General features: G+C 37.5%; 2 protein-coding genes, 1 non-coding gene and 1 pseudogene across 4 annotated transcripts; 1 reads left to right on the top strand and 3 right to left on the bottom strand.

Moving 5' to 3' along the window:
- Nucleotides 1-64,301: 64,301 nt before the first annotated feature.
- On the top strand, nucleotides 64,302-68,631 carry LOC107768084 (uncharacterized). 2 transcript variants are annotated; one of them, XM_016587192.2, is made up of 10 exons: nucleotides 64,302-64,525; nucleotides 64,648-64,729; nucleotides 65,024-65,128; nucleotides 65,214-65,330; nucleotides 65,707-66,587; nucleotides 66,685-66,784; nucleotides 66,871-66,930; nucleotides 67,177-67,260; nucleotides 67,379-67,495; nucleotides 68,058-68,631. In XM_016587192.2, exons 2-10 carry the CDS (start codon nucleotides 64,670-64,672, stop codon nucleotides 68,358-68,360), a joined length of 1,827 nt encoding a protein of 608 aa, XP_016442678.2. In that variant the 5' UTR covers nucleotides 64,302-64,525; nucleotides 64,648-64,669; the 3' UTR covers nucleotides 68,361-68,631. The 2 variants fall into 2 exon arrangements, with proteins under 2 accessions (XP_016442678.2, XP_016442679.2); XM_016587193.2 differs by lacking the exon at nucleotides 64,302-64,525 and having other exon boundaries at nucleotides 64,532-64,729.
- Nucleotides 68,632-70,840: 2,209 nt separating this feature from the next.
- On the bottom strand, nucleotides 70,841-103,931 carry LOC107768083 (uncharacterized). Its single transcript, XM_016587191.2, has 24 exons — nucleotides 103,410-103,931; nucleotides 103,065-103,174; nucleotides 100,446-100,611; nucleotides 98,547-98,647; nucleotides 98,372-98,444; nucleotides 98,138-98,273; nucleotides 97,340-97,500; nucleotides 96,264-96,388; nucleotides 96,092-96,191; nucleotides 94,859-94,955; nucleotides 91,730-91,781; nucleotides 80,977-81,078; nucleotides 80,749-80,895; nucleotides 80,490-80,652; nucleotides 80,171-80,401; nucleotides 79,934-80,088; nucleotides 79,654-79,782; nucleotides 79,423-79,540; nucleotides 79,091-79,286; nucleotides 77,404-77,515; nucleotides 76,875-77,029; nucleotides 73,807-75,229; nucleotides 72,708-72,902; nucleotides 70,841-71,695 (listed from the first exon to the last, which is right to left on the bottom strand). Exons 1-24 carry the CDS (start codon nucleotides 103,540-103,542, stop codon nucleotides 71,225-71,227), a joined length of 4,851 nt encoding a protein of 1,616 aa, XP_016442677.1. The 5' UTR covers nucleotides 103,543-103,931; the 3' UTR covers nucleotides 70,841-71,224.
- On the bottom strand, nucleotides 96,805-96,914 carry LOC142172331 (U6 spliceosomal RNA; annotated as a pseudogene).
- Nucleotides 103,932-120,774: 16,843 nt separating the features above from the next.
- On the bottom strand, nucleotides 120,775-120,881 carry LOC142172344 (small nucleolar RNA R71). The gene has a single exon (XR_012701705.1). It is a non-coding gene; the product is annotated as a small nucleolar RNA R71 (small nucleolar RNA).
- Between the last annotated feature and the right edge of the window lie 23,298 nt (nucleotides 120,882-144,179).

Below are 144,179 nucleotides of genomic sequence, written 5' to 3'. Positions count from 1 at the left end.
TAAGATACGTAACTTCCTACATGAGATACAATGATATTGAAAAATCTCTATATGATATCACAAAAGGGATAACTAATATGCACTCACAATGTATAGAAGTTTTATGTTATCAGCCAATTACAAGTAATGTTATAGCAAGAATGTAATAGTGGTAATCTGCAAAATATTGAAAATGACCTGTAAAAATAGGTAAAATTACATTGGTGTTCTGAAATTTTTTACATTGTCGATTCATATAATTTAAATTGCGAAGGGCTTGTTGTTGGTATTATTTATACTTGGAAATGCAAAGTCAAAAGATTTCTTTGTGGTCCCTTTTTCTTCTTTACTTCTTTGTGATCTTTTGTGAAAGACAAAGTGTCCTGGTTGTGGAAAGTTGTTTTCTTCTCTTTAAATTGAACTGCTCTTTGTTGGGCTAGTAAAGAGCTAGTAAAAGAGTGTGGTCTCGCGCACATGAGAAATTAGTCCTCAAGGCAAAACGGGCCGACTTCATCTGTAACTGTCCAATAGCTTTGCCTATGAAAGGCAATCTTTTTTGTGAATTATCCAACACAGAAAACACTTTTATCTTCTCTTCTTTCTCGGCAATTGTTTTGTGTAGATTCCAAACTTCCAGCCACGACTGCACGTGTTTGGAGGTGCTGTGAAACCTTGGGGAGTGGCCGGTCTTAACGATTTGCACCGAGTCAGGCCGAAATCGCTTTCAAGGCAATGACTTGCCACGACACAGTATTTTTCGATAAGTTGTTCTTGTTTCCTTCTTCTTCTTCTTCTTGGTCAATATTATGAATCAATGTATTATTTTATGCGCGACCAAAGGTGGAATAAAACTATGAGGATTATTAATATATAGATCAAAACAACTAAAATGATCAAAACAACCCTCATGCGTTAAACATTTTTTAAAAAGTAATTAAACAAACACATTATAATCTATACATTATAATTCATGCATTATTAATTCTTGCATTACAAATTCTTACATTACAATCACTGCATTAACTATTGGTTCCTACATTACAATCCCTAAATTATTCAATAATTCATACATAACTTCTCTCTGAATTGAACGCCCTAAAAGTATTACTTACTTAATTATCGTTTTGGCCAATATAAGAAGGGAGATATATCTCTTTTTCCCTGTTTATGTTATTATTAGTATTAACATGGAAAAAAATATAATCTGGTGGCAACTTTGGATGAAAGAAAATTTGAGATCATAATCTCACTAGCACTGTAATTCCGAAGGTGATATATTCCAAACGCTAAAGATTAAGGGGAAATTAGGCGCAACTCAGATCAAAGTTTAGAGGGCAATCAACTTTCACTTATATATACTAGCGTCTAGCACCTAACCTTCATGCGTCACGAAAAGAGAGTGTTGAGTGTGCGAATAAAGTTTACATTGATAGCTGAAAAGATTGAAAGCCTACAAATAAGGTGTAGGAATTTCTTGAAAACCTACATATAAGGTGTATGAATCTCTTAATAATGTGAGACCTTTTGGAGAAAGCAGTAAAACTGGTATCAGAACCTAAGTTCGGGAAGAGTGTGATGAAGACTGATAAATACTCTGACCACTGACCATGTGTGTAACATTGAGCCGTTTTAGCCCAACAATTGGTATCAGGGCCAAGGTTCGGCAGGACGAGTATGGTGATGGCAGATAAATACTTTAACGATATGAGTGACACATAAAGTCCTACATTGGTTGCTGAAAAGATATATCAGGAGCCTACATATAAGATATAAAAATCTCTTAATGGTATGACGCCTTTTAGGGAAAACCATACAAAGTTGGCCGTAAGTGAACAATATTATACTATGTTAAAAATATCTTTGGACCGAAACGGTTGAACCGAACTAGGAGGATTTCTTTCTATGAGATTTGGAAATCCGTGAGAAAGCAGAAGATCTGAAGAAATCTTTCACCAACCGCATTGAGATTATCAGAACTGAAAAAAATGCACATGAGAGTGCAATGGAATGGTACTGAGCTAATTAGGGTCCACCAAATTTTGTCTGGGACAAGAGATTTGAAAAATTGTATGGTTCAGTTAAGTACCTCGTTAGCTTGCTCCATAGGGCATGGAGGCCACCTTTTCCCATTCTTTACATTTCTTTTTTTGCCATTAATTGCAAAAAGAATCAAGAATCTTCCCAATTTTGTGCTCAAGAATCTTGCTTTCACCCTACACAAGTTGGTATTAGGCAACCGCAAAGGGTCACCTAGGCCTTTGGCCTCTCTAAACTGTAAAGTTAAGTTCCTCTAATCTCTTTAGTACATGCTACAGTTGTTTAAGGACAAAAAGACCTTAGCAGGACAAGCACTTAGTCCCAAACAAACAGTATAGTACAAAATGTGTAGGTAACTACGAACGTGCATAGGTTTTTGTCTAACCGCTTGAGCGTACATTTTATGTTTTTTTATTACAAAACACATACGCTTTTAAAGTAGCTCTTGAGCTTCCGAAGGGTAATGTAAAGTTTTATAATGTAAAGGGAATGCTTTAAGACTGCCAATCCGATCCCCTTGGAAAGACTTTGTTTAGACAGTGCTACTGTTCTTTATGTGAAGCTTAGGGCTACTGAATTTTAATTTCTTTTCTCACAAAGGAAAAGGGCAGCGTACTATTTCATAACAAATACTTTTAGAATTTTCATAATATCATCTCATAACGTGAAGGGTCTTGGAGTGATAAAAAATATTAAGGTATATACAAAATATAATGCAATTGCCAGGCTGGTAAGATTTCATTCTGCCAGATAGATATATATAAGAATAAATTATGCGATTGGGTACCTTTCGGTCTAAAGCTTCTTTTGGTCGTAATGATTATTTTTGCTATTGAAAAATAGATAAATGTGTATTAAAGTATTCACAATGAAGCTACTTCCAATGGGTTGCGCATCAAGTTATTGTAATGATTGACAAAGAAACTCAAGCATGACCCAGGTCTATATAATTATACGTAATGTATACAAACACGGGCAGATTCGAGCATAAGGGATACACGCGAAGGAGATAAGCTTAAGTTGTTATATCCGATATTTCCTGATCGAAAATGTTGCATAAATGATAAGGAGAATGACTCCTTACTTGAAGAGAACTTTATCCAAGATAAGGGAGGAGTTAGAAGTTGAAGATAACTAGAAGTCTTCCACCATGGAAGAGTATAGCATTAGAACTCTAGTTATTTTCTAGTCTACTAACTCTATATACTGCAAGATATTCTCATTGTAGAGGCACGCACAAACGCTGAAGTTAAACGTGAGTTGAGAGCAAAATAGCAAGGCATTTTGCAAACAATTCTTGTGTGATTCAAGTGTGCGAATCTGGAGCTACACAAACTAGATAGAAGAACCAGTTCCAAGTGTCTGTTTTTTATTCTAGTTCAGTTATAGTAGGACTTTTCAAATTGTACCTTTCAGCTTTATCTAGAGCCAATTGTATTAGGTACTCTGAGTATTCAAGTTAGAGTTAACTTGAAGTTGTCGCAACAGTTAAAAGTTTTGTAAATAATGTTTTGGCTCAGTGATTTAGTGAAGTGTTAGGGAAAATCCTACTGAGTAGTAGGTCGTAATTTTTTTACCTTTTGAGCCAGGTGTTTTACATGTAAAAATACTTGTGTTCTTTACTTTCAGAATTTACTATTTCCGCAACAGTAGTATAAAGAACACATAGAAGAACCAGTCCCTTCTATAATCAGTGCACGCGAAAATTAGACACCATACAAATCACCCCCTTCTTATGTGGTATTGAAGTATAAAACATCAATTGGTATTAGAGCAGGTTCTCCTTGAATAGGCTTACACCTTAGGAGAAGATTAACATGAGTGCACCACCTGAAAACTGGGAAGGGCAATCCACTACTAAGTCATCACTCTTTAACGACAAGTACTACTCTTGATGGAAAAACATGATGAGAGATCACATTATAGGATAGGACTATGAGATATGGGACATTGTCACGATGGTCCATTGGCTACCTTGAAGACAAATGCTGAAAGAGTAGATGTGCCAAAGACAATAGCGGATTGCACTGCTGAGGACTTGAAGAAACGAGAGAAGAATACTAAAGCCAAGAAATGGCTTGTTTGTGGACTTGGTCCATATGAGTACAGGAGAATCCAAAGTTGTACCACTACTAAGCAAATTTGGGACACATTGCAAGTGGCTCATGAAGGAACACCTCAGGTGAAGAGGTCCAGAGGAACTCTATTGTATTCTCAATATAGGAACTTTGCTATGATGGAAGGAGAAACCATTGATGGTAGGCTGTAATCCCTTGTTTTAGTCGCTTATTGCACTCTAATTCACTGCACTTTACTTGTGTTGAGCTTTAATTGGTAGTGTTTTTGCACTTATTGTGTGTTTTATGTCTTGTAGTAGTGATTCCGAGTTATGTAGATGTTGTGGAGCTAATTCGAGCTATTTGGAGCTTTGAAGTCTGAGTAGAAGCTCAAACAATTAAGCCGGGATCACGTTCGGGGGTAAAAAATTAAGTCTGGATGTCAAAAAAATAATAAAATAAATTAACTCTGAGAAAAGTGCACTATCGTCCCGCAGGGCGCTAGTGCAAAAAGTGGCCAGAAATGATTTTTTGGCACGTTCTGAAATTTCCTACATGCGCACCGCATGGGGCAACGCGGGGTAAGGCGCGGTAGCACAAAAATGCTAGAGTGATTTCCTATTTCGGCTAAAAAAGGGTAGTTTCGTCCGGGGATTAATTAGGGACGACTTAAATACACTAGAAAATACCATTTTCGGGATTTTTGGATACACTTTCGACCTAAAGAGGCTAAGGAGGAGTTCGATTTCATCATTCCTTCCTCACTCAAGATCTGGGTTTGGATTAAATTTATGTTTTTCTATACTTTAGTTACATTTGTGAAGAACTTCTCCATGTCAATGGAGTAGATCCTTTTGGATTTTGATGGATTTGGTGTATTGATGATTGTTGTGGATTATAACTCTATTTTTATGTATTTGAATCATTTTTGGAAGATTTAATTGTTGCATCTATATTCATTTGTTCTTGTAATCGAAAGAAGCATAACTTGTGATATCTTTGCATTATATTGTTGGTTGAGTTCATGGATTCTTTTAAGTAATCGAAAGTGGCTAGTTGAATCATTGATTAAATCTAGTTAGGAGAATAATCGAAAGAGGTTTTCCTAAAGACCGATCCACTACGTATTCTTTCATATCTTCACAGTGCTTAAATTGATTCATCTCGTGAGGTTAAGACTTAATTGAGAGGGGAGTTTTGCTAAACGTTTGAACTAATAATAGAGTGAATTCGAGAGACTCACTTGAACATTGGAAGTGAATTATCTAGAGTTAGATCCCGAAAATATTTCTTGCACTTATACTGTCAAAACCCTATACTCTTCCATTGATAACTGATAAGTGGGGATTTTGACTACTTATTAGCGCCTTTTAACTTTTGTTTTAGTCTAAAAGCATTGAATTGTGCTCCCAGAACTAATCAAATTATACAAAATTGCAGGAATGCTGGAAGTTGGGTTTCCGAGATGAAATCCGACTAAAAAGGAGCAGTCTAAGAAAAAGGCAATAAAGGGGCACGGAAGCATAAAATAAGCGGTCCGCAGAAGGAATTCTGCGGTCGCAGAAGATATTGTGGATGCAAAATTCCATCTGCGGCCGCAACTAAAGAGGAAAAAATCTGCAGACAATTGTGCAAATTGTGGATCGCACATGAATTGTGCGACCGTAAAAGCTGGGCTAGAATTCAAGATGAGAGAGTATGCAAATTTTCAAGTCCAGTACCTCAGTGAATTGCGTACCGCACAATATTTGTGTGGTCGCAAAAGGTAGCCTTGCAGCCACAACCCTAACATTGCGGACCGCTGAAGATTATTTTGCGGCCACAGTTCTAAATCTGCAGACCGCAACTTCACAGCCGTAGAACTCCTGCTCCTGTCAGATGAAGAAATCTGGGGACCGCACATGGAATTGTGCGGCCGCAGAACCACCCGAGGGGTATTTTTGTCCGAGATTTTTAGCCTTATATAAATAGACGAGTTTCACAAAGTTAGGTCAAGTTTGAACATCAGCAATTACTGTAGTCATTTTTCTTTTCCATTTTTGGAAGTTTACTTTGCTTTGTGTATTTTACAATAGATTTAATCATTTTAAGTTTTCATTATGAGTTTAATTAGTCTTTCTTCTTCATTTTCTTCAAATCAGAGTATGAGTAGCTATATTTTTACTAGGATTGTGACCCAACCCTAGTATGTAAATCTTATGGGTATTTAATTTAGTGCTTGTTTATGATTAAGTATTTATTATTTAGCTTAGTTCATGCTTTAATTTGAGGAATTAATGGTTGAAAACATTAGTTCATGCCTATTTGACTTAGTCTCTTCTTGAGAAAGAGAGACCTAGTCTAGGATAACTTGGCTAACAAGGAATTGGGTCAATTGAGAGATTGATTTACCCAATTAAAAGGTTCAACCTAGAGATAGTAATAACCCGACTTGATCTTTTATCAACTGTTTTGTGTGATGCCTATTTGGTCTTGAGAAAGCCAAATTTGACAAAACCATTCTCTGACCGAGAGGTATTGAGTGGGTAATTTAGAGTTGTTAGCTATGATACACCCCAGGCAATAGAACAAGCATTAAAGGCTTTATCCCATTAGGTAAACACCTAGGTAATGGTCACAGCCCTAGGCTTTTTATCAATTTAGAAACCCCCCAAAAACAATTATTTCTAGTCTTCTTCTTTATTTTGCAATCAATAGAGTAAAATTAGAAATAGAAAATCAATCTTTTTTGTGGAATTGCAATCTAAATAGTTCAATTACGCGCATTGAAATATATATCCCTAACTCCCATCTTAGCTCCCTGTGAATTCGACCCCGACTCTTAGATGAGTTTTTATAATTGCAAATGACCGTTTCATACCACTTTTAAGGTGTGCATTTGGATGCGATCAATTTTTGTCGCCATTGCCGGGGAGTTAAAAATGGTGTTAGCTATATATTTGGGTGTGTTTTTGGAGTATCTTATTTTCCTTCCGTGTTACTAACTTGTTTGAGAAATTGTAGGTACAACCATGGCAAACAATAAGCTTGGAAATATTTCTTTTGGGGATATAGACGTTGAGGGTGACCAAGTGAATGAGGTTTCTTTTGAACCTTAAGCCAATAGAAGAGTCCGAGTTTCTCATGAAAATGTGCTCGTTTCACCCCCACCTCCACCACGGGCGGCTCCACACCGGGTATTGCCTAATGAAGGATATGCAAGTGCAATAGTACCTCCCCGTATTAGGACGGGAAACTTTCAAATCACCAAAGTGATGCTCACTTTGCTAGAGCAACGAGGTTTCTTCACCGGTGCTCCAAGTCAAAAGGCTTACAAACATTTGAAGGGGTTTATGGACACTTGTTGGGGAGCAAACAAACAAATGTCTCCAATGATACATTGAGGCTAAGGCTTTTTCCCTTCTCTCTACGGGGGAAAGCTTTAGGTTGGTTGGAACGTTTCTCGAACCATTCCATTCACACTTGGGATCAGTTGGCGAAAAAGTTTATTTCTAAGTTTTTCTCTCTGGGGCACATGGCTACACTTTGGGATGAGATTTTAGCATTTAAGCAAGAGCCAAATGAACCACTACACGAGATATGGGAACACTATCGAACAATGGTTAAGGAATGTCCGAACAACGATATGACGGAGAACATGATTCAACAAACTTTCTATTGTGGGATCAACACAACCAACCAATGTGTAGTGAATCAACTTGTCAGTGGGAACTTCATGAGTACGCCTTATGCAGAGGCATGCAAGATTTTAGATGAAATGGCAGAAACATCATCGGCATGGCAATCCCAGGCTAATGTTCCACAAGGTGATCCCAATGTGATCCACCTTCACAAAGAGTTGCATGACCATGGACAAGCTATAGCTGAATTGACTATCACCATGAATAACCTAGAAATGGCTAAACTTCAACAAGTGGAACATCCTGCAACATCCTAAGCAAGTCAATGCCATGGAGGGAGTGAACATGATGATGAATAAAAGAAGAACAAAGGATCCACAAGTGCAACATCGAGTGGATAATTTTGTGCAAGAAGGTAGTAGTTTTGATCAAGATGATTCTTACAGTGACCAAGAACAGGAGGTGTAATATGTGAACAACTTTCAAGGACAATGAAACAACTTCCAAGGCCCAAACCAACAATAATGGCGACCTCAAAACAATCAAGGCAATTGGAATTCTCATAATCAAGGAAATTGGAGTGGTGAAAACAATCAAAGACATTGAAATAGTGGCAACAATAAAGGGAATTGGCATAACAATAATAATCAAGGAAATTGGGGAGGTAACAATCAAGGCGGATGAAACAATAATCAAGGCAATAGGGGGTCGGGTTTTCAAAGGCATCCGATGTATCAACAACCGAATAACCCGCCTCTCTATCCTTCCCATGGTCCTAGTTCTTCAACTAATGAGATGAGACGTATTGAGAATATATTCAAGAAAATAATGGAAAAGAATGCCGATTCGGATGCCCAACTTGCCTCACACAACACATCAATTCGTAACTTAGAAGAGCAAATGGGGAAAATCTCTCAAGCTCTCAATTCTCGTCCTAAGGGGGCACTACCAAGTGATACGGTGGTGAACCCAAAGGGTGGAAAAAACACGGGGCATGCCATGGTCGTTACTATAAGAAGTGGAATAGGTGAGAATCCACCCACCTCAAGTCAAAGGCAACTTGTGGATGATGAGCAAGTGGTACAAAAAGAAGAGATCCCAAACAATGTGGCGCAAACAAATGATGAAGTTCGGATTGATATTGACGATAGTGTGGAAGAGACTCAAGAGGAAGTGAACCCGTCTAGGGATCACATTATTGACATATCGGAACTGGTAGTGCAAAAGGCTAATGCACCATTGCCTAAGCCTCCATTTCCATATCCTCAAAGACTTGCCAAATGAAATGTCGAGAATTAATTCAAAAAGTTCATTCAAATAATGAAAAGTCTCTCAATCAATGTGCCATTAGTTGAAGCTTTGGAACAAATTCCCAGTTATGCAAAGTTTATGAAGGATCTTGTGACAAAAAAGCGGCCAATGAATTTTTAAACTATCAAGGACACTCTTCAAGTGAGTTCAATTGTGCACTCAATGGCTCCTAAATTGGAAGATCCCGGTGCTTTAATAATTTCTTGTACAATTGGAAGTACCGAGTTTGCTAAAGCTCTTTGTGATCTTAGGGCAAGTATCAATTTGATGCCATATTCGGTTTTGAAGACATTAGGAATTGGGCAACCAAGACCCACCTCTATGAGATTGTAAATGGCCGATCGTACCATGAAGAGACCTTTGGGAGTGATTGGAGATGTTTTGGTTCGTGTTGATAAATTCATTCTTCCGGCGTATTTTGGCATTCTAGATTGTGAAGTTGATTATGAGGTGCCGATTATTCTTGGAAGACCTTTCCTTTCTACGGGGAAGGCTCTTTGTGATGTTGAAACCGGAGAACTCATCTTCCAAGTGAGTGATGAAAAGTGGTTTTCTATGTGTGTAAATCCATGCGGCAACCAAATAGCAATGAGGTGTGTTCTTTTGTGGACTTAGTGACCAATGTTATTGTTGTTGATACAAGTGCCACAATCAATGTTGGTGATATATTGGAGGTCGTCTTGGTCAACTTTGATGATAACGAGATGGATGGTTTCATGGAATGTGTGAACTCTTTGCGAGGAATAAGGTCATATAATTATGCACCCCGGAAACTATCCTTGGATCTCAAAAATAGGAAAACTCCTCCTACAAAGCCATCCATTGAAGAGCCTCCTACCTTGGAGTTGAAGCCATTGCCTCCACATCTTTGGTATGAATATCTTGGCCCTTGTTCTACTTTACCGGTTATTCTTTCCTCTTGTTTGACTAACGTGCAGGTAGATTCTACATTGGCGGTGCTGCATAAGAAGAAGAAGGCTATTGGGTGGACATTAGCAGATATTCAGAGAATAAGCCCCGCATTTTGCATGCATAAGATCAACTTGGAGGAAGGTGCCAAACCATCTATTGAACATCAAAGGAGACTAAATGAGGCTATGCAAGAAGTTGTCAAAAAGGATATTATCAAGTGGTTGGATGCCGGGGTTATCTACCCCATTTTTGATAGTTCGTGGACTTCTCTGGTTCAATGTGTCCCAGAGAAGGGGGCATGACGGTGGTCACCAATGACAAGAATGAGTTGATTCCTACAAGAATGGTGACTGGTTGAAGAGTGTGTATGGACTATCACAAGCTCAACAAAGTCACAAGGAAGGATCATTTTCCACTTCCCTTCCTTAACCAAATGCTCGATAGGTTGGCTGGCAGTTCTTTCTATTGCTTTCTTGATGGGTATTCGGGCTACAACCAAATCCTTATTGCTCCGGGGGATCAAGAGAAAACAACCTTTACATGTCCCTATGGTACTTTCGCCTTCAAGCGGATGCCATTTGGTTTGTGTAATGCACCAACGACTTTTTAAAGGTATATGATGGCTATCTTCACGGACGTGGTAGAAGATTACCTTGAAGTTTTCATGGATGACTTCTCGGTGGTTGGGGATTATCACGACCCATTTTCTGAACAAGCCGTGACCGGCACACGATCACTAAACTTGACCGAGGGAACCATCTGCGCTTATCAAATCTATTATAACTTCAAACTTTATATGCAACAAGGCAATACTTTAACCAAATACTTTAATTAATTTAAACATATAGAATAAACCTACTCCAAAACTTTGTTCATAGTAACTACTGAAATACTGCTAAGTTATTATAAAAAAATCTGAATCTTAACCTACCGACTAGGTCTATGAAGCCTCTATTGATAAACTGACGTACTACTCAGGACGTGAGATTGCCTGGCTGGTTCTCCAAGTAAACAAAGAAATAACTAAATAAATATGACTCTAAGGAATACTCCACGAACAAAAGCGGAGCTCACCAATAGCACTGGAAGAGAGGGAAGTCCTAACCAGCAACCTGCTCGCCTGCAAAATAGGTTCCTATGTTGTACCGCATACCAACGTAGGTTCCCAAAAGAGAACGTCAGTACCATCCATTGTACTCAGTGAGTCTCAACGACGAGGGATGAAACTTTAATAAAATATACATTAAGAGCAAAGATTCTAAATGCATGAAAAACATAAAGTTTCTAAGAACAATTCTAAAATAATTGCATAATAACAGTTTATGAATATTCTAAAAGAAATTCTTTTTTTTCTTTCTTATAAAAAAAATACTTCACTTTATACTTCGGGAGTTCCAACTATCCTAACTTATTTCCGTCTTAGTCACCATGTGATCGGCATGGGTTCGATCCCAACCTGATCGAATAGGCCCAATCCACGAGGTGCCATTCGCTTCATGGTTCTCAGCGCTCATGTATCATACCTTAGTCCGGCTAAGTAAATTCTCAGCAACGAGACCCTCGGCTCGTGTGCTCCCTACTTTAGCACAAGTAATTTTAGCAAGTCAACGCCTTGGTCAGGACCCTCGGCTTGGACGATGATCCCTTTTCAGAATAGAGGATACTCCCAAAAATCTTTTCTTTCTAAAGCTTATTCTTGTGACTTTTCAAGTCTAAATCTTTTATATATTAATCATGCGATATGTAGTTATTTTTGTAGCAAGATCCATTTAACAACATAGAACCTACAAAAGAAGTAATAACCAATTATTGAATGTTTACGTATACATAAAGTTTAGTTTGATCAAAGGCCACATTCCACAATATTATGAGACAATCACATTTGGCAGAACAATCAACTATCTCCATGAAGTTTAAAGCAAAAGGGAAAGCAACATGGAAATGTTATTTAATGTTAGATTCTTAAATAGTATTGCTATATAGCTAGACTTTCTTACTCTACCTTAAAGAACTTTTACCTTACCTTTTAATCGGATATTTGTCATCAAGGAACCTGACAATCAAATTGATACTTGAAAAGCATAACACAAACAAGAAATACAGATAAATAAAATTTTATAATTCCATAAGGTTTAATGCTTTTATTGCAAGAATGAATAAAAATTCACAGCTGCAAAATCCTTATATCGCAAAAGAACAACTCGATATAGCATTTAATAGTTCTGATTTCAAACTCACTCCAATTAAGTACATATTAACTCTTTTGAGCAATTCATCAAACACCTTGTATGCGTGCTTTTGTGAGTTAAACCACTTTAGTAAAGGGTTATATCAACTCACCTCAAAACTCCTCGAGCCAACACGTAAGCCCCAGTCCAATTTATACCCATCAAATAATTGATTCTACAACAACCAGTGCATTTTAATTAATTTCAAAGTTTCACTCCTAGACATGAAATTTAATGTTGATACAGAGAAAGAAGGGGATTAACTAATCAATTCTTACCTACTACTACTTTAGGATAATTGACAATAGGGGATTTTATATACCTGAGTTCAAGAATTAGTGATTTGTAAAGAACCCTAGAATTTTCGTTGCCTGCGTGAATAGTTTGCTGCCTCTGTTTCTCGAGCAAACAGAATGTTAATTCTGTTATGTTTTTATAAGGCTATTTACGCCTCTTGACTTCCAACAGCCCTTTATGGGCTTAGGCTTGGCACGTGCTTCTATTATTATTATTATTATTATTATTATTATTATTATTATTATTATTATTTATTATTATTATTATTATTATTATTATTATTATTATTATTATTATTATTATTACTATTATTATTACTAGTATTATTATTATTATTATTATTATTACTATTATTATTATTATTATTATTATTATTATTATTATTATTATTATTATTATTATTATTATTATTATTATTATTATTATTATTATTATTATGGTCAGTATATAGTTATACCTACTTTTAGTAATTAATAATATTAAAATTATTAATATTCTCCTAATTGTATATCTAATTATTTATAAATAGAGAAGTAATTCAACAATCAATCACAAGGGTTTAAATCCGTAATACAAGTATAATTTAAGATTAAAAATAAATAAATTCTATATTTAGCGTGTCTTGAAACTTTTATAGATTTGAGGGGTGTTACAATCTTCCCTCCTTATAAACATTCGTTCTCGAATGGTTCTAGGGCCTTATTTTTAAGTTGACAATCATCCCTTAGGTCCTTGAACTTCTTAAATTTTCTTAGCACTACTCACTTTCCCAAGGGACTCAAAAATTTGGCTAACTCCCTAAGTTTTTAAAAATTTCGGTAGAGTCTCCCCGGTAAATTGGATTGTCCAAAAGAAATCCTTGTCACCAATACCACAACTATACCAATAACAACCAAATATACCATAACAAGCCATTCATAGGCACCATACACAGCTCGTAAATTAATTATTCACACTCCGGCAAGTAGGTACCACAATAACCAATAAAAATCTAAAGCACAACACTTCAACAAAAGTAAATCACTTTAATTAATTAAATGTACTCTGGCATGGCACTGGATTATTTAATAACTAAATATACTTTGACAGAAACTAAATTACTTCAACAACAAAGTGTAATCTAGCAAGGACATAAACACATGCTAACTTGTACTTAATAATGAAATATAAATGCCAAGCCAAACCTAGGTTCACATACCTTGTTTCTCAAATAAATAAGGATACTTCTTCCTCATATCTTCCTCGACCTCCCACATAGCCTCTTTGAATCATGATTATTTCACAAAACATTTACCGATGCTATATCTTTTGTTCTCAACTTTCTCACTTGCCTATCGAGAATTTCTATAGGTACCTCTTCATAAGTCAAGCCCTCTTTAATTTCTACGGTGTCGGCAGGTATTATATGCGACTCATCATGAATGTATTTTCTAAGCATAGACACATGAAAGACAGGATGAACAGAGGACAACTCAACAGGCAGCGCTAGCTCATAAGCCACGTTTCCCTTCTTTTCTATAATCTCATAAGGTCCAATAAATCTAGAACTAAGTTTCTCTTTCTTACCAAACCTCATAACTCCTTTCATTGGTGAAAATTTCAAAAACACCTTATCACCAACCATGAACTCTAAGTCACGATGTCTCTTGTTCGGATAAGACTTTTGACAAATTCGAGCCACTTTCAGTCTTTCTCTGATTACTGGACTTTCTCTAAGGCCTCACAAACAAACTCTAGACATATCAACAGCACCTCTGCTGGTTCAAACCAACCCACTGGAGACCTACATCTTCGCCCATATAACGCTTCATAAGGAGCCATACCAATGCTGGCCTGATAGATGTTATTGTAATAAATTTCTATAAGTGGCAAGTGATCATACCAATTACCTCCAAAATCAATAACACATGCTCGCAACATATCTTCGAGTGTCTGAATGGTCTTTTCTGCCTGGTCATCGGTCTGTGGATGAAAGCGGTGCTCAAATTGACCTTGGTACCTAATCTTTTCTGAAATGCCTGCCAAAGATACGCCGTAAACTGAGGGACTCTGTCAGATATGATTGAAACTAGAGTACCATGCAATCAGACTATTTCTTTGATGTACAACTGTGTATACTGCTATGCGGAATCTATCTTCTTTACTGGTAGTAAATGCGCGGACTTTGTCAGTCGGTCTACAATAACCCAAATTGAATCATGCTTACGGTATGTGTGAGGCAGACCTACTACAAAATTCATATTAATCATCTCCCATTTCCACTATGGTGTCTCTATATATTGAGCTAGGCCACCAGGCCTCTGATGCTCGGCTTTGGCTTGGTGGCAATTCAAACATTTGGCCACATGATATGATATTTGCTTCTTCATGCCTTTCCACCAATACAGCTCTTTCAAGTCCAAATACATTTTGGTAGCACCTGGGTAGATAGAGTACCTCGAACTGTGAGCTTATTCCATTGTGGCCTTCCTAAGCCCATCTACATCAGGCACACATAACCGATCATTCAACTTCAAAACTCCATCACTTCCTAGAGTGAAAACAGTGATTACTTGGTTTCTGACTCATTCTTTTAACTTTACTAAGTACGGATCTTCATCTTGCTTAGCCTTAACATGCACAACAAGAGAGGATTGCGCTAAGGCATAAGCAGTTATACCTCCTTCTTCGATCTCATCCAATCTAATTCCATCATTTGCCAATTTTTGAATTTCTCGACCCAAAGTTCGCCTTTGTACTGCAAGATGGGCCAGGACACCCATTGACTTCCTACTAAGTGCACCTGCTACCATATTAGCTTTGCCCGAGTATTAAAGGATATTGATGTCATAATACTTCAATATCTCGAGCCACCTTCTATGTCTCAAATTTAATTCTTTTTGCTTGAAAATGTACTCGAGGCTTTTATGATCTGTAAACACATTAGAATACTCGCCATACAGGTAGCGTCGCCATATCTTTAACGCAAACACCACTGCTGCAAGCTCCAAGTCGTGTGGGGGGTAGTTCTTTTCATGATTCTTTAACTGCCTAGAAGCATAAACAATAACTTTTCCATCTTGCATAAGAACACAACCGAGACCAACTCTAGATGAATCACAATATACTGTGAACCCACACGAACCTGTCGGCAAGGTTAACATATGTGCAGTGGTCAACCTTTTCTTTAACTCTTGAAAACTCTGTTCATAAGCGTCTGACCACTGGAACTTAACTGCTTTCTGGGTCAACTTAGTTAATGGAGCTGCAAGTGAGGAAAACTCCTCTACAAATCTTCTATAGTAGCCAGCTAACCCCAAGAAACTCTTGTTTTTGGTTGGCGCTGTCGGTCTTGGCCAGTTCTTGACTGCTTCCGTCTTCTGAGGGTCTACTTTTATGCCTTCACTAGATACTACGTGGCCTAAGAATGCCACCGACTGTAACTAGAACTTACATTTTGAAAACTTGGCATAAAGCTCATTCTCCTTCAAGGTCTACAAGGCTATCCTGAGGTGTTCTGCATGCTCATCCTTGCTCTTATAGTATACCAAAATATCATCTATAAACACGATAATAAAGTTATCAAGGAATGGCTTGAAAACTCTATTCATGAGGTCCATGAATGCAGCTGGAGCATTTGTCAACCCGAAGGACATTACTAGAAATTCATAGTGTCCGTAGTGAGTTCTAAAGGTTGTTTTAGATATATCCTCTTCTTTGATTCTCAACCGATGGTACCCCGACCTCAAGTCTATCTTTGAAAAGTACTTTTCACCCTGAAGTTGATCAAATAAATTATCAATTCTTGGTAGTGGCTACTTTTTCTTAATGGTAACTTTATTCAACTGCCGATAGTCGACGCACATTCTGAGAGACCCATCTTTCTTCTTGACAAACAGGACCGGGGCACCCCATGGTGAAACACTCGGCCTGATGAAGCCTTTGTCAAGAAGGTCTTTCAAATGTTCTCTCAACTCATTAAGTTCTACCGGAGCCATCCTATAAGAAGGTATAGATATGGGCTGAGTGCCTGGCATGGGATCGATGCCAAAATCTATGATTCTTTCAGGAGGAAGTCCGGGAAGGTCATCTGGGAAAACTTCTGGAAATTCTCTAACAACTGGCATAGACTGAAGAGCTGGTGGTTCTGATTCTGGACTAATGATGTGAGCCAAATAGGCGAGACACCCCTTACCGATCATTCATTGTGCCTTAAGGTGAGAAATAAACTTACCTACAAACGATGCTGAACTACCCTTCCACTCTAAGACTTCTTCATTTGGAAATTGGAACCTGACTATCTTTGGCATGACAATCTAACATGGCATAGCAGGAAGACAACCAATCCATACCCATGATCACATCGAAATCCACCATTTCTAACTCTATGAGATCGGCCTTGGTGCTACGACCTTGGACTGAAACTATACAAATCTATAGACTCTGATGGCTTCCACTGACTCACCAACTGGAGTAGATACTAGGAATGGATCACTAAGTTGTTCGGGTTCTTGCCCGAGGTTAATTGCAAAGTATGGAGTCACGTACGAAAACGTTGAACCCGAATCAATTATGGCATAATCATTATGTGAGAAGACCAGAAGTATACCTGTAATAATTTTTGCAGATGCCTCTGCACTCTGACAATCAAGTGTAGCAAACAAACGGGGTCGTCCCCTCCCTGAGTAACTCGATCTACACCTCTCCCTGCCCCATGCCTGGTCTGATTATGAGAACCACGAGCCTGAGGTGGTGCAATTGTACTAGGTGGGGAACTAGAAGGACGAGTTGATCCCCCACTAAAATTATGTCGCAACTTTGGGCAGTTTGCCTTTATATGACCATTGTCTCCACAATGATAGCAACCGTGAAACCTGAACTTGCACTAACCTGAATGTTGCCGCTTACATGTACCACAAAGACGTTGTTGTGAATGTTGCTCAGCATGACTCTGGCTATGTGAGGATGATGTCCTAAAATTCTGATTCTAGTGAGACTAGTTTCCATAATTCTGAGTACGTCTAAAGGAAGATCCACCACCTGACTGATGACTGGATAGAGTTGGTGCTAATGACTCCTTATTGGAGGAACCCCTTCCTCCTCTACTGGATGTACCATTAAACCTGCCCGATGTCCAGGCTTTCTTGTTATGCTATTTTTCTTCCCTCTTTTGTTGTCTGTCTTTTTCTAAGTGCTTGGCGAATCCCACAATAGAGGAGAAAGTTATCATTCCTACCGCTACAGCTGATGTCGTATCCTTAATATGGTAAGCCAAACCGCCAACAAACTTGCGAATATTTGCTTTTTCTATCTTAACCATGTGAGGAACATACTTAGCCAAACTTATGAATTCCATGTAGTACTCTTTCACACTTTTATTCCCTTGCTTGAGCTGCTCGAACTCTATAGCCTTAGTTTCCCTATCCTCTTTTGGTATAAAATTAGCCATGAAGGCCTCTTCAAATTCTTCCCAAATAGGCGGACCATCATCTTCATCTCTTTCCTTTTCCTATATCTCAAACCAAGCGCCAGCCACATCTCTAAACTGGTAAGCATCTAGCTCCACAACTTCATCATCAAATGCCTTCATCGCTCGGAGGGCTTTCTTGACACCCTCCAGCCATAACATTGGATCTTCATCAACTATAGTACCACGGAACAATGAAGGACTCAGCTTTAAAAATTCATTCACTCTTGAGGACTCAGAATTATTCTGTCTATTTGATTGAGGTGGAATCTCATCTCTTCTCTCATTCTGATTGGCCATGAAGGCTTTAAACATCTCCATAGCACTGTTGACAACATTAAACATCTGACCCACCTCTGGAGATATAGATGTTTGAGCCGGAGCTGCTGTTGAGGGCGGCAATGGATCCTGAGGTACTTGCCCATCATGCTCTACCCCTTCTTCATGTTCAACCTGGGTACTTGAACCCCCTTTGTAGATTTACCCTTCCTCCTTTTCTGAGTTGAAGCCTTCTTAGTTCTAGCTTGAGCCACAATAGTAGCAATGTTTCTTGAGCAGCATCCTAAGTGTCGGTGTCGGAGTTGCGAGTACGAGCTATTTCTGCGAGTTTGGGAGAAACGAATATATTAGATAATTTCTTAGAGGTAGGCTCTACTACACGATCTAAAGTATGAAAAAAATGAGACTTTTTCTAAATGCTGGTAGCCTCTTATTTATAAGTATGGCGCGCTTCATACCCATAAATAAGACTATACTGACATGACTTCACAGACTCCAATGACTCCATAAACCAGATGCTCTGATACCAAGTTTGTTACGATCTATTTTCTGAACAAGCCAAGACCGGCACCCGATCACTAAACTTGACCGAGCGAACCATTTGCGCTTCTCAAATCTATTATAACTTCAAACTTTATATGCAACAAGACAATACTTTAACCAAATACTTTTAATTAATTCAAACATCTAGAATAAACCAACTCCAAAACTTTGTTCGTAGTAACTACTAAAATACTGCTAAGTTATTATAAAAAAATATCTTAATCTTAACCCACCGACTGTGTCTATGAAGCCTCTATTGATAAACTGACGCACTGCTCAGGACATGAGTTTTCCTGGCTAGTTTTTCAAGTAAACAAAGAAATAACTAAATAAAGATGACACAAAGGAATACTCCACGAATAAAAGCGGAGCTCACTAATAGCACTAGAAGAGATGGAAGTCCTAACCAGCAGCCTGCTCGACTGCAAAACCGGTTCCTACGTTGTACCGCAGACCAACGTAGGTTCCCAAAAGAGAACGTCAGTACCATCCATTCTACTCATTGAATCTCAACGATAGTGGACAAAACTTTAATAAAATATACATTACGAGCAAAGATTCTAAATGCATGGAAAACATAAAGCTTCTAAGAACAATTCTAAAATAATTGCATAATAGCAGTTTATGAATATTCTAAAAGAAGTTCTTTTCTTTTTCTTTCTGATAAAAAAAATACTTCACTTTATACTTCGGGAGTTCCAACTATCCTGACTTATTTTTTTCTTAGTCACCGTGTGATCCGTATGGGTTTGATCCCAATCTAATCGAATAGGCCCAATCCACGAGGTGCCACTTGCTTCATGGTTCTCAGCACTCATGTATCACACCTTAGCCTGGCTAAATAAATTCTCAGCAACGAGACCCTCGGCTCGTGTGCTCCCTACTTTGGCACAAGTAGTTTCAAGAAGTCAATGCCTTGGTGAGGACCCTCGGCCTAGACAATGACCCCTTCTCAGAATAGAGGATACTCCCAAAAATCTTTTCTTTCTAAAACTTCTTCTTGTGACTTTTCAAGTCTAAATATTTTATACATTAATCATGCGATTTGTAGTTTGTTTTGTAGCAAGATCCATTTAACAACATAGAACCTATGGAAGAAGTAATAACCAATTACTGAATGTTTATATATACATAAAGTTTAGTTTGATCAAAGGCCACATTCCACAATATCATGAGACAGTCACATTTGGCAGAACAATCAACTATCTCCATGAAGTTTAAAGCAAAAGGGAAAGCAACATGAAAATGTTATTTAATATTAGATTCTTGAATAGTATTGCTATATAGCTAGATTTTCTTACTCTACTTCAAAGAACTTTTACCTTACCTTTTAATCGGATATTTGTCATCAAGGAACCTGACAATCAAATTGATACTTGAAAAGTAGAACACAAACAAGAAATACAGACAAATGCAATTTTATAATTCCATAAGGTTTAATGCTTTTATTGCAAGAATGAATAAAAATTCACAGTTGCAAATTCCTTATATCACAAAAGAACAATTCGATATAGCATCTCATAGTTTTGATTTCAAACTCACTCCAATTAAGTACATATAAACTCTTTTAAGCAATTCATCAAACACCTTGTATGTGTGCTTTTGTGAGTTAAACCACTTTAGTAAAGGGTTATATCAACTAATCCGAAAACTCCTCGAGCCAACACGTAGGCCCTAGTCTAATTTATACCCGTCAAACAATTGATTCTACAACAACCAGTGTATTTTAATTAATTTCAAAGTTTCACTCCTAGACATGAAATTTAATGTTGATATAGAGAAAGAAGGGGATTAACTATTCAATTCTTACCAACTACTACTTTAGGATAATTGACAATAGAGAATTTTATATACCCGAGTTCAAGAATTAGTGATTTGTAAAGAACCCTAGAATTTTCTTTGCCTGTGTGAATAATTTGCTGCCTCTGTTTATCGAGCAAACAGAATGTTAATTCTGTTATGTTCATATAAGGCTATTTACGCCTCTTGACTTCCAACAGCCCTTTATGGGCTTAGGCTTGGCACGTGCTTCTATTATTATTATTATTATTATTATTATTATTATTATTATTATTATTATTATTATTATTATTATTATTATTATTATTATTATTATTATTATTATTATTATTATTATTATTATTATTTGAAGTTATGGTATATAGTTATACCTACTTTTAGTAATTAATAATATTAAAATTATTAATATTATCCTAATTGTATATCTAATTATTTATAAATAGAGAAGTAATTCAAAAATCATTCACAAGGGTTTAAATCCGTAATACAAGTATAATTTAAGATTAAAAAAAAATTAAATTCTATATTTAGCGTGTCTTGAAACTTTTATAGATTTGAGGAGTGTTACAAGGATTCCTTTGATGATTGTCTTGCAAATTTAGATAAAGTGTTGTCAAGATGTGAAGAAATGAATTTGGTGCTCAATTGGGAGAAGTGTCATTTCATGGTCGAGGAAGGCATTGTCTTTGGCCACAAAATCTCAAAAAATGGAATTGAAGTTAAAAAGGCAAAAATTGAGGTGATTTCTAAACTTCCACCTCCAACTTCGGTGAAAGGATCTGCGGTCGCAACAGAAAATATGTCGTCCGCAACAAGGATCTGCGGTCGCACACAAAATTCTGAGGACCACAGACAAAATGAAGGTTTAATTTCACCAGATAACAGAGTGCGGTCCGCAACAGGAATTCTGCGGCCGCACTATCCCCTTTTCCCTTTAAGAACTTCAAGCATATAAATAAGAGGGCTAGGGCTACTGTTACCTTTTTCCCTCTCTGAGCACACAACTAGTACTAAATTGAAATCTCTGGTTAAATCATGTGCTCTCACGCCTTGCATTCATTCATATCAGGTGTGCTTCAATTCCTTATTAGAATTTTTCATTTTTTAGTTTAATTTGTAGCTTTGTAAGTATTTTTAGGACATTTGTCATAGAACTCAAATTTAATAACCATGTGGGGGTAAATCTGTAGTGGGTCAACTAGCACATGCTCTATGGGGAATGGGTCAATAGAGTGTCATGCTTGTACGTTGTTTCCATGTCAAAATTTATGCAAAAATTGCAAGCCCTAGATAAAATTACTGACTTGTTCATATTTATTTGAAATCTGCGACCGCAAGAAAAATTGTGCGGATCACAGAATTTCCATTGCGGCTGCAAAATAGCTATTTCACTGTCTTCAGAGTAATGTGCATATTTTTGATTCAACGTGCGACCGCAAGAAACATATGCGGACCGTAGAAAACATGTTGTGGCTGCACATCAACCAATTCCCTATCATCAGAGAATTGGCATATTTGTGGTTCACGAGTTGCGGCCGCAGTGAAAAATGTGCGGACGGCACTTCACGTTTGCGGTCGTAAGAGAGAATTGTGCGGTCTGCAAGGCCCAATCTACGGCCGCAAGAAACAATGTGCGGACCGCAGATCCTTATCTTGCAAGCATGTTTCAACTGTGTTCCTCACTGTGTCTTCTAGTGTATCCTTATATATCTCATTGTATGTCTGAACTTGAATTGCAACTAAGGATTGCCTATGTTTGGTACAGAAAATGATTCGATCTAGAGACAGAGGTGACACTTCGAAAGGATGGGGTGAACCTTCTCGGGGACGAGGCAAGAGACCCTTACCTAGTGCCCAACAACATGAAATCGAAAAAAAGACAGTAGTTGGGAGAGGGAGAAGTGCATATCTGTCTGAGACAAGTTCAAACGCCCCGTCTAGGGACGTATCAGAGGGCAACTCAGTCTCTGTTCAGGAACAACCGGTAGTACAGTCCAGGCCGTCAGGGAGATTCCAACAGAGGGACGAGCCATCATCATCACACAACACTTCTGAGACATTTGACTTGTAATAACTTGATACTATTTTCTTCTTCTTCTCTCATTATGTATAGATCTTCTCTTTCTCCCTCATTATGTATATTCGTTATGCTTTCAATAGTTTTTGCTTTGTAGCTTCTTTATGTTTGTTTTCTTATTAGTTAGTGTTTAATTTAGTAGCTTCTTTTTGAATTAGTAGCTTCCTTTTTATTTAGTAGCTTCTTTTTATGTTTCAGTAGATAATAAGCCTTTGGTTTTCTTAATTCCACGGTTCTTTCCAAAGGTAGTTATTGTGTGAACCGGGTGACTCGTCCCAACAATGGATGGCGTGACAATCTTCTTAAGGGAATGAGTCCATTTTGTGTTTAGGTAATAATCATAGTAGTAATGAATAAAAAGACCTAATTGAGTCATGCTCGAAGAGTCAATCGTTCTTCATTTGGTACCAATACACTTAACTACGTGCTTATGGTTAAAAATAAGGTTTTTGAAAAAAATAACTCTAGTTAGTGACTTTGTGACTCTTGTGTTGACTTTGGCAACCATCGAGTGGTTTAATTGAACCATAGTGATTTTCAAACTTGAATGTGGTCGTTGTGGGCCCTCAACTCTGTCCTCTTTAACAATCCAATTGCGTGAGAGGTGAGTTGCTTTGTTGTTAGTCCAAGTACCCGTTTAAAAGGTCTAGAACTTGCCCCGAATATGTTTCAAGGAGAAATCCTAAGTTTTGCTTGGCTTGAGAAGTGATTGTGGGCTTTCCTTGGCCCGTTTGAGTTTTCTATTACCTACCAATGATGTCATCCCTAGTCAACCTCTTCAAGCCTTTAGCCTTTCTCATTTGAAAACCATGTTACAAGCCTTTACCCGTTCTATTGTGACCCTCTCTTGGCACCCGAGCTTTCCTTAACACTTATGTGAAATAAATGGCTAAAAACGTAAGTTTGGGGGATAGACGAAGAAATTGAAAAAGGTATGGAGGCACAAAAAGAGAAAAAGAAATGATGATAAGAAAGGCAAAGAAAAAAACAAAAAGAAAAATGCAACAAAATGAATAAGTAGAAGAGTTGGAGGAATTCAAAGAAAGGCAATGATCCTAAACATGGAGAAATATGAATGTAATGATCAAGAAAGAGTGATGTTAAGTCTCTCTAGTCGCCCAAGGAAAAGAAAGTGCCTCAAGGAATTGGCAAAACATGAGCTGAGAAATGAATAATGGAGTGCTTAAGGAAGGTGTAACCAATCAACCATATTGTATCCAACCCTAATCCAAAAGCCTTCATTACATCCCGAAAGAAGTCCTATTTGATCTTGAGCCGAGTGAGCTTACATTAGTGGTAATCTACATGAGGGGTAAGCCAATGGTACTTGAAGCCGTACTTGCGACATTCTCTTGAGAGAGATGTGTGAACCTTTCATAAATCTTTGGATTGAGTGCTAAAATTCTCAAGTGAGCCAGGTAATCGGAAAGTAGAGGAGGAAGAGTTTGAAATCTACCATAACCTACATGATAGAGAAAGAGTCCTTGATGAGTAAAGTCAACTTTTGATGCTCAAATGTCACTCTAGAACTATATGTGAACAAATGTTTAACTTGTCGCCTTGTTGATAATACATAAGTAGTGTGGGTAATTGTTGGTCCCAAGTAATGTGTGGATGGCTCACCTTCGACTCGCTGAAATGACCCTTAACTTCTGAGGTGGGAACTAAATTATTTGCTTGAGGACAAGCAAAATCTTAAGTTTGGGGGAGTTGATAAGTGGGGATTTTGACTACTTATTAGCGCCTTTTAACTTTTATTTTAGTCTAAAAGCATTGAATTGTGCTCCCGAAACTAATGAAATTGTACAAAATTGCAGGAATGATAGAAGTTGGGCTCCCGAGATGAAATCCGACTCAAAAAGGAGTAGTCTAAGCAAAAGGAAATAAAGGGGCACGAAAGCATAAAATGTGCGGTCCGCAGAAGGAATTCCGCTGTCGCAGAAGAAATTGAGGACCGCAGAATTCCATCTGCGGCCGCAACCGAAGAGGAAAAAAAATGTAGACAATTGTGCAAATTGCAGACCGCACATGAATTGTGCGACCGCAATAGCTGGACTAGGATTCAAGATCAGAGAGTATGCAAATTTGCAAGTCCAGGACCTCATTGAATTGCGGACCGCACAATATTTGTGCGGTCGCAACCCTAACATTGCGGACCGTAGAAGATTGTCTTGCGGCCGTAGTTCTAAATCTGCGGACCGCAAAAAAGCTATTTCATAGCCGTAGTCCAGAACTGTGCGGTCGCAGTACTCCTGCTCCTGTCAGATGAAGAAATCTGCGGACCGCAGATGGAATTGTGCGGCCGCAAAATCTCCCGAGGGGTATTTTTGTCCGAGATTTTCAGCCTTGTATAAAAAGACGAGTTTCACAAAATTAGGTCAAGTTTGAACATCAGCAATTACTGTAGCCGTTTGTCTTTGCCATTTTTGGAAGTTTACTTTGCTTTGGTGTATTTTACAATAGATTTAATCATTTTAAGCTTTTATTATGAGTTTAATTAGTCTTTCTTCTTCATTTTCTTCAAACCAAAGTATGAGTAGCTAGAGTTTTACTAGGATTGTGACCCAACCCTAGCATGTAAACCTTATGGGTATTTAATTTAGTGCTTGTTTATGATTGGGTATTTATTATTTAGATTAGTTCATGCTTTAATTTGAGGAATTAATGGTTGCAAACATTAGTTCATGCTATTTGACTTAGTCTCTTCTTTAGAAAAAGAGACCTAGTCTAGGATAACATTGCTAACAAGGAACTGGGTCAATTGAGAGATTGATTTACCCAATTAAAGGGGTCAACCTAGAGATAGTAATAACCCGACTTGAGCTTTTATCAATTGTTTTGTGTGATACCCATTTGGTCTTGAGAAAGCCAAATTGGACAAAACCATTCTCTGACCGAGAGGTATTGAGTGGGTAATTTAGAGTTGATAGCTATAATACACCCCAGTCAACAGAACAAGCATTAAAGTTTTTATTCCATTAGGCAAACAACTAGGTAATGGTCACAGTCATAGGCTTTTTATCAATTGGGAAAAACCCCAAAAATAATTATCTCTAGTCTTCTTCTTTATTTTGCAATCAATAGAGTAAAATTAGAAATAGAAAATCAATCTTTTTTGTGGAAGTGCAATCTAGATAGTTCAATCACGCGTATTGAAATATATATCCCTAACTCCCATTTTAGCTCCCTGTGGATTCGACCCCGACTCTTAGTTGGGTTTCTATAATTACTAATGACCGTTTCATACCTCTTTTGAGGTGTGCATTTGAACGCGATCAATAACCTTAATTGCTTATTCCTTGTTTCGATAGTCACTAGTCAATAGCTGTAAATTTTAGATTCTTAGTTAAATTTTATTATTAATTATATAAATCTTAACTGTTGATCCTCCTGGATAACAATCAAGCTAGAAAGTACGAGAATACTATTTAAATCTAATCCATGTGGATACGATATTATACTATATTATCTTTGACTAGCAAGCACAACTTAAGTGTGTGTTTTGCGTTCGTCAACCATTCAAGAGATGTACAGAAGGTTCACTACACTGACAAATGAGCTAAAGTTTCTTGGAAGGATTATTCCTGAGGAAGATAGAGTCGAGAAGATACTGACTAGGGTTTTGCCTATCACTTGGGAGAGCAAAATCACTGCCATTCAGGAATTAAAGAATATTGCCACACTCCCACTTGATGAATTAATTGGAAATCTCACTGCCCATGAACTTAGGAGACAAACCATAAAAATGGATGTACCTAAGAAGGAAAGAAGCTTGGCACTAGGAATCACTGAAGGTTCTGATGTAAAAGATGATGAAATGGCTATAATCACCATGGAGTTCAAGAAGTACCTGAGAAGAGGAAAAGGTTCTTCAAGAAGTGGAAGCTATAGTAAGTCAAAAGCTCATGAAAAGAAAACCAATGATGGTTGTTACAAGTGTGGAAAGACTAATCACCACATCAAAAATTGTCCTTTATGGGAAATCGAATGGAAGAAGAAAAGAGCTGAACGAAGGAATAGGAAGAAGGAACAAGTTTAACCCAAGAAAAGAAACAACAAAGGATCAACCAAGACTATGGTCATTGCTTGGGGAGAAAGCACAGATGAAATCTTAGATGATGATAAGGTTGAACAAGCACATATGGCCATTGGAGTATCTGATGAAGAAACTGAGGCCCAAGTGAAGGGGATCAACCAAATATGGTACGTAGATAGTGGCTGCTGAAAGCACAAGACATGAAGCAAGAACCAGTTCCTTTCACTTGAGGATCTTAAAGGAGGTAATGTCTGCTTTGGAAATAGGAAGAAAGCTGAGATCATTGGGGTTAGAAAAGTAGGTAACATTGATTCTCACTCTATTGAGAACGTCTACTTGATAGATGGACTAAAATACAATCTAATAAGTGTATCATAATTGTGTGATAGAGGTAACATGGTAGCATTCACCTCTACAAAATGCTTTGTGATTAATCTTACCACTGACAAGATAGTTTTGCAGGGAAAAAGAGTGAATAACATATATGTTATGGATTTGTCCACACTTTTAGATAATGAACTCACCTACTTAAGTGTGTTGGATAATGATCCCCTCCTTTGGCACAAGAGACCTGGACATTCCAGTCTAAGTCAACTCAACAAAGTTCTCTCCAAGGACTTGGTGATAGGACTGCCTAACATTAAGTTCAATGAAGATAAAGTTTGTGAGGCTTGTGCAAGGAGGAATCAAGTAAGATCATCTTTCAAAAGCAAAAAAATGGTAAGCACCACCAGGACGATGGAACATGTCCATATGGATCTTTGTGGACCGATGAGAACATTGAGCAGAGGTGATAAGAGATATGTGATAGTGTTTGTTGACGATTACTCTAGATTTACTTGGACATTATTTTTAACATCTAAAGATGAAGCATTTTACATGTTCACTTCTTTTGTTAGAAAAACTCAGAAACAACTAGGTAATCAACTTGTATCAATTAGGTTTGATCATGGTACTGAATTTGAGAATGCTAAATTTGAATTTTGTGATGAGCATGGTATAAATCATAATTTTTCTGCTCCTAGGACTCCACGACAAAATGGAGTAGTTTAAAGAAAGAATAGGACATTGGAAGAAATGGCTAGGACTATGATTCTTTCTAGCAAACTGCCCTATATTTTTTGGGCAGAAGTTGTGAACACTGCATGTTACATCATAAATAGGTGAATGAATAGACCTCTTGTTGAGAAGACCACCTATGAGTTACTTAAAGGGAAAAAGCCAAGCATATCCCATCTTAGGTAATTTGGATGCAAGTGCTTTGTGCACAACAATGGTAAAGACTCCCTAGGTAAGTTTGATCCAAGAAGTGATGAGGGAGTATTCTCGGGATATTCTTCACATAGCAAAGCTTATAAGATTTATAACAAAAGAACTATGTGTGTAGAAGAAAGTGTACATGTGGTTTTTGATGAAACTAACATTCTTTCTGAGAGGCAGGAACATGATGATGAAGCAATTGGGCTGGTAAGAAACTCAAATGAAACCACAACCCAGACTGGAACTGCATTAGAGGAAGGAACAGGTGATGGAACAGGTCCTTCCACCTAGGGAAACTTGACATGGGGGAACTGAAGAAAGAGGAACTGATCCTCAAACCTCGATGGAACCTGTCCATGAACCTGTTCCTCAGAAACAAAACTTTAAAGGAACATCTATGGAAAACCAACTGGTTGTGTAACCTTACAAGTATCAAAGTTCTTATCCCATTGAGAATATAATTACTGATCCAACCTCTGCAATCAAAACCAGATCTTCTTTGAAGAATCTTTGTGCTTTTGATGCTTTTTTATATCTTATTGAACCTAAAAATATTGATAAACCTTTGCAGGATACAGACTAGGTGAATGCAATGCAAGATGAACTCAACCAATTTGAGAGAAGTCAAGTTTGGCATCTGGTACCAAGACCCAAGGACATATCAGTAATTGGCACAAAATGGGTCTTCAGAAACAAACTTGATGAAGATGAAACAGTTACAAAGAACAAGGCATGATTGGTGGTTCAAGGATATAGTCAAGAGGAGGGCATAGACTATGATGAGACCTTTGCTCCAGTTGCAAGATTGAAGGTAATTAGTCTCCTTATAGCCTTTGTTGCTTATATGAAATTCACTCTCCATCAGATGGATGTCAAGAGTGCCTTCCTTAATGGCTATCTAAAGGAAAAAGTGTTTGTCAAGAAACCTCTGAGCTTTGAAAGCAAGGAATATCCTGATCATGTGTACAAGCTTGACAAGGCACTTTACGGGCTCAAGCAGGCTCCAAGAGAATGGTATGAAAGATTATCAAAATTCTTGCGTGAGCATGGCTACAAGAGAGGTAAAATTGACAATACTTTATTCTTGAAAGAAAAAGGTAAAGTTCTCTTGGTAGTTCAGTTATATGTTGATGATATAATCTTTGGAGCAACTACTGATAAGTTAAGTAAAGAATTTGCTAAACTAATGGGGAGTGAATTTGAAATGAGTATGATGGCTGAGCTTAATTTCTTTTTAGGATTACAAATTAAACAAAATTCAAATGAAACTATGGTCCATCAACAGAAGTATGTAAAAGAGTTGCTTAAAAGGTTTAAAATGGAAGACTCAAAAGAAATTGACACTCTTATAGCAACAACCACAAAATTGGATGTAGATGAACCTGGTTCATCTGTTGATCAGAAGTTGTATAGGGGAATGATTGGCTCTTTGTTATATCTCACTGCTAGCAGACCTGACATTGTTTTTAGTGTAGGCCTTTGTGCTAGATTTCAGGCAAATCCAAAGGAGTCTCACTTGACTAATGTCAAGAGGATTTTGAGATACCTAAGAAGGACCACTGACCTTTGTCTATGGTATCCAAAAGGTAGTAATTTCAACTTAGTGGGTTATACTGATGTTGATTATGCAGGTTTTCTTGTGGATAGAAAGAGCACCTCAGGTATGGAATATTTTCTTGGCTCATGTCTTTTGTCTTGGGCCACCAAAAAGCAAAATTTTGTGGCCTTATCTAATACTGAAGCTGAGTATGTTGCTGCTGCCTCTTGTTGTGCTCAATTATTGTAGATCAAACAACAATTAATGGATTTTGGAATTGATTTAGGTTGTATCCCCATCTTTTATGATAACACTAGTGCAATTTGTATGACCAAGAACCCGGTTCATCATAAGAGAACTAAGTACATAGATGTTAGGCATCACTTTTTGAGGGACAACTATGAAAAGGGTTTGATCACTGTAGAATTTTATACTACTGACAAGCAAATAGTTGACATCTTCATAAAAGCTCTATGTAGAGATCACTTTGAAAGGAACATGTTAGAATTAGGGATGATTAAGATCACCTAAAAGGAACCAGTTCTAACTCATATATTTGGTTAGGAAATTTATAAATTTTGTACATAATTAGACTAGATTTTGTTCAGTCTCATACTTTCTCTAGTATACTCATGTGCCATGTGCTAAAATGTCTCATTAATCTCTAATAATATTATCTTTAATTTCTTGGAAAATTTAGACTTACACAAGAGATTTCTCAGTGAAGAACCTGGTTCGTCAAGATTACATGGTACGTACTCTCCACTCTGCATATTTTGAAAAAATTATATTTGGATTATGATCAAAAGGAGAGTCCCATTTAATCCTAACCTCCTTGAGCTTATCCGTTATGAAATGAACCAGTTTTATCTAAATAGAGTCCCAAAAACGCAATAAGTGCCTAGATTCTAGGGAGAGTCCTCAACGTCTCTTCAAACTGACTCCCAGTTTGATTAGACTCCTGAACTTCTAAAAAAGCTGTCGTTACCCACTCAAAGTATCTCTCTTTAAATTGATTTAGCCTAAGTCATTTCTTCATTTCTAATTCACAACCTCCAAACAATTCTCGCTAATCTTCTCTTATCTTCCAAACACACATAATCATTTTTTCTCATCATCTAACCATCAATGGCTAACACTTCTAAAAATACCTTATCACCACACAAAGAATCCACACCCACTCCTTCAACCACACCGTCAACCACACCTATTTCTAAGAAAGGTAGATTTAAGATGATTGCTCAAAAAGTAGTTGCTGGAGGAGAACAAACCAAGAAAATCAATGAGCAACTGAAGGCAAGTCAGGCAGATGAACACAAACAATTTGAAGATTCCTTCAAGTTTGCAACTGAGGGGGAAGAAATGGTTTCGTCTGAAATAGAGTAGGTAACATCTGGTCCAAAAATTACATCTGAAACTATCTCTCAAGTTGCTGAAAATCTGGATAATAGGTTTGTGTTGGTAGGAACCATGGCTAAGGTTGAAACAATGAAGTCTAGGAAATTAGGTGGTAAAAAAAAGAATAAAGATAAAGAGAGTGAGGGTGCTCAAGGCGATGTGAGGGGAATGGGAAAAGGAGTGGCTGAATCTTCACCCAATCTTGTTGGTTTGACGGAAGAAACATGAGCTATGGTAGTATGGAGTTAGGAATTTGCTGGAGGAGAAGAAAGTATGAGAGAAAAAAGCAGAAGTGAGTCTGGAGAAGCTGCTGAGGGGTTGGTTAGATTGAGGAAGAGGTTCCAAGAACCTGTTCCATCTGTGGAGGAACCCCTCGAAGACCTATTGAGAAGAGTGTCTGACACCTACAATCCTAAAAGGAAAAAGAGTTCAGGAGTTAAAATTCCTGGCACTACGAGGGAAAATAAGAAAAGAAAGGCTGCCTATTCTATCCCTGTAGTGACTCCTCCTACAAAAGGAAGAGCTACAAGGAGTTAGAAGAAGCAGGGCGAGGCTGAACTGGAAAATGCCCTAGAAGAAAGTAAGAGAAAAGCTTCTGGAAAGGGAAAGAAGAAGATGGTTGAGCCTGTTGAGGCAGTTGAAATTGAGGAGATGGACCTGGTTCTTCATGATGAAGAGGAGGCAGAAGAAATGGAGGTTGTGACTCCAAAGGCAAAGAAAACCAAGACTTTCACAAAGAAGTCTATTTCAAAGAAAAAGTCTGCAGAGCCCTTTACCTTGGCTAAAAGAACCAGGTCTACCCTAAAGTCTAGAAAAGTAAAAATGGTGGAAGAAGAAGAGAGTGAAGAAGAAGAAGAATCCGATGCAGAGAAGGACAAGATGGTTAAGTTTGGGAAAAGAAACGTCTTGAAAGGTAAACTCCTTAGGGACTTGGAGGAGGAAGGCATAATGATGCTGCTGGAAAAGTTACAACTGCAAGGTTGGAAGGAGATGGTCCTTCAGATGGATGGCAAGCTTGCCAGAACTGAGATTGTGGAGTTCATGCCAAATTGTGAGATCAACAATGGCAGAGTCACCAGTGTGGTGAAGGGGGTGACAATGAGTTTTGATGACAAGGAACTGGGAGAGATCTTAGGTGTACTTGTTGAAGGGTACAATGATTACAAAAAACTCAAATGGCCAAATTTAGAGAATCCCCCTACCTCCCTTGCCATTACAAGGAAGTTTGGTGACAATAAATAAGAGCTTAATCCCAACGCTATATACAAAAGTAAGATGAAGCCATCCCACAAAGTGTTATTCGAATTTGTTAATAAAGTTGTGCTGCCTAGGTAGGAAAGGAGGCACATTGCCACATTCATGGACCTGGTCCTTATGGAATGTCTGGACAGTGGAAGGAAAATCAATTGGCCTGGATTTATCATCCAACTTCTCGATAGGGTTCTGACTGGCACCAAAACTCATGCCATACCCTATGGTTTCATTCTCACGGCTGTACTCGTACACTTCAAGGTACCCATCAAGAAATAGGAAGTTGGTACAAGCAAGGATCACTTTGGGGCAAACACTTTGACTGTTTGTGACTATGAAGTCCACACCATTCCCAAAGAACTTGGTTCATCAAAGAAGGTACATGTGAACAGCAAAGTGCGAGCCTTAGTGCAAGAAAGTGGGGCTTAGGATGCTGAAATTAAAAGGCTGAAGAAGAGGTTGGCAGAAGAAGAAATTGAGAGAGATGCTCTCTCAGCTAAGCTTGCAAAAGAAAAGGAGAAGAATGATGGCATTCTTCATGATATACTGAAACTGCTTCAAGCCAAGAACCAAGAACCTGGTCCTTCTCAACCTTAAAACCTTCCTAACCTAGTTAGACAAACCAGTGACTCGGATGGGATTTATTTTTCATCTTTTTGCTCATGATCCAGTATTTTTATTTCTCCTTATGCTTTGTGGATGACTAGTATCAATGATAATCAACTATTTTTGTGCTCTAACTGTTTGTTAATGCTTCTTAGTAGACTAATATCATTAGATTGATAAATGATTCTTGACTCCATAATTGCATTTGAAGTAGCCCCAGTGGCCATGAGTAATTTCTATTAAAATCTAGTCATCTAACATAATTATACAACTTTTTGATGATGCCAAAAGGGGAAGATAGGTTGTGCTTTTTACTTTGGACTGTGATATTTATAACCTAATGAACCTGGTCCTTGATGATTTGTTTTTAAAATGAAAAGTGTTATAACATTGTGCTGATGTTGAGCTGAGTTAACACACGTCCTATGCTTATGAAAAGCACAGAGTTTGTCATCATCAAAAAGGGGAGTTTGTTGGCCCAAGTGAAGTTTGTTTTGATGATTGACAAAGGAACTCAAGCATGAACCAGGTCCATACATAGTGTACATAGATACGGGCATATTCGAGCATAAGGGATGCACGTGAAGGAGATAAGCTTAAGTTGTTATATCTGATATCTCCTGATCGAAAATGTTGCATAAATGATAAGGAGAAGGACTCCTTACTCGAAGAGAACTTTATCCAAGATAAGGGAGGAGTTAGAAGTTGAAGATAACTAGAACTCTTTCACCATGGAAGAGTATAGCATTAGAACTCTAGTTATTTCCTATTCTACTAACTCTATATATTATAGGATATTCTCATTCTACAGGCACGCACAAATGTTGAAGTTAAACGTGAGCCGAGAGCAAAATAACAACGCATTTTGCAAACAATTCTTGTGTGATTCAAGTGTGCGAATCTAAAACTACATGAACCAGATAGAAGAACCAGTTCTAAGTGTATGTCTTGTATTCTAGTTCAATTGTAGTAGAGCTTTTCAAATTGTACCTTTTAGCTTTATCTAGAGGCAATTGTATTAGGTACTCTGAGTATTCAAGTTAGAGTTAACTTGAAGTTGTCGCAACAGTTAGAGGTTGATTGCCACAATGGGATTAGAGGTAATCCTTAGGTTTACAAAGAGTTTTGTAAATACTGTTTTGGCTCGATGATTTAGTGAAGTATTAGGAAAAATCCTACTGAGTAGTAGGTCGTGGTTTTTTTCATCTTTTGAGCCAGGTGTTTTCCACGTAAAAATACTTGTGTTCTTTATTTTCCGCATTTACTATTTCCGCAACAGTAGTATAAGGAACACATAGAAGAACCATGTTCTTCTATAATCAATGCACGCGAAAATTGGATACCACACAAATCACCTCTCTTGTGTGGCATTGAAGTATATGTGTACTTGATTGCCCCCTAATATTCTTGTATAGTACGTTAAACTAGAAAAAAAGTCGGTAACATTCTATAATTAGAGTTGTAAAGTTGTTTTTTTCAGTTGTCTATTTTAGTTACTTAATATGCCAACTGTAATGATAAATTTTATAGATTTTAGTAATTCTTAGCTATTCCCAAAATTAATTTCTAAGAGGGGTAAAACTGATGACCAAAATTGTTTTTAAAAGGAATAAAGTGAAAAGTATAAATAAGTTTCTCTAGATGTTCCAAAGTACTAGAAGAGTGGTGTAACATATATACCTTCAAAAGTTTAGGAAGGAGTGACCAGCGGGAACTTGGAAAAATAACATCGGCAGACCGCAATACAGTGTATTTTTGGAGCAACTAAGCGAATGGGAAGATCAGGACTATTGAATAATAAGACAACACGTGGCAATAAATAGGTACAAAGTGAATATTTGGTTTATAATTAGGCTAATTTGTCAAGCAAATCCAAGGACATCACACATTACACAAACCAATTACCAGTTGATTTTGGCTGGAATCACATTCCTTGTTTCTCATCCCAAGCATATTTCCGATATGATCTTTCTGTTCTGTCTTCTTAATGTCCTCAGGCATAAAGGTGCGACTAGATTTTTTTTCCCCCTTTTCTCCCTTGGGCTAATTCTGAAAGTGTATATACTAATAGTGAAAATAATTCTTTGTACTATGAGATCAAGAAAAAATAATTACAGATAATCGTTTATAGAAAGTATTCTTATAAGGTTATAACATATTACATTACACTGTCCTAAAAAATGTTAGGTTGTTAGCGTATAAATAAGTTGAGTCCAACTAGAAAAGGGTAATCAAGACGATACTACAAGACAATATATATATATATATATATATATATATATATATATATATGGTGTCCGGATCAGCTTGCGCACAATCTACGCCTAAAGGTATAGCCTAATGGTCAATGACGTGGGAGTAGATGAACCATGAGTTTTAAAGATCCAAATAACGATGCAAAAAACACTAAGTGATTTCAGTCCATAAGACCTTGGTTTGCAAAGTAAGAAGTAGTTACACGATAAAATAGTCGAGGTATATGCAAGCTGACCAGCTTACACGAAAAAAGGTTCAATAAATAAAATAAGGGCCCAACAAATTGTACGGATGGACATGCATTAAGGTATAAAAAGTTACATACTTGGACTTGCAGCTGGGTATGAAGTGCCATGAGAGCATGCCGAATATAGACAACTAGCAATTTGAAGGTAGATAGTGTCATGTGAGCTTTATTTTGCTGCTTCTTCACTAGAGGTCGGGCTTAACCACCTAAAACAAACCATTCATTTTAACTTTACTTATTCATTCTTCTTTTTTTCTTTTCTTTATATCTCAACAGGAATCTTCCTACTACTGAGGAGTGAGAGGACACAATCACATGTTCCTCCCGTTCATGTTCACTGGAAAAGGGAAAAATATACAACGACAATGAAATTACATACTGTCCTCTTTTCCACCCTATATATACTACAGTTGTAAATACGTGTTAGCATACAAAACTAAAACCTTGTTCCATCTTTCACACTATTATATTCTCTTCTTTCCTACCACCCTCTATAGCTCACTCTTACCATATTGATATCTCATAAACATTATGGCAGCAACAAACACTAAAACCATTAGCTTCTGTATTTTCTTCCTTTTATTGATCTTGAGTCATGAGATTTTACATGTAGAGGCAAGGCACCTCAAGTCTAAACACTGCAAACACTGTTCAAAAACTTTGAAAGTGAAAAACAAGGGAAGTCCATCTTCAACCCAGGCAGCAGCAGTTAGCAGCAAGGCTGAGAATATTGATGATTTTCAACCTTCAGGGCCAGGGCATAGTCCCGGTGTGGGTCATTCGATTCATAACTAGAAGACATTATAACATGGTTTTCATTTCCTTTTTGTGCATGCAATAAACTAGCAAAAATGGAGTAGATGCTATATTTTTTCTTTATTTGCATGTATGACGTTATGTTGACCCGTTGTAAATATAATTCATTGCTCGTAATTAGTTGGAGCGCTTGTTTTGTATACCTATTGGAACTTTTAATCTTAGCTTATACTTGAGATATTTTGAGCTAATTGTTGAAATAGTTATAGCACATACACAAAATAGTACCTAAATTAAGGTAAAGCCAAGGATAATCATATAAAATAAACTCTTAAAGCTAAAATCTAAAATCTAAACTTCCCCTTCTTACTTACAGCATTAATTGACGAAGAACCCACTCAATCCAAAAAATTAATTATTGTTATCGTGAAAAATAATGGGTTATGTCCAACTACAAATTTGCAAGAGGATCTGCATTGTATTTAGGCCTGAACTTCACTTAAAACTAGTTTTTGTGAAAATTGAATAGTATTTGACAATAGAGATTAGTGGTCACTTGAAATAGAACTTCAAACTATTTTTTTAATATTTTCACTTCATACTAAAGCTTATTTATGCTAATACTTATGCCAAACTAATATTTGCAAATACTTGAATACTAATCTTGCTAGTACAGAATAGAGTTTTAGCGCAGCCGATTTCCCATTTTAAAATATCAAGAGCTTCATCTATTACCACTGTGTTACGGCTGAATGCTAGTAGTAATTAAAGAAATGCAGCCCCTCATGCGATAACTTGGCATCTTAGTTTCTTTTGTGGAAGGGCCAAATATACCCCCTGTACTTTTGAAAATGGTCTAAAAATACTCCTCGTTATACTATTGGGCTATATATACCCTTCCCGTCATACTTTGGAACAAATATACCCTTATTTTGGATGAAGTGCCACGTGTCAGCACCAGATGAAAACGACCAATTTCTTTTTTTTACCCGATCCGTTTTAAAAAACCACCACCCGACCCATTTTAAAATTCAGTTTTTTTAAAGCATATATTTTGTAACAATTGAATTTTTGTTTTTGTAAAAACTGAAGAAAAAAAAAATTGCAAAATATATATTTTTAAGTCTTTTCAGTTTTTTTAAAGTATTTCTTTTTTGTAAAAACTGAAAAAAAAAATATTTTTTTAAAAAATGCTGTTAAAAACTGAAAAATATATATTCTGTAAAAACTGAAGAAAAAAAAAGGAATTTGCAAAATATATATTTTTAAGTTTTTTCCGTTTTTTAAAGTATTCTTTTTGTAAAAATTGAAAAAAAAATATTTTTTAAAAAGCTGAATTTTTTTTTAAAAAAAAACTGAAAAAAAAAAGACTCTCTTAAAGCAGTGGACTACATATGCATTAGTTTTAAAAAAACAAAAAATATTTTGCAAAATCTTTTTTTTTCAGTTTTTACAAAAAAATACTTTAAAAAACTGAAAAAACTGAAAAATATATATTTTGAAAATTCTTTTTTTTTTTTCCAGTTTTTACAGAATATATATTTTTCAGTTTTTAAAGCATTTTTTAAAAAAATATTTTTTTTCAGTTTTTACAAAAAAAAATACTTTAAAAAAACTGAAAAGACTTAAAAATATATATTTTGCAATTTTATTTTTTTTCAGTTTTCACAAAAAAAAAATTCATTTTTTACAAAATATATGCTTTAAAAAAATTAAATTTTAAAATGGGTCGGGTGGTGGGTTTTTTAAAACGGATCGGGTAAAAAAAAAAGAAATGGATCGTTTTCATCTGGTGCTGACACGTGGCACTCCATCCAAAAGAAGGATATATTTGTTCCAAAGTATGACGGAAAGGGTATATATAGCCCAATAGTATAACGATGGGTATTTTTAGAACATTTTCGAAAGTACAAGGGTATATTTGACCTTCGCCGTTTAATTAATTGGAAAGACATGTATAATTACTTAACAATGTAATTATTTAGGTAGTAATTATACAACTTCATAATTAAATTATCTTTGTTTGTCATACATAAATTACAACTAGTATGTAATTCCTTGAGTCATGTTTGGTTTCAGCCGAAGAGCGAGCTTACTTGTGCCGTGCCTATATATTCCTAGTCAATCTAGCAAACGTTCATCACTCCGTCTGTTTGAAAAGAATCTCTGAGCAGTTTCTAGAGAGAACATCTGACGCATGAGAGATCAGTTTTCGTAATTTCAGACTAAAAAAGAATTATAATTTATTGCTTCTGGTCGAGAAAATAAGCCGGAATAAAAAGACTGTTTGAAAAGACTCTCTGAGCATTTTCTTGAGAAAAAGGTAAATGCGCAATAAAATCTTGACAAGAGGAATATTATTATTAAACAGAAATAGAGAAAGTTGAGGAGCGAAGAACAAAATAGAATCTCCTGATACAACAAAGGTGGTTAAGGTAGAAGTACCATTTGGCAAGTTTGTTATATTTGGTGTCATATCGCAGCCATAGACGACATATAGTTACTGGCTCCCTATAAAATGGACGGTACATTATACTTTAATTAGTTGGTGCGAAATCCTCGGTTATCATGGCATTGCGATATATTGTTCTTTGATAAGATCAAAAGCGAATCTATCATTTAAATTTTATGGATTCAACATTTAAATTTTTAGTATCGAACTTATTATATTTTTAAATTTTTGGGTTCAAACCTATCACTTATTGCAATTTTAAAAAAAATTTATGAACCGCGGCGAAAATTGTGAGTTCAGATGAACCCGGCGCTACTACTCTACATCCGCCCCGGATAAGAGGACATCATGTGTGTTGGGACTCTACTCTAATTTCCACCAAAATTATTGTTTGAATGTTAAATTGTGTGATCTGTAATTGTTCAATCTATTATCTTGAATTGTTAGACAAGTCATATTTTTATTCACTTAGTTACATTTTTAATATGATCGCTTACGTGCCAATTTGATTTTTTATTATGAGTTAAGCATTTATGAGTTCTATTTAATGAAATTGGTGAAGATAAAGTATATGAAGAACCTCGGCATGCTTTAATATAGGAGTACTATATAAGGGAAAACATAAAATAAAAAATTATTTTGATAGAGGACTTCACGTTCTCATTCCTTTCTGCATATGTACCTGGCGACGTAAAAAAAACGTACTGCTGTACTCAACATTGAACGTACCTAGACGTTCTTTCTGTCTTATGGGTGCGGAGAGGGGGTGCTTTGGCTAATTAGCTCCCTTTGGCCATATATTTTGGTTTTATTATCTTTAATATATATATATATATATATATATATATATATATATATATATATTGTTTGTTTATGAAATATAGGGTTGTTTTGGGGGAAAAATTCAAAAAATTTCAAGCTCCCAAAAACTGGTTTATGACAGTTTTCGGGTGAAATTTTTCATCCACTCACAAAATTTTAACTTTTTTTCAAATAAAATACATGTCCAAACACAATTTTAATTTTTCAAAATTATTTTTCAACGCAACTTCAAAAACTCTTTTTTTAAGTTTCAATCAAATTTACGTACAAACGATTAGCTTAAACTTACAAGTTGCACCCGTGTTCGGAAGAGACATTAATAACTATAGCTCACAATGCATGACTGAGGTGCCAGTTAAGCTCCATATCATGACAGTAAATCTCAGAGAAGAAAGAATATAATAAGATTACTGTTTTGTCTTCCTTTTTTTTAAAAGAATGAAACTAATTACTATTGACATTTCCTTTACCGTAAAGGCGTAAAGATGGAATCTTAAAGTTGTTATACAAAGAGTCAAAGGAAAAAATAGGTAGTATAGTATTTGCTAGTATAAGGAAAGTACACATAAAGATGGAGTTCTGACCCCACGATTGAATTATAGTAGAATTAAGAGATAGTGGTAGTTAAGTTAGTTTATGATTAAGACATAACCAGTCTTAAACCCCACATTGATTCTTGAATTGCTTTCTAATTAACTACAAAGATTACGCTTAATTCATTAAAAGGCTAGGTTAGTAGGTTCTCCATCCCTAGATGCTAAGTGTCGTATTTCCTTTTCCATTTTGGACCCGTCTCACATGGAGACAGGTACTCGTGGGTGGGTTGATTAAATAAAATCAGCAAGTTGAAGCATGCGTTATAGTACGGCTTAGATTTCTGTTTGTCCTTAAGATAATTTTAATATTAATGCTTTTCGATTAGGGCTAATAGTGCAATTAATTAATTAATTAAGAGATCGAGCTGAGAGTCTGAGACAATCCATAGTAATTAATTGGGAGGTTGAAAATGGCAGCGCACTACTAGTGGAGATTCTTGATTTGGCAAACCTTAAAAGGGGTAGTGAACTAATTCTTTTTCTAGTCAAACGAAAATCTATATTGAATTAGCAACACTTAGTCCTTTTCAAGATTAGTCAAAAAGTACTGTAGTGAAACCATGGTCAGCAGAGTTAAAATGTATTTGCTTGTTTCTCTCTTCCTAACTCTAATGATTTTTTCAGGTTGTGATAAACAAGAGGTTAAGGTATCCTTAATTGTGAAGCCATTTGAAGGAAGAAGAGGCCACAGAAGTATTAACATGCACCATAGAAAGAACTTGCTTACTATTAGCACTGAAGATGAGGGTCATAGTCCAGGTGTGGGACATAAGCTTCAAAATTAGGACATATGCTCAAAACTCGTCAACTTTTAATTCTCGGTTTTGTTCACTTTATTGTGTGTTCTTTATGAAATAGCATAAGTTGTTCGGTTTTGAGGGGATTGCTGCTTTCAGATATTGATCAGTTAGAAAACAGTGTATCATTCAGTACGTAAAATTTCGTTTCAATTCGCAAATTAAGCTTTAGTAGAGGAAAGTAACGCAAATTTTCCGAATCGTATACTCTGCTGTTATTTTTTTTTTATTTCTGTTATATATTTATGTTTTTGTCACAAGGTTTTCGTAACTGGATTGGGCAAAACAAGGTGAGAGGGTCAAACCTTTTACACTCATAGCCTCAAATAACAGTAGTACTGTAATAATAACCCTTCCATCTCATTTTATTTGGTACTATATTTGATTGGACGCGATACTGAAGTTTATATAATTTGTAATTTTATTAAAACTTATTAAAAAATTTAAAAATATTTTCAATAAAAAATAAAATCAAACATTTTGGAGTGGTACATATAAATTGAACTCGAGAAATTAATAATTGTGAAAAATGTATCCAACACAAAACCTTAAGGCAATGCGATATATGTTGCTTAGACATTATAATTATTTTTGAAGACCCTTATAAAACGGATGAGAGACAAGTATGTACTTCTATAACACCAATACTTGTTAAAATAGCACGGGCTAGTCAGTTTTCGGATTGGTCATTCAAAAATAGCCGGCGTTTGTCAAGTCATTGAAAAATAGCCATTATTTTGCTGCAACAGATACCGGTCCAGCATAATATACTGGAGTTCGGTGCACCTATGTATGAACTTTCAGTATATTATGCTGGACCGGTATACTTTGCTGGCTCCAGTATAATATACTGGAGTTCCAGTATACTTTGCTGGAACTCCAGTATATTATACTAGAGTTCCAGTATATTATGCTGGAGTTTCGTTCAGATTTATCTTTACATAAAAAGTGGCTAAATTTAGATAACTTTTGAAACTGCGGCTATTTTTGAATGACCACCGGTAAATCTGGCTATTTTTAAATTTTCCTCCCAATACTTGCCATCACCTAATTGGGAAACTTTGGGCCCTAAAGCCCATTTTCTTAGGCTGTTGGAGTCCATCGCTCCTCCGTCTCGGCCCAATGAATGAAAACAGGTGACTACAGGGTTCATTTGTACCTTAAGAAAAGAAAGAGGAAAGCATTTGTCTCGGTTCAAGGTTCATTTGTCTCAGCTCTTGTAAGTTGCTTTTGCAAGTAAAAAAATAAAATAAAATGCAAGTACATAACCAAAGGGTTAAAAAACCAAAGCGTACGATCTCTATACGGTATAGACCAATTTAACGTTTAGTTGTAAGATGCCAATATGCCATAAGATATAATGGGAGCTCTAACACTAGATATACTCATATACACTCCCCTTCACATGTTTGATTAGCCACAAAGTTTAAGAAACAAAAGAAAATTTCCGAAACTTATGATCTAAAATGAGTCATAGCTATTTGGGTGGTTATTAATCATCTTATTAAAGAGTAATATGGCCTAGGAGTGGCAAACGGGTTAGATTGGATAAGCTTCGGGTCGAACACGGGTAATGAAAAAATGGATAAATTATCCGACCCGACTCATATTTAATACGGATAAAAAATGGGTTAACCGACGGATAATATGGGTAACCATATTATCCATGACTTTTTGAATATGATCACTTTTGGGAGAATTCCTAGTCTCCCAAATTTGAGAAACCCCCAATTTGAGATTTTACAAATGTAAAAGTTAAACTCATTAGTTATCCATTGGTTATCTATTTTCTAAATGGATAATATGGTTCTTATCCATATTTGACCCATTTTTAAAAAATTCATTATCCAACACATTTTTTAGTAGATAATATGAGTGGTTAATTGTGTTCTTTTAATCATTTTATCACCCCTAATATGGCCATATAGAAAAAATTAAATCCCTGCAAAAAATATAACAATTAAATTATTACTAAATATAGAAAAATTTCATTCTTTAATTGACTAAAAGAAAAAAGTATTGCATAAATTGAGAGAGGGCTTAACAAATTACCATTTCTAACATTTTGGCTGCCCCAGCTATTGGAATAACAAAGACGGAAGTCCACTTCAATTTGACCGTACTCTCTCGCCTCTGTTTTTAGTGGAATTTTGCTTGTCTCGTGGTTAACTTAATATGTATTTGGCACCAATTTGTCCCCTGAAGGAGCTTAGCTATTCATCTGTATAATATAAGACTATAAGTAGCAAATAATTTGAGACAAAAATAGGCATGACCAAATCTACTAAGTGCCAAAAACATCCTAAAGCCTAATAGGGACATTCTAATGCACATGGAGAAACACGGAAGCATATTGAGTCCAAAACTACATACTTCTCAAACATTTATTTTTCAAACAGATCCTCCTTCCCTTTATTTAAGTGTCATCCTTCATTATATGTACAAATCTATTACAATTTAGAAAATTGGCTAGGTTATAAAAAAAACATAAAATTTGGTTAGCCACAAGTTCTTGTCACACCAGGCACAAAGTTATGGTGGTAATATCGGTTCATCTCAATTGGAAACAGTTTCTCTACGTACACAAAATAGGGGTAAAGTTTGTGTACACACTATCTTCCCCAAATCCTCACTTATGAAATTACACTGGGTATATTGTTGTCCATCTCCATGAACAAGTCTATTACTTTACTAAACTAATATTCTGGTTTTCAAGAATTGCAATTAACATATATTCCATCCCCGCCCATCAGCTCCACAGAAGAAAATGTACAACTAATAAAGAAGTCCGACCTATGCAAATTCTAGTAATTAATCAATACATTCAGGAGTTAATGTTCTTCTCGTTTGTAGTTATTGTTACTGTAATATATTTGACACCCAACCCCTTCCTTTACATATAATCTCATTTTTCTAATGGTAGGCAATCATAGTTATTAGTTGAATTTGTCACTACAGTACTTGGCCTGCACTAAGGTGTGTGCATAAATTACTTGTAGTACAGGGGAACCGTTGGGCATAAAAGATACGTGGGAAGTTCAGAATTTATCAGTCCGTCCGTGGTGGTAGTTGGATTACATGAGTGACTTACATGTCACATGTTGTCCCTATAGCAGTTAGTCACTGAAAATGAGAGGATATATTAATACAAAAGCAGAAGATAAGGCAGATTGCCACCCCTTGATGTTAACGAGAGAGAGGAGTGCCGATGAAGTTGTTTCGAAATAGCCGGCAGTAAAGGAAATACAGTGAGTACTTAGTACACAGTAAGCAACCAACTTGGTAGCAATAATAACAACAACATATACACGGCATAATCCCACGTAGTAAGTTGTGGGGATGATACTGTATATGCGGACCTTATCCCTATCGTGTAGAGATAGAAAAATTATTTCCAATAGAAATTAACGTGGTGGCAATTAATGGTAATTTCCCGAGGACCATGCTATCTTTCTTTTCCTATAGTCCCGATCCGGCGACCCCCACCACTGCATATTAAACAAGCGAATAAGACAAATAGCAGATTGGAAGGACCAATTACAATAATTTGTTTACCTTCCATATATACACTGCGTGTTGGTTCTATTTTCTAATTTGTAATATGATGGCATGCGAGGTGTAAAAATATTGTGCAAGTTGACGCTGGTTCGAGTTTTAAATTATTTTACTTGAATCACTTAATGCATAATATAACAGCTAATGAAATGGACGTGTTTATCCTCAAAATCGGATAACAATTAGATTTATACGTGATTTTAAAGATACACGATCTAACTTGATACAAAATGATAAATAAGATTAAAATTGAAATAAACAATGAGAAAATAAATGCAAATCACACAGGTTGAACAGTCTTAGCCTTAGAAGGTTAGCCGCCCTCGAGCCAAAAAGTACTTTTATCGATATCAGAACAGAATGACAAGAGAATAATAGGAACTAAAATAACAATATATTGCTTTAGAATGCGAGTTACAGTGTGTTTCACAAGTAATCAGACCTTTTTTATATAGTAGGGAGTCATACTTTAGGTACAATTCTATAAAAGGTAAAAATCTTCTGGTTTGCTGATTTGCCAGATCCTTATTGATACGTGCCAAGATTCCCGCCGTGATATTCGACCGGTTACGGATATTTCGGCCTTCTGTTATTTCGGTCTTCTGTTGGTTATACAGGCTATGTTTCCTCGAGCTTATTCGGGGTCAGGGTCGATTCCGGGATCATGGACTCAATGTTCTCGAGGACGGACATTCTGACCTCGTGTTCTGATTCGATAAGACTCGGGGTCGATCTTCAACTCCTCGCGTTTCGAGCCCGATCTATCATGCAATAGTCGAGCCCGATTTCGACTGTATACAGATAGTCCCCTCATTTTTCGGAGAGTAAACGATGAGAAACGATATGAGCTTCTAATTCTCACCTTGGTACTCCGCGTCAGAAACGACAAAATGAACGAAACGTCTCGCCAATCACGTCTTAATGGCATTAAATGTTCGTCAGTTGCTGGCCGGCCATTCCTGGCTTTGAACCGTCATTTGGAAATTATAAATATCCTCTTCTTCGTTCATTCAAACTTTACATTCAAATCTTCTCTACTCTTGTTCTTAGAAATCTCTATATTTTCTAGCATTTCCATCCTGATTTCTTGAGATCTTTGTAAGAACTTCCGCTTGTCTTCATTCCAGACCATCAAGTGTATCTCTTTAACTTCCTCTTTTTCATATCTTTCCCTTCATTTTAAAAGAAAATAGCGAAAACTTCAAAAACAGTTCCCCAAAAAGAAACTACTTCTACATCGCGGACGGCCGGTGAGGAACCAGCGGCAGAACCTTCTCTTAGCACGTTCATTCCTGGCGGGTGCTCGGTGATTGCCGATTTTAAGGTTGAGAAACCTTCACCCGTACCTGGACGGTGCGAGAAGGTCTCGAGGTAGATCTGCTCGATCACAGAAGAAAGTCTCCCCGTGGTTAAAAAGGATTGCAACTGGGTTGGAAAAGACGTGGTGGTTCCCGGGCCCGATGAAGATATCACTACCCACGTCAAGGGATAGTTAAGTGTTTACACTTATCTCTTTACGCTGGGCCGTTGGACCCGGTAATCATCCACTTCTGCAAAAGGTACGTGGTGTACCTCGGTCAGATCCACCCCTCGTTCTAGAGGATCGTCATTCTTCTCCGGTTCTTCGTGAGCAAGATTGATGGATGCTCATTCACCGTTGACCATCTTATGCACCTATAGAATCCCCGATTCTTCCGGGGGGGCTGATTAAACTTGCGCGTCGGGCTAGTAAAGCCCCATTCTCGAGCATCAATAAAGATCGGGATCGAGGTTGGCTAGGCCGATTTGTCCGAGTGAGGACCTCGGACCTGATCCCAGCCGAGTACTTGCTGTTCCCCAAGAAGTGGAACACAAAACGTAAGTAAAATTTCATTTTTCCCAAAGTTTCATTCTTTACTCTCATTTCCTTCCTTCTTATAGATGTTTGATGGCGATGCAGTTGTTGCTCGGGGCCCGGATGTAGTCCCTCGATCAAGGAGTGGGTCGAGGGCATTGTGTCGCAGAAACCATATTCCAAGCACGCATGGCGTGAGCTTTCGAAGGCCCGGTGAGAGGCCCGTTCTCACGATGAGATTCCTTTCTTGAGTGGACAACACTTAGGTTTCCTCCGTGTTGTTGCGCCCTTAATCATTTCTTTTTTCTTTGCAGGTCTTTCCAAGGATGTTGCAATGAGGCCCCCATCCGATTATGGGGATTGCCCCACCGAGTCCCTTCTCCGAGACAGGGTGGGGATAAGAAGAGAAAAAAAGCTTCGAGTTCTCCGAACTCGGAGAAGAAAAAATCGAGGAGGAGGCGAGTGTGCAAATCCAAAGAAAGCACCAACGCCCTAGAGCTTCCATCGGACTCACTCCATCGGCTGAGGGATGAGTATGAAAAAGAAGAAGAAAAAGCTTCTGAACTAGTGGCCCACGTGTGAGGCGACATCGAACTGCCTCAAATCAGGGGGGCCGATGAAGAGGCAATGGTTGAGGCCTCCGAACCAGGGAGGGGCGAGGCCCTTTTACCCCAAGTTAGGTAGGCCAACAAAGAAACTGCGGTCGGTGCTTCTCGGGCAGAGGACAATGCCCCAAAGGACGTACTTGGAGTGATATATCTCTCCGAGTCGCCTTCGTTTAGTGATTCCATGATCAACGAGGCCCAGACGCTGAGAGGGCGCCCCAAGGGGTGGCAGACTCCTGTCACAACTCTTTTGATGGTTTAGACTCTACCTCATCGGAGGACGTCATCGGGTCGGGTGACTTACCGGTGCCAAGGAAGAGTCCGTCTTCAGGAACCAGCGGGCCTTTTTCAAGTCCGAAACTATTCAACCGGTTCCCAGATCCGAGTGTGAATCCTGACCGGATGCTGTCGATTATCATGTCTATTTCGAAGGATGCCCTGGTCCTCTCTGCCTCCGTAGGGGCTACCAGTTATTTTCGGTGCTTGGTGACCAAAGAGGATCAAGACAAGATGAACGAGGTGGACGCGCCCTACCTGTTCAACGAAGCACAACATGGGCTAAACCAGGTAACTTCGGATGCCTCTTGATGACTTCTATTATGTACTGAGATTAAGTCGTAAATAATCGTAACTTTTTTCTTTGTGTTTGTAGGCCTCGGTGCTTCACCACGAGAGTTTTCTCCGATATCGGGAAGAGTTAAACCAACATGAGGTCGAGACTCGAGGGCTTAATGAGAAGAGGGATGCTTACAAACTTCTCAGCGAGAAACTCCAGGCTGAGCTAGAGGCGACTCGGAAGGAGCATGTCGACCTGGTCGAGCAGGTAAGAAGAGCATCTGAGGTTAGTGACAATGAGTTGGACACGGTGGCTACCAGTCCGAACCTGCAGGTCCAACAAAAGCTTGATCAGATCGGGTAGCTCCGGGAAGAGGTGGATGCGGTAAAGGCCGACGCTGAATAAGGGAAACGCAACATGGACCGCTTGGCCTCGGAAAAGGAGACTTCCCGAGCATAATTGGTTTCGGCTGAGGTCCAGCTTCGAGCTGTAAAGGAAAAGGGCTTGGTGCAGACCAAAAAGATCAAGGAGCTCCAGTCTCAGCTGAGTTCGGTTGTCTTCGATCAAGCAAATATGGTCAAGGAGCTTGAGACGGCCAAGTCGGAGGCCAAGGTAGTTAAAGTCTATGCCGACGAGATGGTGGTCATTTATAAGGCCGATGCCGAGGCGACTGAGGTTTGAGCAAAGGCTATCATCGAGCACGCGAAGTTTCAATATCGAAGGGAGACCCACTTGGAAATTTATGCTCGAGGCTTTGACTTATCGGTTGAGATTGAGAGTACCAAAAAGCTCGAAGTCGAGGCCAAAAAATTGTCCTATCATGAAGATGATGAGGAGTCTGAAGATTCGGGCGAGTTCGAGGGTGGCGGAGACCCCGAAGGTGATGATGCGGTCGTTTTAGTACGGCCGTAGCCTTTTTAGTTTGGGTGTTGCCTAATGCATTTGTCACCTCGAATTATCCGGTCTTGCCTTAGATAATGATCCCCGAACGGGGTTAGCCATAGCTTTTTGAAGTTTGGTCAATGCCAAATAAGTTTCGTGCCCTTGGGTTTCGATATCCCAGAATGGTCGTAGCCTTTTAATTCGGAAAATACCCATTAGGCTTTGTGCCCTCGGGTTTCGATATCCCAGAATGACCGTAGCCTTTTAATTCGGGCAATGCCAAATAGGCTTTGTACCCCCGGGCTCCGATAATCCGAGCCGTCCGAGTTTATTTTCGGACGGTGGCCTCCGATTGGGAGTGATCGTTTGAACTCGGATAAAGGCGGCCATTGGGCTCGATACCTTTAGGGGATCGAATGTAAGAAATTCCTTAAAAGAAAAAAGAGAAATTCTTAAAGGACAAGATATTTATCCGCAAGGTAGAAACTTTTATTCTTGTGCATGATAGTTACACATGTGTACAAGTTTTGTGCCAGGGCTCGAGTATTCTATGCGGGCATGGTTTATCTGACCATTTGACCCTTACAGTAATTCTTATCGATCGAGCCATGACCATTGAATCATAAAGTTTCCTTCCTTGCTAAAGTTATTATCTGAGGGTAATGCCCCCCAGTGTTCGGGGTTGATCGAAGAGAGGCCTCGAATGCTGTTAAAATCTTTGTCACCGGTTCATAGCTGGCCTTTAATTATAAATTAGCACGATTTACTTATTGGCTCGTTAAAAACCTTGTCGGAAAACCCATTTGGGACAAAACCGGTTCAAGGAAAAAAGAGTGCAACGCGTGCTTTTAGACCTAAAAATTGTATCGTTCTTGATTGCCTGCAAGTGTTAGTTAGGAATAGATATTAAAGGAAATGAATGGGTCGTACCTTAGATATAGTATCGCTTCAAGTGAGCTATGTTCCAGTTGTTCGGTAGTTGCTCACCATTCATCGTTCCGAGTTTTTACAATCCTTTATCGGTGATCTAAATAATCTAATAAGGGCCTTCCCAGTTCGGACCCAACTTCCCTTCGTTCGGGTTTCGGGATTTTAGTGTAACCTTCCTTAGTACCATGTCCCCAACATTGAAGTGTCGAAGGTTGGCTCGTCGATTGTAATACCTTTCGATCTGCTACTTTTGGGCGGCCAACCGGACAAGGGTTTTTCACGCCTTTCATCCAGTAGACTTAGGCTCGCGTTCATAGCCTCGTCGTTTGATTCCTTGGTTGCATATCGGGGCATGAGACTTGGTTCTCTGACTTCGATTGGTATTAGAGTTTTGGCGCCATAGACCAGTGAGAACGGGGTGGCCCCGGTACTGGACTTCGAGGTCGTTCGGTATGCCCATAAGACTTCGGGCAGGATTTCATTCCATCTTCCTTTGGCATCAGTTAACCTCTTTATGAGGTTTTGGAGTATGGTTTTGTTTGTCGATTCTGCTTGTTCATTCCTACTAGGGTGGTAGGGTGTTGCTAGGATCCTTTTAATCTTATGATCCTCGAGAAATTTGCTTACCTTGTTGCCGATGAATTATTTGCCGTTGTCGCATTCAATCTCGGCTGGCATTTCGAATCGGCATATGATATGATCCCAAATGAAGTCGATGACTTCTTTCTCTCTGACCTTTTCGTATGCCTGGGCTTCCACCCACTTAGAAAAATAGTCAGTCATAAATAATATAAATTGAGCCTTACCGGGAGCCCATGGAAGGGTGTAATACTACACATTAAATAAGGGTATTTAAGTAACTAGCTTTAAAAAAAAATGGGCCTTAGCCCACAAAAACGTTAATAGTATCAGACAAGGGAAAATAAAGAAAATAAAAGGGATTAGGGTCCTTAATCTTTTAGGAATGAAATTATTGAATCAAAAATTGGGAAAACTTCAACAGAGCTTTAGAGCTCCTGCGAAACAGAGAAAGCAACCAAGAGTTTTGTGCAATACGAATTTTTCTTTTATCAAACAAGCATTCTAAACATATTCAAATAATTGAAACAGAGAAGTAAGAAGCTCTAATTATTTCAGATCTCTTTCGGCTAAGGAGAGTAAGTTCTCGATAATGTTCTTGCTCTTGTTTTCTGATTTATGAACATCGAATTGGGTACTCAAAGATTCAATAGCTATGAGAATTATTATGGAAAATTAATATTTTTTTTCTAGTTTTGGCTCATTGCTTAGAGTAGAAAAGAATCATATGTAAAGAAAAAAAGAAACAGTTTAGTAGTATTATTTTTACTTAAATGGGTATATATATATATTAATCTTTATCAGATTTGAGATAAATTACTATATTAAGATTTAGTTTGGTATATCACTGTAATGGAAAGAAACAAGAAACTTAAGGTATTCTTTTTATTTAGCACAATCATGGATTCCCTATGAAGATTGAAAAAAAACATATTCTATTAGTTTATACCAAGAGCTCTAATATACAGGTTAGCAATACTTGTAAAATACTACATGAGAAAAAGATTCAAATAAAAATTATAAGAACAAATAGAGAACTATAGTTTCTATTTATTTAAGTACTAATAAATTGCTTAGCAGAGAATCAATGGTCATATTTAAGAGGAATCAAAATAGGAAAATTAATTAAAGGTGACAAGGATGACCAATTATTTTGGTACTTCACGAAGATAATACATAGATTGATTTTGTTACAAGTAGGTAGTTGAAGAAGTGGGATGAAGTGCTCGAGGTGACGCGTTTGATATTCCTGAATGAGTACTGTGAGTAGTAGTCTTACCACAATATATGCTTTCATAACCTGCATGATTTATACATAATTTTTAAAATAAAATATTTTACCGAACATTTAAAATTTTTATGTGGGACAAGTCCTTTACTTGATATGGTACTGAACAATTTACTTGAGATGTTTAAAATTATCTAAGATGTTCTCACTATTACTAGACATGTTTTACTGTTACTTAAGATATGATTACCGTTACCGAAATTGGATTACATGATTTGATAAAAATTGAAATGCCTTGTACTATTTTGAAAATGCTTCCACGTGAAGATTTATTGTTTCCAAAGAAAAGTATGAATGGGAGGAGACTTTGAAGGATCCCGTAGCTAACGGCGGGTTCGTTAGACCTGGTGCACCTTGTATTTACTGATTACCGAGTATAATTATAGCCCTCGCTAGTGGGAAGGTAGAACTAGCATACAGTTACAGTTTTCCCTCGAGTAGGGACCTACCGTTAAAGTTGACTCCTTTTACGAAGGCGTGTACATAGTGATACAGATTACTTCCTTTCTTGGAAACCTCCCAAACATAAAGAATTGATATGACACAGTGCTTACCGAGTTTATTACCGAATTATTAAATTAATTTTTTTGTTACATGAAACACATGGTGAGAGTGATTATTGTTTATTATCTATGAAAAAGGGCATTTATTCATGACATTTTCTGATTACTACACAAACACGTTTTCTGACTTGTCCCCTATTAAAAACGGTTGTGGTTAAATATTATTACTCACTGAGCTAGCGACTCACTCCCCGTTATTTTCTTACAGAGACATCAGTTGGCACGAGTGAGGATTTCATTAATTAGAGTACACGAGTTGATAGTTCCCGGTGAGCCCCGCACTTGTTTACGTGGGTGAAGAGTTTATTTATTGTTGTTTTCTTTTCTTTTGAACTCCTAGAGTAGCTCCATAGTCATTTTTATTAGTTTTATAAGGATTCATTCGTTATAATGGAGTATTTACTAGTATTGCACATTCTTTTTGTATTTTTGAGATGAGTTAGTATTATTATGTTGGAAAGGTTGATAATGTTGGTAAAAACTTATTTTTGGTTAGTTGATGAAGGTAGTGACTGATTTAGGTGAATATTGGTTGGTTATTTGTTGATAAGACAGAAAAACTTTTGGGTAGTCCTAAAATAGGGAAAACTCTGTCCGATTTTTTGCAAAATACCGAGGAGGCTTACTTGGGGGAACTTGCTCCTAAGCGTCGGTCATGATCCTAAATTGGGTCGTGACAAGGGGGCCAACAATATCCATTCTGCACTTCATGAACGGCCATGGTGACAAAACTGAATGCAGCTGCTCCCCGGGCTGATGAATCATCGGAGCGTGTATTTGACATTCATCAAATTTTCGTACGAACTCCTTCATGTCTTTTTCTTTATCAATCCAGTAATAACCGGCTCTGATTATTTTTCAAACTTATGATTCGGCACCTGAATGATTTCCGCAGGTACCTTCATGGATTTTCCTCAAAATGTACTCAGTATCTCCTGGCCCTAGACATATTATTAGTGGGCCATCGAATGCTCTTCTGAACAGGGTTCCGTCTTCGAACAGGCTAAATCGGGCTGCCTTTGTATGTAGGGCCCTTGATTCTTTTGGATACAAGGGTAGTTTCCCGGTCCTAAGATATTCTATATATTTATTTCTCCAGTCCAGAGTTAGGCTCGTCGAGTTGAACCGGTGTAATGTTACCTGCAACTTATCCAGGTATCTTTGCATTCGTTCTTGTCTTACCTCGAATGTTCCATTAGCTTGGTTTACCACAAGGAAGGAGTCGCACTTGGCTTCGATCACTTCTGCCCCCAAGCTTTTGGCTAGTTCAAGGCTTGCAATCATGGCCTTATATTCGGCCTCGTTGTTAGTAAATTTCACATTCTTAATAGATTGTCTAACTATATTGCCTGTTGATGGCTTCAATACGATACCAAGTGCGGACCCTTTTGAGTTTGAGACGCCGTCAGTAAAGAGGGTCCAGATTCCCGAAGAGGTCCCTGAGTTAATTAATAACTCTCTTTCGACCTCGGGTATTAGGGCCAGCGTAAAGTCGGCCATAAAGTCTGCCAAGATTTGAGATTTAATGGCGGTCCGGGGTCAGTATTCAATAACGTACCCACTTATTTCCACGGCCCATTTGGCCAACCATCCCGAGAGCTCGGGCTTATGCATAACGTTCCTCAACGGGTAAGTAGTTACGACACATATGGGGTGACGCTGGATGTACGATTTTAGCTTCCTAGAGGCGCTTAGCAAAGTGAGCGCCAGTTTTTCTAGGTGAGGGTATCTAGTTTTGGCCTTACCTAGGGTCTTGCTAACATAGTAAATTAGAAATTGCGTACCTTGTTCTTCTCGGACCAGGACGCCACTTACCGCTATCTCCGAAACTGCCAAGTACAAGTATAGTTGATCGTCTGCCTTCGGTGTGTGAAGCAGCGATGGGCTCGATAAGTACCGTTTGAGTTCCTCCAAAGCTCGTTGACATTTCGGGGTCCATGAGAAATTATTCTTATTCTTCAATAGTGCGAAGAATCGGTGGCTCTTATCGGACGACCTCAAAATGAATCGTCCCAGGACGGCTATATGTTTGGTTAGTCTTTTCACGACCTTCACGTTGTCCACGACCGTGATATCTTCGATGGCTTTGATTTTGTCGGGGTTGATCTCGATTCTTCGGTTGGATACCATAAATCCGAGGAATTTACCCGACCCAACTCCAAACGCATATTTTTTCGGGTTTAGCTTCATATTGTATTGCTTCAATATGCTGAAGGTTTCCTGCAAACGTTTTAAATGGTCCTCTGCTCGTAGGGACTTAACCAACACGTCGTCAATGAAAACTTATATTGATTTTCCTATTTGTTCCTCGAACATCCGGTTTACTAGGCGCTGATAAGTGGCACCAGCATTTTTTAATCTGAGTGGCATCACGTTATAGTAGTATGTGCCGTACTTTGTGATGAAGGAGGTTTTTTCCTGATCATCCGGGTTCATCCGTATTTGATTGTACACAAAATAGGCATCGATAAAACTGATGATCTCGTGGCTGGTCGTGGCATCGATCATGCAATCGATGTTGGGCAGAGGAAAAGAGTCTTTGGGACACGCCTTGTTCAAATCCTTATAGTCTACACACATTCTTAATTTGTTCCCTTTTTTAGGGACTACCACTACTTTTGCTAACTAATTCAGGTATTTAACTTCCCGAATGGACCCTATTTTAAGGAGTTTAGATACCTCGTCCTTGATGAAAATATGTTTGACCTCGGACTGGGGCCTCCTCTTCTGTTTTATCGGATGGAATTTTGGGTCCAAACTTAGCTTGTGAGTGGTTATCTCCGGTAGGATCCCTATCATATCAATATGGGACCAAACGAAACAATCTTCACTAGTTATAAGAAATTGAATGAGTTTTTTCCTGAGCTCGGAGCTTAACCTCGTGCTCAGGTATACCTTTCGATCGGAAACCCTGTAATCATCATCCTCGCCTTCCCCTCGTTTGTCCGAATTTGCCGAGGCTGGTGTCAGTGATTGTAATTTGTCCCCGTTTTTTACCATCCAGTTCGGATCCTTCGATGTTAAGATTGTAGATGCCGGTATCACCTCCTCGACCGCGAACGTTTCCTTGGCAGTCGGTTGTTCACCATAGACTATTTTGACTCCACTAGGTGTTGGGAATTTTAGTGCCCGGTGTAGTGTCGAGGGCACTGCCCTCATGTTGTGGATCCATGGCCTTCCGAATAAAGTGTTATACCTCATGTTTCCTTCGATCACATAAAATTTATTTTCCTAGATGGTCCCGGCGGTGTTTACTGGTAACGTTATCTCGACCTTAGTGGTTTCACAAGCCATATTGAACCCGTTTAGAACTCGGATTGCAGGCACGATTTGGTCTTGTAGGCCGAGTTGCTCCACGACCCTCAATCGGATGATATTGGCAAAGCTACCTGGGTCAATTAACACACGTTTAACTAGGGATTTATTTATGAGTGCAGATATTACCAGTGCATCATTGTAGGGCTGCATGATTCCTTCCGCGTCCTCGTGGTTGAAAGACAAGGTTCCTTCCGGTATGTAATCTCAAGTCTGTTTCTCCCTTATGATGGATACTTTGGTGCGTTTCAACATAGGCCCCTGAGGAACATCGACCCCACCTATAATCATATTAATGATGTGTTGAGGTTCTTCTCGCTCATCCTGCTGGTTAGAATCCATATTCCTGAAATGATTTTTCGCTCGGTCGCTCAGGAATTCTCGAAGATGCCCATTGTTGAATAATCGAGCTACTTCCTCTCTCAATTGTCGGCAATCCTCCATTCTGTGGCCGTAAGTGCCGTGATATTTACACATCTGGTTAGGATCCTTCTGGGACGGATTAGATTGTAACGGTCGAGGCCATTTTGTATCCTTGATATATCTGATAGCTGATACAATGGCGGCAATATTGATATTAACGTTGTATTCCGATAACCTCGGTGCTACTTTAGGCCCGATGGGCCTATCAAAGTTGTTTTTGCTCATAAGTCCCCGGTTGCTATGACCTCTGTCTCTTCTCCTTTCGTTTCTCACAGGGTTCAGTTCGGGTCCGCTGCTTCTTGGGTCTCTATTATACGGCTGGTATCGATCCTTGTTTGGTCTCGGTTCATAATCGATGTCTCTCTTGACTCTGTCGATGTTTCTGACGGGATAAACAGACCCTGAAGGGGCCTCGAGTTGATCATCTTCCACTCTGATCTTCGATTGATACCGGTTATACACGTCGGACCAAGTAACGGTCAGATATTCTACCAAGTTTTGTTTCAAATATTGTGAGGCCACCGAGCTTCGGATATTGAGTCCCTGAGTGAAAGCTTGAATAGCCCAATCATAAGCAACCAACGGTAGGTCCATCATTTCCATCTGAAATCGGGATACGAACTCTTTGAGTATCTCGTTATCTTTCTGTTTTACTTTGAAAATGTCCGACTTCCTGGTCTCGACCTTGATGGCACCAACGTGTGCTTTCACGAAAGAATCTGCAAGTATAGCAAATGAGTCAATAGAATTAGGAGGTAAGTTGTGATACCCTATCATAGCCCCCTTTGACAGGGTCTCTCCAAATTTTTTCAGTAGAACAGACTCGATCTCATCGTCTTCCAAGTCATTCCCTTTGATGGCACATGTATAAGAGGTTACATGCTTATTTGGGTCAGTCGTTTCGTTATACTTAGGTATCTCGGGCATACAGAATTTCTTAGGGATCGACTTCGGAGCCGCTCTCGGAGGAAAAGATTTTTGCACTAATTTCTTGGAATCCAGGCCTTTCAATATCGGTGGTGCTCCTTGGATCTGGTCTACCCTGGAATTGTAGGCTTCCACATTTTTGTTATTAGCTTCAATTTTCTTCTCTCCTAATTCTATCCGTTTTGTCAATTCTTCGAGCATCTTTATGATCTCGGGGTTAGCCCCTGATTCATGTTCATTCGACCTTTATGCGACCGGTTCATCCCTACGGGTGCCTTCCCGGGGTAGATCGGGTTCAACTCTGCTCGGTGCACGACTTTGATTCTGTAACTGAGCTATCACTGCCTCTGGAGCCTGCAGCATTTCGAAGATCACCCGTAAACTGATCATGTCCCTTCCAATTTTTTGTGTATTTTGGGTTGCCGATCGGGCTCCACCACAGACACTATTCTTGGGGTCAGTTGGCAAGTTTGCGTCGATAGCCACATGTGAATTAGCGTCAATTAGGTCTGCGACCGAAATTTCGATGGGATCAGCGGGCGGTACCTCGTTACCAGGTGCTACATTGTTATTTTTACCGTGGTAACGGGACTCGTTATCAACATGTAGGGGCGCTGATTGAGAGTTCGGCATTTGTGTTTTAACCTGAAATCAGAGACACTTCAAAGAGCAAGCGTAAAGTAGTGTGTGTTATGGAAATTTGTATCAAATAACCACTATTATCCTTAGCCCCACGATGGGCGCCAAACTGTTTACCCTCAAAATCGGATAACAATTAGATTTATACGTGGTTTTAAGGATATGTGATCTAACTTAATACAAAATGATAAATCAGATTGAAATTAAAATAAACAATGGAAAAGTAAATGCAAACCACACAGGTTGAACAGTCTTAGCCTTAGAAGGTTAGCCGCTCTCGAGCCAAAAAGTGCTTTTATTGGTATCAGAACAGAATGACAAGAGAATAATAGGAACTAAAATAACAATATATTGCTTTAGAATGCGAGTTACAGTGTGTTTCACAAGTAATCAGACCCCTTTTATATAGTAGGGAGTCCTACTTTAGGTACAATTTTATAAAAGGTAAAAATCTCATGGTTTGTTGATTTGCCAGATCCTTATTGATACGTGCCAAGATTTCCGCCGTGACATTCGACCGGTTACTGATATTTCGTCCTTCCGTTATTTCGGTCTTCTGTTGGTTATACCAGCTATGTTTCCTCGAGCTTATTCGGGGTCAGGGTCGATTCCGGGATCATGGACTCAATGTTCTCGAGGACGAACATCATGACCTCGTGTTCTGGTTCGATGAGACTCAGGGTCAATCTTCAACCCCTCGCATTCCGAGCTCGATCTATCATGCAATAATCGAGTCCGATTTCGACCGTATATATGATGAAAATCATGGAAGACTAGAGAACTTAAATTCGAGTAGGGAAAAAAATAATAATAAATGATTTTCTTCACATTTTTCTAAACCTTGATGAGAGTGCACACTAGTATGACTGAATACCACCTTTATATATATGAAAAAAAGGACCAAATATCGTCTCACTTGACAAATGTGTGGTGATGTGCGTTATGTGCACAATTTTCTGTGAGTTTGGGCTCGAGTGACACATGGGTTGTAACTATTTGACTGATGGAGCAAAAAGCCCTTTTCAGGGTTGGAACCCGTTGGTAGTGGGTACCAATGCATGCATGGTCAAGAGAAGGTGGTCCAAATGGAAGAGCTTTTTAAATAAAATCTCAATCCAGCCAAGTGAAGGCGACCGGTTAGACTCCTCTCTATAGGGGACCGCTCAAACTAGCCCATTGCAAACGAAGTAATGGTTGTTAGCAGGGATGAGGAACTGTAATTGCCCAAGGGAAATACTATATCATTATTGGAAGAGTGACCAAAGAGAGCGGAGCAGACATGGCCAAGGATTTTCCAGGGAGGATTTGTCTGACTCTGAAAAGGTTTTCTCAGTTTTCTACTCAGGATTTAGTATTCGTTTTGAGTCCTAGACTAATTCGAATTCGCGTCGCATAAGATTTATTAAATTAATGAAAAAATAAATAGACACCAAAGATGTCTGTTATTTAAAGTTAGAGAGTTTAATTAGGCGAAGTGGGTAGAATGATTTTTACCATTATTTACTATTAAACAGTAAATGACACTCATTCCTATCTTTTCTTTGACAATCAACTTAGAACAAATTACCATTATTCTCTCCTCTCATTCCTTTTTTTAAATCTTAAGTACTTTCTCCTTTGTTTTATCAATCCAGAACATGCATAATAATATTTTGCAAGTGAGGGATGGAGCCCATAGACATCCTATCCTTTGTACGAAAACATTCTTTCAAACTTAAAAGTCTGTAACTCATTACATTCAATAATTGAAGACTTTCTTTAATGTCGTTGTTGCTCAATTATTAGTGCTTACCTAATAACACTTACAATAAGATTATTAGTCAATTACTACAAGTAACTAAACTCCATGCTGCCAATTAGGCAATTTATCTTTCAACATTTATGAATTTGCGGACTTTTAATTTATTAGTAATGATGTCGAAATTCGATTAGGTTGTTGGCAAGTAGCTAGTAGTAGATAAACACGAACAAATACTGGGCCCTGGGAGGCAGCTATTTGTGAATTGTCATAGGTGGGCTATACCGCTTAAGGGGTCGTTTAGTGGGATAAGGATAACAATGCCGGAATAAAATGCGAGATTATTTATCCCGCATTTAGTATGACTATTAGTTAGTCTCGGGAATCATTTTATACCAAAATAGCGGGATTAGTTATTTTATATAGAAGGTGAGATAGCTAATTCCATCAGATATCCCAACCTATAAGATATCCTTGTCTATCCCATCTCACCAACCAAACGACCCAAAATAATTTTAAGTTTTTTGGATATTCACTGCAAATTAAATACATAATTATTTTCACTGTGTTTTTCATTCTAAGATGTACTTAAACAAGCATACTTTTTTTACTACTACAGTTATTTTTCAGCCATGCACCAGGAATTGATTATTCTACTCTGAATATTGATTCTATATATAGTTCCATACATTGGCGAGTTAATATAAAAAAAAAAGAAGGCTGTACCTGTAGCAAAATACCCAATCTCAAAATCGTACTTTTGAGTTCTGAAGATAGTGTGTATTGGATGCCGTATATGTCAATATTTTAGGCAAATAGAGACGCATAGACCGGCTATCATTGATTAATTGTGTTGCTTTCATTAGTTATAACCACCATAAATATATGAAGCATTATTATACTGCAGTCACAGCATGATGAATTGATATAATATTGTAGTATATAGAATTGACCAATAAAATTAAATTATTTGCTCATTACCTATAGTTATTATTACAGGGAACTAGTGGCTGCTTAGTTGGATTTTGAAGTGATATTTCTAACAGGAAAAAAAGAAGAATACTTGCGTATAACCTCAAATAGAATCACACCAAGTCTTTAATATTTCTGGAGAGGCTGATCAAAAGTTTGACAACTTTAAAAATGAAAAAAAATAGCACAGCTCACTCCAAGAAAAGTGATGATACATTATTTAGCATAGGTCCTCTATTAACAAGGATACAACAGGAATGAGTCTTATTAACATGTTCAAGTTTTGGCTTTCTCTATATCTCTTTGGAAGTTTGCTACTTAAGATGAAAAGTTCTGACAACATTCTTGAGTTTCAACTGCTAATTAAAGTCCGATTAAACTGGATTAGGTAAAGCACTAATGCATGCCCGAGTATGAGAGAGAGAGAAGGACCAGGGAGAAGTTGGAGCAGGCTGGCACTATCACAATTTATCATAAAGAATTATTCTGTCACTTAATTAATCTGTTTTTATTTCATCACAATAATTTTTTTGAAGTAAAATGATTTTTGATAATAACCATGCATATGTCCATATATCATAGGCCAAGAAAATAAAATAGTTTAAGATACATTTTGAGATTCACTTATGTTTTTATCTTGTGAGATTGTTCCATCAAATTATGCCACATCAAAAAGCATTCATTAAAATATTTGGACCGATAAAAATAACTGATATTCGATGAAATAATGGTATGATCAGGGAATGGAAATTATTGAACTGAAAAGGGCACATGTTCACAATATAATATGTTTCAAAGCTAAAAATGTTGTATGAACAAGCATGGGATATGCCTTCACGTGCTTAGCTCAATATAATATAAGTTGTTTCACCTAATTGTTACTTCACTTTTCCTTAGTTCATGTTTTGCTATTTTATTGCATCCTAAATGCCTGGAACTGAAGCATTCTTTTAAAGCGACCCTTTCCTTTACAATATCTACTGGGGACAATATCTACTGATCCGAGTTTAAATGCTTTGCTAAAGTAGAAGCCCTTTTATAGGCTGTCAATAACATATATAATTGTAAAATTGTCCTATCTATTAATGCGAAGATCTCGAATGTAAACTACTATATGTTCCTTCCTTAATCTTTTAGTCCTTTATCAAGTTTTTTCAGTGTCTGCTGCTACATTGAACATACTTTAGGAACAAACTGAAGCAATATTACTTTTGCACTTAATTCATATTTTAGTACTAGTAGTAATTATTAGTACGACCTTCAAGGTGTTTGTTCCCATCTCTCATTAAAAGGGGATTGAGTACTTCTTATTTCTTTGTCAATTTTTCCTTTTAATTATGAGTTTTGATCTGACAATAGAGATCAAGCTTCATTCGACACAAGAGCCGATTTTCTTGTTCAAAACTTATGAGAAATGTTTTTCTTGAGCTGAAGGTCTATCATAAATAGCTTATACACATTATTTTTCCCAGATCTCACACGGTAGGAATACACTACGATATGTTGAAGTTGAATATTATGAGTTTTGATCCGGAAGGATTTTGGAATGGGTACTTAATTAGGAATTATGAATGAAGAAAAGCATAAGCCACGAGAAAACCCTTTTAAGATTTGAACATATATCCTCCATTAGAAGCAATAATCATTTATTACAGTTCTGAGATGAATTTGGTAGACTTATCACAATTTTCTGTTATAAATGAATGGTCTAAATCGAGACAGACGTATAATACACTACTAAAAATTCGACAAAAATCGACCTTTGGTCGGTCAAAAAACCGACCAAAAAACCGATCAAAGTTGGTCGGTTTTTCAAAAAAATTTTTTTTTTTTTTTTTTGAAACCGACCAACTTTGGTCGGTTTTCTTTGGCGCAAAAATGCGGGAAACTATTTTTGAGTCCCGCAAAATTTATGTTTCAAGAAACCGACCAACTTTGGTCGGTTTTTCAATTAAAATAAATAAAAATTAATATTAAAAAAACCGACCAAAATTGGTCGGTTAATTCGGCGGGTCATTTAAAAAAACCGACCAACTTTGGTCGGTAATTTTACTTTTTAATAAAACCGACCAACTTTGGTCGGTTATTTTCGTGCGAAAATACAATTAAAGAGTATAAATCAAATAAAAGACAATCTTAAAACAAAATGTACCAATGGTCTAGTGGTAGAATAGTATCCTGCCACAGTACAGACCCCGGTTCGATTCCCAGATGGTCAATCTTTTTATTACATAATTAAAATACCGACCAACTTTGGTCGGTTTTTTTTGCAATATTTTTTTTTTGAATTTAATTGACCGACCAAAGTTGGTCGGTAATTTCCGACCAACTTTGGTCGGTATTCCTTTCCGACCATAAAAATACCGTCCACACGTAAATGGTCGCATTTTGGTCGGTTTTTGGTCATTACCGACCAACGTTGGTCGGTTTTTTTGGTCGATTTTTACCGAATTTCTAGCAGTAATAATTACCCAAAAGGAATATAACCTAATTAAAGTTGTCCTTTCGCTACAGGCATTCTTGGATGAATTTGATACATGTATATCACACTGCTTCCTACTGTGGGACGCATGAAAAAGTTATTACTTTGGTAACAAATCAAATATACAAATCGATTGAAATATGTGTAATAGTTACCTAGAAAATCCCTAAATGTTAGTAAGTCTTTTACTACAAGTATTCTTTATGAATTTGGTACACATATAAAGCTGCTGTCTGCTGTGGAATGCACGAGAAGTGTACGTACTTTTGTATCGTAATTTTTATGACAAATGAAAAGTGCAAATTAATTAAAAAGAGTCGGATGATTACCCGAAAAATACTTCAAGTAATCTTGAAGGTCCTTTCTGCATGTTAGCAGTAATTGCTTCCAAACACTTCTTCTTTGCTTGTACTTGGAAGCAGTAGACGTTACTTGGCCTTTTTATTTATTTATTTATTTATATTTTTTTAATCTTCTTACTCCTGTTTTGTCTTTTTTTTTTTTTTTTTTTTTAACAATTATCTTTGGATTCAAGTTTGAACTTACTTAATTTACATTTGATAAAATTGAAATGGAAAACAATTCTTAAAATTTTTCCAATTAGATACTTTGAACAAATGTTTAAGATGATTTAATGAACTATTAAAACTGAGGAGCAAGAGATATATTTGGATTATGTGTATAGCTTTATGGTAACAATTGCATTTTGAGCATCGATCAAATTTTCTTGAAGCACTATCTTCTGATACATGTTTTTTACCCTCAATATTTTGACATAGAAAGAAAAAAAAAATCAAGTGAAAACATTATCCAAAGATATCCTTCGCTTTTTAATAATTAGAACATTGAATGATTATTTCGTCAAACATTCAAACGTGATAGTAAAAAAGCAAATAAGATATAATTATTCTACTTGTAAACACATATACTATATTTCATTTAAATTAAAGTAGAGCCAAAAATGATAGCTAAATTATCAAAATAAAGTAATAGCGAAAGTTTGTTGGTACATGGCCAATCCTAGCTATGTGACGGTTGGTTAAACGGAAGACCTTAGAGAAATACAATGGTTTCATCCTATCCATATACAGTATGCGGTTTGTATATACTAAAAGAAGAGAGCCGCCCTTCCCTCCCCTCACCCATAATGCAAAACAGCCAAAATAGGAAAAAGTAAGAAAATGAGGGGTGCAACAGGTCCATAGTGACGAGAGCTGGATAGAAATATTAGAGTGGCATGGAATATTTAATTTTATATTTTGGCATGACTTGTACATACACTACTTATGATACTATTTTTTACATTAAAAGAAAACAGTCATTAAATAAAGTATTTCGTATTCACGTAAAATTTAAAAATAATCGCGTATGAAAAAATATGATATAGATAGTTTACTCTATTATATATATTAATAATTTTTTTTATGACTCAAACTAGTAATCTATTAAACTTGATGTGTTAAAAATGGTCAGGTAAATTGAGTCAAACAAGTTGAGATGGAATAATTTGGAGTTATCGCAAATTGTAACGGGTGAGATAGATATAGCTTTCACCACCGCCCAAACCACCTGACCTATACACTCGCTCCGTCCGTATTCATTTTTACTGAAGTAAGAACCCTATCTCCTATTCTTGAAGTCTATGCCTTCTGCCATTTACGTTACTGTCTTTTTCCGTCTTTTACTCTAATTTAGTAATGGGAGGCGCCCAGCAATAAGCCACCCTCACTCTCCTCCACTTCTGTTAACACTCGCGCCCCCCAATACGAGTATTGTTTTTTTCTTTTTCTTTTCTCGCCTCTATATATCGATGGTATATTCATTATCTTTCAATTTATGTGAACATGTTTGATTGATCACAGAATTTAAAAAAAAATAAAAACTTTTTGAATTTGTGATTCTAAACAAGTTAAAAAAGATCTGCAGTATTTGTATGGTTATAAAAGTTTCTTATTAAGGATAAAATTGAAAGTTTAAGATAAATTATTTTTAAATTTAGAAAGTGATCATTATTTTTGGAATGAACAAAAAAAAATAAATTCACATAAATTGAAACGGAGTAGTACATACTTTCTAAGCTATTCAAAAGATAATTATACGTAACCGTTCATTAAAAGTGAGATTAGTTATTTAAAAAATTAAGTAAATTATCTATTACAAAATATTTAATATACGTTGATAATATAAAATATTTTATATTATTGTATTTATAAGTTACAAATTTCTTATTTTTTTTCTTTGTTAAAATTTTTAAAATTTTTGCAGAATTGAACTCTCTAATTAAGAATAATTAGATAAGATTCTCTGATAGAGATATCATACTAAATTACTAATATTACTTTACTACTAACAATAAGAAACTACTTCCACTTCAATAAAATATTAATATTTAATTTTGGATCAATATGACAATATCCTTCAATTACACACTACTACAAAGATGCTTACAACTATGCTCCTCTAGTCCCCCAATCCCACTACTACCTCTATCTCTATATCTCTATCTCTACTCTCTCTCGTCTTTACTCTCTTTTCTGTTTCCTTTAACTTTCCCGCTCTCTCCTCTTTTCCTGACATCATTCTCTCAATTTTCTTTCTTTTACTTTCTCTCTCTCATCTATGTTTGTGCTTTTTGATGTATGTTCTTTTTTCACCTGTCTGAATTTCTTATTCTTCTTTCAATTCTTTCTTCTTTTTCTTTCGAAAATCATTTGGGTTGGAATTTACCATAAAATTTGATGTTACCATTGGGTTTGCAGATTTTGACGAAAATAAGGAGAGATGAATAACAGAATCCGACCACCTATGCAACCCAAAAAAGTTCCTTTGCATCCTCAATATGTGAGTTGTGTTATTCAATTTTGGTATGCATGAGCTGATTATGCTAAATAATTGTGATTCCCCTTCTTTCCTGTCCCCTCCCTCTTTTTTCCCTGTTTCATTCTTTTTGGCCATTGTCTTGAGATAGTAAATTATTAACTGTCATCTGTAGTCTGTACTGACAAAAGTGGTCATCTTTGAATCCAATATATCTGAATTGGGTGCTTTATTCTTATCTTCAAGACCCCTTTTGCTTAAACAGCTCATTATAGTTAATTGACTCTGAAAGAATTGTTTCAATCGAATTCTTGATAGGAGAAAAAGATGGAAATACAGCAAACCAAATTCTTGTCTGCAGAGAAGTCCAGAGTCAATCGGCGTCAAGCAGCAAGAGACAGAAAATTAGTCTTACTTCAAGATGTATATTCTTATCTCTTCTTTTTATTCTTAACATTAAATTATTCATCTTTATTCTGAAATTAAGTTTCTATTTTTCATTTGGCAGGTTGATAAGCTAAAGAAGAAGCTGAGGCATGAAGAAAATGTTCACAGAGCTTTGGAGAGGGCTTTTTACAGACCTTTAGGAACTCTACCCCGCCTTCCTCCTTATCTTCCCAAATATGTTAGTAGTGTTCTTACAAATATTACTTCTTACAAACTTTATTTTCAATTTCTCTCTTTTATTCAAAACTAGTAATTCAGTGAATTATCTATAAAATTTTGCATTCCCTACTTTATAATTGTTAGACATTTTTTAGTTGAAGTGTAAATACAAGTGACAATAACAAAGGGCACAAGAAATACAGTTTGGTGTCTACCTCAGTATGCTGGCAAGTAAAATCACTAATGAGAAAGAAGTCACATGTGGAACTTCCCCTGTTCATCTTTCAAATGTTTCCATTTTGTTAACATGCAAGATTTCGAGTGTTCATATCATGTTTGTTGTTAGTTCTGGACTAAAAATTGACCTTCAAATTTGTGCGATGACAATAATGCAGACTCTAGAGCTTCTTGCTGAGGTAGCTGTTTTGGAAGAAGAGGTGGTCCGGCTTGAGGTACAGGTTGTTAATTATAGACAAGGTCTCTATCAAGAAGCAGTTTCCACATGCTCAAGGAGAAATGCTGACGACAACCATTTGCCTGATTCGTGCTCTCAATTGCGGGGTAAAGGTCCTAAACAAAGGCATTCAAGATCATTATCCTTGAGCGAAGTCAACCTTGGGTCATGCGTGTCCCGGCTTTCTCCTTCTCTACATAGGAGTGCTTCTAGTAGAAAGTTGCATTTAAAAGAATCAGTCTTTGATAGCTCGAGGTTTTCCTCTGATAACACATCAAATAGCAGACAAGCTGTTATTAAGTATTGCAATGACTCATTGGAAGATAGCCTAGGAAAAGAGAATCACTTGTCTGATACTTCTACTAAACATAAGCCATCTCCACAAAAGCAAGTCAACACGATAAAGACCTTGTCAAAAAGGCCTCCAGTCAAACCAGAATCAATAAGTAAAATATCAGATGTTCAGTGCAGAGTTGTAGAAGAGCCACAAGAGAGCTGTTTAGCTTCTTCAGATGAGAGGACATTGGAAGCTGAAACCACAGAAAACAAAATCTCTGAAGACATATTAAAGTGCTTGTCTAGCATCTTATTAAGGTCGAGTACATCTAAAGGGAAGATAGCAAATCCAGAATCTTTTTCCTCTTTAGGTGCAAAATTTTTCAGTGAAAGCAATGGGGAAAGAGAGTTACAAGATCCGTACTGCATCTGTTCAGAACTCAGGAAGCAAGATATTGGCGGATACAGATATATACTTAACATAGATGCTAACTCTGTTAATCTGAACCGGAAAACGAATGCTTCGTTTCTGATTCACAGGCTTAAGTAAGTTTCCGGCCTATCTTTCATTTCTAGTAATTACGAGTAAGGAGTCTATAGATTTGCATGTCCTTATTGTGCCTTCTTCCATTTTAAACATAAGGATACTCCTCGGCAAGTTATCATCAGTGAAATTAGAGGGTTTGAGCCATCAGCAGAAACTAGCTTTCTGGATAAACACATACAATTCCTGTGTGATGAATGTAAGGGGCATCTTTTTTAACCAAAAAAACCCAAGTAATCTCTTACTCGATTTAGGAAATAATTTCTTTTGTCATGAATTTCTCAGGCATTTCTAGAGCATGGGATTCCAGAGACTGCTGAACAAGTTGTCTCACTAATGCAAAAGGCAAGTTCTGCTGTCATTCTAGTCCATTTTTCTTCAAATATTGCTGATGCTACAATTGATTCGTTAATACATGTTTCTGCTTTATAAAGTTGTAAATATTAATCTCTGAGATGCATTTATGCCTTCTTGTGTTCAATTTTTTTCTAAAACTCCTGGATCAGTTAAAACTATCCGGCTTGAAGGTTATTCTGATACTGCAGCGAATGAATTCCAGAATCTGTTAACTTTCTGAATATTCTTCATCAGGCAACAATTAATGTGGGAGGGCATTTGCTAAATGCAATCATGATTGAGCACTTCATCTTGAGGCTACCATACCACTTAAAATATGTAAGTTACCCTTTCCATGTTCCTTTACGTGTTCTCCTTAAGTGTGAGCTTAGAGCACTTGTTTTTAAATCTTTCCTTCATTCAACAAACTCTTAAGCTATTTTCCATCACTTGAAAGACCTGTTCAAAGTCAACGAAAGACAACGAGCTGAAGGTTCGCAGTGTTTTTGGCTTGGAGTGGTCTGAACCTCTCGTCACATTTGCACTCTCCTGTGGAAGTTGGTCCTCACCTGCAGTAAGTTCGTTGACCATTTTTATAAGCTTCTCAGTTTTAGCAGAATCATAGGCTTGATTAATCATTTTTCTGAACTGGAAACTTCAAAAGGTGTAGCTTGCTGATGTATCTTGAGATTGTTTTTAGTTAAAGGTAATGTTCTTTTCAACATAATTAGAACTTTCTTCAGCAAATAAAATGGCTACAAAAAGAAATCAGGTAATTGCACTAATGAAGAAGTAAACAAGCATAATTTTTCATTGTGTAAGGTGTATAATGATTTGGTCAATCTTTCATCTTTTGAAGTCTCTCAGAGCTTCAAACTCTCTGACTGAGAAAGAAGTACGTCTTGAGAGAGAGAGAGCGCTTTAATATTCCTATCACTAAGCTCTTCATTATAAAAAAAGGAAAATTTTATCACTAGGTTCATTCATATTCTATTGCTGCAACAAGTTGAGACCAATTGTAACTAGCTGGTGTCGATCTCTCTGTCAGCCCTATTGTACTGCTAACATAATGTCTCAAGTCTCAATTTTATGTCCAGTAATGCTAATCGTATGTTGTAATTTTTTCTATGTTGAAGGTAAGGGTGTACACTGCATCTCAAGTTGAGACTCAGTTGGAAGCAGCAAAAAGAGACTATTTACAAGCAGCAGTTGGTATTTCAGCAACAAATAAGCTCATAATCCCAAAGTTGTTGGACTGGTATCTTCTTGATTTTGCCAAAGACTTGGATGCATTGCTAGATTGGGTGTGCCTCCAGCTGCCAGATGAACTTAGAAATGAAACTATTAAATGCCTCGAAAGACGAGGAAGAGAGCCTCTTTCACAATTAGTACAAGTAATGCCTTACAATTTCAGCTTCAGGTACCTTATACACCAATAAAGTGAAAAAATTACTAGCACATACGTATATGAGAAGCATACAGTTTCAGACTGAAGTGGTTTTGGACATAGTGAATGGTCATTGATATTGTTCCAGATACTAGTATAGAATGTAGGAAATTCAAAATTACACAATTTTTTGTATCCCCTGGAGAGTAAATAAGCTCAACGAGATCATACTGTCAAGACTCTAAGAGTCTAAATAAAAACATTGTGTTACTGAATCAGGACGGGGAATCAGAATATATCAAATCGACTACATCTTTTAGGCACTGCCGTTGTACATTACTGTCTCAATTCGTTTGACAGTATGAATATTTGGAGTTATTTTTTTCTTTGATTACAATTTGTCACACTTACTACAAAAATTAGTGACCTATACTCTAAGGTACTTATTTTATATTCTTGGAATATGTAAATTTTATTTCAAAAATAAAAATAAAAATAGAGATTAGATGCATCGATGCTGTTATTCTGAATCCCTTACTTTTGACATCCAATGCGAGCTCTAGCTTGAAAAATGTTCGGAAAAGGGTCATATTTGTCCCAGTACTTTTTAAAAAGAGTTATATTTGTCCTTCGTTATACTTTTTAGATATATTTATCATTATTGTTATACTTTAGGATTATATTTGCCTCTGAACTCTTCAAAAGGGTTATATTTGCCTCTGAATTCTTCAAAAGGGTTATATTTGCCCTTCGTTATATTTTTTTGACATATTTATCCTTACAATTATACTTTAGGATCATATTTGCCCCTCATCCATTAGATCGCCATGTCCCACCTTTTTTTCCTACATGGCGCCTATGTGGATTTTTTTTTCTTCCAATTTAAATATGGTCACCTATTTAAGCTAATTTAACCTGCCCACTCAATTTAAATAAGACACTAACTAAAATAAATGGAAATCCAATCCCCCTCCCTCACTCGTCCATCTCTCTTCTCCGGGTCAGCTCCATGTTTTTCGGAGAGCGAGAAAATTTTGGACAGTGAGTGAATGAAACTATAGTGTTATCTCTAATTGATTTATTTAATTATTTCACCTTTGTCTATGTTAATTTGTTTCCCTTTAATACTTAGGAGTTAGGAGACATTAATCACTCAATGATGTTTTGAAGTGTTTATAGAGATACAACTCTTTAAAGTCTAAACTTGGTCAATTGACCATGATTGATCCACGAAAAGCAATTTCCTTATACGACATTTACGAAGATTGTGTGAAATACAATAGCGATACAACAACATATTGGCAAACAATAACTTTGAACTCAAAATCACTAATCTAATACAACTCACAATTATTGCAGTAACCAAAGTAAATTACGAGAAGTTGCACAACAGTGGAGTTAATGAAGTCTTATTTAAATTGGGTGCGAGTTAAATTATCTTAAATAGGTGACCATATTTAAATTGGAAGGAAAAGAAATCTACATAAGCGCCATGTAGGAAAACAAATGTGGGACATGGCGATCTAACGGATGAGGGGCAAATATGATCCTAAAATATAATTGTAAGGATAAATATGTCAAAAAAGTATAACGAAGGGCAAATATAACCCTTTTGAAGAGTACATGGGCAAATATGATCCTAAAGTATAACGATAAGGATAAATATATCTAAACAGTATAGCGAAAGACAAATATAACACTTTTTAAAGAGTACAGGAACAAATATAACCCTTAACCGAAAAATGTTTATCGTATCATACAAAGTCAGGGATCTCATCTTCAAATTCACTATGCTTAGTCAAGAAGTCATGTAATTGAAAGTATTCGACAATATAAAATCATGTTAGTGAGGTGTCAATTTTTCCGCTTCACTTACTCTTTCTCCTGTATTGCTTTGGTTTAATCAAATTTGTTAGAATTATCTAAACTAAACCCTAAATATATACTATGAAGTAGTTTTTGTTTGAGTCAACAAAAGAAACAAACAGGTAAAATGAAAGAGGACAGAAATGGGAAGATGGAATATTGGATTGCAAAACATAACGACACAGTAGTAGGGTTGTGTAGGAATGAGTAAGTTTTGATGTTTATAACGACATGTTCAACTAGTACTGTCCTTTCATGTAAACTTTTTGGACCATGTTTTAAAGAAAGATGTGCTGTTGGTGGTCCGGATTCACTAAAAGAGACATTCACAGACAGACAAATAAAATCACGGCAAAATCGTTGAAGATGTACCAAAAAAGAAAAACAGAACTAAAGAGAGTAAATAACGACTTCTGCTCTCATACAGAAAACCAACTTTTAATGTGATTAGCCGCAATGGATATTTTACATAATAGTAAAATATAGCTTTTTTTTTCCTTTTCCCGTCTACGATCTATGTGAATGTGTATTTCAGTAGCCAACACCCAAATGTTGTCACGCTAGACGAAACAAATTTGGCAACAAAGGAAACTTAAGATGTCATTTGTGCAGTTCTAACAAAACTAGGCAAGGTCCATGGGGATCAGTGTTTTACAAGGGGTAACATCCGTGGGAAGATGAACATTGTTAATATCTATATCAAGATGTATTACAGGAAAGATCATACAAAAGAATACCTGCTAATAGCAGAATTATCGAAGACAACCTACGGAATCCTGATTGCTCGAACTAGTCACACAAGGCCAAACTAGACAAGGGAAACATGAGAGGAAAAAGGAAAGAAAAGATAATTGAAGGGAATAAAAGAACACCAGATACAAAATGGAGGATTACACTATGTACAAACAATTGCACTATGCTAACACCAACACCAAACACCACCACCAATTGCAGAATTTCCAGAGGAAATTATGCTTCAAATGTTTTCATAGCGGACTCATATCGATCTTGAAAGAGATGCACTAGCTAGAATGAAATCGACCAGTAATCTTAGCCAAATGGAGAGGGAACAGGAACCACAAGTGAATCTGATCTTTTGATGCTTCCCATACCGCATATAATGCAGCCAGGTGATGACAGAGCAGAGAATTTGGCTCCACATAGGTCGCAGACATCATAACCAATGGTTGATAGACGGCTAAGTGTTGCAGCACAGAACTGGGAGGGATCTTCTAATGGATCAATTGACTTGTTGGACAAGCCCCTTTGAACACATATATCAACCAAGCTCCTCAATTCGTCTTGCTTGCCTGGAGGTGCCTTAGATAGTAGAAGTTCGAGCATCTGCTTGGAATAACCGTAGTTCTGTACATCCATGTTCCTCTTGATAGCAGTTCGAATACAATTTATCCTGTGCTTAGCCAGAAGAGGCAGTGAACCCAAGTGTCGAGACAATCGCGCCATTTCATCCTTCGCACTGATTGCACTTGGGCCCTGGACTCTCTGCAGTCGGCTGATTTCCTGCAGAGAAGTGACAAAGGACTTAAAGCCACCCATCCAAACAAAGCAAGAACTCTAATGAAAACCAAGTGATATTTGCTCAATGTTGCTGTTGGCAAGTAAACAAAAGCTTTCCTTTTGTAATGGAGCTTAATTTTATACTCTCATGCTGTCTGTTTACAAAGGCTATCTGAAACTACCTCTTGCATATGTTGTAGGGACAAAACAAAACAAGCAGTGGGCTTGTTGCATTAAATTCTAGTGTGGGAAATTCTCTTAAAAAGTTGAAACCAACAGCATTTTGGAATGAAACAGAAGAATGGAGGGGAAGGGGTAGCTAGAGATTATAGGGCTAATTGCACTTTTTATCCCTTCGCAAATTCCAATTTTGGTCCTTGTGTACCTGACTAAACATATTTAACCTTCTAAAGGTATCAGTTGTGCACTTTTGAAACTTCCACTGACAATCTCTGTAAATTTACTGAATCTTTAAATATAAAAAGAACTAAATATCTATCTTTTATATTAAAAGAAAGTAATTTTGATAGTTTTACTTGTTTTAAGTGAATTGTCAGTGGACAGGTTAAAAATGCACAATAACTAATTGAATATAAAATGTGTTTAGCAGGATATCACAAGAACCAAACTGCAATTTCCTATCAACTAAGGCACAAAGATCGTAATTTTCCCTTTTTTATTATTGCCGTTCTGTCTCTAGGATGGGAAAGAGGGACTGTAGAAAGGACTAGGTTTATACTCAAGTTGCAGAAGCTAGCAACTTGTATTAGGCGCTGAGAAGATTCCCTTTGGTAACTTTTAATGCAATATAAAGAGAGCATAAGTGACATCAACTAATATGGAAAGAAGCAGGAGGATGGTAAAACAGACAGTAGAGAACTGTTACTCTCCCAGCTGTGAGCCAAGTCACCCAACGAATGCACAGGGAAATTAAAATCAGACATCATTTAGGACAAAGTTAAATAGTCCATTTGGCACGTAGAACACTGTTTCTATTTGGTAAGAGCTCAGGTACCTGAAGCAGGGTAACTGCAATTTTGTACTGTGCACATATTGTGGCTTGAGCCTTTATGTCAGCTCCACGAGATTGATCTTTAGCCAGTGCTAAGAAAGCTTCATCAAAACAGGACAATGCATCTGGCAGCTGATTTTGCTCAAGATGGGCAAGACCAGTCTTGAAGCAAACTGGAGCAGCAGCCCCACGAGGAACCTATGACAAAGAAAGATGCAAAACGTAAGAAAAGGATGAGGATTCTGCTTGGACATATTTGACCACAAGACTTTCAACCAACACCAGTGCTCAAGAACTTCCTCACTGTTTCTCTATAAATCCTTGTTGTATTTAGTTCCTTGAACCCGATAAAGGTTGATCCTAAAAATATACACCTTAACAGAACCACTATGTCTTTGTTGTTAAACTTATTTCTTTATCTTCTTAACCTTTGACTTCCAATTTCTTTTCCCTTAACAAGTTAAAAAAATTTCACCCATCACTTGTTTCCTTGTATGTTCTAATAGAAGGGATTTCCCTTCTCGAGGCCAATTCAATCATATCCAAATTGGTCAAATTAGAAGAATAAGGTAAGCTAATTGGTATGCAGCATCACATTTTCTCTTACCAGAACGCTCGATATTCAACCATGACCTAATGACAACAGATCACTGAATATTAGCAATTGAGTAAGGGTCCTATCCTGAGGCCTCGCTGTACCTCCTAACACTCCAGCGGACCAGAAATATCAGTTAAGCATTACATAACCACCTCACCAACTTAGTGAAGAATCTGATGACAAAACCAACTCCTGGATAAATAAAAACGCCAGTTGTCTGTGTTTAACATTATCAATTGTGCAAACTGAAAGGAGTTCTATAAAATTCTTCATGCTACTACCAACATATATAGCGTTCAAAAGGTTCAATTTCCTTCTCATGCGCCAGCATTTGTACAGAGAACGAAACAATGTTAATGCTTACTATCAATTTTCCCATAATTACTAATGATCCAGACAAATTCAGTATGAACAGAAATTGGTCACAGTTTGAAATTCCTTATCCAACGCAGGAATTCGGTATCCAGACAAATTTACTATTTAAGAGTGGAAAAGCATACTCACTTGTCCAGGTCGCACGGCTTTTGGAGGAGAAGGTGGACGCACAGAAGGTTGCCCTGAACCTGGAGCTTCAAGAGAACTGAGATCAAGAGGTTGGTTGGATACGGGAAGTTTTGAAATCTGAACATGAGGTTGCATGCCAGAAGGCTGAGTGAAGGGCTGTGGAGGAACACCACCATCAGGAAGACCAACCACCTCAAGTGAAACAGGTGGTTGAGTAGCTTGAGGGGGAACACCACCATCTGGTAGACCAACATCAGCTACAAATGCACTACCCTGGTTAGGTTGCATTTTAGCGGCTTCAGCAACTTGAGAACTTTGATCCAGCTTGGAAAGGAAAGTCCCAGGAGGAGGCAATGATGCCGCAACCTGGAGGGATGATATAGTATTCTGGAAGAAGTCCTCTGGAATGGGCCCAGCAGTAACTCCAGCACCCGCTGCCTTAGGAGCTAGATTCGGCATAGATGCAGATTGTGTCAATGAATTTGTTCCAAAAATATCGGCAGATGTAGAAACCATTGGAGTTGTGACTGGTCCAGTGGTTGCAGAAGAAGTTTGAGGGACAAGGAGGCCAAGATCTGGGGATGAACCAGTTAATGACTTTGTTCTACTGATCGGCAGACCCAACTGTTTTGTGGCTTCTTTAATCTTGTTCACGTCCACTGTAGCAGATGTAACAGGCTTGTCTCTAATTCGTATGTGTAGTTTTTTCGTTTTTGACGTTTCTTCTTCATCACTGCTGGTACCATCAGCAGCAGATCCATACAGTGATTTCTTGAATTCTTCTTCTGCTTTTGTTTGCTCATCTACCACACTAGACCTGGCAACTTGCTTGCCAAGGCTTTCTAGTCCCATTAACATATCACCCTTGATTTCACCCTCAGCCAACCCTTTGGACTGGTTAGCTGTTGATGCAACTATAGCTTTTTGAGGTCCATTTGCCTTGTCTTCACCATTTTCAGCTTTAAATGCTTTCACCAAACTATCTTCTCTCACTTCTACAACATTACCTCTTCCTTTTATCAAACCAAGGTAAACACCTATGTGATCCGTGACAATTGATGGAATTGTACCATCATCAGTTCTCATGTATGGCATCACCTCAGCAGCAAGCTCCCACTGAGGAATGCTCTTCAGATTAGTTGGTGTCTTGATCTCCCAATTACCACCACCCCATTCTGGTCCTTTAGGGACCATACTTTCAGCTGCAAAGTTTGCAAAGATACCTTGTGTCCACCCAGTTGAGCGCACCCTAAGGATCCTTTCACAATATCGTCGTAATTCTGAATCTGCACCTTCGTCTTCCAGTTTCTGTGCTAGTCGCCGCATTGCACTTGGGTTAAGGTGGCCTATAAATAGGTCAAGCATGCTTTCGTAGTCTGATATGACTTCAAAAGTTTCTTTAGCACTGTCAAACTGAGCATATCTGCAATCTCAAAATATAATCCCATATAAGAATGAATATAGTAAAAGTTGCTGAAATAAGATAGGTGCATATCAATTTTGCATCAGTCTCCCTGAGAGTTATCGAGTAATTTAGGTTACACAAAATCTTCGCCAGAAAAGGAAAAAGTGGAATCTGGAAAAGTATTCTCTAAGGGTAATGTAATTGAGTGAAATTCATTTTGTATCGTACAAAAAAGGAATACTATTTGTGTATGTGCTCCCAATAAACAGAAATAAGGTACTCTATTCCATTACATACATGGATCTACACATTGGACATTTGAAAGTATTGCAAATATTTTTACTTAATTGACGATGAAGATGAAAAACAAACTGCAAACATCACCAAAGTAGAAATTGTATCATTTTAATTCACAATAGACTACTATTCCAAGCATATATCAAAGCGGCACACGATGCTCGATGATAAAACTGTTCTATTTGAGCAACACTCAAAGGTAGCAATCAATTTTTTGAACCAACACGTAGCTGCTGCTGCTGTCACATGGGCACATTATTATACCCTGAAACTTAGTCTAACATTCATGTCATATTACCTGTCCTACTAAAGCAAAATCATGTCACACTACTGGTCCGTCTCAGATATTAGGAACAAGCTACCTCACGTAGTCCAAAATATAACAAAGGCAGAGAGCTTTGCTGACATCACAAAAGTAATGGGCAGGTTCCCCTAACAAGCATATGAAGCAGAACATGTTAAACCAGAGTAAATGTTGACCGGCTAAAACAAAAAAGACACTGAAGAATAAGATATCAATTTGCGTGACAGTTTATCGAGCATGTCCCACTTTGATTTGCTGGAGAGATAAACCAGTGGGCCTTTCCATTGTACAAGCAAGATTGGTTGGATTAACTCACTTTTTTGTAGGTTACATATTCACTTATGCGGCTTTCTTGATTGCCTCTGCGTCAGGCAAATTTGGTCAGTATTTTTAATGTGTGTATCCAAGATAATCTCATTTCTTTCGACGGAGAGGGGGTTCACCTTTTATTTCTACATCTAGGATTAGACTTGTACAATGGATACTAATAGGAATTCAGTCATTGTGGGGTAAGGAAAAGTTTGATTCAGAGGGAGGAGAAGAGGCAAATAGTGAAACAGAATCTCAGGAATAACACCAGAATAAATGTCATTCGGGACAAGCTACAGAAAACAAAATTAGAAGACTTACAATAAAACTATAAACATCCAGAAATTATTCTCTACCTTTTATATACAAATTATTAATTAGTGATATCTGCTTCTTTTTTCTTACACAAAAGATCTACTCCACGTGCAAAATGGTTATATTGCTGAGATAATAATGGTTATAATAATAGGAAAAACTTGTCGGAAAGCAAGTAGAAAATCTCCAAGTATATAGCTTTTAATTGGAACCACAATCTCATAGTCCAAGTGATATTTGATTATAGCTTGTCAACAAAGAGAACGCAAAGCTGTAAACAGTAGGTAAAGTCCAAGCAGGTCAAACACCAAAGCCAAGAAAAAAAGAAGAAAAAAGAATAACAAATAGCAAAGACAGGATAACATGAACTCGAGGACAGAGCACATAATTCTAGACATTTTAATCAGAAAATTATAAAATATTGCGATGATTACATACTTTATGCAAGCATAGCCCAATTGGCGAAAGCGCTGGAACAAATGTGAAGTTGGGGGGCATCTTGGATAATCTCTTGAACGCAGAAACTCGTCCTTTAAGACAGACAATGCAGTAGAAAACCGGAGCGCTTTGATTGCATAGATCCCTCTCAATACCTACTCAGTTCAGCAAATATAAATACATACACAATGCCAAGTTAGCACAACATATGGCTCTGCACACGATTAGGTGCAGGGGGGAAGGTAAAGTACTATGAGTTATCTCAAGTTTTGTAGTACATTTGGAGAATGTAAAAGTGATTCACAGCAACCTCCCCTTCCACTTTTGGAGGGCTTCAAATGCTATCATGGTGGGGTATCTAGCCCTCCACATTAACTTCCACTCCTATTTTACTTCCTAACCAGACAAGTGAAGTAACTCTTATCTGTAAATAACTTCTATCCACTTTTACTTCTCTCCTCCGGTCGCTCCTCTTTTCACCCCAAACAAACAAAACATAAAATACAAACGAATTACCTAATAATTTTACCTGAGTGAACTGTGGGCCTGACTGGGATAATGACACAGCAAGATCACCACAAACTGGCGGACCTCTAGCAAGTATGTCAAGAGATCTTGGAGTTATTCGTAGACTGTCAAACCTTCACATAACAAAAGCCCGAAAACTGTCAAATATCACAACTTTCTCATAATAATCTACTAACAAGCTTTTATGCAAACATTTCATAGTCAAATTACAACTAAGAACCGATAAGGAAACTGCCATCATGTCGAACCTTTTCTCTCCCATTTGTATTCAACTACTACGAAATCTGAAATATACACCAAGATATCCAAAATATATTCATCATCTATAAAACCTCTTTATATTAATTGCAATATCCAAGTTCCAAGCCCAAGCGGCATGGATATAAAGGATTAATACAGTCGACACTGACTAGATTGAGATTGGCATAGTTGATCGGTTGTTTGATGGATTCCAAGTTCCAAAAAGATTTATGACAGTTTTTTAGCAAAGACACACAGAATCATGTTAAAACTGGTTCTTCAGAATTGTACATGCAAAAGATCTTCCCTAATCTTATTTATCAGACCTTTCACACTACACAATCGACTGAAAAGTTTCTAAATACACTTATCTAGCCTACATTCAATTATTGCATCTTTTGGCAGTTGACAAAAAAGGCCATAAAATTTAGACGTCGAAAGGACATAAATGATTATTCATTTTTTATTTTTATTTTAAAATGTGTGGCTATGATTAACTATGTAACTATGTACTAAGGTTGCAAATTGAGTAGAAAATGATGAAGAAACAAGAGTAAATCATCAAAAACTCGTCATAGTCCAGAAATTATTTGCTGTATATTATAATATAGAGGCATCTCATTCCTGATACAAGGACAGAAAACAGAAAGAAAAAAACAAAATATTAGGTACTAAGTACTTCATAGCAAACTAAATTTTACCTCAATTTCTCCTCTGTAAAAAGTACATTTCATAATGTAGCCAAAAGAAAAGGAAAAAGATTTTTTTTTTTACTGTAAATCCATAAGACAGCCAAAAATTGTTTAATAAGCAAACAACCAAAAGTTTCCTGAGAGAACTGGCATTTTTTAGAGCTTTGGAGACTGAAAAGATACCAGTTAAAAACTAATTAGGACTTCTAACCAATAGATTTAAAGCATTCAACTCGAGATTAGTGGTTATTCTTTAAAGCTACATATCTTCTCCATTTACAATAGATGATAATTACAACAAATAAGTGATGGTCTCTTCGATATTCCAATTACAAGAGTGATCCACTAAAATCTTAGTAGTTGGTCTTTGTTCACACAGTGCTGATTAAGGCAAAAATATGAGCAAAAACTATCCCCGAGGGTAAAAATTGACACAACAAGGAATTTGAAATGTCACAAATTACTTCATAGTTGTCTTTACGCATTTACCTAATATGACTAACTTAAGTTATCAAATATTTTAGAATCAACTTTGTTAGCTAAATCAAGGTAATTCATTCGACAAAGGATTCCAAAAACAAAAATTAGAACTACTTGAGTCAACAAACTAAATTTCATGGTTGGCAATAAATTATGCATGCAAGCACCAAGAAAGATTTAAATAGTGCAATCAGATCAAACATTTAAGTAGTATGAAAGAAATTAAAGATGCCAAACTAAAAGTCTAAAAACATCAACATTTCGTAGAAGGAAAACCTTGAGGTTATCTGATATAGGATCTCTGAGAGGTCAAGCTTCTGTTCAAAATATTGTTGCATTGTGGCAAACCCAACAAGGAGAGGTTCAAGAAGTCCAACAAGACAGTTTTTAATTTCAACCCCTTTCTTTTGTCTAGGATTTATATCTGTAGGGTTAGCAAGCAGCAGCCGATCATTCAAAGCTCCAAGCAATACTGCAAAAGGAAGTCATGTAGGAAAAGTAGTTAAGCATCCAAGATTGCATGAAAAAAGATGTAACAAAAAAGAAAAAATAGAACTGGATAGCCCCAAGCATGTACATGCAGTTTGGAGGAAGACTTAAATATCCACCTGCATTAGGCATACTAATCGAAAGTATAGTCCTCACTTTGCCATCCCACCCAAGCATACTAACAGCAGTGGCAGTTGAAAAAAGAAGTGCAGGCCCAAGCCACAGAATAGATCTATAGTATCAAAAAAGTTAAGAATCCCAGCATATATAAAACAGCCTACATAAAGATAAGTAAACTGAGGAGGCAATAAAAATAACAGGAACGATAAAAGGAATGCATTCAAGGATATTGAAGGAAGCCCTTTGTCAAACTTTGTAGAACTGCATGCCAGGATATCTAGATCTGCTGAAACAATAAGCACCCTATGTGTGGTCAATACACCAGCAACGTAGCCCCTGAGAGTTTCTTGCCAGTGCACCTGCAAAAATATCATACTTGTGAAGGAAGCAGTTCTTGGGAGAAAAACCATAACAAACAGGAATGGAACATAATATGTGAAGCTGCTAATATTTGTATTGGAACTTCTTAAACAAGACTTGATAGAGAGAAACATATCCTACACCATTTACCTGGAGAGCAATCTCATTTACTTTCAATTTGATAAATTTTCTTCCTTCAGCTTTTGTTGATATGTAATGGCCATCAGCATTTGAGAGGCGGTAATTTTGAACCAGTTTTGCCAAGCCAATCTGGTCACCATGGGAAGCAAATACCAAAGTTGATTCTACAAAACCAAAATGATTGGATCAATCAGGATCGCCGCAGCAGTTTACATAATATATTTCATGGAACCCCTTCAAACATACCTATTGGAGTTGAGAAGATGCGATGAACTTCAGTTTCGAACATAAACTGCATTGGACCCTTAGTAGTACCAACATCAGTGTCAGTAGACTGGTTTTGATCAATGGCGCCATTCTTTTCTTTTGACACTTGTAGAGCAGCTCCAGGCAAAATATACAAGGACAGCCCAGTCTTATCCTCATCTAGAATTGCATAGTGATTCTCATTAGGGCCAACAAAGGCAGCATCTAGACCTGGAGCAAAGGGGAGTAAACTCATCATGACAGAACCTGTTTATATTTTAAGAAGCCAAAACTAGAAGTTCTGATAGATGGTGAAAACCTTTAGTTGTAGTTGCTTTACTATTAGCAAGTTGGTAATCTGTATTTTCCCAATAAAGAACCACTTCATTTGTGGCACCGCTGAACTCAAAAACGATGAGGAAGAGGTGCTGCTTTTTACTATAAATAATGTACTTTGGATGAAATTCTACATTTCCAGGAATCTGAAAGAACAAAAAAATTGTCAGTTTCAAAAGTGCGAAATACTGCAAATGTGTACTGCTTTAACATACTAATTGAAAATAACAATTAAGTATTACCGATGCGTAAAGCTTCTTGTAAATATTTTCTACTCCAGAAGATATATTGTATGCCATAAGGTTTGAGCCTTCAACATAGAAAGCCCTGACGGGATAGTGAAGAACTCGGTTCTCTTTATTGAAAAAATTAAGATCCAGATGAAATGGCTGCATAAGATAGCTATTAGAGGCTATATCAAGCAAAACTGTGTGAAGAGAGAAGAAACTTAAATAGTTGATACTGATTACCTGACAAACTGGGACATCTTTCAAATAATGTTTAGTATCCAGGATTGTGATGAGAGGTAACCGAGAAATTGGAGCACTTTTTGCATGACCTTCCATAAAATGCTGCCAAAATAAGGTCAAGGTGACTTTTCTTATATATATTGACTTCCTTAAAAGGCAAGTTACTGTTGTTCTAACAGTACAACTAAAAAAAAAGGGCATGCGGGTGCATTAAGCTTCCGCTATGCACAGGGTCCGGTGAAGGGCCGGATCACCAGGGTCTATAGTAGGCAGCCTTACCCTGCATTTCTACAGGAGGCTGTTTCCACGTCTTGAACCCGTGAACTCCTGGTCACGTTATAACTAATAATCCCTCTATTTCAAATTCAATGTCTAGTTTTTTTCCTTATTGTCTTGCTCTTGCATAATGGTTTAAACTTTAAGGTCTTTTCAAGAAGCTTAAATTGTTCTTCAATATTTTATGCAAACCATTTTCATCTAGTTATTATGCAATTTTCAAATATATTCTGCCCCCAGAGATTTGGTTCAACCATAAGGATGCAGTGCTAGATGTGTGTATTAGGCACACATCACGTTTTGGAACCTGCCACTAACATGAAACCTGGTATTTAAGTGAGAGCAGGGTAGAGGACGGTCCCGTACTCCCCCGATACAAGATCCTGTATGTGTATTAATTCTAAAATATATCTTCTTCCAATCTCACTCAATTAGAAAAGTGATGCACAAAAACTGCAAGAACATGAGGGTGGAGTATAGACTAATATTATTGTGCATCATATCACATTTGCCAGATATCCTTTTTCTTTTTTTTTGAAAAGGTAACAATTGTGTATAATATAAATCAGTACAACATTTGTACTGGAAAACCATATTTACAAGAAGGCAAAAAGAAGAGAGACCGATCAACAATCGTAACAAGATGCAAGGATTTCTAGGATTGATGCAACATCTACTGTGTAAGTTAGCTTACACCAAAAACAAAAAAGCAGAACACAATCAAGCTTGATCTTCTGCACCGAATTACTTCTATCCTCAAAACACCTGGAATTCCTTTCTCTCCAGACCAGTGTTGTGAAGAGCGTGAAGCGAGAAAAAGCGACAAACCCCATTTCGCTTAAAGCGAGAAGCGAGAAGCGAAGCGCTCGCTTTTTTGAAGTGAAGCGAAATTTTAAAAAAAAAGTAAAAAAATATTGCATAGACAACACATGTAATTGTAAGCAAATGTTCAATACTTCTCTTTTAATAACTGGAATTCTCTGTTAATAACTGGAAAAATTGGTCAGTAAAATTCTGAAAAAATTGGGCAGTAAAATTCTGAAAAAAATTCGCCAGCATTTCGCTGCTTTTTGGACGTTTAGAAAGAAAAAGAATAATAAGAAGAAGAAGAAGAAGAAGAATGGAAATCAGAAGTTCAGAACATACCTGTTGAAGTCTTGAACTTGAAGTTGAAGAAGAAGAAGAAGAAGAAGAAGAAGAAGAAGAAGAACAACCCTAGTTGATGATTTGAGATTCTTTAAGAAATCAGAAGTAGATGAAGAAGAAGTCGCTGCTGTTGGAAGTTGAAGAATACTAGTCGCTGTTGTTGAAGATCAGTGTTTAATCCAAAAAACTTAGTTTTTAATAAAATAGGGTTGGGTATTTTAATACAGAGAAGCGGACGCTTCTTCTCTTCGCTTCGCTTTCCCCGCTTCTCGCTTTTTACAGAGAAGCGGTCGCTTTTACTGACCTGAGTCGCTTCAGCAAGCTGAAGCGCTGCCTTTCACGCTTCGCCTCGCTTCTCGCTTAAAGCGATGAAGCGAGCGCTTTTTTAAACACTGCTTATGAGTCAAAAGTCTCGGGACAGTTCTCTATCTATCTCTGTCTCTTGCTCCAGTTCCAGCTTCATCCCAACTAAAAAGAACTTCAGTAATCTTATTAGGCATTGTCCAAGATATACCTCTAAGATTAATAAAAAAAATTCCCTAACTGGTCCGTTATTATGCAATGTATAAATAGATGGCTAACTGCCTCAGCATCTTCCCCACAAAAGGAAACATCTTGACACAATGGAATCCCTCTCTTTATGAGGTTTTCTTGGGTCAGAACTGCCTCCTTTGCCAATAACCAAATGAAGCATGCTACCTTATATGGGATCTTGATTTTCCATATATGCTTCCATGGTCAATTAGTAACTTGTAGGTTGGCGTTGTTCAAAATCTTATATCTTGCTTTCACTTTGAAAATACCTCTATTGTGTCCCTGCCACCATAATGTGTCCTCCCCAATCTGCAACCCTTTAAATACTTCTAACTGCTTGTACAAATCAGCAAGTCTAGTCATCTCCCGGTCATTCAGCATTCTCCTGAAAAACAATGTCCCAACCTTGAAGAGTCCACATTTCAGCTATTGACTTTTGTCTCTACATATCAGGGAATAAATCTTGTAACATCTAGTTCCCAGCCAATTATCTTTCCAGAAAGGAAGTTTTGTTTCCATTTTACACTTTAATAAAGGTAAGGTTCTTCATGAAAGGACAGAGTGATCTTATAGATCTCCATACACTCATTCCATATGTTGTCTTAACTTCCTTTGTCATCTATTTGATCACTTTGCTCCATAAGGTTGGGGTTCTTGAGAATATCTCCATAACCATTTGCCTTGCTTTGATTCTTCAAATTTCTGATACCAAGTTCACCTTGAGCTTTGCCAATTAAAAGAGATTTGCATTTGACCAAATGAAAAACCTTTTTTTCTTTGTTTCCTTGTCATAGAAAGAATCTTCTGAGTCTATCCAACCTCTGAATGACTGTTGCAGGTATGGGAAAAAGTGTCATCATGTATGTAGGAGTGAATCCAAGACTGAGTTAATCAAAATGAGCCTTCCTCTTATTACAAATACTGTGTTTTCCACGTGGATAACTTTTTCAAACATTTTTCGATGATAGTATCCCATGTCTCTTTAGATTTAGACTTTGCACCTAGAGGCATGCCAAGATATACAATAGGAATAGCACCTACTTCTCCTCCCAAAACTAGTGCCAGTTGCTCTATATCAGGTACTACATTAATGGGAAAGAGACGATTCTTACTCCAATTGATGCGCAATCCTGAGATGCCTTCAAATATAACTAAGATAACTCTCAGAAATCTCAGTTGTTCCTCTTTTGCATCACAAAAAATTAAAGTGTCATCAACATATTGAAGGTGTGTGACCTCCACATTGTTGCTTCCATTTCTGGCTACATCAAAACCTTTGATCCATTCATTGACTTTTGTTGTCTTGATCACATTGTTCAGACCTTCCATAGCTATAATGAAAAGAAAAGGAGACAATAGACCTCCATGTCTTAGCCCTCTATGAGCAGGAAAGAATGAGAACCGGTTATGAGGATGGAAAACCTGACAGTAGAGATACAAAATTTCATCTAGTTAATCCACGTCTCCCCAAACCCCATATGTCCAAGCATCTTCAACAGAAAACTCCAGTTGACATGGTCATAAGCCTTCTCAATGTCTAATTTTCAACAGAAAACTCCTGGCTTCTTTTGTTTGGTTCTTGAATCTACAACTTCATTGGCAATCAAAGCAGCATCCATTATTTGTCTTCCTCCGATGAAAGCCATTTGTTGTACATCCACCAATTTGTCTATCACCCTTTTAGTTTCTCTGTCAGAACCTTTGAAAACAGCTTTTAAATGCTGCCTATCAAGCTTATTAGCCTGAAGTCCCTTAATTCCTTCGCTCCAGTCTTCTTAGGAATCAAGACTATATATGTCGCATAAGCTCCTTTTAAACATTTCCTGAGAGTGAAAATTGTGAAACCTTCATAATATCATGCTTTAACACATTCCAACACTTGATGAAGAAACCCATAGCGTAGCCATCAGGTCAAGAGGTCTTATCAACTGCGCACATCTTCAGACATCTCAAGACCTCTTATTCCTCAAAATTTGTTTGCCGAACCTCTTTTTCTTATACAAAAATTGTTGGACACTCATTGAAGTTGGCATTAGGTCTCCATCCTTCAGACTTATAAAATTCAATGATCTCTCTTTTGATTCTTCCTGGATCCTCAATTGTTTCATCCTGGACGACAAGTTTGTGACACCCTAGGCGAATCCCACATCGACAAAGCACGGGAGAGATGCTGGGTATATAAGTAAACAGGTCTTAGACCCTAGTAACGCGTTTTAAAGTCATGCGGGCCTAGACCCAAAGCGGACAATATTACTAGCAGGCTGGGGTGTTACAAAGTTGGCCAATGGTGTTACATCTCTTGTGAGCATTAGTAGATTGATGGAAAGAACTTAGTGTTCCTGTCTCCTTCCTTAAGCCAGAGAGCCCTAGATCTTTGCCTCCATGCAACTTCTTCATTTTTCAGGTGTTCCTCATATTCCATGAGAATAGAAGCCTTACTAATTCCTCTTCTATCAAGGGTCTTGTCTCTACAAGTGAGGCAAAAACTGCCAATTGATTTAACAGATTTGACTTTTGTAACTCTAAATTACCTCGGTTGCTTCTGCTCCATTCTTTAAATTTACCTTTGAGGGCTTTAAACTTGCATGCTAATATATAGTCTAGTCTCCCAGAGAATTCAAAAGATGTCCACCAATCTCTGATTTTGTCAACAAATCCTTCACTGTTCAACTACCAATTTTCGAATTTGAAATAGGATTTGCTTTGTTCCCAAGAACCACATTGCAATGAGACAGGAACATGATCCGAAATTAATCTTTGGAAGAGACTTTGTTTTATGTTTCTAAAATTGTCATTCCATTCTTCTTGGATATGGATTCTATCGATTCTAGAAGCAATGTCATGATTGTCCCCTTTAAACAAAGTATAGGAACCCCCTTCTAGCTGAAGATAAATCAATTCCACATCTTCTATGAAGTTTGAAAATTCCACCATGGCTCTAGACCTCCTCCTACAGTTTCTTTTCTCATAAGAAAATCTGGTGACACTGAAATCACCACAGACTGCCCAGGGGCCTTCCATCGAACCTCTCACTTCACTTATTTTCCTCCAAACTTCTTTCTTTTCAATATTGCAATTAAGAGCATAGACTTATTATATGACATGCAAAGTTCTGCAGAAAGGCCTCAAATTTACATGTCAATGTGTAGGCACCAGTTTGTAACATCTCTGTTTTCCAAACTTTACAATCCCAAAGCATCATAATACCCCATCTAGTACCACTAGCTTCTAGACATGCATATCTCACACGTCTCCCACCCCAAATCTGACTAACAATGTCTTTTATTTCCCCATCTAGCTTTGTTTCCAGAAAACATATAATGTCTGCCTTCCAGTTTGTAACTAAACTCTTTACAATCCTTCTTTTTTTCAAATTGTTCAATCCCCTTACATTCCATGAAACTAAATTGAGCTTCATAGTTCACTAATTGTCAAGTCTTTTCCCATGTTTCCATTCCCACTACTTTTGAATTTAACATCAAAGGTAATTAGACTTTTCAACTCATGCGTACCTTTGAATCTTGATATCTTGATCTCCAATTCTGGCTCAATCGTTCTAACCTGCCTACAACTATCTATTTGCATCAATAGCTCCAAAGCTTCTTCTTCACGGCCCTGAAAATCTACCCCGTACATTTTGCTCAATTTGAGCAGATTCTTATGGGCCTAGAGTGTTGCCCCTAACTCTTTTTCAAGCAACTAGTCTTTCTATTGGAATTGAAGAGGTACCACATCTTCCACTTCCCAATCTTCAATATTGATGTCCGAGTCTAGTTGAGGCGAGAATTGTTGTCGCACAATTCCATTATTGTGCTTACCTTCCCCAAATTCCATGAGCTCCATAGTACCAACTGCATTCTCTCCCTGTATCCCTACCTCTATTTCTTCTCCTCCCTCAACGTTGATCTTTGATGTCTCTGCATGTGGCATAATTCTAGAATTTTCAGGTGTATCATGAGTTCTTTGTTGCTTCTTCTGTTCCGAGCGTGAAATAGCTCCCATCTCTTCTAAGGAGAAGTCGAACCTTATAGTATCTCTAGTCTTCAACTAGAAGTCGTTAAAATTGACATGAGCCGCATTATCTGGCCCGATTTGTTTTGCATGACCAGTGTCGACCTCCTTAGAAAGACCCAAATTTGGTATGTGTTCCCCCAAAGCCTTCATTTGCGATGCACGTGCCGATCCCAAAATTTTAAATTATGCACCATAGCCCCCTACGTGATCGTTGCCCATCCAATCTACAGCTATTAGGCTACTCTGCTGCCGTACTATCTCGTAGGGTAACTTTGCCCGTTGGTTTTTCGGAGGGGTCAACCCTTTGTCCTCTCCGACAATCTCCATGGTGGTCGTCGTCCCCGATTCAAATCGTGTCTGCCCTTCATCCCAAATTGGTATGAAAAAATTTTCCCCATCTCTCTCAATGACCACCTTGTTAGGTATGTTTCGGTCATCACCGACTATCTCGATCCTAGCCCACTTAAGATGATTTTTGAGCTCTGTTTTTTCCTCGGTTAATTTCCAATTGCCACACAGGTCGCCTATTTCTTTGAACATCTTCTGTGACCACAAATGTAGAGGCACACCCATTGGCTCTGATCCATGTAGTTTTGGCAGAAGTAGAGTTTGGTACACATCCGTCGATAGGGTTCCACCATTCCTGATGAAGTTAGTATTTCTTCCATCTCCATTGTCCTTGAAGAGTCTGTTCAGCCATGCTTATGCTAGGAAACTCAAACAAACATAGATTCCAAGTCATCTCAATACATATTCACCCGAAAAACTTTTTTCCATGTGGCAAACGTCCATTTCCGGATGTCTGCTAAAGTGGGTCTCTCAGTTACTTCTTTTCCAAAATACCCAACTGTGCATCTTTGCAAGAGCCCAGTACGAAGAAGCCTCTAAATGGGTAAGGTCTCCATTTATGGTATTGATAGTTGCTTCTCGAAGAATGTTTGATTGCCATTTACTCTCCTGAACAGCCTTGGCATATGGGTATTTAGCTTTAAAGGTTCAGGGAGGTTCAGAAACATATATTTGGCGGCCATATTTTATGAACCTTTGGAAGGACATAGCATTAAGATAGACAACTCTGGAATTATAATGATTAATTTACCATCTCCCTGCAATGCCAAAATGCTCATATATCTTTCATGGTCAATGTACTTCCTAGTACAAAAATACTCTGATGTTTGATCCTTGGTTTTCCATCTCCTTACCATGTTCTTCTAGTCAGTTGAGGCCTCTATAAGTACATAGCATAACCCATTCCATAATCTTTTTGCTCAATATTGATCATCCCATCATGTTGCGACTTCTCTCAACCTAGTCGAACCAGGTGTCTCTATTAGAGGTCCACCTAGTAATGTCAAAATACTTGAAGCCAGCATTGAAATAAATTTTGTTTTCCCCCATGGGATGTTATCTCCACTCCCTGCTTGAGATGTAAGATAGAAAGGTGATTTAATAGTGATCACAGTGGGTGAAAACTGAGGTTAGGTAAAATAGTGTTAAAATCCCAGCGTAGAGACACGCCGGAATTTATAGAGGTCGCCGGAATTCGAGTAAGAAGAAGGAAGAGGTATGTTTTCTGACAAAAAGATTCGGTAAAATGCTCAGTGTTTTGGAGGGGACAATGTTCGAATATGTTGGGTTGAAGAGATCGAAGTTGTTTAGAGGAGAGAGAAAGATGAAAAAGGGCTCTTGGTAATATCGGAGAAGGTGGTTTGCTGGTCGGAGAAGTGGTTTATTTGCCTGGTATCTTTTCAACTAACTATTCTATCTTTTTTGCATTCAAACCATTTCAATCTCTTCTTTACCTAATTCAACCGGTAACTATTTAAATATTTAATCTTAAACACATCACAGGTTAAAATGGTCCATTTTTAGTACTGCATGGCTTCAAAGCTTTTTATTGTGAAATAAGGTTATATTTTTCTATATAAAAGCTAGATATTAATTTTTTTAATATATAATGATGGATACACAAACTTCAATCCAATATTGTGTTTAGTTCCTGAAAATGTTTAACTTTCTAGATAACATTGCGACAGGATTAAAATCACATTGTAAGCAAGCGGCTTTTCCATCATTTAAGTGTCATACACAATGAGATATTGTATTCGAATCACTTTCTTGATGGTAAAAGATAACAAAAAGCATTTAATTTATAAAAAAAGGTAAGTATATTATACCATATAGCTTATATATTAGTTATAGTCCAGTATGGCCGAGGATGTAGATTATAGTCTCTTTACATAGTTTTGGAAAATTCTAAACTTATGAGCTAGCTTTTGGGGTTAAGTTCAACGTCTATTTTTCTTGACAAGCTTTCAGAACCAGACCAATCTTTGATGTTAAGTTAGCCCATGTTGGGCCTTGTGCTATGTTATCCATGCTCCAGATATCAAGTCCTAAGAGTGCCGAGGTTAGTCTCAAATCAGTTGAAGGAATGAGTTGTAGTCTTTTTATATCGTAGGCAAAATACATAGTTTACCCATCGACCTTACAGTGAAATCCCTGTTACACACCTTTCGTTCACAAAAAACCTTTTACACACTCAACCTTTCAAAAGTGTGCCTAAGACACCACTTTTGTGCTTGACCAATTTTTCAGATAACGTGAAAGTCTCGCCCTAATAGGGTCGTGACACGTGTCATCGACTTTAAGAAGGAAAAAATATATTAGAAATTACAATTAAAACCCATCTTCTTCATCTTCCCATTTTCTATCTTAAACACCATTGTTGCTGCCACCATGGTTGTTTGTGAGAAAGTTTTCAACAACACCAATATTCAACCACACAATCTAAATAACTAACCGAAAATAATCGAGCAACAAATTGAGTTAAACAACCCAATAATCAACAAGACCCAATTAAATTTTCAAGCTTTTTTCATACCCAACAATGGTGGATTCTAGATTTTTTCACCAAACCTTCAATACTACTGTTAAAGCTTTTAAATCTATCACAAATAAATGGTTTTCACAATATTTGGACAATAAACCAACAAAAACCGCTCAATTTTAGATCTAAAATTTTATGTTCTTTCAAAAATTCTATTTGGTAAAGAAGACGAGGGAGAGGGTGGTCTGAGGAAGAAGATCAGAGGGAGGGGGGGGTTCCTGTGGGGAGGGGAGACAAAAAAATGGGATTTTTTACAGGCTTCACGCGCTTTTTTGTGTATAAACACGCAAGTGCTATCTGGTCAAAAGTAGTGTGTCCTAGACACACTTTTGAAAGGTTAAGTGTGTAAAAGGCTTTCCGTGAAGCAGAAGTGTGTAGCAGGGATTTCGCTGCAAGGTTGATGGGTAAACTATGTAGTTTGCCTATATAATATTAAGCAATTTTTACCTCATGAACTAACTTTAATGGTTGAGTTGGGATAAGACCCATTTACTTAATAATGTCAAAATTAAGTATAGACAGGCAACCAAAAACACCTAACTATCCCAAAGAACACCTAATATGGCCCCTTATCAGCAAAACCAAACAATCCTTTAAAAGCTTCACAGGTAACTTTTGCCTAAGAATAAGTTCCTTATAATATGCAGGTCTGAATGTGAACTACTGTCAAGATCACTGCCTATTAACGATGTCATAATTATTGAAGACATATTTAAGTAAATAGAAGTGTGCTTTTTTTAACCGCTTAAGTTTTTAGATGAGATGGTCACACACTTCAACATGGTATCAGAGCAAACAGAGGTCTTGTGTTCGAGTCTCACCGCCACCCAATATCAAAAATAATTTCCATGTGCTTGGCTCATCAAAAAGAATCAAGCCCGTCCGTGAGGGCATGTTGAAGACATAATTAAGTAAATAGAAGTGCTCTCTCTGACAACTAAAACATTTAGATGAGATAGTCACACACTTCAATAATAACCAAACATGGGGATCCTACATTTAACACCAAGGCTTCATCTATGTCTATAATAGTACTGCTTAAACCAATGTCACTATAAGCCATTGCTTTGTCCCTTAAAGCGAGGAAGCAACATAATGTGAGGGGCTATCGCTTCACGGTCGAACTATGTGCTGCAGAGAATGTGCGTATCAAAAACTGAGGCACAAAATGATCCTGACGAGTTGCAACAATGTCGACGTTAATTCACCTCGTATGCTGAAATTGGTTATTTTAATTACAATTTGGAAATGTAAGTACTGACTGAATATTTGGTAACTTTTGAAATTCTGTAAAATATGCATTTCACTTCTTGATTTTTGCTTTAAGCCTACATATCCCTAACCTTCTATCGGCTAACAATGCAACTCCTCCACATACCTTGTGAAGAAAGTTTGCTGGTTTATTTTTCTATCGTAAAGAAGGTAGGTATAACTTTTATCATAATCGTGGTGTCCGGGCCAGCTTACGCGCACCTCGACTAATTCCACAAGTACCTCCCACCAGCACAGGTGCCGAATAACTCTGTCCACCAGGATTGGAATAAATCACCAAGTATTTTTACCTCTGCTGGGATTTGAACTGGAGACACCATGATTCTCAACTCACTTCATTGACCACTAGGCTACAATTAGGTGCAGTTAGGTAGGTATAATATTGAAACAAGCAATTAGTTTCTCATTCATTTTTTGAAAATTATGGTGTGTGCATCAACTTGCACACATCTCAAATATTTTACTAGGAGTTTATAGGGTAACTCTGTCCACCAACGTTTAGGCAGATGGGAAAAAATCATCTAAAGTTTGTGTAGCTTCCTCAAATTTTAGGAATTTGATCTATATAAGATAGGCCGTACTTCAACTGAAAAAAATTGTGAAACAAAGAGAATGGCTTACGCTATAAAGAAAAGCCTTTCGTGCAATATCCGAAATTGTGAGCTGACTTTGCCTGACACAAGAAAATTTTAAAAAAAAAACACTATTATTAGAAACCTTTTTTTTTTAGATGGTAACATACTATTATTAGAAACCTTGTGGCAACTCAAATGGTCAAGTAGTAAAATCTGAAAATTAAGCTACAAGTAGATTATATGAAAAAATAGTGAACCAACAAAAATTCTCGAAGAAAACACAACCTCGTGTTTTTTCACAAAATAAAAATTACGAGAACCCAACCTCGTATTACAATTGTTATTTACCAAATAGATCAAATATTGTATTCGAAGTACTAGAGTTGGCAAAATGGATAAACATGACAAAAGGATAGGCTAAACTCTACAAATCATAAACGAGAAGTAGGTTAACAATAAATTGTTGATAAATTGAGTTACCATGTATAAGCAATAAATGGACATTTATTAAAAATCTATGATATAGAAGAAGAGTATAGAGATGAGGATCAGGCGATCTTAGACTAGAAGAAAACAAATTAAACAGACCAAGCTCTTTTAACTTCACCAAAGATCAGTCGAGCAAATATGATGGAAGAAGCATATAGCCTTGCACCACCAGGAAGACAAGAAAACCACTCTACCAATATATGGTGTCATCTCTTCTATAGTGTAGTTATTTTTTTGGAAGTCAAGCTTTAGTTTCTAATTTATCCCTAGTACTGTGGCATTCCTGTGTATCTTCCATGATGCTTATCTATAGAGTAACTTAAGCTTAGTTTTTTGGCGAGAACTGCAATTTAATCCTTTCGGCACTACTTAAACATAATGAAAGGTACATTTTCTTTATCGCAGTATTGAAATCTTTTGAGTAAAAAAAATATTAGCGACGACAAGCATGATTGGCTCTAACTGAATGAAAGAAAGAGAAATCATGTAAGCAGGAACTTCATACAGCTCTGCAATATTCTTTGGTTGGTTTAGGCTATGGGACACACTTGGGTTATATCCTCCCTTGACGCTTTTGAAAACCAGATTACTAAACCAAAACCACCCTCCTTCTTAGGAAGAAAAACCATTTTTTTATAACCATCATGTCAGGGCTAGCTTGTGCACACCTCAACTAGTTCCACGGGGTAGAAAGAAAAACCATGTCCCAATTACAAAGACAAATACCTCTTCCCACCCATCCAAAGAAAATTATGATGAGCACTGCAATCCAACTCACAACCACCTTTGGGATTTTGAAATATAAATAAGAAATGAACTGCCCGAAAAAGCACTTCAAGTGCAAAAATTAGGGTGTCTAAAACTTCACATGGCCTCAAAGACTTTTATAAAGCAGATGAATAATCAGCCTAAATTTTCATATATGAGGGAATGGGATATCTTAGGAACAGAGATGCTGAAAGTGTAGTTAATGCACTGAGGTAACTTTGTTAGCATAGAATTATTTAAACCTTCACGAGATCCCCTTTAACTACATCCCTACAAGTACGGACAGAAGACATGGTAACCCATCAAGACCACAAACTTTATCCTTTGATTGTGATATGTATTTGTCGATCAACTCAAGGTGCACCTCTATTTTATTTTTTTAGTAGTTATCTATACCCCAATTAGCTAATCACAAATTGATCATAGTTGAAATTTGTCAGAGATAATAATAAATAAATAAAAAAGGAAGTTTTTCTTTCTTCCAATCCAAGTAGTTTTTATACGCCAATCACATTGATCATAGTTGAAAAATCATCAGAGATAAAACAAAATAAAGAAGTGCAAGACAAGAAAGCTCTTTCTTCCAATCCAAATAAGAAAAGAAGGAAAATACTAAAATAAGAGTTAGATAAATACTAAGAACTAGTATTAGACTTCTTCCCCATTTTCAACCTTTATCTGTCCATTTGTATGTGCTGCTACTCAGCCTTTTCATAACTTCCATACAAACCCAAGGAAACTCTTTAATAATAAAAGTAGAAAGGAGAGGATATGTAACTTTTCCGACTTGCAGAAGTAAAATCCTATGTGATATATGTATGTATGTATACATACACACATACATGTGTGTATCAGTGTATGTGTATATGTGTGTGTGTGGTATATGTGTGTAGTTATGAATGCATATAAAACAAGGAATATTAACCAAGATAGTGCAAAAAGTATACAAATAAAAGAACAGAACAGAAAGCCTAGCCTATAGACACTTAAGGTTAAAGAACAGAGAATAGAAAAGCTCAACAGCTCCTCTTTTGCTAATGTGTGTGTGTGTGTGTAATTTTTTTCTAAAGCTGAAAGTTTATCCTGTATATCGGAGAAGATTCTCCCTCAACACATCAGTTATTTCGTTCAATCAAAAGATACCCAAATACTGAGGCTCAGGAATGAAAAAGGGGTGCATTCGAAGTTCTATAGCGTAAATATTAGCAGTGTCCAACCGATCAAAAAGAAAACATTAGCACTGTCCATATGATGCAACTCTCACTTTTATCTGATGACCCATCAAGAAACTATCTTGGGGAATAATTCTCAATATGGAGAGAGCAAAAGGGGGCAGCAGAGATGTGGAAAGGATGGACAACAACAGGCAACCAACCAAAGGCCTAGGCCAGATGCATGGAGACAGGAATTTTGTTTGAATTCATTAGAATCATTTTCACCGCTTGAAATGACTAGTCAACTACAGGTTAATGACAGGAATATATAAAAGATGAAGAATGACATTAGAGAGGATGATTTGCATTGCAAGCAAAGTGTAAGTTTGATCACAATCTAACTGAATATTCAATTTATACTTGGATATGGGCATTGAAATGTTTTCCAATGAGGTCATAGCTAGCCTATGTTGGGCTGCTAGAAACTGAATATTCAATTTATACTTGGATATGAGCATTGAAATGTTTTCCAATGAGGTCATAGCTAGCATTGTCATTAGACAAGCAAGCAAAAAAGTACTAACCAAACCATCCAACTTTTCCATGTCCCAATGAATTCCAATCAAATGTTCTTAAGAACAGTAATTACAAACAGAGAAAATTAGATGCAACGAAAAATCAAGTAAAGCTTAAAATTCACAACTTGGGTTTCCTGAATGTTACTCGCTCTAATAGAAAGTGAACAATGATAAGGCCCAACTCACCCTTTCAAATAATGTTCTTGTAGCTGAGCTTTAAGTTGGTGATCAGCTAATATTCCAGATGAACCAAGGGCTGAAAGCTTTTCCTTCAAGACAGATGCTGCACGGGATCATAAAATTAGAACAGCAAGGTGAAGATATAGAACACTTGATACCATAGTTATATTAAAGTGATCGCAAGACCACCGATAACCATATTAAAGAACATTTATCCCAAAAAAATATATTTTGATTACAGATTACATTTTTTTCTTTTTGATAAAGTAATATTGATGCTCTCGGCTCACCTTGTATACATATGCTATACAACAATACAATGCTTATAAAAAAAGATAGTCCTTTACAACAAAAAAACAATCATTTTTTTTATACTAATAAGGACCTTGTGGTGCACTAAAAGTTAACCAAACTCAAAAAAATACATACTGATTGCATATTCTAAGGGGAACAGACAATAACAGCAATTAACAAATGCATCTAACGCCTCTCCCATTATCCAAATGAAGACCAGAGAGGGGATAAAACTTAAAAGTAAAATGAATAAGAGAACACAAGGTGCACGTAAGAGCCTTCAACACACTCCTTTAACCTCCATCAACAACCCAAGATATGTTAAACACTTGGGATCACAACCAATTACAAATGTCGAATCGAAAGATAGTTGCAAATGCCACTACTTTCCAAGAACATGCACACTGACACAGTAACCACAATAGTACAGCCACATAAAAAGTTAGGTATGCTGAACACTTGGGAGCAGAACTAGAGCAATTAAATGTATCAAAAGATTGTAGCCAATTCCACTACTAATTTTCTCAGCAAGATCATCCAAATAGTAACAACAGTATAGTCACATAAACAGCCACACCATTTTGGAAACTGCGATTTTTCATGATTCAATAACTCTGGTATATCATATTATAAATTGAAACCCAGGTCACAGAGAAATCAAATGAAGTGCCGAACAACATTTGTAGAAAAGAAGACCTAACTTGATAAACACGTCTGAACAAATTATACTACCACAAGAATCCAATGAAACCTTCAATGATGATATAAAGGCTCTCAGTTAAATAGGAAGGACTAACAGAACTTGAGACGTGCAAGATAAAATTTAGCATCAATATAAGATATGGTATTGAAATCTACTTATCATTTACTCAAAAAAGATATGGTATTGAAATCTAATAAATGTAGGAATTAAAGCACACAGCATGATTCTTAATTAAGAAATACCTGAAGATCCCCTTGCACCTTGCAGAACTGCAAATAATTGTTTCCTTCCATCCCTAGTAAAAGCAGCTCTATTTTTTCTATTGTCAGCACCAGTCAAACTCTGTAGGAAAACACATAAATGTCTGAGTGCCAACACAAGTCACAGGCATGTGACATAAATCGAAATGCTCACCATAAAAAGCAACGCAGCTAGGTTTAATTTCGGGTGAACTTCTAATGCCCTGATCCGAGGGAGTGGATATACTGGTTCTCCTCCTTGCTGAGATAGAATTCTAGGGATGTCAATGGATTCAATTGCTGCACCATAGCAGTTAACTTATCAACATATAGCATCAACAGAAATGAGATCAACAGATCACGAAGAAACAAGTAGAAATGGACATATGTACTCCTTCAGTCTCATTTTGTGTGATACAATTCTACTGACATGGAGATTACAGTTACTAATTTGAAATTCGTATGTTGTTGGTAGCAGTAAAAAGAAAAAAGTATATAGTAGTTATTGCACCATAATGTACTAAATTTGACTTTTCAAATGAATTTTAAATCTTCAAAGCAGTTGAAGTTATGTAAGATATTTGTTATTTCTAAATGGATCAATACTTTTGGAGGTTCTCAAACTAGAAAATATATCAAATAAAAATGAGAAGAAAAGAGTACTATTTGAGAACAGGTTCCATGATGTGCTGTGTCAGTTCTAAATTTTGATCGGTAAGAAATTGGATCATTTCATGATTCGTGCATATCATCCTAGCGTAGGGGACTTAGGGGCATACTAATCTTCTCTTATCGCTCCAATTTTTTTGGATGACCCTGAAGAGACTGTGTCAGTTCTAAATTTAGTCAGCAATAAGAATAGCAGTGCTTATAACCTGCAGGAAACACCGTAAAAGAGCCTAAACTTTAAAGTATGAACTTACTCTTCTTCTTCTTCTTTTTTTTTTTGTGTGTGTGGGGGGTTGGGGGGGAGTAAAGTAAAATGAGTTTGCTCTTTGTCTTATTAGGGAAGGAATCCTTTCATCCAGCTTTGAACACCATTTATAATGTAAAAACACCACAAAATGAAAAGTTAAAGCTGATGTCAACCTATCTTTTTACCACCAAAGCTGAACGGTTCATTAAATATCTTTACTACCTCTCAAGCCTCTTAAAACAATTAACATATATTATAAACTCCTCATTCATGTCAAACAACTACACCAAGGTGATCTCATGAAAGCTTCAGGGGATTCAAAGAATTGAGTGTACCAGCAGGCTCGAAAAAGTTTGCTTGCATGGGTGGCTTGTTGGGATTCAGTACCACCCTTGTTTTCCATACTTGAATATTTCCATCCTTGGACAAAGTGACCAGCAACCGCAACATTGGCAGCCAAGAAACTGATGTGATAGGTTGAGAACCTACTTGCGTGCTGTTATTGCAAGCAAAAATTAAAAGATTACAATCCACCTATGCCTACAGGAATAGGACTTTTTATTGCACAAAATCCCTCTTTTTGTTTTTATACATAAGGATTCCTGATTCTTGTAGGTGTTAAGTTGCTTCAGTTCTCTATAAATATATCCTACTTAAAGTACCTTTTTAAAATAAAGTACAATCCATCTATGCAGAAGAAATGTAAAATTTCATCATTTAACATCAGAAATTGGAACTTCTATAATGATAATTGACAGAGTTGGTTTTTCCAAGTTCAATCGGCAAAATACATTATTCCAGAACTCATTCAGGTTTAGATTTTTATTCAACATTTCCTTTCAGAACTCGGGTTATTTATAATGCATGTATTTCTTTTTAAGAAAACACACTTTAAAAGGAAACTGAGATCTTAGCGAAAACAATATACTATTGCCTAAGACTGAGCTGTCAGTTAGCTTCCGGAGAAGGAAACGCAACATTAGTCAGCAAATTCAGGGAGAAAGAGCTAGCATATTGGTTGCAAAGGTCTTACATTGAGCTAGATATGTTAAGACATAAGAAATAAATCAAAACTGAAGACATTGTAAAATATGCAATATAAAGTCAGCCACAGCTGAACTGACATTACTTACATCCCAATCATCATAGGCCTTTCAGTTGATACATCCCATGCAAGAAGAGTACCGCGTCTATCTCCAATAAAAAGCCATTCCAATGTTGGATGAAATGCAAATGCACCAGCACCAACCAGCTTGATTGTATTATCCACTATATATGGCAAACATAAGGGCTTTCATGCAAGTTCCACTAAGTTCAAACAATCCAACTAAAGAGAGAATATATTAAAGGACTCGTTCAAATCTCACATTGTAAAGTGTAATGTACAGCATATGTGTGGATGTTATAAGCTCGAATCAAGCCTTCCGCGTAAGCTACATACTGGAATCAAAGGGAGGACAAAAAGGTCAGATCAAAGTGGCAGTCACAATACTTTTCCGATCAACCATGAAGCGGGAGGCTTAATTGCAGTAAGTATGTTACCAGAACAGGGAGTCGAGGATGGCAAGCAAGATTGACGATAGGTTTCTTCAGGTCAGTTTTTATTTTTGTTGGTGCCTTCCCACCTTCCACAGTTCCAACAACTTCACAAGAAGATAAATGGAGGTCAGAAACATTTTGCAATATAACAGTTATGCAAGCACTGCAAACTGCTCTAATACTAGCATTTGATTATAGAAATGTAGCAAAATGACAAGAACCTTTTTAATAACTATGACTATGGTGCAGGACGAATTTAATTAATCAAATGTAGCAAAAAGACAAGAGCTTTTTCAATAACTATGGTGCAGGACCAGTTCCAGCACACCTCAACTATTCCATCGGGTACCTGCGACCTATGTTACTCGGACTCTTCAAAAATGTTGTTGGGTGCGTGTCGGATCCTCCAAATTTAGTGCATTTTTTAAGGATCCGACACGGGTGCGGCAACACTTTTGGAGAGTCCGAGCAACATAGCCTGCGACCTCCCACAAGCACAGGTACCGGATAATTCTATCCACCAAGGGCTACTAACATAAAGAAGAAAGAATAAGGTGGAAGGAAAGGAGGCTGCCCACCAAAACTTAGGTAAATGGGAAGAAATCACCTTGTGTTTTTTGTCTCTACTGGATTTGAACCCTAGTCTTCAAAGTTTTGCAAACGAAATGACTTCTTCACAAACTACCAAGTTATAACTAAGTTTACCTGTGTTCTTTCTCTTTCTTTAATGCTTTATGGGCATACAGAGGAAAGAATGAGGTGAAAGGAGGTTGTTCTGACACAAGACAATCTTATAAAGAGAGGGATTCAATTGTGCTCAAGATGTTACTTATGTGGAGAAGATGTTGAGACAGTTAGCCATCTATTTTTACATTGCAAGATAACTGACCAGTTATGGAAGATCTTTATTAATCTCAGGGGCATAGCTTGGACAATGCCTAGTAAGATTACTGAAGTTCTTTTCAGTTGGGATGAAGCTGGAACCGGAGCAAGAGATAGAGATAGATGGAGAACTATCCCAACATGTATTTGGTGGACAATCTGGAAAGAAAGGAATTCCAGATGTTTTGAGGATAGAAGAAACTCTGTGCAGAAGATCAAGCTTAATTGTGTTTTGCTTTTTTGCTTTTGGTGTAAACAGATATACGCAGAAGATACTGTTTCAATCCTAGATGTCCTAGAATCTTGTTAGGCCTGAGGATCAAGTTTTTTTCTTTTGGCTACTCACTTGTAAATATGGTTTCAGTACAACCTATGTACTGATTTTATTATAATATACACTATGTTACCATCTCAAAAAAAAATGAGGTGAAAGGATCAAATGAAAGGAGTCTGCTGACTTGCTCTTTCAAGGATAAAATGTTTGAAAGCATGAGACTGGAATCCAGAGGGACAAAAGACCCCACCCCGAGAAAACCAACAAAGAAAAAAATGAGGGGGAGAGAAATAGTAAAATGTGCAGGCACTGGGTTAAACCGCATAAATCTAGATCCTAACGCGTCTAAGAAAATATGGAGACAATGCAGTAGCACTCACAGGAAACAAGTATTGATTCAGCCATAATTGATGAATGACAAAGCACTCTTTTAAACTGCACATCAGTATAACAAGCAGAAGAAAGCACAGGATAGGTAATGCAGCTCTCAGGACTAAAATTGACAAGACTGCAACCCAATGGCTGGATTACATCTCCCATGTCCATATAAACTGTCATTCAGTTGGTGAAATATCTTAGTTAAAATTATAATAACATTGGTCTTTCAGATAACGAGTAAATTTAGAACCAAGAACGCATATCCTAGGAGCAGTTATCTGCTAGCATTAGCTTTTTTAACTCTAAATGATGCAGAAAAAGCTTATATATGCATACAGGCATGAGCTCCAACTCAAATTTTGACAGACCTGTTACACTCATCCTACGATGGAAACCAAAAAATACAACAGGTTGAAGAGGAGTCAGTGCAAGATGAACTTCAGTATCAGAAGAAATGCGTTCTGTCCTCTTCTCAGGTGAATGTAAAACACACGTTTGCTCTGCATCAAAATCACACGAACTCATTGTACAATCCTGCAATAAGCAGCAGGCAAAATGAGAAAACAAATTTCCCAAATGCAAGATTATAGCAGAACGAGTACTGACACAAGCAAAAGCAGAGTTGAAATGCCCAAAATGCAGTACGAAGGAACAGGTGACATCATTGGAGCTTTAAACTCGGAGACAATAAGAAACCAGTGAAATTCTTACTGGAACAATGTGACTATTAATTATTAGCAAAAATTTATACCACAGCCAAAAGAGGCTAATAAAAAGGGTATGGCAGCTTTATCAAAGTGTTTAAGAACTCTTATTGCAAAATATGAACTCCTGCATGGGGAGAAAGAGGTGGGAAGCAAGGCAGGGAATCACAAATCAAGGCTTCACTAAGGAGATCATAATGCCTTTTCCCAAATTGAACCCGTCACTGCATTAGATAATATGTGGCAGACATTGATAGGAGACACTCACATTTACCAAATAGATGGACACTAGCACATAAATACATGCAAGGAGTACATTTATACTAATATGTACTTTGTCCATTGTGCATGATATATATAGTTTAGTTAGAGTAAAGAGCATTTTGGCAACCTATACAACCAGCAAAAACCATGTCTTAACGTCCTTTTTAGTATGCGTACAAACAATTTGTTTCAACAACCAGCAACAACAACAACAAAGAAACAAACAACAACAACAACAAAAAACCAACAACAAAAACAATAATGATATGTCATCGTGCTTATCAAAATAGAATTCTAGTAGTTTTGTTTATAGGGAAAAAAAATTCTGTTAAGTATACCTTGGAAGCTTTTTCCTTGATTTCAAGGTATCTAATTGCAAGAGAAAATTGCAAAGAAAAGGAACTTAGAATATCAGGACAATGTGAAGAACACTGTTTGCTATGTCCACAAGGAAAATAAATTGGTTTGTTCTTACCAAAATTATATGATTGAAATAAAGCAAAAAATGATTTAAATGCACAATAACAGAAGATTACACATAGTTTGAAATTCAAAATACAAGATCTTTCAGGGTATAATAAAATAACAAAAGGAACTTATAAAAACAACAACAACAACCCAATATAATCCCACTAGTGGGGTCTGGGGAGGGTAGTGTGTACGCAGACTTTACCCCTACCCTGGGGTAGAGAGGCTGTTTCCGATAGACCCTCGGCTCCCTCCCTCCAAGAACTCCCCACCTTGCTCTTGGGATGACTCGAACTCACAACCTCTTGGTTGGAAGTGGAGGGTGCTCACCACTAGAGCAACCCACTCTTGTCAAAAGGAACTTATCAAAAAAAATAACAAATAACAAAAAGAAACAAAGCAGTGAATAACATAGAGATTCAATGTGCTGAAGACAGCCAATATATAACCGCCTCACTTCTATGATCCTTGTCAATTAAATTTCCATCATTATGTTTCTTGTAGCATATCTTCTGTAGTTTCTTATTATGCCATACAAAACTATTATGCATATGGTTTTTTTGTTGCTTTGTTGATGTCCGGAAAAAGCTACATTTGAAAGTTGTCATACTTACTCCTGTCACCTCTCCAAATTGGCATCCTAACTGTAGCCAAAAAGATAATCCTTCCACGCATAACAAACATCTTCTAGAATAAACTTGTGCAACGTTATCAAAAGCAATGCACCAGAAAAGAAAAAGGGTAAATGAATAAAATCTAATAATTCAGCAGAATGCTAGATACCAGCACCCAACTCCAATCTCAAACAAAGAAAACAAAAGGTAGTCAATTGCTCAGTGCAGATGAAAGTCTTTTGTGTTGTTGGATTTAATGAATCAGTTGCACAGTGCAAATGAAAGACGTTTTGTTGTTGGATTTAATGTACGTGGCAGGGGAAGGAATAAGAGATGGTGGAGGGCTATACCAGCATGCATATGGTGGATTGTATGGAGGGAAAGAAATGATAGGAGTTTTGAGGATAGGAGGAATTCTTTGCAGAAAATCAAGCTAAACTGTGGTTTGTCTTTTCATTTTTGGTGTAACAAATTTTGTGTAGATGAAGCTGAGACTTTACTACAGTTTTTAGAGTCCTTGTAAGAAGAATATAGGGCAGATGTAATTAGGTTTTTTGTAATTATGGTTTCCACCACAAACTTTGTGCTGACCTTTCTCAAAAAAATGATCACCCTTCCTGGACAAACAAATACTGATAAAACTTAAGCACTAAAACATTGCCAGTATATCACCATGTAAAGCATATTCTCATCTGGTTCACAAGGAATCCTAACTGAAAACCCATTAAAATACTCCCATACTGCAAAAGATAAAGTTACACGGTTAGTTGTTTTTTTGGATTCAAAGATGCACATAAACCTAATGCCATAATATTTTAGCCACACTTAAGTTCACAGCAAAGCCATTAGTGTCAAATGCGACAAGTGTTAGAACTTGCAGGCTTTAATAGAAATAAGACTCAGTATCATAATCTTAGAAGATACTTAATGAACTAACCTCAAGAATAGCAATTACACAATGTCCACTTGTTGGGCTATAAGCCATGCGAACAACAGGAGAACCAATGTCTATTGAAGCTATCTTGCTTCCAGTATACGCATCGAATTCTGCCCATGTAAAATATACTCAGCATCATCATACAGTTTATTGTAAAAGATAAATTACTAAATACCGGAATGAAACTTGTCCAAATTGAGCCAAATATATATTGAGGATTCATTCATTTAGTCATTATGCAGTTTATTAACAGAACATAAAGTACATGCGAATTCAGTTTCAGTTGAAATTGTATGCTTTCACAAAAGGTGAGAATTTGAAGGAGGAAAGGAGTATCAAATGTACCTATGATTTGGCTTCCGACGGCGACGGCGAGAAGTGCCTGAGTTGGATGAAATGCGGCGGCGTGAGGCTGTAATGGATTTGAACTCCGCCCAACATGCCGGAGATCTAAATGCTGTAGCGTCGCCCACTCCATTGATCCCCCCCAATTCAACTAACCGTAACCAAATTTCGACGAATTAAGATTAATATAAATAATCAGACGCGGCAGATGAAAAACACAAATGATAGGTCACGGTCGTTGATTGAGCTTTCAGATCCAGATCATGAAAATGGACGGATCAAATTTCAGATCAGATCCTGGAAAAAACTTTGATGACTAATATTAGACCTATGTCTAATTTCTCGATATTATTAATCTGTAGAAAAAGTGTTGAACAGCGGATGAAGAATCTGATGCGAGATACTTGCAGGATTGTAAGAACTAGCTAAAAGAAGAAAGTAGAAAATCCTGCTTAACAGGTACAGATGCTGCCTTGCTGGGGGTTTATTGTCAAGAAAGAACTACTAGTACTTATTTTCATTTGTGTTTTTGTCCCTTTATCGCTTTAAAAGTTGAAATTTAAATTAAGACTTTTTTTTTTTTTGATAAGGTAAATTAAGACATTGTTTAAAATCATGTTATTGGATTAAGACATAGTTAAATTATAGCTCATCCCAATTTATTTGTGATTAAGGACATAACTTATCAGTGTTGTTTTCTTCTTGAGTCAGTCTAGTGAATGTATTTTAGTAAATCAAGTTGTAATCAAAGTGTCACAAACAATTAGTGAGTTGGATTGAGTGCTTGTTTTACAAGGTAGACTAACTTGTAAATTAAATAATTGTAGTTGGAGTATTGGAGTATTGAGTTATAGTTTTGTAATCGATACATTTGGCCCATTGTTCTTGTAAAGTTGTAGTTGAAAATCCTACGAGTAGGTCATATTTTTTTGCACCTTTTGAGGCGGGTGATTTTCCACGTAAAAATTGATGTGTTTACGTTACTGCTTATTTTACTTCACGTTTAAGGAGTAAGGGAACGACTCGGCCGGTCGTTTTGAGTATTACAGCCTCGTTCCCCCGTTTATTGCTCAATTTATACTTTACAATTGTTGTATGACTTGCCGGGGTAAGTGGTTCGGGTCTGGAAGAATTTCGGAGTGAAATGAGATACTTAGTCTCATAATTGAAAACTTAAGTTGAAAAAGTTTGCCGGATATTAACTTATGTGTAAACGACATCGGATTTGAATTCTGATGATTCCAGTAGCTCCGTATGGTGATTTTGGACTTAGGAGCGTGTCCGAAATTTTTTTTGGAGGTCCGTAGTGGAATTAGGCTTGAAATGGCGAAAGTTGAATTTTTGAAAAGTTTGACTGGGGGTTGAGTTTTTGATATCGAGGTCGGAACCCGATTCTGAAAATGGAATATGTCTATTATGTCATTTATGACTTGTGTACAAAATTTGAGGTCAATCGGACTTGATTTGATAGGTTTTGTGATGACCCAAAATGTCATCTTTAAATTTAATAATTAATTTTGTATTCTAAGACCTCGAAAAGCACTATTTATCATTCCTCGACTTACTTGCGCAGTCCGTAAAATTTTCCGAAAAGTTTTCAGGTAAAAAATGAATTAAAATGTGAATTAGAGTTTTAAAACTCAACTGAGTTGACTTTAGTCAATATTTTGAGCAAACGAATTCGGATCAGTGTGTTGATAGTTTTGGTAGGTCCGTATCGTGATTTGGGACTTAGGCGTATGCCCGGAATTAAATTTCGAGGTCCTTAGCCCGAGATATGGAATTTTGATGAAAAATTAAAAGTTTGAGTTCAAATAGTGATTGGATATCAAATTATATGCAAACGACCCCGGAATAGAATTTTGATGATTCCAACAACTCTGTATGGTGATTTTGGACTTAGGAGTATGATCAGAATTTTATTTGGAAGTCCGTAGTGGAATTAGGCTTGAAATGCCAAAAGTTAAATTTTTGCGAAGTTTGACCGGGGGGTTGACTTTTTGATATCGAGGTCGGAATCCGATTTTGGAAATTGAAATAGGTCTGTTGTGTCATTTATGACTTGTGTACAAAATTTGAAGTCATTCCGAATTGATTTGATGTATTTCGGCACAAGATATAGAATTTGAAAGTTCAAAGTTCATAGATTTTGAAGTGAGATGCGATTCGTCATTTTGATATTGTTTGATGTGGTTTGAAGTCTCGACTAAGTTCGTATTGTATTTTGGGACATGTTGGTATAATTGGTTAAGGTCCCAAGGGTTTCGGGTGGATTTCGGAAGGTAAACGGAATAGATTTCGGACAAAGAAGGCTGCTGGAAATTTCTGTTGCAGAAATTTCGCGTGGAGCCAAATGTGAAAGCTTATATCGCGCAATATATAAGGAATCAGAAAATATTTAAAACATAAAAGTTATAGCCCTTTGATTCTAGTTTCCAGAAAGTTAAACCATTCATCATTTGAACATTTGTACAGAAAGTTATGATGGATTGAATGAAGGCTGGTAGAGCAGTTTTGCCAGAAATTTTGCCTGATGTGTGGAGCCGATTTTGGAAGCTAATATCTCGAAATTCATAAGGAATCGGAAAATGTTCAAAACATAAAAGTTGTAGTCATTTGATTCTAGTTTCCATAAAGTTACACTATTCATCATTTGGACATTTGTACATAAAGTTATGATCGATTGAAAGAAGGCTCTGGTTCGTCCTCGAACGGAGTTAGAAAAAGTACCTAAGCTGGTGAATAAGTGTGGATAACAGCTGCGCATATCATGCTCGGTCTCCCAAGTCGCCTCCTCGACCGGATGATCCCTCCACTGAACCTTCACGGAAGCAATGTTCTTTGACCTCAGCTTTCGAACATGCCTATCCAAAATAGCCATTGGTTCCGCAACATAAGAGAGAGACTAGGTGGTAGTGCAAGTCTGTAAGCCACCTCTCCAACTCTCTCAAGAATCTCAAAAGGCCCAATATACCTAGGGCTCAACTTGCCCTTCTTCCCAAACCTCATCACACCCTTCATAGGCGAAACCCGGAGCAATACCCGCTCACCAATCATGAATGCAACATCATGAACCTTCCGATCCGCATAACTTTTCTGTCAAGATTGGGCTGTACGAAGTCGATCCTGAATTAACTTAACCTTTTCCAGGGCATCCTGAACCAAGTCTGTACCCAAAAGTCTAGCCTCGCATGGTTCGAACTAACTCACTGGAGACCGGCACCACCTACCATACAAGGCCTCATACCGAGCTATCTAAATGCTTGACTGACAACTGTTGTTGTAAGCAAACTACGCAAGTGGTAAGAACTGATCCCAAGCACCCCCAAAATCTTTCACACACGCACGAAGCATATCCTCCAGTATCTGAATAGTGCGTTCGGACTGCCCGTCCGTCTGAGGGTGAAATGCTGTACTCAACTCTACCCGAGTACCCAACTCACGTTGTACTGCCCTCCAGAACCGTGATGTAAATTGCGTACCCTGGTCAGAGATGATAGATACCGGTATGCCGTGAAATCTGACAATCTCGCGAATATAGATTCGAGCCAACTGCTCGGAAGAGTAGGTAGTCATCATAGGATTGCAATGAGCTGACTTGGTCAATCTATCCATAATCACCCAAGCTGCATTGAACTTCCTCTGAGTCCATGAAAGCCCAACAAAGAAATCCATAGTGATCCTCTCCCAGTTCCATTCTGGAATCACTAACTTCTGAAGCTAACCACTCGGTCGTTGATGCTCATATTTCACTTGTTGACAATTTAGACACCGAGCTACATACTCCACTATGTCTTTCTTCATCTTCCTCCACTAATAATGTTGCCTCAAGTCCTACTACATCTTCGCAGCACCCGGATATATGGAGTACCGCGAACTGTGAGCCTCATGGAGAATCAATTCACGAAAACCATCTACATTAGGCACACATAGCCTGCCCTGCATCCGTAATACATCGTCATCTCCAATTGCGACTTCTTTGGCATCACCGTACTGAACTGTATCCTTAAGGACAAGCAAATAGGGGTCATCATACTGACGCTCCCTGATACGATCATAAAGAGAAGACTGAGAAACCACACAAGCCAAAACTCGACTCGGTTCGGAAACATCCAATCTGACAAACTGGTTGGCCAAGGCCTGAATATCTAAGGCCAAAGGCCTCTCTGCTACCGGTAAATATGCTAAGCTGCCCAAACTCTCTGCCTTACGACTCAAGGCATCGGCCACTATATTGGCCTTCCCAAGATGATAGAGAATGGTGATATCATAATCCTTAAGCAACTCCAACCATCTCCGCTGCCACAAATTAAGATCCTTCTATTTAAACAGATGTTGTAGACTTCGGTGATCGATGTAGACCTCACAATCGACACCGTACAAATAATGCCGCCAAATTCTTCAAGGCACAAACAATAGCTGCTAACTCAAAGCCGTGAACCGATTTTTTTTTCATCTACCTTTAACTGTCTGGACGCATAGGCAATCACCCTACCGTCTTGCATCAACATCGCGCCGAGACCAATACGTGACGCGTCACAATACACAGTATAAGACCTTGAACATGTAAGTAATACCAACGCTTGTGTCGGAGTCAAAGTGATATTGAGCTTCTGAAAGCTTAACTCACACTTGTCTGACCCTGTAAATGGGGTACCCTCTTGGATCAATTTGGTCTTAATAGTTGTTCATAATCAATTACAGAATCGTCATTTAACCTCATGTTAACAAAAATCTCGTTGCAAACCTTCACAATACTGATAACTAGATGTGAGGCATGAAGACTTCATAATTATTTACCCGAATTAACGAGTCATATTTAACGCCACCTAGGCGGGCACCTACCTCGTAGGTTAAAAATTAATAATTACAACACGAATTTGACAACTATGCACAGAGAATTTCATATAAGAATTTTCAAATAAGCCTAACAAGCATGACTCCCTATTAGTACTATAGTACAAATTTAATTTCACAAGGGAGAACTTAAAAAAAAGAATTTTTCTCACAAGGATCTCGTCCTTATATAACTTCCACCACAGCTCGTAACCCGGTTTAAACATATCAATTTATATAAAAATGTGAGGATGTCGTCCTCAGTTCTGAATCACAAGTAATATGCACATCGTGCCAATTGAAAATTTCCATTTTCTCCTTTTAAATAATTTCGGTTACACCAAATCACAACACGTAATGAACCCCATACCGGTAGGGCATATAATTCATAATTTGCAATTAATTATTCGGAATTTACATCAAAATTTACCGAAATGAGTAACAGAAAGCCACATTTAGCCTCGCAGCTCTTATTAGTGACCAACACGAAATGATAGGCGTAGTTATCTCCATAAAATCTCCCAACATGGGTAAACACATAAGTAGATTATAGAATTATGAAGCTCACTCATAAGTGGAGCACAATAGGAAGACTTGTTTCGATATTGAGAATCGAATCAACTTAAGAAATTATTCCTTTATATTAAATCGAGGTCGTACCTATAACGACACCATCTGATGTAGCGACCTCTGCCATACCATAAAACAAATGTATCAACGGCTGGGTCTCCACCTCTAGGACGCCTTCTACCCGTCTGTCCTCCACCCCTAACTAGTCGTGTGGGTGGTGTAGTAACTTCAATGGAGCACGTAGCCTGAGTGCTTTGATGAAATATGTCTCTCCCAAGTTTAGGACAATTTTCTCATGATGTGCCTAGAATCACCGTATTCATAACAACCCCTTTTGCAGGTTAGGCTTCTCATATTGAGTCTGTGCCAGATAAATGGAATAACCATTGTAGGAACTCATATCAGTGGTGCATTAAAAGAACTGACTAGAGCGCCCCGAGTAATCCGATGTGCGGACCGGGCTGGCCGACTGCCCGAGCCCCCCTCCATAATGATTTATACTTGCAGAGTACAATCCACTGAATCCCCCAGAACCTTGAGACGTCTTGGTCTCCTTAGTTTCCTTTTTTTCTCTCACCCCGAACACATTCTAATATCTTGGCAATTTGTACAACTAGTAGAAATAAAGTATCAGTTTGTAGCTCCCGAGTCGTACAAAATTTTACGATCCTAATTGTGTCCTTTAATGATTCTATGGACTCGCCCTCTGGCTGTAGGAAGCAAAGTAAGAGTATGACGGGCTAACTTATTGAACTTGATGGCATATTCTAACATCGTCAATGGTGACATGACGCAACTGTTCAAACCCTATTCGCCACGCATTACGGAGAGTCTAGAAAACAAACTCTTTCAAAAGTGTTTCTGAGAACTGAGCCAAGTGGGCGGTGTTGCATTGGCTGGTCTGCTCTCTTCATAGGCTTGCCACGAACACCGGTGGAGAATTATCTTTCCCAAGGCGAATTTCTTCTTTTGTTATACTGACTCTACACTATTGAGCTGACCAATTTCTTAACATACTCTTCAACTCTTCTTTGGGGTAACCCTTACCCCTATTTATACACAACGATTACAAAAGTAGAGCTCCATACAGACAAATCTTGTCACGAACCACATAGTCCAGACTCTTGTCAACAAGTGTACTTACTCCGAAGCACCCCAAAATCTGCAACAGTGACATCCACGCTGAGTAGACTTTCTATAAATTTAGAATTGTTTCTATAACTCCTTTGGTATTGAAGTATAGGATTATTAAGGAGGCGTACATACCGCAAGTCCCAACCTTATCCTCTACAAAATCTCAGGTCTTAAACATGTGTAAATTTTAGGGAACCTTTCAGTACCACATATATACATTTCAGGCCAAAACTGATATAATACATGACCCCGCAATCCACCCATTGGTAGTGGACTCCCCCCACTCGGCGCGAAGTCATAGGTCATAACGTCCGATGATCCACAATAATAACCTTCACAGCTTGTATAAATCAACCAGACACCAACGTCCGTTGCACCCCCGCATGATTCACTAGGTGATCTCTTAATACGCCCGTATCTTCAGTCGGAACCACACATTGAGGCAATGTTTGAGCATCTCTGGCTCCCTCATAGTCCATCTACGGCATCACGAACCGTCGACGCATAACTGATACCGAGTGTGTAATGTCATACACGAGTGGATACAAAGGAATATAAGATATATGTTTCAAGCTAAATCAATGCCGCACGATAAAGAGTCAAAGAAGTGAATATTTCCTAACAGTTCCATAGCCTCTCGAAGATAAGTACAGACGTCTCCGTACCAATCCGCAAGACTCTACTAAACCTGCTTGTGACTCATGACACCTATGAACCTAGAGCTCTGATACCAACTTGTCACGATCCCAAATTCCCTCCCGTAGGATGTCGTGATGGTACCTAGTCTCTAAGACTAGGTAAGCCTATCAATGCGGAATAATAATAAATATCTGAAATAAATAAACTATTATTCAAACAATTTCAACTCCCAAAACTCGGTAGAAATAAGTCACAAGCTTCTAAGAATTTATTTTCTATGTCTCTATACATTAGAGTCTAAAGCAAATAAGGAAGACAATATAGTAAGATAGAAGGGGACTCCAGAGTCTGTGGGCGTTGGCAGATATACTTCGAAGTCTCCTCGTACAGCTAGTTTACTCGCGCGTGGTCTGATAAGATGTACCTGGATCTGCACAAAAAGATGTGCAGAAGCGTAGTATGAGTATACCACAGCGGTACCCAGTAAGTGCCAAGCCTAACCTCGGTAGAGTAGTGACGAGGTCAGGTCAGGCCCTACTGGAGAATAAATAATGGCATGGTAAAATATTTAAACAATATTATAAGATAAAATGACAATGGAAATGAATCAAGTAGTATGTCACATTTAATTACATCAAATAATGGCAAATAACTATCTCGTGGAAACAAAACAGAATTATTTCAAACTTGAAGAAAATCACAACAATCATCAAAGGCAACTGCGGCCATAAATCAATATTAACAAGGGCACTCCCGAGGTACCGCCTCGTAGTCCCAAATCATAAACAAATTCACAATATCTCATTTCCTTATCTTACCGCGGGAGCCTTCACAATTTATTTTAAAGAAAATATTTTTTTCGAAATAGCATCCCACGTTTTAGCCATCCTTATCACACCGCATGACTTCTAGTAGTTCCCCTACTAGCCACGCGTATCAAGCCACCCTTATCTCACCGCATGCGTTTCAACACCCAGACCTTATACCACCGCATGTGTATCAATATCACAATATATCAAAATTTGCACATCAGGTGCTCAAATAATTTAACTTGCCAAAATAATTCAACAATAATATTTTTTCACAATAAAAAGCTCACAGCTCATGTCAAAATAATTCAACAATAATATTTTTCCACAATAAAGAGTTCACGGCTCATGTATTAATAATTCAACAATAATATTCTTCCATAATAAAGAGCTCACGGCTCCATCACAATGAGTATAAAAATATTCAGGAGTAAATAATTTAGGAAAATAATATTTCAAAAATATTTAATACGTTGCTTCAATATCAAGTTTAAAAATGTCAAATACTTCATATTAATAATATTTAATTTAAAGAAAATCAACCTTCAAATAATGCACAGAATAAAAGAAACCAAGTTTCAACTAAACAGGTAAAACAATTAGTAAGAAAATATCAAACAAATTTGAAGTATATATCTCAGATCAATGATGAAGAATATAAAAAGATAAAATAATTTAATAAATGCGCAACAGTGATCTACACAATTTAAAAATATAAGCTTTCATAATTTAGCCCGTGTACACACTCGTCACCTCGTGTACATGACTTTCAACACATTTTAATAATCACATTAATATCAATTCTATGGAAAATTTCCCCCACACAAGGTTAGACAAGTCACTTACCTCGACTTGCTCCAATTTAACCAAGTATTATGCTTTTTTCTTGTTTTTTCGACTCCGATCGACTCGTATCTAGTCATAATTAATTCGATACAGTCAACAAAAATTATAGTAATCAATTTCATAAGAAAATATTATATATTCAATAAAATCCAAAATTAGCTCAAAATTTGTTCGTGGGGCTCACATCTCAGAATCCGGCAAAACTTACAAAATCCGACAACCCATTCAATTACGAGTCCACCCATACCAATTTTACCAAATTCCGATAGCAACTCGACCTCCAAATTTTAAATTTTCTTTTTTGGAAGATTTTGCAAAAATCTTGATTTTTCTTCAACTTTATGAAATAATTCTGTTTTGTTTCCACGAGATAGTTATTTGCCATTATTTGATGTAATTAAATGTGACATACTACTTGATTCATTTCCATTGTCATTTTATCTTATAATATTGTTTAAACATTTTACCATGCCATTATTTATTCTCCAGTAGGGCCTGATCTGACCTCGTCACTACTCTACCGAGGTTAGGCTTGACACTTACTGGGTACCGCTGTGGTGTACTCATACTACGCTTCTGCACATCTTTTTGTGCAGATCCATGTACATCTTATCAGACCACGCATCAGTAAACTAGCTGTACGAGGAGACTTCGAGGTATATCTGCCAGCGTTCGCAAACTCCGGAGTCCCCTTCTATCTTACTATGTTGTCTTCCTTATTTGCTTTAGAGTCTAATGTATAGAGACATAGAGAATAAATTCTTAGAAGCTTGTGACTTATTTCTACCGGGTTTTGGGAGTTGAAATTGTTTGAATTGTAGTTTATTTATTTCAGATATTTATTATTATTTCGCATTGATAGGCTTACCTAGTCTTAGAGACTAGGTGCCATCACGACATCCTACGGAGGGAATTTGGGGTCGTGACAGGTTTCGACGTTGTTTGTAGAATTTGGAAATTTTAAAGTTCATTAGGCTTGAATTGGAGTATGATTTGTGATTTTGACGTTGTTTGATGTAATTTGAGGTCTCGAGTAGGTCCGTATTATGTTATGGGACTTGTTGGTATGTTCGGACGGGGTCCCGACGGGCTCGGGCATGTTTCGGATTGATTTCGGATAATTTTTCTTCATGTTGTTATTGTTGGTTATTGTTGGTTTTGGAGTGACCGCACCTGCGGTTGAATTTGCGCAGGTGTGATGGTCGCAGAAGCGACAAAGCCCTCGCAGAAGCGATAGGCGCAAAAGCGGAAGGCAGGGCGCAAAAGTGCGACCGCAAATGCAGTTTGCGCGCCGCGGAAGCGACCACACTCGCAGGTGCGAGCTTCGTCCGTAGAAGCGAGGGTCGCAGATGCGACCTCTTGTCCGCATATGCGAAAGTCGCTGAGCAGAAGCTTTAAATCGTGGGTTTTGGTTTCTTTCTTCATTTTCGGATTTTGGAGCTCGGTTTGGGCGATTTTGGAGAGGAAGTTTTCCATACATCTTGGGGTAAGTGTTCTTGACTCCCTTGTGATTATATTCCATGAATTAATCTTCATTTTTGGCGTTAGATTATTGATTTTTCGAGAGAAATCGGAGGAATTTTCTACAAATTCATAAAATGAGTTTTCGAGATTTGAACACCGATTCAGAGTCGGATTTGAGTGAAATTAGTATGGTTGAACTTGTAATTGGATGGGTTGTTGGATTTTGTGAGTTTTGTCAGATTCCGAGATGTTTTTTGGAGTGTAATTTTGGATTTTGTGAGAAAATATTAGTATTTTGATATGGAATTAATTCCTATAATTGTGTGGACTGAATCAAATTAATTGTGGCTAGATTCGAGCCATTCAGAAGTTGATACACGCATAATGGAATTTCTGGAGCATGTTTTAGCTTGGTCGACATTGGATTCGTCTTGTTCGAGGTAAGTAACTCTTCTAATCTCGGAGCTGAGGGTATGGACCCTGAATATACGTGTTATGTGTTTGGTGTTGAGGTGACGCACATGCTAGGTGACGGGCATGTGGGCGTGCACCGTGTGCGCTGTGACTCCGTTATTTTTGTGGTACTGTGTAGTTACCTGAACTTGTCTGAAATCATGAAATCTCTACGTACTAGAGTTATCAAAATATGATACATGCTATAAACTATGTTTAGACTACATGCTTATCCTGTTGGGACCCACCGAGGTGATTTCTGTTGTTGAGTTATTTGTTTACATTGCAATGTCATACTCAGTCATATTTATTCATTTCATATCATATCTCAGTCTGTGTTGTTATTTATTGATATATCATATCATCATTTTCGAGTTAGTTTCATGACATTGTGAGCCCTTGAGAGAGAGACTGGAGAGATTGATGACTGAGTGAGGCCGATGGCCTGATTGATTCTGACATTGATACTATGGCGCGTGAGTTGTCCTTGCGGATTATAGCGCTTGGGCTGAAGGAGCCCCTCCGGAGTCTGCACACACCCCCAGTGAGCGCGGTTGATATTATTGAGGGATGGATCTTCCCTGGACATGGATCTTGTTCGAAACATTATATACCTGGAGATGGATCTTCTCCACGGGCTGGATTGGCCCTACTTAGTAGTGGGTGACTGGTGGTCAGTTGATGTATATATTCCGGTATGGATCTTCCCTGGGCCGGATTGGCCACATACAGTAATGAGTGATTGAGCATGATGAGTTGAAAGTGTGAGACAGTGAGATTGAGTATTCTGAGAGTGTGAGTACATGAGTTCATTTCTGAGACACATTGCATTGACATGCACACATGACATATATGCATAGAGATATATCTTCCTCATGTTGTACGGTATCATGCCATTCATGACTTCTCACACTTGTTGACATATGGGCATAGTAATGCATTTGTTTTACACTAGCTATCTGGAAAGAAAAGGAAACATCTTAATTATTATTGAAAGAATTTTTGGGGAAAAATTCTGGTTTCAAACTTATTCATATTTTTGGCAAACTGCGGTAAACGATTTGGGTTTTCACTGATGTACTTGGAAGGCAAGACTATTTTCATAAATCATAATTTTGTTGAGCATTTTATCTATGAGTTACTTCTTGTATTACTTTCTTTACGTTGTTATGGATTGTTGTTGACTATTAGTGTTGGACCCGACCTTGGTACAAGCTCGTCACTACTTTCAACCCAAGGTTAGATTTTTTACTTATTGAGTACATGTGGTCGGTTGTACTCATACTACACTTCTGCACCTTGCGTGCACATGTTGCTTGCTGATGTTGATGTGTTCGTTGGGGGCTGGATCTGAAAATGTACCTGCGTTCCAGTTGTAGCCGCCTCTTATTCATGGTAGCCTTAGATTCATAAAACTCTGTTTATGTACTTTTCAAACAGATGATGTATTTACTTCATACCAATTTTGTAAACTTTATTCTTAGAAGCTCGTGATTTGTATTACCAGTTCTTGGAAAAATGTATCAGTTTCACATATTTTCTTTTAATTAATTACCTTATTAATTTTATTGGAATTGGATAGTTGATAATTGGCTGACCTAGCGGGTTGAGTTAGGTGCCATCATGACAATATGGATTTTGGGTCGTGACATCCACAAAGGCACTCAAACTAACATTTTGTACAAAAGTGAGGTTCTCTCACACACGGATTACACCTAGAAAGATCTTGGAAGCAAAATGAGTGCTCCACCTGGAATTAACGAAGGACAATCAACTACCAGACCATGTTTAATGAAAAATATTACAGTTGGTGGAAAGCAAGAATGAAATATTTCCTGACAGCTGAAAACTATGAACTATGGACTATAGTCAACCAAGGTCCATTAACTCCTACTAAACAAAATGTGCAAAATAAAATTGTTCCTAAGGACCCATCTAAATTTGTGGCAGCAGATTTCAGAATGATGGAGAAGAATGCAAAGGCTAAGAAAATCCTTATATGTGGACTTGGTCCTGATGAGTATAATAGAATATCAGCTTACTCCAATGCAAATGAGATTTGGGATGCACTCCAAACTGCTCATGAAGGAACAAACCAAGTGAAGAGATAAATGATAGAATTACTTATGAGAAACTATTAGCTATTCTCCATGAAGGAGTCTTAGCCCTAGATTTACCATAATAACTAATGAACTGAAGTCACTTGGAAAGGTGTTCACCTCAGAATAGTTGGTTAGCAAAGTTATAAGGATCATTCCAACTTCATGGGAATCAAAAGTCACAGTTATTTAGGAAGCCAAGGAGATGGATAAGATCTTACTTGATGATTGGTTGGAAATTTAAAGACTCGTTAAATGAGAAAGATAGAACTGCGTAAGGAAGAACCAAAGAGGGATAAGGCCTTGGTCCTTAAGGCGTAGAGGAAGATGAATCTGACAATGATGATCCCGACCTAGAAATGTTTGCTAAGTTCAAAAAGTTCATGAAATTTTTTAAAAATGCATTTAAGAGAGAACAACGGTAAGCCTAAGTAGATCGACAAAGCTACTTATGATGGGTGCTACAAGTGTAGCAAGCTAGACCACATGTTCAAGGACTGCCCTGGAGGAAAGAACGAACTGAAAAGGAGAAACAAAAAAAATGAGAGAAAAGGTCCCAACAAGGGAAAAATCCTAGGTAAAGGATTCACTGAAGCAATAAAGCAGGCCTTTCTAGCCGCATATGAGGACAATGGAAGTGATAAAGAGAAAGAGAACAAGAATGAGGCCATAAGTCTCTATGCTGTAATTGATGGACATCAGACAGTGGAGACAAAACCTCCTGTTCAACTTGGAATGCACATTTGAAGATCTCCTCTATTTGATGGACATCACTATGATAAATAGAAGATACGTATGGAAATGTTCTTTCAGGTTACTGACTTCGACCTATGGGAAATTGTCAGTTATGGACCAATCATACCTACCAAAATGGTGAAGGTAACAAATATAACAAGAGAGAAGAGGAATATGATAATGAAAATCATCAGCTAACCCAGAAAAATGCTAAATCAAAAGACCTACTTTACAAAAGTTTGCCCAGAAATATTCTCTACAATGTGTTCTCTTGCATCTCTGCCCATGATATATGGAGGACCTTGGAAGCTTATTTTGGATATGAAAACATTAAAGTGACACTTATTGCAATTGAAGAAATCCAAATAGAAGAAGAAGTGATAGGGATGATGGTCATGAGTGATTCAGAGACTGAAGATGAAACAAATCAGATAAGTATCTCTAACTTGAAAGAAAACATTCGTGCTATGTCTAAAAAATAACTAATGACCATAATTATGAACATGATGAGTGAAATGGACAAAATGAGTGATGGAAATGATCAATTAATAAGCAACCTTTCATGTATCAAACTTGATCTCAAAGAACTTGAATATGACAAAGATAATCTTGAAGGACAGGTCAAAGACCTTAAGAACCAGGTTCTTGAACTCACTTCTAAAAGTGAGAAGTCACTTGATACACATGGTAAGGAAAAGATGAGTGATCTACAAGATAAGTTTGAAAAAGGAACTAAAAAGGGCTAAAGATAATCTCTGTGATGCTGAATGTAGGAATAAAGTTCTGTAAGAAAATTTAGAAAAGGCTAATTATGAACTATCTAGGCTAAGCAAATAGCATAGATCCTCAGATACTTTGAACCGCTGAATGAAAACTGCAACACTAACAAATTAGGAATTGGCTATAAAAAATATGTTCCCAAATTTGATCCAAAGTATGTAGGAATTTTTGATAACAAAATGTGCACTCATTGTGGAAAGGTATGGCACTTTAGGGATACTTGCCCTGCCTTAATTCAAGCCCAGTTTAAGAACACATTTGGTCTTGCTAAAAATGTGAAGAAGGAAGAGGAACCAAAAGCCAAACCTCTTGTCCAAACTAAATGGATTAAGGTTAACAAGAAAATAGCTATTAATCCTCCCCCTCCCCCAGGCAATAAGAGATTTGATTCACCCTTTTCAAATAAAAAGGGACCCAAGCTTGTATGAGCTCCCGAGACTAACTTGTGATTTCTGGTGCAGGCTAAAGTGAGAGGGAATAATGTGTGATGACCCGATAGGTCATTTTGAGTTTTAGCCTTTATTGGAGTATCATATTTCGAGACCTCGATTAGCTCTGTTTAGTAATCTGATGCATAAAAATTATTCATATATATTTCATAGCTAATAATATATTTCTTTCATAAAATAAATAAATATTATGCTCAAAACTCATATTTTCTAAGAAGTATTGCAGGAAGAAGAATTACCATAGACGAAGACAAAATATGGAACTCTAGAGAAGAAAAATAATGGAATGAAGAAAAGGGGAGAAAATGCTCGATGCATCTGTGGAACATGACAAAGAATCAAAAAAGAAAAAGAAGAAATGAAGCCAGGATTCATCTAGGCGTTAACTCAGGATTGATCTAGGCCTTAACTCAAGATCCATCTAGACTTACCATCCTATAAATATGCTAGCAAGGCTTAAGAGAAAAGATCAAATATTAAGAAGTAGACATTGTTATCTTGGTCTCTCACTCTCTTTCATTAAATTCTCTTCTAGTCTTTTATTTTGCAAGTAAAAATAATACTCTTTCAAGAGTTCTTCTTTCTCGTCTTTGTAAAAATTAAAATTTATGGAGTAATTTCTTTTTGTTGGGATAGTTGATGAAACTTGATAAATTATTATAATTTCAATTTCAATTTCATATGAGCTTGTCATGAAATTTTTTATTTCAAACCTATTATGTACTAGAATGATAGATTGTAGTTATTATCATCACATTCATCTATTTTATCACTTAATTATTCTTGTATAAATTTTGTAATTCTCATGAAGCAAAATTGATACATTATATAGTTATTTAATAAAATAGAGTGATAGTAATTTGTAACAATCTGTTATTCCGAATCTTCAATCTTGCTTCTTTCAAATCTAATCCTCAAGGAGGAATTGACTCAAGCAAGGTGACTGATTCAAATGTCTTTATCTTATTTCTTTCAAATCTAATTCTCAAGAAGGAATTGACTCAATTAAGATTAATGACTTAGTGAAAATAATCTCAAGAGGTTTTCACTAATTTAGTACAATTCAGGCAAGAACATTATTTCAGTTTTAACTGTCACTAGATATCAATTAATTAATATCTATAACCTCACGAAGTGATATTAATCGATTTTTTAGAGTGAGTAAATATAATTGTATTCGCAATAAGCAATTATTTTTCGGCGAAATATATGTGAAACTGAAATAGTTTTATAATAACATTATCAAGTAAATTTAATGATTCCCAGCTCTTTTTAAATATAAATCTTTCGGAAGTTGTTTGATATTGTTTAAGTAAATTTATAATTCTAAAATCCTACTCTCCTTTATAGTAGCTAAAATACCATAAATCTGTAGCATAGATCTTCCAATCTCTGTGGAACGATATCATAAACTATACTATAATTTGACAAAGTACGAGCCTTGTTTTTCTATATGCCAGAAGCTCGTCAAATTTTTGGCGCCGTTGCCGGGGATTGGCATACATCTACTTCATATTAGATATTTTGTTACTAATTTGAGAACTTAATATTACTATTCATATCTTTTATTTTTATTAGTGTTATTAGTATCAACTAAATACTATAGCTATTATTGTTACATGTATTGACGTTCAATAGAAGTATTATACAAGTTTTTATTATTGTGAGTACGTTCATCACTATATTGTACTATTGTCAACTATATTCATAACCATTTTAACTTTTTGTACCACCACTACTGTTATACCATTATAAATATAAATAGTATTATAGTACTTATATTACTTCTTTTCATTATTAGTAGTGATTTACTATTTACAATTGTCGCTATTTTCTTTTGGAAACTATTTTTTATAATTAATTGTAGTATAATTACTATTAAAATAATACCATTTTCTTTGTCACCAACTACTAGTACTACTTGAGAAGCTAATTTTAATTTTCTTTATATTACATTATTTCTGGTAGTTTATGACCCGCTCTTCTACAAAAGAGTTACTCAATTACGATCCTAAAGTTGAAAGATTTTTTCAGTTGCGCAGGAAAAAACAAATATCATCTTCTCAAGGCATAGCTTGTGAAGAAATGGAGAACCAGGAAGAAGAGAACATCAACCCACTCGACATCCTACCACCAGTCCATGTAGAAGATTAGTTTGACGAAATTACGCCAAGACCAGCAAATAGAATCCTAAGGGATTATGCTAGACCTGACTGCTTCAACTGTGAATCTAGTGTTAGGAAACCCCCTCTGGCAGCTAACAACTTTGAAATCAGGACCAGTCTGATTTAAACAATTCAACTATCATGTATCTTCACTGGAGATTCAAGTGAAGATCCACACAATCATTTAATTGATTTCTTGGAACTTGTTGAAACTGCTAAGTATAATGAAGTACCTCCTGATGCAATCAAGTTAAGGCTATTTCCTTTTTCTTTAAAAGGATACGCCAAAACTTGGTTGCGAAGCTTGCCTCAAGGATCCATAACCACATGGGGACCGGATGGCTGAAAATCTTTTGAATAAATATTTTTTTCCTGCTAAAACCACAACGTTAAGACATGATATATCTAATTTCTTGCATACAGACACTGAGTCTGTTTATCAAACTTGGGAAAGATTAAAAGCAATGCTAAGAAAATGTCCACATCATGACATTCCTGAACATATGCAGTTGTACATTTTCTATCACAGGTTAAAACCCTCTTCTAAAAATATGATTGATGCAGCTGCAGGAGGTTCCTTAATGGGAAAGACCATAGAAGAAGCATTATAGTTGTTGAATGAAATTTCTGAGAATGCCATCCAATAGCCATCTGAGCGTGTGATCATCAACAAGACCGCAACGGTAAATCAGGTAGATGCTTTAAATACACTAACACAACAAATTATTTCTTTGGCACAAAAGTTTGAATCTTTTCAGGTGAATACTTAAAAATCAAGTCAGTTTGAGACTTGTGACATGTGTGGAGGGTACTATTTGAACCATGAATGCTAAGCAATCAATCAAAATAATGAACAAGTCAATGTCATCGGTTACAAGCAGTACCCTTTTAGAAGTCCAATGGCACAGAAACATCCAGGATTTCAATGGAGCAATCCAAAAGGTGCAGAGAACTCTCAAAGCTTCCAGAAACAACAGGTACAGGTTCCACCCCGATACCAACATCAAAATCGTGGACAATTAAATTTTAGACCTTATCAGCAAACATCTCCATACCATCAAAAACCTCAACAAGCTCATCCGAGTCTTGATGATCTTTTGTACAAGTACATGAAGGTCACTAATGAAAAGATGGAAAGTCAGAGTTCAGCCATAAAAAAATTGGAAGTTCAATTAAGCCAACTGGAAACTCTTGTGTCAGAAAAGATTCAAGGCCCCTTACCAAGTAATACAGGGAAAAATCCAAAGGAACACCTTAAGGCCATTACCTTACGGTCAGGTAAGGAGCTTGATGAACCCCACAAAAACATACAAGAAAAAGTTCGGTTAGAAGAACAAGTAGACAAAGGTAAGAATGTTAAAACACCTTACGAACCATTAGAAGGGAAAGAAGTCAAGAAAAAAGAAGACAAGAATATTGGAAAAATGACTCCTCTACCTGTGGTAATTCCTTTTCCACAAAAATTGAAAAGAGAAAATCTTGATAGCCAATTCGCAAAGTTTTTGGAGATTTTAAAACAAATTCATATTAATTTTCCTTTTACTGATGCTTTATTGCAAATGCCTTCATATTCCAAATTTCTAAAAGAAATCTTGTCAAGTAAAAGGAAATTAGAAGAAGTTTTTGTGGTAATGCTTACTGAAAAATTCAGTGCTATACTTTAAAATAAACTACCACAAAAACTCGGTGATCCTAGTAGTTTTACAATTCCATGCACTTTGGGAGGAGTGTATTTTGCAAAAGCACTTTGTGATTCTGGAGCTTCAATAAATTTGATTCCATTTTCTATCTTTAAAAAATTAGATCTTGGTGAAATGAAAGACACAAGTGTTTGTCTTCAGTTTGCAGATCAAAGTACTAAGAAACCTAAGGAAATAATTGAAAATGTGCTTGTAAGAGTAGATAAGTTTTTGTTCCCTGTAGATTTCATAGCGCTTGAAAGAAAGAATGTCCTGATGAACCAATAATTTTGGGTAGAACATTTCTTGCTACATGTAGAGAAATCATAGATGTCCATCAAGGACAACTAATCTTGAGAGTTGATGAAGAAAGAGTCATTTTTTATATGCAAAAGATACTAAGGTTTTCAGGAGATGAAACATCATCTTCCTGCTTTTCAATTGACGTGATTCGTTATTTTGCAGATGAATTCAAAGATGATCAATTAATTTCAGAATCAATGGAAAGATACTTGGCCAAATCAGTCACCACACAAGATGATGATCCCATAATCGGGAGTGAAGCTGAAATATTGGAAATGGATTCCAAGAACATGGAGATACAACCAAAAGAAGTTCAACCGAAAATTGAACTCAAAGTTCTCCCTTCCCATTTAAAATATGTTTATATTGAGCAAGAATTATTTCTAGTGATTATTTCATCTTCTTTGACTAGAGAAAAATTAATTGAAGTATTGAAAGATCACAAAGGAGCTTTAGGTTGAAATGTAGCAGATATCAAAGGAATTAGTCCAGTTATTTATACGCACAAAATTCTCATGGAGGATAGCTACAAGCCAATAGTTCAGCCGCAAAGAAGGTTGAATCCAACAATGCAAGAAGTAGTAAAAAAGGAGATTGTGAAGCTATTAGTGGCATGTATCATTTATCCCATTTCAGACAGCCCTTAGGTAAGTCCTGTCCAGGTAGTGCCAAAGAAAGAAGGTATGACAATTGTAAAAAATAAAAATAATGAGCTCATACCTACTAGGACAATCACAGGATGGTGAGTCTGTATTGATTAAGGACGTCTCAATGATGCTACTAGAAAAGATCATTTTCCTTTACCATTTATTGATCAATGTTGGAAAGAATTACAGGCTATAAATTTTACTATTTTCTTGATGGCTATTCAGGATATAACCAGATACCAATTGCACCCGAAGTTCAAGAAAAGACAACTTTCACTTGTCCTCATAGAACATATGCCTACTGAAGAATATCATTTGGTCTGTGTAACGCCCCCGCTTCATTTCAGCGTTGTATGTCAATAGTTTTTTCTGATATGACTGAAAAGTTTTTGGAGATCTTTATGGATAATTTCACACTTTTTGGCAAAACATTTGAGGATTGTTTTTACCATTTGACTTTGGTTCTTAAGAGATGTGAAGAGACAAACTTAATTCTCAATTGGGAAAAATTCTATTTTATGGTTACTGAGGGAATTGTTTTAAGACATAAAATCACTGCTAAAGGAATAGAAGTTGATAAGGTGAAAATTGATCTAATAGCAGGATTACCCCCTCCTACAACTGTTAAAGGCATTAGAAGTTTTCTTGGTCATACAGGTTTTTACAGACGGTTCATAAAATACTTTTCAAAGATTTCAAAATCGCTTACTAACTTTTTGATGAAAGATGTTAAGTTTGTTTTTTCAAGTGATTGTATAAAAGCGAAGGAGACTTTTATGAAAAAAATTATCAACTGCACTTGTAGTTGTGTCCCCTGATTGGAACCAGCCTTTTGAGGTCATGTGTGATGCGACTGATACAACAGTTGGAGCTGTTTTAGGCCAGAGAAAGGATAAGATCTTTCGTCCCATTTACTATGCCAGTAGGACATTGAATGAGGCTCAGATTAATTATGCCACTACAAAAAAAAGAGTTATTGGCAGTAGTATTTGCATTTGATAAATTTCGTTCATATTTGATAGGAACGGAGGTCACTATTTTTACGGATCATGCAGCTTTAAAATACCTTCAAAAAAGATGATAGACCTAGATTGTTAAGATAGATTTTAGTTCTTCAAGAATTTGACCTTGAGATAAAAGATAAAAAAGGAACATAAAATCAGGTAGCTGACCATTTGTCTAGATTATAAAATCCTCCCCTTGGATCTTGTGATATAAAGGAAGAGTTTCCTGATGAACACATTTTTTCAGTCAACTCAGTTATGACTCAACCACCTTGGTTTGCAGATATTGCAAATTACTTAGTTAGAAAATGGACACCCCAAGATCTCTTTTACCCGCAAAGAAAAAAGCTTAGATTTGATGCTAAATATTATCTGTGGAATAAGCCTTACTTGTTTAAAATTTGTACAAATAACATTATTAAAAAATGTGTACCTGAAGAAGAAATGAACAACATTCTATATCATTGCCATGACAGAGCAGTAGTAGGCCATTACGCAGCAAATAAAACCACCTTTAAAGTTTTAGAGGCGGGGTTGTTTTAGCCTACACTTTTCAAAGATTCTAGAACTTATGTTGCAACTTGTGACAGATGCCAAAGAACAGGTAACATCACGAGGAGAGATGAGATGCATTTGCAGTTAATACAAGTTTGTGAAGTATTCGACGTTTGGGGAATAGACCTCATGGGTCCTTTTCCTTCGTCGTATTCTTATGAATACATTCTTGTGGCTGTAGATTACGTATCAAGATGGGTTGAAGCCATTCCTACAAGGAAAAATGATGCTCAAACGATGTGTAAATTTCTAAGAAAAAATATTTTTACCAGATTTGGCACACCCCGAGTCATTATTAGTGATCAAGGAACCCATTTCATGAACATGCAATTTTCCTCGTTGCCGGCAAAATATGGTATAACTTATAAAATAGGTACATCATATCACGCTCTGTCACGACCCAAAATTACACCTGTCATGATGGCGCCTATCTCAATACTAGGTAAGCCAACGACCTCAATAAACCATAATTTCTTTAAGTTTGAAAATATCATATTTATATTCAATATAAAATCTTACAAATACTGATATAAAACACTCCCAAAACTCGGTGTCACTAAGTACATGAGCATCTAAATAATAACAAAGTCTAACTGATAAGAACACTATTTGAAAATATAGAACACTACAATAATTGAAAGGAAAGAGAGTCAAGGTCTGCGGACGCCAAACAACTACCTTGATAGTCTCCAACAGATAAATTCTCAAATCTGGCAACCGTCGTATCCGGAAGCACCTGGATATGCACACGAGATGCAGGGTGTAGTATGAGTATAACCAACTCAATAAGTAACAAGACTAACCTTTGGGCTGAAAGTAGTGATGACCTCAACAGGTACAGTCTAGTACATAAATAACACTACATAAATGTAGGCATGCTTTCCAATTCAACAGTTAAACTCAATATAGGTAAAAATAGATAAATTTTGCATGATATAAGGAATATGATATCTCTATATCTACATGCCAAAATATATGTTGTATGTGATGTACCACAATGGAAACCTCATGTACTCACACTCTCCGAATACTTAATCACTCAGTACTGTATATGGCCAATCCAGCCCAGGAAACTCCATCCCAGATATATATGTATCAGCTGATAATCAGTCACTTAGTACTGTACAAGGCCAATCTAGCCCAGGGAACTCCATCCCAAGTATAAGTAAAACAAATGCAACTCTATCCCTAATATAAATAATTAAGGCAACTCTATGCCTAGGGAACTTCATCCTTAATATAAATAAACTGCGCTCACTATGAGGGGTGCAGACTCCGAAGAGGCTCCTTCAGCCCAAGCACTATAATAGCCAGATCCAGACATAAATAAATAAAATATGTTACGGCGTGCAGCCCGATCCCATAAATATCACTCAAAATCTCCAGTCTCTCGGGCTCTCAATAACATGAAAATCAACCCGACATGATGATATGATGTATCAATGAATGGCAACAGAGATTGAGATATGATATGCAAATGATGGATGTGACTGGGTACACAATTACAATTTAAACAAATAATTCAACAGCAACCCAACCCTGTAGGTCCCAAAAATATCGGCACGCAACCTAAACATGATCTTCAATATGAGTCTCAACTCAATTTCTCTAACATGTGGAGGATATGTGGATAATGACATTTATTTAATTTTGCAACTCCACAGAATCAATTAAATCACAATTTCTACGGTGCACCCCCACATGCCCGTCACTTAGCGTGTACATCACCTCCAAATAATTGATATAACAAAAAAAGGATTCATATTCTCAGAACTATGTTTAGAAATGTTACTTACCTCAAACCGTGTAATTCTCTATTCCAATATTCCCTTGCCTCGTGAATCGGCCTCCGAACGCCTCGAATCTAGTCACAATTAATTCGATTCAGTCAATACAAATTATAGGAATTAATTCCATATGAAAATATAAAATTTTCAACAAAATCCGAAATTTCACTCAAAAATTTCTAGTGGAACCCATATCTCAGAACTCGACAAAAGTTATAAAATATGAACATCAATTCAATCATGAGTCCAACTATACCAATTTTACCAAATTCTGACATCAACTCGACCCTCGAATCTTCAATTTAAACTTAAGAGTTTTCAAAATTTTCCTAACTTAAAACACCAATTAAATGCTAAAAATAGCAATAGATTCGGATAATTTGACCAAAATTGAGTTAAGAACACTTACCCCGTTGTTTCCCTTGAAAATCTTCCAAAAATCGCCTCTCCCCGAGCTCCAAATCGTTAAAAATGGACAAAACTTAAACTCTTTGCCCAGTGATTCTTCTTCACGAATGCGGAAGCTGCCTCGCGTTCGTGAAGCACGATTTTGCACAGTTGCCAAAGCCTTCTTCGTGTTCGCAAGCTATCCCATGCGAACGTGATGCACATTGAGCTGGACCTTCGCGAATGCAACCCCTTCCTTGCGAACGCGATGGCCACTGACCCCAGGCCTTCGCGATCATGTAGCCTCTCATGCGGACGCGATGCATCACTTTTCAGACCTTCGCGAACGTGACTCCCTCTTCGCGAACACGAAGAACAATTCTTCACCTGCCACATGTGATCTCGTCCAAATCATACCTCAAAACAAGGATATGAAACGGTCGATTGCAATAATAGTAATCCAATAAAGAGTCGGGATCAAATCCACAGGGAGTTTATATGGGGGTCAGGAGTATATATCCTAGTACGTGAGTTTGAACTATTTTAATTTATACGTTCACAAATTGTTTTTATCTATATTTCTATTTTTAAAACTAAGATTGCAAAGTTAAGAAATAAAACTAAGATAATTGTTTTTGTTGTTTTTCAAGTTTGTAAAAAGCCTAGGGCTATGGTCATCACCTAGGTGTTTGCCTAATGAGATATAAATCTTAATGCTTTTTTGTTGATCGAGGTGTATTATAGCTATCAACTCTTAATTACCCACTTAATTCCTCTCGGTCAGATAGTGGTTTTGCCTAATTTGGTTTTCTCAAGACCAAATAGGTATTGCACAAAACGGTTGATAAAAGCTCAAGTCGGGTTATTACTATCTCTAGGTTGAACCCTTTAATTGGGTTAATCAATCTCTCGATTGACCCAATTTCTTGTCAGTCAAGTTTTCCTAGACTAAGTCTCTATTTCTCTAGTAGAGCCAAGTCAAATAGGCATGAACTAATGTTTGCAACCATTAATTACACAAATTAGAGCATGAACAATGCTAAATAATAAACATCCAATCATAAACAAGCACTAAATTAGATACCCATAAGGTTTATACAGTAGGGTTGAGTCACAACCCTAGTAAAAATCTAGCTACTCATGCTTGAAATTGAAGAAATAGAAGAAGAAATACTAATTAAACTCATATTATAAAGTCAAAATGATAAAATCTATGTTAAAATATCCCAAAATATAGAAAACTACTAAAAGAAGCAAAGAAAACGGCTACAGGACTTGCTCATGTCAAAAGTTAACCTAATTTTGTGAAACTTGTCTATTTAAACAAGACTGGAAATTTCGGACAAAAATACCCTTCGGGAGGTTCTGCGGCTGCACAATTCCATGCGCGGTCTGCAGAAGTCTTCATCTTGTAGGAGCTGGGATTCTGCGGCCGCAAAATTCTTCACTGCAGCCGCAAAATTCTTCACTGCAGCCGCAAGGCAATGTGTCTGCGGTCTGCAGATTTATTACTTCGGCCGCAATTTGGTCTTCTGCGGTCCGCATCTTTACTTCTATGGCCGCACAATTCTTGTATTGTTCGCAATATTGAGTGACTTGGACTTTGGAAATTCGCACACCCTCTGAAGTTCATCTCCAATGCTTCATATGCGGCCGCACAATTCCTGTGCGGTCCGCAGTTTACTAGGACTTCTGTTGGGATTTTCTTTATTATTTGCGGCCGCAGATGGAATTCTGCAGTCCGCATTCTACAAGCTCTTGTTCCTTTTGTTGCCTTGTGTTTTTATTACTCCTTGTTGAGTCGGATTTCATCTTGGGAGTCCAACTTCCAACATTCCTGCAATTTTTGCACATTTCATCAGTTTCAGGAACACAATTAAATGATTTTAGACTAAAATAAAAGCTAAAATGCGCTAATAAGCAGTCAAAATCCCCATTTATCAACTCCCCCAAACTTAAGTTTTGCTTGTCCTCCAGCAAATAAAATAGTTCCCACCTCCACAAGTTAAGGGCCATTCCAACCAATCACAAGTGAGCCATTCACACATTAATTAGGACCAACAATTACCCATACTACTTATGTATTATCAACAAGGCGAAAAGTTAAACTCTTTTATGCACATATAGTTCTAATGTGACATTTAAACATCAAGAGTTGACTTTATTCATCAAGGAAGCTCGCTATTTCATATAGGTCATTATGGATCTCAAACTCCTCCTCTTCTACTCTCGATTTGCCTAGCTCACTTAAGAGTTTTAGCACTCAATCCAAAGATTTGTGAAAGGTTCACTCATCTTTCTCAAGAGAATGTCGCAAGTACGACTTCAAGTATCATGGGCTTGCTCCTCATGTAGATCGCCACTAATGTAAGCTCACTCGGCTTGAAATCACGTAGGGCTTTTTCGGGATATAATGAAGGTTTTTTTGGACCAAGGATACACTATGGTTGAGTGGGTTCACCTTTCCTTAAGCACTCCATTTTTTTTTTATTTTTTTTTTTTTAATTCTCGGCTCATGCTTTGCCAATTCCTTGCAGCACTTTCTTTTCCTTGGGGAACTAGAGTGACTCAACATCACTCTTTCTTGACCATGACATTCATTTTCTCCCTCTTTGATTTCTCCATGCTTTGTATCATTACTTTTCTTTGAATCCCTTCAACTTTTCCACTTATTCACTTTCTTTTTGTATTTTTCTTTTTTTTTCTTTCCTTTCCTTCTCATCATTTTTTTTGTGTGCTTTGATAGCTCTTTCAAGTTCCTCGTCTCTCTCCCAAACTTACGTTTTAGCCAATTATTTCACAAGAGTGTTAAGAAAAGCTCGGGTGCCAAGAGAGGGTCACGAAAAAACGGGTAAAGGCTTGTAACATGGTTATCAAATGAGAAAGGATAGAGGCTCACATGGGTTGACTTGGGGTAACAACATTGGTAGGCAATGAAAAAACTCAAGCGGGTCAAGGAAATCCTACAATCACTTGTCAAGCCAAGCAAAACTTAAAATTTTGCCTTGAAACACATTCGGGGCAAGTTCTATACCATTCGCATGGGTACTTAGACTAGCAACAAAACATCTCACCTCTCACGCAACTGTATTGTTAAAAAGGATAGAGTCGAGGGCCCACAACGACCATATTCAAGATTGAAAATCACTATGGTTCTATTAAAACACTCGATGATTGCCCAAGTCAACCCAAGAGTCACAAAGCCACTAAGCTAGAGTTATTTCTTTCAAAACCCTTATTTCTAACCATAAGCACGTAGTTAAGCGTGTTAGTACCAAGTGAAGCCTGGTAGACTCTTCGAGCATGACTTTATTAGGTCTTTTTATTCATTACTACTACTATTATTACCTAAACACTAAAAAATAGACTCAGTACCTTAAGAAGATTGTCACGCCATTCATCGTTGGGAAGAGTCACCTGGTTCACACAAAAACTACCTTTGAAAAGAACCGTGGCATTAAGAAAATACAAGGCTTATTTTTCACTAAAATATAAATATAAGCTACTAAATTAAACACTAACTGGTAAGAGAACCAAATATAAAGAAGCTACAAACAAAAACTATCGAAAGCAATACGAATATACATAATAAGAGAAGATATATACATAATAAGAGAAGAGAAGAGAAAATATATACAGAGTAAGGAAAAAGAAGAAAATACTGTCAGTTATTACAAACCAGTTGTCTCAAAATCATCAAATCTTATCAAATAAGCTCCACCCCCTACCCAAAAAAAAAAAGCATTGTCCTCAATGCTTAATAAAATAAAAGTAAATGAAGGGTAAGAGTGAAGAAAACTCCATATGGCTCCTTGGCCATCTCTGTGTCCACAGCAGCACCACCACCCTCAGTCTCTTCCAACTGGATCTCATCGTCCTCAACTCTGGGAGTGACTAGGTTGGTGAACATCTAAGCATTGCCTCAATAGTGTCAACAACAGAGTCTAGCTCCTCAGACTGGATAACTGGTGTTGTAGGTGCTATGGGATTTGGGCCTGGATGGTGTGGGTCAGTCAACATATCAAATGGAATATCTCCGGTTGCTGCAAGCTTGGTAACCTGTCTCCGGAGCTTATCTACTGACTTCTTGGATGCCTGGGACTTGTCTTATTTTTTTCACTTTCTTGCTAGTTCTTCTATCACTGACCCATGCTGTGCCAATGTAGCCATAATCGTGTTCTGGTTCTCTAGGAGTTTCTTCCACTGTTGGGGGAATCCGAGGTGCCGGAATGGAGGACTGTGCTGCAACGGTACTGGATATGTTAGACAGCTTTGCAATAGATGTCTGCATCTAGTTGTTGAGGCTAGCCAATGTCTAGGAGACTCGCAACATAGAGAGTGGGGCAATAGGCATCGGCACCAGCCTCGAAGCCAAGGTGGAACCTATAATAGGGGTTGCTGAAGGCACTGAGGCTGGAGGTGGAGGCATAGCTGCTGCACTAGCTGAAGGCTTGGCTGAAGTGGATGGAATGTCAATTGCCTCTGCAGCTACCATCGATGTCTCATCAGGCTGGCTGTGGTGGTAGACAGCTGACCCTTTCTCTTAGGGTTGTGTGCATCCATCAACGAGTACCATGAGAAGGGCTTCTTTGCCCGCACATTCATATCAAAATCTCTCGGCTCCACCCTCACATCCGTAAGATACTCAGTAATGGTGTTGGGATACGGGTAGGATGTGTCAGCTTGCCTGGCGACCACAAAGATGTTGGCTGACATCACGATACCCACATTGATAGGGTACCCGACCATGATGGAGGCGACTAGAACTGCTCGCGGGATTGGAAGATTTGTCTCATTCCGGCACGGGTCTAGTCGGCTCCATACAAAGGTCTTCCACCCCTTTACCTCAAAACTCAAAGTGTCTATGTAAATAGCCACCCCTGCTGTGATCCATGGTGGTGGTGGCCCAGGAGCTGCTAGAATTTCAGCTAGCCACGGGCGAGCTATATCCCCAAGTACCAACTTCTCCAAATACTCTGTGAGCTTGACATCATCAAACCCCAAGTAGGTGTTCAATGTGAGCTTGAGGTTCCTCACTTTAGTTATCCTTTCTTAATATGTGCCATATTGGCGTAGAACTCCCGGATAAGGTATTCCTTTGCATCCACCATGCTCTGGGTGAACCACATCCATCCCTTGCGCTCTTGGAACTGCCTCAAGACTGCAGGGTTGTACTTTTCTAGATCTTTCAATTAGAACTGTCGCTCAAGAGTGAGCGACCTCATCGGCCACCACCCACGGAAGCTAGAGAAGGCAGCCAAACTGTCGAACCTATCCTCCCACACCTCTTTCTTCTTCGACCGCTCAAGGCCGGCAACTGTAGTATCTCCCCCTCGACCATTATCTGGGAAGTCCTAAACTGAAGTCTCTGGTGCCTGGGGGGCGGGTTTAGTGGAAGGCTCGAAAGCCTAACCTACACTCTTTGAACCCTCGGAGGTGCTATGTGATGAAGACGGCTCATCCCTGAGTTGATATATCCCTGGCGGCCTTGATTGTACAACTGACTGCTCATGTACAGAGGCTGAGTTGCCCTCTGATGCTTCCCAAGATAGGGCATAAGAACTGGTCTCGAAAAGGTCTATACCTCTCCCTGCTGCTGTCTTCTTTATAACTTCAAGCTGTTGGGCACTAGGCAAGGGTCTCTTCCCTTATCCCCAGGAAGGGTCACCCCTTCCTTTTGAAGTGTCACCTCGTCCTCTAGATCGAACCATGTTCTATACCAAGCAAAGGCGATTGTTAGTTGCCATTCAATTTCAGACACAGAAAGAATGCAAGGACACACCAGAGATTGCAGCGAAAAATATTGTAGACACATGCTTGCATGGTAGGGAATTGTGATCCGCATAATTTTCATTGCGACCGCAGATGGACATTGCAGACTGCACAATTTTTCCGTGCGGCCGCATAAATGGGTATCGGTTTGCACATTTCTCTTTGCAGTCACAATTTAGATGTCACCAAAATGCCAGCTCTCTAATGACAGAGAATTGGTTATTTTGCGACCGCAATCAGTTTTCTGCGGTCCGCACAATTTGCTTTGCGGCCGCACTTGAGAGCCACCTAATTGACAACTCTCTGATCAAAGGGATTAAGCTGTTCTGCGGCCGCAATGGGATTTCTGCAGTATGAACTTTTTTCATTGCGGCCGCAGAACCATGCCTTACTATAGTGCCCTAATCTTTAACTTCTGCGGACCGCACAATATGTTTTGCGGCCGCAAATTCCAACAATTACGAACATATGGATATTTTCACTTAGGGCTTGAAATTGTTTTGCACTATCTTGACATGGAAACAACATCTAAGTAAGAAAATCAATTTACCCATTTCCTTTAGAGCATTTTTCCAGTTTACCCACTACATATTTACTCCACATGATTATTCAAATAGATTTCACTAAAAATCTAAAATTTAAAAGACTTAATCAAGATGATGAAGCATACTAGATATTAATGAATGCAAAAGATGAGTGATTAACAATTGTTAGGCTTGTGAGCAGCTAATTTAGCAAGAAATTTCAATTTGGTGCACTTTGTAAGCTCAAAGAGGGAAAAAGGGGAACAATGCCCTAGCCTCTGCTATTTATAGCGCATGGTGTCTGGCAAGTGCAGGGGAGGTGAGTGCGGTCGCAGAAATCCAATTGCAGTTCGCACTCTGTTACCTGAGGGCCCAAATGCCCTGGCGGTTTGCGGTCCACAAAATTTGGGCTGCGGCCACAGATTCTGTTGCGGTCCGCAGAATTTGGGTTGCGGCCGCAGATTGGCCATTTCTCTGACGGACCAACTTCAGAGAGTTGACATTTTCCACCTTCAACTTGTGCGGTCTGCAATAAAATTGTGCTCCGCATAGTACCTTTTTCTACAACAACCAAAATCGCGCGGTCCGCAATTCGTTCCACACTTAACTAGATTTCTGGGCACTCTTCCTCTAAAATACACTCATTCCTGCAACACACTTCAAATCTAGTTAGCACAAAAATAACACCTATCTACAAAAGAAGAAAAGAAAAGAAAAAGAAACATGGGTTGCCTTTCAAGAAGCGCATGATTTAACATCTCGACACGACGCAGATTACCATTATTTGAAATGAATCACTGCCACAACGTGGCCATCATAAACATTTCCAAATAGTGCTTCATCCGGTGACCATTGACTCGGAATACCTCATTATTTTTGTTCTTCAAGTCCAATGCACCAAAAGGCGTCACATCCATAATTTCAAAGGGACCACTCCATTTAGATTTCAGCTTTCCAGGAAACATCCTCAACCGAGAGTTGAATAACAAAACAAGGTCGCCCACCTTGAACTCTTTATTCCAAATGTATTTGTAATGAAGGTACTTCATCTTCTCTTTGTACAAGGACGAACTTGCATAGGCATGGTACCAGAACTCATCCAATTCTTTCAAATGTTCAACCCTCAAGTTAGCGGCTGCCTCCCAATCAAGATTCAATTTATTTAAAGCCCACATGGCTTTGTGCTCAAGTTCCACCGGAATATGACAAGCTTTGCTGAACACCAACCGGTATGGGGACATTCCGATAGGTGTCTTAAAATCAGTCCGATAAGCCCATAATGCATCATCAAGCTTCTTTGACCAATCCGTCCGGTTAGCATTCACTGTTTTGGACAAGATACTCTTTATCTCCCGGTTGGAGACTTCCACTTGACCGCTAGCTTGTGGATTATAGGGAGTCGTAACTTTATGAGTGATAACAAAGCGTTAGGGGTCCGAGAATTACTAAAGAAAAATAAGAGAGTCAAGAAACGTGTAGAAACTAAAAGGAAATGTCACGACTCGAAATCCAACTAGTCGTGATGGCACCTAACCCAACCCGCTAGGTAAGCCAATTAACCACTAACCAATTCCAATAACAATTAATAAAGCAATTAAGTAAAGAAATTATCTCAATCTTATACATTCCCCAAGACCTGGTAGTACAAATCATGAGCTTCTAAGAATAGAGTTTACAAAGTGAAAATGAAATAAATACATCGTCTGTTTGAAAAGTACATAAACAGAGTTTTATAGACATAAGGCTACCACGAACAAGAGGCAACTACAACCGGAACGCAGGTACATCTTCAAATCCAGATCCCATCGAACACAACAACATCAACACCCCAAATCTGCACGCAAGATGCAGAAGTGTAGTATGAGTACAACCGACCCCATGTACTCAATAAGTAACAAACCTAACCTCAGGTTGAAAGTAGTGACGAGTTAACAAAAAAGGCTGGGTCCAACACCAAGATTTCACAGCAGTTCATAACAGCACCATACAAGTAACAAAAGAATTATCTCACAATAAAAAGGACCAGTTCGTACACAGTTCCAAAATAACATAGGCATTTCTTTTCAAGTATCTCACTGAAAATCCAAATCTTTTACCGAAAAAGCCAAAATACGAGTATGATTGAAAACTGTGATTTTTCCCAAAACTCCTTTCAACAAATGATAAGATGTTTCATTTTAAGATAGCATGAAGAAAGTACTTCTCTATTCCTACATGTCAAGATACAGGTAAAATCATAAATGTCCCCAAAACTGGATAGCAGAAGGAAATGCACCTCTATGCATGTACCTCAAGTACGCATGTCAAATGCAATGCATCTCGATGATGAGCTCATGTACTCACACTCTTAGAGTACTCAATCTCACTGTCTCGCATTCTCTCTCACTATGCTCAGCATACTAAATCACTCAGCGCTGTACAATATCCGCTGCGGCGTGCAGTTCGATCCCTATTTATAGTTGACTGCGCTCACTGGGGGTGTGCAGACTCCTGGAGGGGCTCTTTTCATCCCAAGCACTATATCGATGCGGCGTGCAGCCCGACCCAATAACATGAGTAGACATTAGGCTGGTTGCGGCGTGCAACCCGATCCACAGTCCATAAATAGCCATAAAGCTCATTGTGGTGTACAACCCAATCCACAAAATGTAATCAATATAACATGATACGGCGTGCAGCCCGATCCCAAAATATCACTCTCACTTAGGCCCTCAGCCTCACTCATTCATAAATCTCTCCAGTCTTACTTACGGGCTCCTAATGTCATGAAACTGGCCCGACAACAATGATATGACGTATCAATAAATAATAACTGATACTGAGGTATGACATGAATGCATGGATATGACTAAGTATGAAATATCAATGAAATCACTGAGATAACAGTAAGAAACGACCACTATGGGTCCAAACAGTATAAACATAATGCCTAAACATGATATCTAGCATGATTGACAGCTTAACTACTTTATCACATGGTGAAAACACGGATATCAACAAAGTAGGACCACTATACAATGCCATGGAAACAACACAGTCCCAATTCACATGGTGCATGCCCACACAACCATCACTTAGCATGTGCGTCACCTCAATATCAATCATATAACACATATTTTGGGGTTTCATACCCTCAACACTAAAATTAGAAGAGTTATTTACTGCGAACAAGCCAATACCAATGCCGAGCAAGCTAAACAATTCTCCAGAAATTCCATTCTGCGCATATCAACTTCCATACGGCTCGAATCTAGTAAAAAACAACTCAAATACATCAAACAATGCTAAAGGAACCAATCCCGATAAAAAAAGGTCAAATCTTGAATGAAAAGCCCAAAATTGGCCAAAAGCCCAACCCGAGCCCACACCTCAGAACCCGACAAAATTTATAAAATCCATCAACACATTCAACTACGAGTCCAACCATACTAGTTTCACTCAAAGCCGACTCTAATTCGATGTTCAAAACTAAAAAATTCATATTATGAAACTTTAGGTCAAACCCCCCAATTTCCTCTTTAAAATTCATCAACCAAAAGCTAAAATAGAAGTTAGATTCACGGAATATAACCAAAACCGAGTAGAGAACACTTACCCCAATCCTTGTGATGAAAATTGCTCCAAAAATCGCTTCATTCCGAAGTCCATAGCTCAATATGTGATAAAAATGACCAACCCTCGAACTTATAACATTCTGCCTAGCGATTCCACATTTGTGGACAGATCGTCGCATCTACGACCACCCCTTCTGCGGTAAAAACTTCGCTTCTGCGAAAATAGCCTTGCCCAGCAGCCCCCGCACCTGCGGATATCAAATTCCGCTTCTGCGAAGATTTTTGCACCTGCGTTTCCAATCTCGCATCTGCGCGCACGCAGGTGCGCTACAAAAATCCGCTTCTGCGGTCTTCCTCACACAAACTCTTCTCTCTTCCGCGACTCCACTAGAGCTTTTGCGACCATCGCACCTGCACAAACCAGCCGTAGGTGCGGAACACCAAAACTAGCAGCTTAACAAAAATCCAAAATGAAATGAAATTATCCGAACCTCATCCAAAACTCATCCGAGCCACTCGGGACCCCGTCCGAATATACCAACAAGTCCAATAACATAACACGGATCTACTCGAGGCCTCAAATCATGCATAACAATATCAAAGCGATGAATCGCACCTCAAATCGAAATCTATGAACTTTGAACTTTCAAATTCAATAACTCGTGCTGAAGCATAGCAAATCAATCCGGAATGACTTCAAATTTTACGCACAAGTCCCAAATAACATAACGAAACTATTCCAATTTCCAGAATTAGATTCCGACCCCGATATCAAAATGTCAACCCCCGGTCAAACTTCCCAAAAATTCAACTTTCGCCATTTCAAAAAATCAACCACGGACCTCTGAATCACAATCCAGACGCGCTCCTTAGTCCAAAATCACCCAACGAAGCTAACAGAACCATCAAAATCCCAATCCGAGGTCAAATTCTAAAAAGTCAAACTTGGTCAACTATTTCAAATTTAAAGCTCCCTAGTTGAGAATCATTCTTTCAAATCAGTCCCGAATAACCTGAAAACCAAAACCGATGATTCACACAAGTCAAAATATATCACACGGATCTACTCATGCCCGTAAACTACCGAGCGAAGTGCAGATGCTCAAAACTATCGGTCGAGTCATTACATCCTCCCCTACTTAAACATACGTTCGCCCTCGAACGTGCCAGGAGTTGTTTCTAAGCCACTACATCACTATTCCGTCTTACCACGCATGTACTCGGGGGTAACCCCACGTCACCCTATCCCATATAGGTCTGATAACACCACATAACTGAAATTTCTTAATTCAAACTAGCCCATAAACCTTAGAATCCAATTTCCAACATCCACAATTTCTATAAGATCAGAATCTCGTCTCTATCCACTATATAAGTCTGAACAAGCTGTATCAAGCCATATCTATAACCTAAGATGTAATCACATGATGTACCACATAACTCAAATATTCATAGTGAGAATTTCAAATCACAGCAGTTGCTCAAAACACCCAATGCCGGTAATAGACCTCATATCAAACAAAGCCTCGCTCTAAAACCTTCGTACACTGCCAATGATGAAAGAAACATGCAAAATTCATAACCATTTATCAGATCAACATGTCATGGAGTTCCCTTTCCTTCTACAAGAACTATAGCCAATTTCTAAGCCGCTTCCGATATTATCCTTCCAAATATACCACAATCAAAATCTGATAGCATCCATTCTAGGTCCAATGACCTAATCTCATCCAACACGACCACTCTAGTGACATGACGCATCAATACAATCTAAAGCCACAACCCGTGTAATCCGTGCACCAAATAGCAACATTCCAAATGTACTCAATCATGAAAAATGACTCAAACGAGAGAACCGTCCCACAAGCTCATCAAGTACCACCACCACGAAATGCTTAAAACCATCACACACCATAGAACCATAACACACGAATCTAACACAAAGGATCATATTTCCACATAACTCTGCTACAATATGCGACCCTATCCAAGTACTGGCCCATATGAAATACCTCAAACCACCTTGCTAAAAATCACTAACCATGTGCAATTCAACATCAAGTACTTAAAGTGCACTACCATAACCATGGAGAAGAAAATAACACAATGCCACACAAACCCGAAAGAACATAACCCATACGCCATCAACCGTGCAATACCCAATTACGCATCTCGCTCAAATTCAAAGCCCAAATAGAACCACACCAGGTGTGCATATACCCAACGAATTACAACTCCTCGTAGCATAGAAGAGTAACTCACAGATCATTTTAGAACACGAATAAGCTCAACAACAACTGAATGGCACATCCCTCAATAATAGCCGTATGGAGCCAACCAATCCGGCTCGGTGTAGAATACACATCCTAATTGGGCCTACCAATGGACCCCAAATCAACTCTGGTCACCCACAAATAGATTAATAACCCTCCGAAAGTCCACAATGACTGAATCATAACACATATTATCGTCTAGCTAGCTTCAACCATGACACAATCTGCTCTTGAGAACTACAAGTCTCCAAATTCATAGAACACACTAATCACCATATCTGATCCCAACTCCACCGCCAAAATGTCTAACACATCTCTCATACACGGTCATCCCATGAGGAATACTTCTAAAATTCTTCCGTGACACATAGCAAAATTTGAATATCAGCAGTCGATCAACCAGGAGAGTGCCGCAATACCAATAAAGTATCCATGAATCAAAACACATTGCCCCTTTTGAAATGTATACTCTCATTAGGCCATACCGATTAGTAATATAATTTGCCTAATCATCTGAATCTATCCATACTGCCTACGAATTTATGTCCTTCCCTTCAAAACTGAACTATGACCTTGCACAAGCAAATCTCAATCCCACGCAATACACTGTGTCTACCATGCCATCCTGCGAAGAGTACAAGAATCTCATAATCAACTCTGAGTCACAAGCAGAATACATACCCGATCAGTCATAAACCTTCCATTTGATCTCATCCCGCAGAAAACCCCAATACATAACATATTCCTCACGCCGATAGGAAATATACTCTTTGAACCGTGGTAAAAATCATTGAGAACTCTTTGAACCCATTTGCAAATAACCAGGCTATCAGAACCGAATCTCTCAACTCAACCTAGCCATGCAAGTCGCCAAAACTCAAGAACCGATTATATCCATTACTGTGCTGATCCAACCTACTACCACGCTGTCCTATTTCTCCAAGTCCCTTCCAAATTGCCTTCAAACTGATGCTTCTCCTTGCTGGAATACCACGACCCCTAACCAAAATTCACCACACAAGAGACCCTAGTATAAAACCACAACGCCCTAAGGCCTATAAGCCACCGAATTCTCTTTTAAGTACTCCAAAAGCACCGCAACCGAGACATCCACCCCGAAAGACCTTATGTGAATTTAAAATTGCTCCTCTTCCCTTTTCTTATACTAAAATGTAATATCCATAGTCATACAAAATTATCGCAAGTCTCGACACCATCCAATGTAACTCTCAGTTTCTAGCCATATACACATCTTGAAAATTCCCAATCGCTACATATAAATCTTGAATCCATTAGAACCATTCTCGAGAGTCATCAACTTTGCTCAAATCTAAATTGCACCGCCACAAATAGGCTGAAAGAAACGTTCCCCACTAGCACAACAACACCCAAAGAAGTAACTCTGCCTTAATGCCATCGATCAAATTCATACTATGTGTACACTATATCCTTCGCGAATAACCACTCAATTATTTTATGATCCCTATGATTTTCATATACTCCTAAAGTGCCATAACCCGTATTCATGAATTTCCTTGCTCGAGCCATCCTCGATCTCAACCTCTGCAGTCATAACGGATCCATAAGTATGTCCCAAACCAGAACTAAAATTTAATATATAACCATGAAATCAAATTGTCAATAGCAGACTCCGCCACTTGGCTCAAAGCCATAAATCAAAATGCTCCATTATTCACAATACCCATACTCTATTACTGCAATAATACTGCAGTCTGTTCAACAAGACTTCTTCTCAAATTCATGCAACACCAATCAAAAAAATAACCAAAATCATCCGCTAAGCTCGCAATCATTCTCTTGGAACTCAGGTCTACTTTCTCGACCAGATTCAAATTCAAATCCCAACACATACGCCCCGTCGGCAGAAAAGAAACTCTCTACTCACATCATAAGGAATACACCTACGTAGATTATTCCACAGGGGATAATTCACCTGCTCAGCCTTAAATTAATATCTTGTTAAACCCTTTCGCAGTTACAATTACTATGAAATCACTTAATCTTTCTGAGTCCCAACTCATTAACCAGACATGAGAATTTAATTTGTCCCAAAAATTTAACAACGTGAAAGATCCTTCAAAACATTAATACTTGAGACCGTACGTCTCATCAAAATGAAAATCAAGCACCCAATGGCCTTTCCTCTACATTTCAAAGAAATTCTTCTCGTCACATTCAAACAATCTGAACACATCTCGCAGTACATCATACGCACCACATAGTCATTCCACCGCTCATCGAGCCACAAATTCCACTCGTAGGGACATTACCGGATATATGAGTTCAATTATACAAGTTACCACTGAAGCTACCGAGCTCAAGCTGCGATCTAACCATGGCCTCAAGTCCTCCAGACTGGCCCATCACCAAAATATAGAATACACATCTCGAATCTCGTTCATAGAATCACAAGCCGCCAGCGCACAACCGATACCGAGCGCTCACATGCGCATACGAATGCGTGGAAGGAATTCAAAGAGTTACGCTTCAAACTGAATCAATGCCGCACGATAAGGAAATAAAGATGGGAAGTATATCCTAAATGTCCTGTAGCCTCTCGAAGATAGGTATGGACGTCATCATACCGATCCGCAAGACTCTACTAGACACTTGCTCATGACTTGTAGAACCTATGAACCTAGAGCTCTGATACCACCTGTCACGACCCGAAATCCAACTAGTCGTGATGACACCTAACCCAACCCGCTAGGTAAGCCAGTTAACCACTAACCAATTCCAATAATAATTAATAAATCAATTAAGTAAAGAAATTGTCTGAATCTTATACATTCCCCAAGAACTGGTAGTACAAATCATGAGCTTCTAAGAATAGAGTTTACAAAGCGGAGATGAAATAAATACATCGTCTGTTTGAAAAGTACATAAACAGAGTTTTATAGACCTAAGGCTACCACGAACAAGAGGCAGCTACAACCGGGACGCAGGTACATCTTCAAATCTAGCTCCCATCGAACACAACAACATCAACACCCCACTTCTGCACGCAAGGTGCAGAAGTGTAGTATGAGTACAACCGACCCCATGTACTCAATAAGTAACAAACCTAACCTTAGGTTGAAAGTAGTGACGAGCTAACACAAAGGTCGGGTCCAACACCAAGATTTCATATCAGTTCATAACATCACCGTACAAGTAACAAAAGGATTATCTCACAATAAAAAGGGCCAGTTCGTACAAAGTTCCAAAAAAAAATAGGCATTTCTTTTCAAGTATCTCAGTGAAAATCCTAATCTTTTACCGAAAAAGCCAAAATACGAGTAAGTTTGAAAACTGTGATTTTTCCCAAAACACTTTTCAACAAATGATAAGATGTTTGATTTTCAGATATCATGAGGAAAGTACTTCTCTATGCCTACATGTCAAGATACATGTAAAATCATAAATGTTCCCAAAACTGGGTAGCAGAAGGAAATGCACCTCTATGCATGTACCTCAAGAACGCATGTCAAATACAATGCATCTCGATGATGAGCTCATGTACTCATACTCTTAGAGTACTCAATATCAATGTCTCGCATTCTCTCTCACTATGCTCAGCACACTAAATCACTCAGCGCTGTACAATATCCACTACGTCGTGTAGCTCGATCCCTTTTTATAGTCGGCTGCGCTCACTGGGGGTGTGCAGACTCCTGGAGGGTCTCCTTTCATCCCAAGCTCTATATCGCTGTGGCATGAAGCCCGACCCAATCACATGAGTAGCCATAAGGCTCGTTGCGGTGTGCAACCCAATCCACAGTCCATAAATAGCCATAAAGCTCGTTGTGGCATGCAACCCGATCCACAAAATGGTGCATGCCCACACGCCCATCACCTAGCATGTGCGTCACCTCAATATTAATCAAAATGTAATCAATATAACATGCTGCGACGTGCATCCCGATCCCAAAATATCACTCTCACTCAGGCCCTCAGCCTCACTCAGTCATAAATCTCTCCAGTCTCACTTACGGGCTCCCAATGTCATGAAACTTGCCCGACAACAATGATATGACGTATCAATAAATAATAATTGATACTGAGGTATGACATGAATGCATGGATATGATTAAGTATGAAATATCAATGAAATCACTGAGATAACAGTAAGAAACGACCACTATGTGTCCAAACAGTATAAACATAATGCCTAAATATGATATCTAGCATGATTGACAGCTTAACTACTTTATCACATGGTGAAAACACAGATATCAACAAAGTAGGACCACTATACAGTGCCATGGAAATAACATAGTCCCAATTCACATAGTGCATGCCCACACACCCGTCACCTAGCATGTGCGTCACCTCAATATCAATCAAAATGTAATCAATATAACATGTTGCGGCGTGAATCCCGATCCCAAAATATCACTCTCACTCAGGACCTCGGCCTTACTTAGTCATAAATCTATCCAGTCTCACTCACGGGCTCCCAATGTCATAAAATTGGCCCGGTAATAATGATATGATGTATCAATAAATAATAACTGAAACTGAGATATGGTATGAATGCATGGATATGAGTAAGTGTGAAATATCAATGAAATCAGTGAGATGACAGTAAGAAACGACAATTATGGGTCCAAACAGTATCGACATAATGCCTTACATGATATCTAGCATGATTGACACCTTAACTACTTTATCACATGGTGAAAACACGGATATCAACAAAGTAGGACCACTATACAATGTCATGGAAACAACACAGTCCCAATTCACATGGTGCATGCCCACACACCCATCACCTAGCATGTGCGTCACCTCAATATCAATCACATAACACATATTTTGGGGTTTCATACCCTCAGCACTAAAATTAGAAGAGTTATTTACCGCGAACAAGCCAATACCAATGCCGAGCAAGCTAAACAATTCTCCAGAAATTCCATTCTGCGCGTATCAACTTCCATACGGCTCGAATCTAGTCAAAAACAACTCAAATACATCAAACAATTCTAAAGGAACCAATCCTGATAAAAAAGATCAAATCTTGAATCAAAAGCCCAAAATCGGCCAAAATCCCAACCCGAGCCCATACCTCAGAACCCGACAAAATTTATAAAATCCATCAACCCATTCAACTACGAGTCCAACCATACTAGTTTCACTCAAATCCGACTCTAATTCGATGTTCAAAACAAAAAAATTCATATTATGAAACTTTAGGTCAAAAACCCCAATTTCCTCTTTAAAATTCATCAACCAAAAGCTAAAATCGAAGTTAGATTCACGGAATATAACAAAAACCTAGTAGAGAACACTTACCCCAATCCTTG

The sequence above is a fragment of the Nicotiana tabacum genome, chromosome 17, assembly GCF_000715075.1.
Source record: "Nicotiana tabacum cultivar K326 chromosome 17, ASM71507v2, whole genome shotgun sequence".
Classification (NCBI taxonomy): domain Eukaryota; kingdom Viridiplantae; phylum Streptophyta; class Magnoliopsida; order Solanales; family Solanaceae; genus Nicotiana; species Nicotiana tabacum.
The sequence above is the reverse complement of the archived record's forward strand: the minus strand, read 5'-3'. Positions and strand labels throughout refer to the sequence as shown.

Bases quoted from the DNA above. Each gene is read 5' to 3' on its own strand.
- LOC107768083 (XM_016587191.2), bottom strand. From the start codon at position 103,542: ATGGAGTGGGCGACGCTACAGCATTTAGATCTCCGGCATGTTGGGCGG. The intron at 98,274-98,371 runs GTGAGATTTGAA...TGCCATATATAG, and splicing joins TGTACATTACACTTTACAAT to TGGATAATACAATCAAGCTG. The intron at 79,783-79,933 runs GTAAATGGTGTA...ATATTTTTGCAG, and splicing joins TAAATGAGATTGCTCTCCAG to GTGCACTGGCAAGAAACTCT.
- LOC107768084 (XM_016587192.2), top strand. From the start codon at position 64,670: ATGAATAACAGAATCCGACCACCTATGCAACCCAAAAAAGTTCCTTTG. The intron at 66,588-66,684 runs GTAAGTTTCCGG...TTTAAACATAAG, and splicing joins TTTCTGATTCACAGGCTTAA to GATACTCCTCGGCAAGTTAT. The intron at 66,785-66,870 runs GTAAGGGGCATC...TGAATTTCTCAG, and splicing joins ACAATTCCTGTGTGATGAAT to GCATTTCTAGAGCATGGGAT.